The sequence below is a fragment of the Rhamphochromis longiceps genome, linkage group LG4, assembly GCF_057381845.1.
Source record: "Rhamphochromis longiceps isolate RC_006_pf linkage group LG4, R_longiceps_female_GT1.1, whole genome shotgun sequence".
NCBI classification, from domain to species: Eukaryota; Metazoa; Chordata; class Actinopteri; order Cichliformes; family Cichlidae; genus Rhamphochromis; species Rhamphochromis longiceps.
The window spans coordinates 36743988-36876532 of NC_140560.1; the positions used below are offsets into that span (position 1 = coordinate 36743988).

The 132545-nt window shown below is 43.4% G+C and overlaps 6 protein-coding genes and 1 long non-coding RNA gene across 11 annotated transcripts; 5 read left to right on the forward strand and 2 right to left on the reverse strand.

The window, feature by feature from the left end:
• Positions 1–15412: 15412 nt before the first annotated feature.
• Positions 15413–16163, reverse strand: LOC146672261 (uncharacterized). The gene is made up of 3 exons (XR_014911543.1): positions 16006–16163; positions 15726–15932; positions 15413–15646 (listed from the first exon to the last, which is right to left on the reverse strand). It is a non-coding gene; the product is annotated as an uncharacterized LOC146672261 (long non-coding RNA).
• Positions 16164–23501: 7338 nt separating this feature from the next.
• Positions 23502–43959, forward strand: LOC146672262 (transmembrane protease serine 9-like). 2 transcript variants are annotated; one of them, XM_085404816.1, is made up of 10 exons: positions 23502–23632; positions 26250–26270; positions 26439–26601; positions 26792–27060; positions 27783–27928; positions 28015–28300; positions 29966–30137; positions 41951–42204; positions 42343–42440; positions 43168–43959. In XM_085404816.1, exons 1-10 carry the CDS (start codon positions 23503–23505, stop codon positions 43468–43470), a joined length of 1842 nt encoding a protein of 613 aa, XP_085260942.1. In that variant the 5' UTR covers position 23502; the 3' UTR covers positions 43471–43959. The 2 variants fall into 2 exon arrangements, with proteins under 2 accessions (XP_085260942.1, XP_085260943.1); XM_085404817.1 differs by having other exon boundaries at positions 26795–27060.
• Positions 43960–61211: 17252 nt separating this feature from the next.
• LOC146672263 (transmembrane protease serine 9-like) lies at positions 61212–76460 on the forward strand. Its single transcript, XM_085404815.1, has 10 exons — positions 61212–61322; positions 64101–64121; positions 64310–64472; positions 64663–64931; positions 67332–67477; positions 67564–67951; positions 68095–68266; positions 74555–74808; positions 74947–75044; positions 75370–76460. Exons 1-10 carry the CDS (start codon positions 61268–61270, stop codon positions 75721–75723), a joined length of 1920 nt encoding a protein of 639 aa, XP_085260941.1. The 5' UTR covers positions 61212–61267; the 3' UTR covers positions 75724–76460.
• A 3850-nt stretch (positions 76461–80310) lies between these two features.
• On the forward strand, positions 80311–82184 carry LOC146672264 (chymotrypsin-like protease CTRL-1). The gene is made up of 3 exons (XM_085404834.1): positions 80311–80793; positions 80932–81029; positions 81360–82184. Exons 1-3 carry the CDS (start codon positions 80574–80576, stop codon positions 81729–81731), a joined length of 690 nt encoding a protein of 229 aa, XP_085260960.1. The 5' UTR covers positions 80311–80573; the 3' UTR covers positions 81732–82184.
• Positions 82185–82280: 96 nt separating this feature from the next.
• On the reverse strand, positions 82281–85921 carry LOC146672265 (uncharacterized). Of its 2 annotated transcripts, none has more exons than XM_085404841.1 (5): positions 85809–85921; positions 84999–85040; positions 84790–84900; positions 84090–84227; positions 82281–83048 (listed from the first exon to the last, which is right to left on the reverse strand). In XM_085404841.1, the coding sequence occupies exons 2-5, from the start codon at positions 85002–85004 to the stop codon at positions 82962–82964; spliced, it is 342 nt and encodes a 113-aa protein (XP_085260967.1). In that variant the 5' UTR covers positions 85005–85040; positions 85809–85921; the 3' UTR covers positions 82281–82961. The 2 variants fall into 2 exon arrangements, with proteins under 2 accessions (XP_085260967.1, XP_085260968.1); XM_085404842.1 differs by lacking the exon at positions 85809–85921 and adding an exon at positions 85655–85765.
• An 8946-nt stretch (positions 85922–94867) lies between these two features.
• Positions 94868–106020, forward strand: LOC146672266 (polyserase-2-like). 3 transcript variants are annotated; one of them, XM_085404819.1, is made up of 11 exons: positions 94877–94931; positions 97290–97310; positions 97499–97661; positions 97844–98112; positions 101400–101545; positions 101632–101900; positions 102150–102323; positions 103882–104135; positions 104274–104371; positions 105637–105814; positions 105887–106020. In XM_085404819.1, exons 1-11 carry the CDS (start codon positions 94877–94879, stop codon positions 106018–106020), a joined length of 1761 nt encoding a protein of 586 aa, XP_085260945.1. The 3 variants fall into 3 exon arrangements, with proteins under 3 accessions (XP_085260946.1, XP_085260945.1, XP_085260944.1); XM_085404820.1 differs by having other exon boundaries at positions 94868–94931; positions 101632–102025; positions 102155–102323; positions 105637–106020; XM_085404818.1 differs by having other exon boundaries at positions 101632–101956; positions 102158–102323; positions 105637–106020.
• Positions 106021–112289: 6269 nt separating this feature from the next.
• LOC146672267 (uncharacterized) lies at positions 112290–120120 on the forward strand. The gene is made up of 8 exons (XM_085405373.1): positions 112290–112349; positions 115524–115544; positions 115717–115879; positions 116183–116448; positions 117043–117188; positions 118376–118609; positions 118951–119147; positions 119589–120120. The coding sequence occupies exons 1-8, from the start codon at positions 112295–112297 to the stop codon at positions 120118–120120; spliced, it is 1614 nt and encodes a 537-aa protein (XP_085261499.1). The 5' UTR covers positions 112290–112294.
• The last annotated feature ends 12425 nt before the right edge of the window (positions 120121–132545 follow it).

Below are 132545 nucleotides of genomic sequence, written 5' to 3' on the forward strand. Positions count from 1 at the left end.
TGGTCCATTGCGATCCACTCCGAAGTGCCCAAGTCCAGTAGCTGGCTTTTGCACATGTGAAGGCGCCACCATTTTATCTTCTCTACTGAAGTGATTGGTGATCGTCGTTGCTGGCCAAGGTTGAGTAGTAGGTCCATCCACGTGTAGCTGATGCTAAGAACCGATGTTGGTTGATAGGATGTGCTGGCCTCTTTCTGAAGAAAGTGTTGGCTATGGCAAGATCGTGTGCCTCTGCGCAGTCCAGAACACGGCATCCGTCGTTGTTTCGGGTCCAGAATCCTTGGCCGCCATGAAATCGCACATATCCGTCTCTCTCCTGGCCAATGTGTCCATTTAGGTCATCGCCTACTGCCAGGTGTTCTTCAGGGGCCAATTGCCTGTAGGTGGTGGGGTTGAGCCAGAATGCTTCCTTCCTTCCTATGCCTCAGGGTACTGAGGCATAGTGATTGGACTAGCTTCTTTGGGCACGACGCGTGTCACCTCTGGGAGACGCCCTAGTATTCGTTTCCAGATTTTGGGTTGGCATTACATTCGGTGCGACTGAAGAATACCTCCCTTCTCTAACCTGTCTGTGTGTTTGTGGCTGTGTCACTCTGATTACCTGTTTCAGCGACACGTTCTCATCCCAACGTGTAATATACTGACAACTGTGATAAACTGTCGGTATGTTACGTGTTCGGAGGGATGAGAGAGGGTTGGAATGAATCTATAAATGTGTTTTACGTGTGACATGAAAATCCACCTACTGTTTACTTTCTGATCCTGAATCACTTTGGAAAACATTATGTCATAGGGTTATGTTTAGTGTTATGGCCCTAGCCTCCTTTGAAATTGACCTTGTGTGGGTGTGTCCTGCCATCTCTCCTGCCTTAGGTGCCACCTTTTTTGTACAGCTGACTCCCATCAGCAATTAATAATACTTTAGGCAGAGAAAAGTGAAGTCTACTACCAGAGAGCCTTGTTGGGTTGCAGTTAGTGAGCTGTGTGTATGGTGGTTGATAGCTCCTGCTCTGTGGAGAGTAGTGTGTTTTGGTGACTAACCCTTTTTGATTAACTTTTCAGTTTATTGACCAACACCTGAGTTTTGTTGTTTTCTTTCTTTAAAAGGTGAGAGTGGATAGTCTCTTTTTTGTCAATAGAAAAATTAATAAAACCCTTTAACTTCAGTATTTTTTCCCCTGTCTCCGTTTTTAAACATGGACACCTTGTGTTACTTTCCCTCGCCCCCTGGACCTTTCTAGGTGAATGTAAAAGTTAGGGTTAGGGTTTGAATGGAGGCCTGGAGCCTCTGCTCTAAGTGTGTCTTATCGCCACAAGCGGCTTTATATTGAATTGAACCGAGAACCCAGAGTATTTCATAAGGATGTGGAAGGGTATCTTTAATGTTACTATGATACAGCTAGGGACGTGACAAATCGTTGGTGTGTTACGCACTGGGAATTATAAGGCTCTGGTTTCAGAGGCGCTTCCCTGCTGGTCTCGCTGCCCTCATGTTAAAATTCAGAACACCTCTCGACTTCACGACAGTGTTTGTGCCCACGGAGCTGCCTGTGATTGCTCAGCCAAAGCTCTGCCAGTGTTTCCTTTGCCCTCTGCTGAAAATGGCCAAACATGGATTCTGATGCAGGCTGTCTTCAGGAAACCAAGGAGAGCACCTGGAAGAGCAAGAGAAGGTACTACGTCGCCTTGGTGCCAATCCAGCTCTTCTCAGACTCCTCCACTTGCTCCACCAGACCCCTTGGAAACAGCCCTCCCATCGTCACGGACCTTCGCTGCTGAGTTGGAAAAAGCTTGGGGCTTTTTATTCCAGTGCTCCCCAGTATTCAAACCACTCTGTTAGACTTATTCCTCTGACTTGTCTAAGATCACCTGCATGACACATTTATTGAGAGGCAGAGCACGACACTGGGTCCACCCCTTTCATTAATGTCAATGATGAACTTTATAATGACGACTCTATCAACAAATTCAAGTGTCTCTGTGGCTCGGTTGCAGGGGAGGGTGGTGCAGGGGAGGGTGGTGCAGTGAGTTCAGGGGGCAGAGACAGATCATTTTGATGACGCCGCTCCTGTTTCATTAGCAGCTTGAGCCCAGAGAAGGAGGAGGAGGAGTTGGACCAGCTGATGAGGAGGCTAAAAAGCGGCGTCAGCAGCTGATGGCAGGAGTCAGGGCGACAGCGACAGTGGACATGGGACTGATTAAATACACCCTCAAATGAAGTTAGACCAACCTTAAAAGTATCAAAATAATGCTGCTACTCATAGGTCAGTGAAACATGGATGAAGGTTAAATCCAAAGACAAGTTTCTCTGTGCAGTCGTGTGTAAACAGAGATGGGAAACATGTCTGTCTGCTGTGGCTCATCCTGTGCTGTTCCACTGGCTGACAGTTGGTGGCAGTAAAACAAAGTAAATGTAGAAATGTGTCAACAAAGTCTGAGACACAAACTGTATAAAAGGATAGATTTTTTAATTGAAAAAGATAAAAAAATATGTGACACAACTAAAAAATATGAAAGATATAAAAGGTTTAACTTCCTGGATGGAAGGACCTGCCATCAATCTGAAGCTTAGCTTAATCGTAGCCTAACTCTATGTACCACAGGCCTTCAAGCTGGGAGTAGTTAAACCGTTACCTAAAAAGCCATCACCTGACCCAGCTGTCTTAGCTAATTATAATCTCTGACCTTCCTTTTGTCTCAAAAAATCTTGAAAGAGTAGTTGTCAAACAGCTAAAAGATTATCTGCAGAGGAATGGCTTATTTGAAGAGTTTCAGTCAGGTTTCAGAGCTCATTACAATAAAGATATTTAAAAAATATGTCAGATGGGGATTTGCGTCTCACGCATCTTTCGCACTGTCTTATTTTATTGACCACATCACTTGTCATCTTAGGCCAATAAAACCGGGAACGGACCAAGTCCAGCGTTCTGTCAATTCCCATGTGACCCATTTGATCATGTAGGTGGTTAAGTACAACTGGTCGATATTCCTCAGGTAGCACTAGCTGGTATGCGAAGTCACTTCCCACTTGTCTCTTCCTGACGAGAGGGGTGTTATGGAGCTCCAGTTTATTTACTTCTCGCAGTAATAGAGGTAGATCGGGAAATTCTTCCCTCAGGAATGGCAGTGGTGACTCGCCTCGTTCAACCTGAGCTATGACATGCCGGATGACAGGGTCAAGGCGTTGTTTGGCTGCAAGGTCAGCTGTTGAGATTTGGGGGAGTACCATGGAGGTGAACTGGATGTCGTCCGTGAAACTGTCAGGCAGACTGTTGACATTGACAGACATGGATAACACCAGAGCAAGATCCGTGCTTGAACTGTACATCAGATGACGGTCACAAACTGCTTTGATGGTATGCTGGTCAATAGAGACATAATCTGGTTCATTGAGATGTTGCCATGCAAATCTCCAGATTCGCTCACGTTCTTTCTGTGACAGAGGATCATCAGACAGTTCACCATGAGGTCGGCGAGACAAACCATCAGCATCCGAGTTCTGCTTTCCTGCTCTGTAGGTTAATTTGAAGGTGAAAGTGGACAAAGCTGAAAGCCATCTGTAACCGGTAGCGTCAAGTTTTGCTGATGATAAGAGGTATGTTAATGGGTTGCTGTCTGTCACAACTGTAAACAGAGCACCATAAAGGTAGTCGTGGAATTTTTCAGTCACCGCCCACTTCAAAGCAAGAAACTCCAATTTGTGGGCGGGATACTTTGACTCACTCCGGGAAAGACCTCTGCTGGCATATGCTACAGCTCTGTTTTTTCCATCCTGCTCTTGATACAGCACCGCACCAAGACCTGTGGCACTGGCATCAGTGTGGAGTGTGTATGGTTTCTGGGGATCAGCAAATGCCAGAACTGGGGCAGAAGTGAGTTTGTCAATAATGGACTCAAAAGCTTGTTGACACATTTGCGTCCATCGTCCTCCAAATGGCTCTTTGGGGTTGAGGTAATTCTCTGGCTTTACAGTTCGTCTCAGTTTCCTCTGAGAAGGTGGATAACCAGCAGTGAGTTCATGTAACGGCTTGACAATGGCCGAATATCCCTGGACAAAACGTCTGTAGTACCCAGCAAAACCAAGGAAAGATCTTAATTCCTTCAAGTTTTTTGGCACTGGCCAAGAAGTGAGTGTGGAAATCTTGTCCAGATCAGTTTCAACACCAGCCTGGGACACTACATGGCCCAGATACTTCACAGATGTCTGGAAGAACATGCATTTCTCAAGTGAAAGCTTCAAGCCAAAATCTTTGAGTCTGGTGAGAACTTTCATCAGGCGAGCTTCATGTTCCTCAAGAGTTGGTGCAAAGACAATGAGATCGTCAATGAAAACCAATACTTCTTTTAGATTTAATTCTCCCATGCATTTTTCCATCAGCCGTTGGAAAGTGCTTGGTGCGTTGGTAATCCCTTGTGGCATCCGATTAAATTCCCAAAATCCTACTGGGCAGACAAAGGCAGTCTTTGCCCTATCCTTCTCCTCCATTTCGATTTGGTAGTAACCCGACTTGAGGTCTAGCACCGTGAACCACTTTGATCCTGCAAGTGCGGAGAAGGTGTCTTCCAGTTTAGGCAGAGCATAAGCATCTTTGATTGTTTGCAGATTGAGTTTGCGGTAGTCAATACAAAGACGTATACTGCCGTTCTTTTTGCGTGCAACCACAATTGGAGAGGCAAATGGTGAGTCAGATTCTCTGATAACGCCAGAGTCAAGAAGTTCTTGCAGGTGCTTCCTGACAGCATCAAGATCTTGAGGGTGAATTGGTCGTGGTCTTTGCTTGAAAGGAGTTGGATCGGACAATTTAATTTGGTGTTTAACTTTGTTGGTCCTGCCGAAATCCAGATCGTGTTTGGCAAATACTTCAGGAATAGTGTTGAGTTTTTGAACAATGCGTTCTTTCCAGTCTGGAGTTAAGGGGGAATCTCCAAAGTTGTATGGTGGTTGAGATGGAGGTAACGACTCTATAGACTGGTCTGAATACTGGGTGGGTTGCTCTTTGGAAATGACCTCTTGGAAGGCGCTGATTTCTGCAATAATAGCTCGAGCTGGAATGTGGATTTCATGGTCGGACTCATTACTCACTACAACAGGCAGAGAATATGGCCGACGTTTAGGTAAGTCCACAAGGCAGGTTTTTACTAGGAGTCCACCAGGCAGAGAACTGGAGGTGGGTTGTTCCAGAATAACTGCTTTCTCACCTTGGAATAGCCTTGTGACCAGGCATCCCTCAAGGACAGTGGTTTGGCCGGCAGTAATCGTATGCGGTTGGTCTGACTTTAAGATTACAGGAGCATACTGGTCATTTGAATTCTGGATGTGGCGACACTGGAGGATTTTATAAACTGCAATGTAACCGGAACCAGATGGCAGGAATGACTGCTCAGAGAGGGTATCACAGTGTTTGCTGTATGCAACGTCAAGAGTGTTGGTACCAACAAGTATCATTGGGGGTGATTGCTGGACGTCAGGCACGACAAGCGCAAGTGTATCAACATTAATGGATGAACCAAGAAAATTAGCTGGGAACGTCATGTTAATCTCAATGTATCCCAGGTAAGGTACGGCTTGTCCATTTGCTCCTTCTACTTCCAACAGATCATCCAGTGGTTTGATTGGATGGTCTGAAAGGTAAGTATTATAGAAGGAAAAAGGAATCGTAGTAACCTGAGAGCCAGAATCAAGAAGACAGTTGAAATGGTTGCCTTTGATTTGAATTTGGCCTGTGCTTTTGGTCCCCACAAGCCCTTTTGGCAACAATGGAAATTTGTTGTGGTTTCTGGGACTGTTCGTGCACGCAGCTCCTGTGTGTCCCACCACAGAAACTCCTTCTAGTTTAAAGATGAAGTATTTCTAGCGTCCCACTCTTGCTGTTTTTTTCTTAATTGGCTCTTTTTCTGTTCAACAAGACTGGAGTTTGCTCTGTTGTTGCAGGTGGAAGAAACATGGCCATCTTCTCCACAGTTAAAACAGTACCATGGCTTGGGTCTGGTATTTGACTGAGGTGAAGAATGACTGGATTTGGTTTGTCGTGGCTTAAACTTTGACTCGGTTGGACGTTTTTGGGACAAAAGTTGGGACATTTGCTGTTGGAGGGTTTGGAGTTGTTTTTTCATTTCTTTTAGCTCTTCATTGGCTGTAGAGTGCCCACAAGAACAAGTACTTTGGGATTGGATGTTAGCTTTTTGTTTTGATGAACCGATGTATTTCTTCATAAGTGACTCCTTAGCAATTTGTCTGTCTTCTTCTGTCCGTAACGACAACAACAAGTCAGAGAAAGGTGGTGGGTTGTCCTTTTGCTGTTCTAATTGTAGTTTGGTTAGTATAGTGTTATCCCAACACCCCCGACAAAACTGCTTCAGCAGATGCTTATTCATGTCAGCAGCTGCAAGTCCTCCTTGCTTTACAACAGTGCTGAGGGTTAGCTGCAATCTTTGGAGGTAAGCGGATGGTCGTTCACCTGGATTTTGAAGAATATTTAAGTATTGAGCATACAATTCTTCACCATCTTGAACTGTTCCAAAAGCGGAGTCAAGTACACTTAGTATGACTGAAGGCAATGTGTTGGGACTTAGACCTTTAACCAAATCAGCAGCAGGTGACAACAGGCTCTCTATAATACGCCTGGCGACGTATAGAGCTGACAAACTGGGGTCGGCAAGCAGTAGATCAATTTGGGAACGCCATGATTCAAAATCTGCTTCACTACTTGGCTTAGGAATCCTTCCTGAAAAAGCACGGAGACGTAGTGAAGTTGTGGTGCTTATGTCTGGGTTTCGGACCACATGCTCAACAACAACCCTTTGTATTTGTGGTGGGTTGAGATCAGGGGCTGTGAGTGATACTCTTGGAGTTGGTCCAGTCTGGCTTTGACGAGGTCGTGCCCCCTGCTGGTCAGTGGAAACCTGTCTGGCAGGAGGTGAAGACAATTGCTGCTGCTCCAGTTCCCTTTCTTCTTCCTCTACACCAATGTCCTCATCTACTCCATTTTCCTCATCATATTCAATTTTTCCATCATCACCTGCTCCTGCTTCATGCAAATGTTGACCAATCTGCCTCAATACTGTCTTCAAGACATCTTCAAACCGGTGCCCGCTGCGATCAGCAATATGCTTGAGCTCTTTGAGGTAATTGGGAGGGGGACTGCTGCTGTCCTCCATGGCGGCGTACTCACAGGCCAAAGCTGTGACGCGGAAAACAAGGTCGGCAACACTTTTAGAACAGTGGGTGTATGGCAGAAACGGCTCTAGAGTTGTAAAAGCAGTGGTATCTACAAACTCAGCGATCAGGTTTTTGAAGAAAGTACTTGCGGGATCATTTACGTAAAAATGACGGTTAAGATTCCCATAAGTACGCAAGTAGTCAAGAATTTCATTATCAGATTTTGTGTTAGACACACCGGAGATCATCACAGACTGTGATATATTTATGCCAGAAAGTGCAACTGAATCCATTTTTGATTTTATGTTCAGCAAAAGCGAAGTAAATAAGTAAAGAAAATTGTACGTAAGACCCCAAAATATTCACACACAAAGGCTCCTGGCTGGCTCGCCACTTGTAACGCGGTTAAAGGACCAGGGCGCCTGACTGCAGCCTCATAGACAATGAGCTATCAGAATAAGATTCGACTATGGAGCCTGAGGGTGTGAATAAAACACAGGAAACAAAAGTAGAGCTCAAATATATATATATATTATGTTTGTTATGAGAAGTGTATAGACGGATGTACAAAAGAAATAAAAACATATGCATATATATCACAAACAAAAATAATGTTGACAATACAAAACAGCTTAGTAGGTTCCAAAAGGAGGTGGGATGAGGTGTAGTCCAGTATGTGATTTAGTTTAGTTCCATGGACCTGTGATAGGTCATGTGTCAACAATTTGTGATTCAGTCCATAGGTTCACAATTCCTACCGCAACGTAGCGGTGGTCGGGTGGCTCGCCATCTCGCGCTGATCAGGGCTGATCGCGGGAGAACAAAAAAAAACCTGACCTAAACAAGGTCAAAAAACAGAAAGTATCATTCACAGAAGAAAATGAAACAGCATTCTACTGCTGTGACAAAATAAATCCATAAATCCATAAATAACAAAGTCAAGTAATCAATGCCACGTTTCATACAACAATCAATAAACCATCATCTCTTATAATGAATGTCATTCTAAATACTATTATAGAAAGACATTCTCATGGGTCCCATCAAAGTATATCAGCGTTAAAGCTAATAAATATTATCCAAAGTTAATCAAATATATTTACAAAACTCATTTAATCACAGGTGTTGCGCAACAGATTCAATAATGTAAATGGAATTTAACTCAATGCAAAATCTCATAGGCCGTTTCGGCATTTCATCAGAAAAGTAACAAAAAACATCCAAAACGGACAAAACTACAAAAATCAAATCACTCATTCAACTCTAGATACGTTAAGTCAACATTCGGCCATAATGGAATAAACAAAAACAACAATATTCAATAGATGACACTAGTAATTGCACTTACTGTCGCTAGCCTAGCATTAGCTTACCGGCATTGTAGGATGTGCGATCGCGGCTCCGCATGTACATTAATTGTGACAAAACAAAACAAACAAATAACTCACCGTTGAGTCGAGTGTGAGGTAGTGTAAAGATGAATGAATCGGCCGGGTTATTGCACGCTGTCAACTGGCCTGTAGTGCAAAATGTGTCGATATCTGACAAGTACGCCAACCACAGGGACAACAGCAGCCAGAGGAGCAGGGACATGCAGCTGATTGACCCGGAACTTATACAGGATTCATTCCCGCCACAATAAAGGGACTGGCGGAAGTGGGGTCAGAAGTTACCGTGGTTACAACTGCTTTCTTCCATTTGTACAATATCTCTAAGTGACAGTGACCAACTAATCCATGCATTTATTACATCTAGCTGGACTACTGTGATTCATTATTATCAGGAAGCCTTCAGCTAATCCAAAATGCTGCAGCAAGAGTCCTGACAGGGACTAGAAAGAGAGCAGATTTCTCTTGTTCTGGCTTCCTGTTAAATCCAGAATTCAAAATCCTGCTCCTCACATACAAGGTCTTAAATAATCAGGCCCCATCTTATCTTAATGACCTTGTAGTACCATATCACCCTATTAGAGCACTTCGCTCTCGCTCTGCAGGCCTACTTGTTGTTCCTAGAGTATTTAAAAGTAGAATGGGAGGCAGAGCCTTCAGTTTTCAGGCCCCTCTTCTGTGGAACCAGTTTCCAGTTTGGATTCAGGAGACAGACACTATCTCTACTTTCAAGATTAGGCTTCAAACTTTCCTTTTTGCTAAAGCATATAGTTAGGGCTGGACCAGGTGACCTTGAATCCTCCCTTAGTTATGCTGCAATAGGCTGCTGGGGGATTCCCATGATGCACTGGGTGTTTCTTCTTCACTCACTATGTGTTAACAGACCTCTCTGCATCGAATCATTAGTTATTGTTAATCTTTGGCTCTCTTCTACAGCGTGTTTTTTAAAAATCAAACCTAAATTCTTCATAGGACCTCAGTTTTTCTTCCTTCTATCAGTTTGTACCAGTCTGACCAGCCTGTCTGGCACCAGTGTTACATGTTACCTTCCCTTAAATGGCCTTCTTCCTTATTCTGATGCTCAGGTTGAACTTCAGCAGGTGGTCTTGACCTGTTATTACCATGTGATTGGCTGACTAGATATTTGTATTAGTATATTTGTACAGGTGTACCTAACCAAATGGGTGCTGTTGTCATAAACACTGTTGTCCTGATCTGCTGGAGACTGTAGAGTACAGTACTGTACAAAATGCTGGACAGATGCTGCAGCTGTGTCCCTTTTCATGGCTCCAAAGCAGTGATGTGTCACCACCTCTGCTCAGAGACACCGAGACACGGGGAGCCGTCGGACAAAGAATCGACAAAGGTGCCAGCGGTGGGGACGAAGGTTACCCCACCTCACTAAGTTTATCCAGAACTTACTGAAAATAACTGGAAGAATAACAAAAACAAAGCCGATAGGGTTGAATATTTCCTGATTTGTTGTCTTTATACTGTTGGTTTTTCTTCAGCTGAATAAAACTTCTGTAAGCTTCAGGTGTGTCAAACGCAGAGCCTTTAATAAGGCCGTGCTTCCATGAAATCTCACATCATTTATTCTCACTTGTTTGTCATCTATTAACTCATTTAACCAGCGACATTTTTGTGTCACTGTCAACAACGACTTGACACTTTTGCATGCCTGTAAACTGACTGTACATTACATTTCCCCGATGAGCTATTATTCTCTTACTGGCAGATGCAGTTTGTCAACAGGGGGACTAAGACATGGGAAAAAACGTCTTCAGCAGTGTTTTCATTTTCATTTCACTGTTTTCATTCACAGGGCACATGTGTGGTGTATCTGTCCTTCATGATCTCTCGGTGAAGCTGCATCCTCAAATAAAACTTCAGTCCAAAAGATGACCTTGTGCAGATCCTCAGCAGTCCTGTTTCACAGATTTACAGGGATGTAGTTCTGCTACAGTTCTGTGAGAGGAAGGCTGTTCCTGATTCTGGCATGAATAGTGTTACGCTGTCTGTGGCCAAAGTATTAAATAACAAGTTTTCATGTTCAGGCTGCTCTGAGTAACTGACTCCTGAGCAGAGGAGGAGCCAGACATTTGAAACACCCGGGGCTTAGCCCTAAAGGGTAGTATGCATGTGGGATTTTTTTTTTTTTGGGGGGGTGGGGTTAGAAATGACTGAAAGATTAATAGGCTCTGTTTTGAGTTTTGTTCAAAAAAGAATGACTTCATATAGGGAAATATATATATCACACATGCAGGACACCTTAAACTAGTTTTTTAATTAAGCAGCAAGACAGAACGAAGTCGGGGCTGTATCAAGACACAGGGACTAAACCCCAATTCAACCAGACCCAGAACTGATCCAGAATTAAAACAGGACTACAACAGTTCAAAAGCAGGACTACTGAGGACTTAACCAAGACATAACCACAATCAGAACTAGATGATAGTAGCACTAAAAATCATCATAGACCTGCACTACATTTATTTTTTAATTCTACCAAAGTACAATATTTAGATTGAGAAAAGTTTATATAATTATTTAGCCTTGTTGTGCAAACAAGCCTGCAGAACTTAATAAATATAGAATTTGAAAAATAGCAAACCTAAAAAGAAACACTAGGTACGAGATACATGAGTACCTATGATACAGTGATACTTTTAGTAAGCAACCATTTGACTAACATGTGTGTCTCACCTGCTCTTGTTCATCTCTGTTCTGTCCTCATTCTCCATCTCAATCTCTGCTCCTCTCTCTCTCTCTTTGTGCTGACAATCATCAAATATACAGTTGAAACCAGATATTTACAAACTCTTCAGATCAAAACACAAACACTTTTTTAATTGTAACATCAAATCAGACTAAATGTTTATTTTTTTAGATTGATAAATATAAAAACATATTTGTTAACTTTAAGAGTAAAGAGAGAAACTGTCTGTGTTTTTTAATTGCAAATGGCACCAAATTGTATTCAAACTGAGCCACACTTATGGAGCTCCACAGTTCTTTTCCTGGTGTTTTGGTTGACATCTCTTGATTTTCCCATGTCACAGAAACAGGCTTTGTGTTTTGCCTTATATGCATCCACAGCTGTGCCACCAGTTTACTCACATGGACTCTACTAACCTATCAGAAGCTTCTTCAGCTCAGAATGGAATCGTCTGGAGTTTTCTTATTAATTAACAATAAACTTAGTGTATATGTACTCCTAAATTTAATGAAAGTGATAAAAAATAGACAGCTCTGTCTCTCTTTATTCTGACATTTAACTAATTCAAAAGATATTTCAATATTTATCTAAAACAAAAGTTTACTCTAAATTGATGTTGTACAGTAAAAATGTTTTATGTTTTCTCCCTAAAGTGTAAATATCTGGTTACAAATGTGAATATCCTGCTGTGTACTGAAATCCCTCTTGTTTTGCATAGAAATATACTGAACAACATACAAAGCATAATATATAAAATAACATTTACCTGAGTTTTTTCTTTGAAAGAACCCTCTAATGTCCATTCTTATATTTCAGTACATAACTGAAACCGAATTAGTCGGGGAGGGTAAGAACTGAAAATATGAAATAAACACACGTAAGCTAAGACTCTCTAAAAAATAGCATTTGTTCGGCTTTTCATTTCGCCATTTGTTGATTCACTTGAAGAGCAAGTAAAATAATATTGGTCAAGTGATCAGTTTCATATCAATCTTTCGTGATGCACCGTCATATTTACATTATTTGTACGGTACGAATGATTTGCTTTGGTACCTGGTCAAACTTAAGCTCTCCTTAGTATGGCTGGCTCCGTCTCTCCAACAGCGCACTCACGAGCAGCAGCTGCCCCGCCCCCTCGCTCAGTCGCTTAGTGCCTGAGCTTGGATCATACCAATATCAGGGGGGGATTCACGCACAGTCGTAAATTCCCACAGTGTGCACTATGTGCTTCGAATATTGTGTGTACTTTTTGTTTTATACAGTTGTCAGCCAGGCATCTAACTATGAAAAAATTACACTCCAAAATACCCCGGGCTTCTGACAGAACAACCCGGGCTTAAGCCCCGTAAGCCACCCCCACGCTCCGCCCCTGCTCCTGAGGTCTTGCTTTTATTTTAGCCCACACAAAACACGACTGAATTTTTCTGATTGTTTCACAAGAAATGCAATAATTACATGAGCTTTGAAGTAATTGTCACATTCAATGGAGGGACTCAAGCGCAGAGCAGAGTTCAATATGATGTTGATTTACAGAATCACCAACTGCAGATATATACAGTGGGGGACCTGAGGGGGTCCAAGGGAAAAATCCAGGAAGGGAATCTCATTCACACTTGCTCTCTTCTTCACTCACGTTCACACAGTGGGTAGGTCACGGGTGCAGGAAAATTATACACAGGGAAAGTTCGGTTACTTTGAGGCAAAAACACACAGGAGGTTCACAAAGCTAGAGATTCACTAATGTGTCTTGCACTGTCATCCAGCGACGAGACCGTCTGCGTCCCGGCCTTAAATGTCCAACACATAATTGCAGCCTGATGAAGAGCAGGTGTGTGAGCCAAGGGCGGGAGCCCGTAATGAGCTCCGCCCCGGCGGGGAGGTGAGAGGAGAAAGTAAACAGAAACACATGTGGCCTTGTGGAGCCGTCCGGGCAGACACGGGGACCATGACAGTAATACCCTACCCCAAACCCTAAATCTAAGCGTATGTGATCCTGAAAAGGTCAAATACTACAATACAGTTTAGGTGTTTGTGTAACTTGGATATAACCACATTCTGCTACTGTAACATGACCTAACCCGACTTTAGTTGTGTAACTACTTTTAGTTTGTGTTGAGTAAATGTTTAAAATGTGAAGTCTGAGCTGACTCTAAATCATCAGAATAAACCTGTACGCTCTGCAGAAAATCAAAGACGCGGGACAGCAGGCTGGTTGGCGCTCATCAAGCGTCAGAATCGTGTAATTACGCAGGAATGTTGACAGGTGAGATTCACCTGATGATAGACAGCCATTGTCCTTCGTGTATAGATCGCCTGAGGGCCTGGCGATGATTTGGGATTTGACACTAATGACACTAATTTAAACTTTCTGTTCACCCTTCACTGTTTATTTGGAATAATTGACAATGCTCGATGTTCCTGCTGATCTAACGAGTGAACAAACGCTCATCAGACTGAAGAACTGACTCGTTTTCATCTAGTTGAGGAAATAGTAAAACATCATCATGTAATTACACCACATTAAAGAGAAGCAGTTTTTATTTTGCGGGTCAGAGACTGAACCCAGAACTTTAGTGTTATTTTCTTCTTGTGCTGAGCTGAATGTTTGAGCACAAATGCACCGAATGCACATCTGATAGTGAGCTCACACACTTACTGCATACTTATAACATCCTGTCAGGTAATACAGGCGTAGTATTAGTGGTACGACATGCAGTGTGTGTCTGTGTGGTTTCTGTTTGTGAGATAAACGTGTTTTAATCAGGGTGAGTCACTCACTCACTCACTCACTCACGCATGGTATGTAAATGATCTTCTGGAAAGGTGGTAAAACCAGTCTGATATTAGAGGTAAAACAACAGATGAACGACTACATAAACAACCAGAGTGGAAAAACGGAACAAAGGCAACAATCTGGAGTTCCTCTAGCGCCCCCTGGAGGCTCACCAAAACCAAAAGATGGCCATACAGACTGCACAATTACTCATAGATTACTGGACTTCAGATTTTAAAGTCTTGGCATTAGCCAGGGGCGGATCTAGAAGGGTGGCATGGGGTGGCAAGTTCCACCCTAAAATGATCCCTTGCCCCCCCTAAGTGCCACCCCAGTTTTGTATATGACAGTGTTTGTCAAGGTTCTGGGTCTGTTTGATCCAGTATTTTGAGTTGTTATGTTTTGGTGTGTTTTTGCATTTTGGATTCTTTTCTTATTATGATGATAATGATGATTATGACTCCATCTTTCAGTTATTCTTGTTTAGGGATTAGTTCGTAGGTTTTTGTGTTCTCATGTTTATTGCAGGTTTAGTTCAGTGTCTAGTCTGTCTCTGTGTCGTGTCTGCGTTTTTGTTTAGTGGTGTCTTGTTTCCTGTTTTACTCTGAAGGTTCATGTTCCTGTCTTATGTCAGTGTTTCTAGCAAAGGCATATTGCAGTGTAAACGCTGTAACGAAAACCAGCGGAGTGATACACCCAGTGTTGCCAACTCCTCAGTAAGGAAAATCGCTATTGGCTGTCCTAAAAGTCGCTAGAAGTCGCCAAATGATGTCATCGCCTAATTTGCATAATTGGTCATGCTAATGTAATTGTAACCTATGTTGTTGGAGAGACAAATAACATCGTGGAAGAGACATAAAGTGAGTAAAAAACGTCCTAAATGCAGTTTGAATTTATTTAGAACCACAAATTAAATTTCTTTTAGCAATTATTGTTTTTTAATGTCACAATTCCAACACTGCTCGTTTACCCGGGCCTGGACGGGCAAAAATGACCCGAAATTGGCACTCTGGTGGAGTTACTTTGTGTGTGTGTGTTTATAAGTAGTTTTAAAGCTTGTGATCCACAAAACAGCATAAGAGTAAAAGAAGAACTGACTGCGTTACAGTCAGTGCGGGAGCAGCAGCTTCGCTCATGCGCGATTCATTTGCCGTTTGGACGCACAGGTGTGAACATCTCCTGCCCTGATAGCAGCTGGGGGAGGACTGTCCTCCACCTGGGAGCGCTTTGGCACGGGTGAGGTGCCCACCGCAGCACCGCTGCTTGTTGAGAGTAAGAGCGATCCACGCTTTTACGTCAAAAAGTCATCATAAATAAGTCTCCAATAATAGCAGAAAAAGTCGCCAGATTTGTCGCTAGTCGCTTTTGTCACGGCGACGGATGGCCGGTACTGAATAGGACCCAGGTGCAGGAACCCAGAACGGAGACGGTAGATGATTTAATAGTTTATTACAGTTAAGTGCAAGGGGAACAAAAAAAAGGGAAACGTGGCAAAGACAGAAAATGACGAGACGTGGAGCCTTGGTGTGGCGTGCCCAGGGGAACGTGGCTAGGGCGAGGGAACGAGGCCTGAGAAGTGGAACGGAGCTGAGTGGGGAACAGTCACACTGAGGGGAGAGGATATAGAAGTTAGGCAGGTAGTGAAGGCAGCTCAGAAGTGGCCAGTATAAGAGCAGCAATTCTTACTTTGCAGTTAGGGACCTGGAGTGTTTGAGAGGGGGATGATGAAGATCCAGGGGAGGCTGAGTGGCGTGGAAAGGCTGACCTGAGATCCGGGGCTCCAGATGGAGTGTGATGGCAGGAGGGCAGGCAGGTGAGGCACAGAGGGATTTCCAAAATGATCACTAGGTATTCCGAGTCCAGAGGTGGAGTGAGCCAGGGTGGGTACAGCGACTGTAGCACAAAAGAGTCTTGGTTAGTAAGATGAATTACAGCGAGAACTTGAAACACAAGACCTGTTACCAACATGGGTTGATGACGAACTGGCAGTGAGTGAACATCGATGTGTGGTTTAAATCCCTCTGGCTTGATAGCCTGCAATAGGCTCCAGGTGTGCAGGAGCTGGAGTTGGCCCTGCCCAGGGGCGGATCCCAGGTCAGTTCAGGAGCCTAATGGAAACTCCAGCCACCCACCGTAGACCATGACAGCTTTTTAGAAAAAAAGTCGCTAAGGGGTCTGAAAACTGGCTAAATATAGCGACAAAGTCACTAAGTTGGCAACACTGGATACACCTCCTGTTGTCAGGCCTGCAGGTTTGTCCCTGTGCTGTTCTCCTCTGTCTTTTGGTGGACAAAATTTTCTTTCTTTTTTTTACTGGCACACATCATTTGTGGGGTATCTTATTGCGACACCTAATTGTTCTCTCATTTTAGTTTTAGTAATATTTTTAAATGGTTGTAGAAAATGGAAAAAAAAACAGCAGGTGTATTGGCTGCATTTTTAGATAAATAGTTGTGTATGTTTACAAAATGTCATGAACTAGCTGTGTGAAGGCAGATGAGGACCCAAGCACAAAACTCACGGAGACAGGAGCTGAACTCAAAATCACTGCTTTAATGCAGGCCTTACAAAGAAACAGAACTAAACTGGCAAAACTAAACTAAGGACTGGGGGAACACAGAAAGGCACACAGGTTCGGGGAGGAGACGTTGACAACGCGACACTGAATTGAGGGAGACATTCACATACAAATACACAGAGGGTTAACGAGGGAAGTGGGAGCACACGGGGAACACAGCTGACACAGATAATCATAACGAGACACGGCAGGAGTAACACAACACTGATGGGAGACTATCAAAGTAAAACAGGAAGTACACAGAGGTGCAGACTGGAGGAGAGAGAGCGCACAGGCATAGCGTGCTGGGGAAAACATTGAATGAAACACAAGGAGGGGAGACGAGGGCTCACAGATACACAGAGGGGCACACGGGGGTAAAAGTCACGAGGGGAAATCAAATAAGGAACAACTTAACAGAGCAACCCAGGAACCATGGCCTAAATAAAGAACAAAATACAAAAATACACGAAAACTAAGAATGCTGGGCCAACACGGCCCAGGATCATGACACAAAATGTACAATTTATATTTGCATTTCAAGTTATAAAAATTTACTCAACAGGTCTGGTTTTTTTACAGTAAAAAATACTACTAGGATTTTAAGTGTGATTTCAGATCAGTAATACTAATGCAGTATGTCAGTGAAAAAACAACTAAATTCAGTTGAGCTGAAAAGATACCAAACAAGGCAAGGGGAAAAAAAATAAACTGAAACAATCTGAGGGTGAAATACAAACGTAAACTCAAAAGGAGTCAAAAATGGCCGGTTGTATTTCAGACCTCAGTGGGTTCATCCAACAAATCATGAAAAATTTGGTTTAAATTTTTGTTCATGACAGTGCAGATTTCTGAACATTTTGTGTAATTTAAGCTGTAACAATGTGACTGTTTTCTAACAAAACAGTGAAACTCAAGTTAGACTTGTGTTTGTAAATGAAGCGCCCCATGTTGTGTAGCTTTCTGGATTTTATACTTATTGGGCTACATATTTATTTATTATACAGGCTATACAGTACATAACATCAAAACGCACATGTTTTATGTAACTAAAGTGTATGTGGGCTACAGACAATAATTAAGTTCTAGACTATATTTATATGAAAAACGTGTATACTTACTGAATTTGAATCATTTTAACCACATGTAACCACCTGCAGGTGGGGAGAGAGAGAGTGAGAGAAAGAAAAAAAGCAGCCGGCTCACGTCGTTCACTTCAAAGAGTCGGCTCTACGAGCCGTTTCGTTCGCGACCGACACATCACTATTGTGAAGGTTCATTAGATGGACTACCTGAGCAGCCCGAACAGGCTGCTAAACTATTTCCTTGTTGTCACTCTGGTAAAAGGAGCTGAAATGGATTCAATGGTTTGTGGAAAGACTGAGATCACTGAAGGTTAACTGACCCTGATCAGAAAGTCTTTCCTTCATCTTTTTTTGGCTATGATAGCGCCTAGTTAAACATGAAAACTCCCTCAGCAAACAGCTAAATGTTTTTTCTGCTGACTCACCCTGAAGTATTTTCTATTGTGGTTTCTATTGTTTTCAGATTGTTATCGGATTCCCTTCAGGATTGTAAATTAAAGAGACTTAGTTTCGACAATACGGTCGTGTTGTGCTTGGTGCTTAGTGGAAATTTCAGTGTTTCACTTGTTCTAAAACCTCTGTGTACTGAGACTCTGACTAAAGTTCATTCAGAGCAACCTGATGCAGTTTGACCAGTTTATTCCTGAGCAAGCAGCAGGCTTATTGTTGACACTCCCTACAGTGTCGGTCCCACTGCCAGCGCAGTAAAATGAAGGATGCAAATGCATTGGCTTCATTCACAGAGCAGATGTGTGGTATATCTGTGATTTATTATCTCTGGGTGAGTCCTACAGCACAAACAGAAGCTGCTTCCTTAATGATTTGCATCGTCTGTTAAAAGGGTATGATGGAAAAACTTTTCCGATTTCCATTCCTGCCATCAGGATTAAAGAGCAGAGTGATCAGCAGGTTATGTAGTTTTTGTTAGGGAGGGGCACGGTGGCGGTGGACTGGAAGGATGGAGGCACAGACGACTGAAGGAGACACACAAAAATGTCTGTAAGAATGTCAGTCAGCTCTAAAGAGCGGGTCAACGGACTTTCAACCACTGAGTTTGTAGGACAGTTTCCTCATATATGAGCTGTGCAGTTTGGATGTTCTTGTAATGTAGATGAATATTACCACCTTTGGTTACTTACTTCAAATTTTGACATTATTAATTAAAAACAATCCTCCATTGCATAAATCTGATTTGATAACTGTTCTCAAATTTTCTGAAGCATCAGAAAAACCTGAATGCTGTACACGGGAACACTATGAGTAAGCCTTTTGGGGGGTTCAGGCCCCAATTCCCATGCTATGCATAGAGTGCCTTGCATTTAATATTACTATGCTACGAGCAAAATAGTTCAGTCCTTTGACACTTTTTTTTTTTTTGAAAAATGCAGCTTGACTGAAATTCAAAATTAAAATGTTTCCTTCAAAGACAGTTGGATGGCCTATTGTAGCGTCTCAGCGATTCAGGATGATTAACCACAGTTTTTCAAATACATTGTCGATCGGTAGTGATCAAACACGAGGTAAAGTTTCATATCATATTTTTCCAAAATAAGTTAATCAACTATTTGTAGCAGATAATTGGCAGTGGCACTACACACACCTGCACAAACAAACTGGTTACAATATTAAAATGTTTTATACAAATGCTCCCTTTATTGTGCAAAAGCAACACATCAGGTAAAATAATCTCCAACAATCTGACCTGCACTGGTATAAATGACAACAACGACCTCACAACAGTTTGCACTTTTTAATGTTTCAGGTGAAGTAGGTTTTCAATTTGCACCACTGATTTGTGTCATGTACTCACCTCCTCGTCTTTATTTATCCACGCCACACCTCTGTGTGCTCTGTGAGATCATGACATCACAAAGACTTGACAGTCTCCAGGAATGTGGACAGGTGAGATTCACCCGGTGACACAGCAATGGTTGTTGTTTTTGTGCAGATCACCTGAGGGCCCGGGAAGTATTTGGGACATGTACTTAAATGTTCTGCCAGCCGTCACTGTTTATTTACTGTTTCACTGAGTGAATACACAAAAGATGGATGAAGAATCAACTCAGCTGGTTTTAACCTAACTGGAAATGTCCTCATGTCATTAAACCACATTACAAGTGAAGCAGCGTTGAGTATTTGAAATGTACCATTAAAAATACAATTACCACACTGATCCTTCAGACATGTCTGCTGGCTTTGCAAAGCTGGTTGTGGAAAAACTGAAGGGTACAGTTCTGTGCAAAAGTTCTGAGCCACCTCCTTTTAATTCTTATCATGGAGGAAAATGTCAAATAGATGCTATAGATGATTTAATGACAGACTATAGGCAGAGTTTGTACAGTTGTGACATGGATGTGAATATTTGGTGTGACCAAGTTGTTTCTGAGCTCCCTGTCAGCTCTGTGAGGACCCTCAGGAACCGTTTTCCAGGTGTCTTGAAGGACAGTCAGTGCTCTTTGGATGTTTCTGCATTTTGTTCTGTTCTCTGTTAGGATGGTGCCACACTGCTTCAGCTAGGGCTGCTCAATTAATCGAATTTTAATCTCGATTACGATCTGGGCTTTCAACGATCATTAAAAATGGCGGAGCCGATTATTAGCCCCTCCCTCGTGCTTTACTCTCGCGCTGCTCCGTGTGGCAAATCGAGCGCACCTCTCTGCATTTTGAACACGCGTCACAACAATTAAGAGGACCTGAGGGAAGCTCGGGAAGCTAAGCAGAAGTTATTTGGAGAGGAGAGTGACTGCCGTTGGTTGAAAAGAGAGTTAAAAAACTTCAGTGGTGTGGAAACATTATGGGTTGGCGGAGTCAGACGTGGATCAAGTAGACATAGTGTGTAAACTTTGCTACGGTGTCGTAGCTGCACCACAGAGCAACACTGCAAAGTTCACTAAACACAGATGTTTATATTTTTCATTTGTTTCTTATATTGCAAACATTTGCACTGTTATCAGTATTTGCACACTATTTTATATTATTTTTTAAAGTCACTATTCAATACGTTTTTATTGTTAACCCTTTAAAGCCGGTCAGAGCAGCACGCTCCGTTTTGTGTAACTATTTTTAAATCCCTGTAGAACCTGAACCGTGTAAGCTAGCGCAATAATTTGTTTTGCATAAGAAACCGGAGGAGTTGTACTTACATCTTATGCCATCAGCTTGTCCTCGGTCACGGTTTCCTTCCACATAAAGCTTTGCAAAAATTGCATAAAAGGCGCTTGCAGCAACAAAAACATAATATTCCAGAAACAGCTTTGCCGATCGGATCAGCTGTTCGTAACACTTCCTACATTTGAAACAGAGGTCAGCGTGAACTATCGCATGTCTGCCATTTCCTGCCCGAAACCAGAAGTGACGTCATTTTTGCGGAAAATGTAGTTTTTTACTTGTAGGCCTTAAAAGCCAATACTGGTGTTTTTAAAAGTCATGTTTGACTTTTCTGAATAGTTTCTGGGATGCTTAGAACTCGAATTGCACTGCTGGAAATAGTTTATTTTGATGCACCTGCTGTTTTCTTTGCAAATTTGCATCATAGGATTGTTTTTTGTTTTTCCTGCAGTATATAAAAATTGCTGTATCTCCAAAATAAAACTATGAAGACACTCAAAATAAATTTCCTGTTGTTGTAAACTATTTTTTGCATTTAAAGTTTTGAGGGATAAGCCTCTTAAATTTCTCCAAGTAGAAATATATGTAAAACAAAACAAAAACAATTTTCAATTCTTTTGTAGTTTATTGCACTTTTTTGCAATTTATGTAGTTACTATGGACTTAAGGCATACATATTATTAAAATATGGGCTATAACAGTTGTATTGATGTATATCAACTTGAAATGTTCCCACAAATGGCACTACAGCATGTACAAAAAATAATATAAGCTCTGGCGGACTTGGTTCTATAGTAGGTCTTAAAGGGTTAAATAAATATCGTCAAATAATCGAGATCTCAATTTCAGTGAAAATAATCGTGATTATCATTTTTGCCATAATCGAGCAGCCCTAGCTTCAGCTAATTTGAGGTCTGGACTCCGGAGAGGCCGATCTATGACCGATAGTATTTCATTTGAAAGACAGGATAAAGACATGCTGTAGAAGAGCCAGATATTAATAATAAGTAATGTTTCAATGCACAGAAGTGTATAAACACAGTGCATCATGGGAATCCCCTACACCTATTGCAGCATAACTAAGGGAGGATTCAGGGTCACCAGCTCTAACTATATGGTTTAGCAAAAAGGAAAGCCTACAGATTAAAATTGGCATGGCCCGGATCTGGCCCACACAATGTGCTTACACATGGCCGACATACCGCAAAGACTGACGGCACAAGCCCAGTTGCAGACACACTGGTGGTCCTGTGCTGGCCCATATGTGGACTACCTCTGGCAAACCTGATCTGGGGCACCAAAGGGCCGTCATTCTTAGCGGTATGTGGACCATGTGTAAGTTGTGTGCGGCTACGGGCCAGTTGCAGACGCACTGCTGGCCCAGAACAGTTTCAGCTCTGGCCCCAGATATCAGCCAAATGTGAACCTTAATCAAGCCATGTAATAAAAACATGTGCTGGAACATGCAAAAGTGACATGACAAAACTCTGTTCAGACATTGAATGGACTGACTCTTATATAGGTTTCTAGTTTTCTTTCTTTTCTAGTCTCCCGGATTACTCAATGTGCTCTATACAACATGCCACATTCACCCAATCACACTGAGTGCTTCCTAACTACATTCATACACATTCACACTGAAAGAGCCAGGGATCGAACCACTAACCTTCTGACCAGTTGGTGAGCTGGTCTACCTCCTGAGCTACAGCCACCCAATGGCAAAGATGAGTAAACCCTCACTAGGTTTTGGATAAAGTGTACACTCACAAACCTGTCAAACCTGCATTTGAAACATTGGCTACCATAGCAGTACAGTATTGCAACATGGCATTTGGGTCTTCTAACTAAATAGGAACATAAACAGTGCCATCATTGCCAGACCTGGCCCACATCTGGTTGACATACACTCTGCCATGACACCAGCCAGTTTGAAAACTGAAGGCTCTGCCTCCCATTCTACTTTTAAATACTCTAGGAACAACAAGTAGGCCTGCAGAGCGAGAGCGAAGTGCTCTAATAGGGTGATATGGTACTACAAGGTCATTAAGATAAGATGGGGCCTGATTATTTAAGACCTTGTATGTGAGGAGCAGGATTTTGAATTCTGGATATAAACACTCACTGTTGTACCTTTCTCCTGACCTCTGTACATACATGATTGAGTGATGAGTCATCACCAGATTTGTTGCCACTTATTGTGTATTTTGGCATACCGCAGCCTTTACTTCTAGTTTCCTTTTAAGATTGGTTCTTGGTGGCCAACTTTCCACGAAGACAATTTCCAATGAGGTGAAAACCAGCCAATGAAAGAGATTATATGTCATGTAGTAAAATACCCTTTTGTGACGTTTGTGATGTTGACTAAAGGCGCCTTCAGCCTATTTTTAAAAGAAAGATTTACTATAATTGGACGTACTTTCCCTGCAGACTTTTGTAAATGAAATCCTGCTGAGGGGATATTTTTCTCTGATGAAACTGCAAACGAATGATATCTGAGGTATCTCCTCAGGTAAAGGAAAATTATTTCAGTCTGTAGCAGGGCTTTGGTTTCCTCATGTGCAATGGATAATTAATCTAAAAAAAAGTAAATCATTAATAAACAAGTTCAAGACTGATGCCTGAAAGCTGAAATTCCTGTTACAGCGTGTTTGTTGTGAGGGAGATCAGGTGAGCTGCAGTGAGGTGTTGGGCGTGTCAGAGAGAGGTGTGCTTAATGCAGACAGAGAGGAGGAGGAGAGAGGAAGGTTATTTAAGCTTCAGCAGGTCTGGAGGTTTGGATCTTACAGTGATGGCTTTCTACAAAGTGATGTGTTTGGCTGCTGGGCTGATGCTCCTGACCCAAGGTAAGAGCTCTCTGCACACACCTGCATCAGGTACGACTCAGAGGGTGAAAACACTCAGGAGCACAGCGCTTCACTTTAAAGTGGCACTGCAGGAAGTAACACGACAGGAAAAGGAGGACTGGTGTTGTGCTTTAGCTTCATCTTTATCTTGGTGATGAAAGCTTAAACACAGATTAATGTGACGATCTGTTTGGTTTGGAAGCAGCTGAGAGGCTGAACTGCTCTCCATCAATCAGCGTCTGTGTCACAGTTATTAGAGCTGCTTTATTTTATTTGAACTTTTAATCACTTTTTAACCTTTATTTTATGTTAATGTTTTTTTGTTTCATATCACAGTTAGTTTTTAAAATTGCAGTGACATGGGTGATATTAATCAGCGGTAATATTAAGTTCAGAGCTGGTATTGCAGCACAAATACTTTGCTCAGAGTCACCTGTAGATGTCAACCAAGTGTTTGGACTCGAAGATTTTTCAGTTTTATTGTTTGTTCTGCGAAATAAGTATTTTTCAGCCTTAGTTGTGGTTCTAGTGAACTGTGATGCCTTTGTGCTGTACAGTATTAACCCCGATTCTTTTGTCCCCATGATAGAACAGAGGAAACCGACTCATAGTGTGTTAAAACATTTATATTTCTTTTTATTCAATCATCTGGAAGAGAGAGACCCCTGCACAGCCCAGACAGTTGCAGGATCTCTAACATTAGAATCATAAACTGTGTCTCATATAGGTGTTATTTTGGCACTTTACACATCACTTAGTTTGTGAGTCAAAAGTGGTCTTGCTCTACAAACCTTCACGATTAAAGTACATAAAACAATATAATTAAACAATAGGAATACTAAGGATATTAATTACACGACAGCCATTACAGCCTGAGAATATAAATCACCTCTCATAACATGAGATTCTGATCTGTACAGCTTATTATTCACATGAATGATTTGATTACAGCACATGTACATATTGGGTGTTTTGGGATGTGATAATGGAGTTAGAAGAGAGCTTGCAGTCACATGACGTCTTTTCTTATTGGAGTAAAGATTTTTCTTTGAAAGTATTCTCGACTTTGTGGTTTGGAAGATACTCTCACAAATTAAACTCCATGCTTCTGGACATGATGCAACAATAATAAACTAGTTTCAATGTGAACTGCAGGCAAAGACATGAGACTAAAGCAGGGGTCTCGAACTCCAGGCCTCGAGGCCCGGTGTCCTGCAGGTTTCAGATCTCACCCTGGGTCAACACACCTGAATCACATGATTAGGTCATTACCAGGCCTCTGGAGAACTTCAGGACATGTTGAGGAGGTCATTTATCCATTTAAATCAGCTGTGATGGATCAAGGACACATCTAAAACCTCCAGGACACCGGCCCTCGAGGCCTGGAGTTCGACACCTGTGGACTAAAGGAAGTAAATTTGTCAGTTTCACACCCTGACGTCATCTTAAGATGCTTTTATTACACATGAATGGAAGAAGTCACTCCATCAGGTATAATAATTGTAGTAAGATTTTAACAGATTGAAGTGTTGAAGAGATTAAACTCAGACTTAGAAATTGATTTGGTGTATTGATAGAACACCAAATAACAACAGTAACCTTACGGCACTTTGAACTGCAAAGTAAAGACCATAACGATCACTGTAGGGTCTTTAAAACGCTGGTAAAGTTAAAAACTAAGAGGACCAGGGTCAGGGTGCGGCAGTCACCTACCTCGGCGGTTTGGCAGGGTGGGGAAGGAGATGGAAAAAAAGCAGAATGACAGAGGACAAACAGACTAAAGGTGAGAGAGCACAACAATGGAACGACATGCTGCAATGCTGTGCAAACAAAGCTGACGGGTTTGTAGAGCTTTTAGCATAAATCTGACATTTTTTAGTGAAGTGGTGGAGTAAAGGTTCTTGTGGCTGATTGTTACTGATTATCTATTTGTGAGATTAATTAAGGCCGAGGAGATGTTTTGAAAAGATGTTTGAACTCTGAATTTTTGTAGATAAATGCAAATGATCTGAGGTGTGATGACAGGTTTCCTTCGTGACGATAAGCAGGAAGTTGGTCACGTCCTGAGATGGCGCCGCATCTCGCTATGATTGCAAAACATTGATGAGGAAGGTGAATCTCCAGAAGCAGAACAGGCTGTCTCAGTAAATATCTCAGAAAACCATTTTCTAATTAACGATGGAGTAACTATGGAGGGCGAGGACTCTGTTGGGGTCAAGCATGAAGGATTAGTTGTACAACACACAGTGTGTGTCCTGTATTTCTCTGTGTGAGAGACCATCATCAACAGCTCGTCAGTGTTTTCATCTTACTGAGTCACACAGTAAACCCCTCCTCCCTCTGAGTCTGACACACACACACACACACACACACACACACACACACACACACACACACACACACACACACACACACACACACACACACACACTTTTATGTATATGAACACTATTGCACACTCTGGTAGATGTTAGAGGAACTGCAAGTCTTGGCTTAATTTTTAACACTCTTGCTTCTAGCAAACCAGACTTTCCCACTACTATTACAGACAGTGAACTAATCACAGAACAATGAATGGAGATTATTTGCTTTAAAATGGTTTGTTTCTGTGTTTCAGAGTCTGAGTCACAGCTGGATGGTAAGAAAAAGCCTCTTTGTGTAATAAATCTTTAGTTTCATATGAATATTAGTTTGTGAGTGAACTGTAGACTCCAGGATCACTGTGTCCTCACTCAGCAGTTTGTAGTGCTGAGAGTTTACAGCTCCTACAGTAATGCTCACTCTGTGTTTTAATGTCGGTCTTCAGTTTGTGGTCAGCCAAAGCTCAACACCAGGATTGTAGGAGGACAGGTGGCCCCTGTTGGCAGCTGGCCCTGGCAGGTCAGTCTGCAAACATCTGGGTCCCACTTCTGTGGAGGATCCCTCATTAACAGTCAGTGGGTGCTGACTGCTGCTCACTGCTTTCAAACGTGAGTAATGAGGCTGAAGCTGCACTCTAAACATGATTTAAAGACGCTGTGAAAGGTGCTAATCTGGGGGCTCAGGGGGGGTAACAGGATAAATATTTAACAGGGCAGGAAGTCAAACTTTATATATGTTTTCTCATCTATAACAATTGTAACAACTGTGTACTGTTCGTGTCGCTCCTGATGATCTCAGCAGTACTCCAACCGGTCTGACTGTGAATCTGGGACGTCAGAGTCTACAGGGATCTAATCCCAATGCAGTATCTCGAACTGTAACAAAGATCATCAAACATCCAAACTACAACTCTCAAACTTTCAACAATGACGTCTGCCTCCTGCAGCTCTCCTCACCGGTGAATTTCAGCAGCTACATTTCTCCCGTCTGCCTGGCAGCTTCAGACAGCATCTTCTACAGCGGTGTTAACAGCTGGGTCACCGGCTGGGGCAGTATAGGAAGTGGAGGTGGGTCATAAAGACACCTGATCGTTTTTTAAGTAATGATGAGTATAATGTACCATTTTAGAAATAAATTGAGCAATAAAATTCTTATGTAAGGTCCAGGTCTGTGGAGACGCATTAAAAAAGAAAGAAACACAGAGAATTAAAATTTAACAAATGCAAAAGTTATATATATCATTATCATACACATTATGACAATGATATATGGAACAAGGAAACACACAACCATGAGTGATGATGCAACAAAAAGGAGATCTGAGGCTACAAATGGGGGGAGGAAACAACTGGGAGAACAGCTAAAAGTAATCAAGAAAACGATTCAAAGGAAGTAAAACTTCTGTCTCAGAGAAAAACCATTATCAAAATACACCAGGATGTAGCTAACAATGAATCAGACATACACACAACACACAAAGAGAAACACTCCAAACTAAACAAATAATATTAACAAACAGAAATACAGTAAACCACAAAAACTTTAATAATAAACCTTTACGGTAAAGAACCCTGGGACTGTGACACTTTTTCACATTTCTTTGTGTTTTACTGCCACCAACTGTCAGCCAGTGGAACAGCACAGGAGAACCCACAGCAGATAAACATGTCTCACTGTCTTTGTTTGCACACATGACTGCACTTTGTTTTTAAGTTTGGTAGAGCCATCCTTTGAGTGCATTTAATCAATCACGTTTCTTTGACCTGACTTTTTTGGGGGGTCCCTTCAGTGCCCCTTCCTTCTCCACAAAACCTGATGGAGGTGGAGGTTCCTGTTGTGGGAAACAGGAAATGTAACTGTAACAATGGAGTGGGAAGAATCACTGACAACATGATCTGTGCCGGGTTAAGTGCAGGAGGAAAGGACTCCTGTCAGGTGATTGTTGTTACCTGTGTTTGGCACATTTTCACCTTCTACAGTTTCTTCTCCTCAGCTAACAGTAAATGTTTCTGCTCTCAAAGGGGGATTCAGGAGGTCCAATGGTGATCAAGCAGAACGGTCGCTGGATTCAGGCGGGAGTCGTCAGTTTTGGGGAAGGTTGCGCCTTGCCTAATCGTCCAGGAGTCTACGCCAGAGTATCCCAGTACCAGACCTGGATCAACAGCAAGATCTCCTCCAACCAGCCGGGCTTCATGACGTTCACGTCCACTGGGACCAACAGCGACCTCAGTGTCTCCTGCACAGGACTGCCACCAGTGCCAACCACCACCCCTACTACCACCACCCCTCCAACCACCACCAGCAAACGTATGTTAAGCACCAACCCTAAAACCATCACCTTTGTAGCTACCACCACGGATACCAATACAAAACCCACAAATCCTACAACAACCACCACACCTAAAATCAGAAATGTACTGATCACTATTTTATTTGATTCCAACCAGCTGATACCGAGTTGTGTTTACTTCAGTTTACAAGTTTCCTTTGTCATATAACAGTCATATTATAAGACACTGGATTGAAATGAAATTTTTCACAGACAATGTAATAAATAAAAACCAGAAAACACAAAGAGGCCTTTTTGATTTAAGAACCTGATGAACGAAGGAAGCGAGGGGGCCTTCACAGTGGAGAAGCCCTTGTTTTTGCATCTGAGACGATCCTCTCAGCCATCACCCTGCGTTGCAGTCTTATTGTCAGTCATGCCACTATACCAGGGTGCGATGCAGCTCATCAGGATGCTCTGAGTAGTGCTTCGGTAAAAGCCTTCTAAGGAAGTGATTCCTCCTAAGGCAGCAAGGATGAGGAAGAGTTCCTCACTTACTTCAACCTCCTGAGGAAGTGCTTGCTGTGCTGAGCCCCTTCTCGGCCAGGTGTGTGGGTTTCAGAGTCCAGGAAAGCCCTTCATTGATGTAGATGCCTGGGAATTTTGTCCTGCTGACCCTCCGATGTGGGATGTCAGCCTTTGTTAAAGCCCACAATCAACTCTTTCCTCCTGTTTATGCTAAGCTAGTAGCTAGCAGTCTCTCACTAACGGTTGCACTTCTGCTCTGTAAGCAGTTTCAACTGAAACTGAAACAGAGTGAAGTGCTTAGTCCTAGCAGAGAGAGCAATAGTACACTCATGTCAACTACATGAGTGTACTATTGCTGTGAGATTTATTACTATTACTGAAGGTTACTCACCACACCAACACCAACTAGATGTTTAAATCTTAATATAAAACGAGTAACAGCATGGTGGACAATAGGTAAGGCTGCACTTTTTGCAGCGATCTCGTGTAGAAAACTAGTATGCTAATATGGTCCACGGCTCTGAACCGTAGTAAAGGGACCTCTGGCTAATACGTCGGGTTCATGTTGGGCTCATAGCTTTTTTTGAATAATACTTAAAAGTAAAGGTAAAGTAGGGGTGACATGGGCCGTGAGATTGAGACCCAGGCATTAGAGCCTCTTAATGCGTGTTTTGTTTAGGTTTCCACTGGTGTGGAATTACCAAAAATAAAGAGGGCATAGCCTAACATATGAAACAGGAGAAGACCGCTGTGTAATCCATTTATTTCAACAATGTAACTGTATTCTTAGTACCACCTTTTTAAATGGTAACTGTAACGGAATACAGTTACTCATATTTTTTATTTTAAATATGTAACGCCGGTACATATATTCCATTACTCTCCAACACCGTCAGTCTCCAACTACTGGGATTCATTTTTTCTAAGAACTTTAACTGATAGTATACACAGGCAAAAATCACATTTTCTCCAGTGATAGATGCTATTTTTTAACATTAAATAAAAATGTTTTGTTTTTTTAAAAGTGTTTCACCTCACACCCAAGTAGCTTCTTTACCTCTAAAACCATCCTAGGATGAACTTGTGTGCTTTCATAAAGTCTAAACTTGCTGACCTGAAATGATAGTTAAAGATTTTAACATTTCTTTGTGTGTGCCTCTGGTTTTTCTCTTTAGCGATATTCTGTGGACAAGCTCCGAAGAATTCTGGCATTTTGGGAGGAACCTCAATGGCGACAGCTGGCTCATGGCCGTGGATGGCGAGCCTGCAGAAGAATGGAAGTCATGTGTGTGGTGGGACTCTGGTGGCCTTGGACTCTGTGCTGAGCAACGCCAACTGTTTCTCAAGGTGAGTTGCCACTGGGGTTGAAGACTCTGATCTAACCAGAGTCTGGAACCTGACTCTGGTTCCAGACTACTACTGCTGACTACTCCTGACATGTTAGCTCTTTATACAGTAAAGTTACAGTGGGATACAAATAATAATGTTTAGGTGGTGGGGGGCCGCGAACAGTTTTCTCGTAAAACAAAGTGGGGCCCAGCAAAAAGGTTTGGGAACCAATGGGTTAGATTATTGAAGGAAACGGTTTCCAAGGCCTAATCCGTGGATCGACTTCCTTCGAGGCGTGGACGTCTATCAGCAGAGAATGTACCTTCACCTATCAGCAGAGAATGTCCCTTAGTCTGTAACACAGTCAAATATATTCTCAAGCAATATTCAAGCATGCCATTCAGCGTGTTAGTACGAGCTCGGGAGCAGCTTGGGAGAACAAGAAAACAGAGACTGCTTCAGGTTGTCTTCCCAAATTGACTCAACTTTATTCACAAGTACAACAGTTTATATAGAGGGTAAAATTCATGAGACAGCAGATTATCAGTTTAAACCAGTACAGACCAAGATAAGGGAGCGTCTTCCTGCCCTTGGGTGAAGAAGCATCCTTTGTGTAGTGTATCAGTTCAGCTACAATTGTGATTATCTCAGCGACATATTTTCAAGGCACAAAACAAAGAGTTCTTACATTAGTGAAATCTGAAACAAACCATCTGGCCTTCAACAGGCGTCTCCTAAGAGATTAAGAAACTAATGTAGCTGAGGGAGTGATCTCTGTGGTATTTCAACCTTGTACCAGCCTGTGATTCTCACACATCAATTCTTGGGTCAAAGAGAAAAATAACTAAAACAAAGGGGCCTTATTGAATGACAGAGTTTTCCTGCATAATGTCACTATAAAACAATATCCAGTAAATGCTACCATGGTACTAAAATACCTAACAGTTCCCCTCTTTTATTATTTTTAAAAATAATAACTCAAATAGAAAGGAAAAATCACAAATGTAATAACATAATATAAAAAGCAAATCATAAAATGTAATAGTTCACAACCTAATGTTCAATATACACATCAGGAACATCATTGGTAACATCTGGCACATCCTCAGGATCAATTTGTGCTAATTGCAAATACATTGAAGTAGCTGTACTAGTAGCTATATGGGTTATCATTGAAAATGTGGCTTGCAGAAATGTGAACAGGGTTGCACTTTACAATACGAAATAGTAAATAAAAATCCTAAGGTTAATGCAGTAGATATGATTAATAACCTAAATATATAAAAAAGACAGTTCTTTAGTCGTCTTCTGGCCTGGTCCCAGGTTCGAGAGACACCGTATAAGCGTCGTGTGATGACAATGGGCATTTCATTTTCTCCATTATCAGGATGAAACGAGTCTATCTTTATCAGGTTAGACATTGTGTGGTACTCTAGGCTTTCTGTTCCTGCTGGATGTTCGAGTACCTTGTTGTTGTTCTTTCAGGCGTTGTGTGTTAATCAGTGATTGTGTGTGTGTAGGTGGATTGGATCCGGGCGTTGGCTCGCCTGAGTCGTCATCTACTTGATCCGACGCCTTAGGTGGTTTGGTGGGGCTGGTCTTAACCCTGCTGGCATGAATCCACTGAGGTTGTCCGTCTGTTAGGATGCTGGTTCTCGTCACTGCAAGTACAGTCTGGGGGCTGGAACACGCGGCCTCCCCGAGTGCCCTTGGTTTTAGCGACTTTACCAACACCGCATCTCCTGGTTTCCACGGATGGGTTGGATCTATGGAAGGGAGAGGCTGAGAGAGACAAACTTTCTGATAGTTATTATTCAGTGTTTCTACCAGGTTATGAACATAGTCAGACAATGCAGTGTCTATGTCCCCTTCCAATAGCGGTGCCCCTCTGGAGGCTGACCATGGTGTTGGAAACGGTCTTCCCATGATTATTTCAAATGGAGATAATTTGGTTGCTGCGGATGGAGTCATTCTAATCTCGCAGAGGATTTGAGGAAGTAGTTTGATCCAGGTCATTCCTGTTTCTATCATTGCTTTAGTCAGGCGATTTTTTATGGTCCTATTCATTCTTTCTACAACTCCTGAACTCTGAGGATGGTATGGCACATGATATTTCCAGTCTATTGCTAGAGTTTTAGCACACTTTTGAATTACTTCTGATGTGAATGAAGGTCCTCTATCACTGTTAATTTGGTGAGGTATTCCAAATCTGGGTATTATTTCATTGCACAACTTTTGACAGACTACTTCTGCAGTTTCTTTTGATGTTGGGTAAGCTTCTACCCATTTACTAAATTGGTCCACTATTACCAGTAAGTACTTGATGCTTCCTTGTGCTGGCATGTGTGTAAAATCAATTTGTAATGTATGAAATGGGAAATCTGGTTGTGGTAAATGCTGATGTTTTGCTTTTGAGCTACCTACATTAGTTCGTGCACATGTTAGACAGGTTGCTAATATGCGTTTTACTGCGTGTGATGTTTTCTCGATTACAAATCTTGATTTTATTGCTCCTATTACCCCTCTTTGTCCGACATGACTCACACCGTGAAAATGGCAGACAAGGATTGGCAGTAGTGAAGATGGGAGGGCAATCAAACCCTCAAGGTTTTTGTATAAGCCGTCTCTGTTATCTAAGGTACAATTATTACTTTCCCAGTAAGTGTAATCTGAGGCAGAGGCTTGCTCTTGTATGAATTTTAGGTCAACATTTGCTTCTAAATAGTCTGGGAGTGTGACAAGTGGCAGCTGTAAAGGCAAAGATAATACTTCCTTTCTGGGTGGTTGCTGTGAGGCAGCAGCTGCTTTCGCGGTTACGTCTGCAAGAGCATTAGAAAACATAGCTGTTATCAGTATCTGCAAACATTTCACCCTTTGTGTTAAATGAAATACACAAGTTCATTTTTGCCATTAAATCTCTGCCTAATAAATTGACAGGCGAGTTTGGAAGAATTATGAATGGATGATATGTAATTTCGTCTGGTTTTGGGCCCCAGTGTGTCTTTAGAGAATGAGTTTTGGGGCATTGCACTAGAGTTCCGTTTATTCCCATGGTGTTGATGCACACAGAGGAAACAGGCCCACTATAGAATTTTCCAGACAGTGAACTTTTAGTGGCTCCACTGTCAACTAAAAAGGAATAAGTCTTTTCACCTATCTCTATATCTAACATGGGCAAGCTTTCTGTGTTACGGGACAATTGCAAATGCAGCATCGTGTGTAGTGCTTCACACTGTCCCTCATCTTCACCTGGGCCTCCCTATGGTTGGTCCAGTCTTTCGTTATCATATGGATGGGGATTAAAATGTGGATTATAAGGTTGCTCCCTAAGTGCAAAGGGGCCGTTTCTTTGATGTGATTCCTGTCTGCGTTGCCAGTTACCTTGTCTGTAAGAGCTCTGCTGACGCCTAGTGGCAGGAGCTGGTCCTGTGTTTTGTGGTTGAGACCTACGTGCTGCTGATTTGCATTCCCTCCTCCAGTGTCCTATTTTTCCACAATAAAAACATACGTCTCCACTCCTATCTCTCCTTCTGAAATCTCCCTGCTGCGCTTGTTGAGGGGGCGGGGCCCCTGCATACATCATTTTTTCACTTTCCTCTGAGCCTTCAACATCAAAATTCAACATCATCTTAACACTTTTAGCCTTCGTGCTGTTGGGGAAAAGATCTGCACCAGCTTTTGTTTTGACAAGTGTGATAAAGTTCTTTATTTTCATGTCATAGAGATTATCAGTGGCAGTCAGCTTCAATAGTTGTGAACATTCTGGATGAATATTGTTTAAGAATGTTGTTATGAAAATCTGATCATTTCCTCCTTCAGGCATGCATGCCTCATTAGTCCAGCAGTGTGTGAAACGTTTCATAAAAACTAGAATGGATTCATCTGGCTTTTGCTTACACATGGTTACTGCATTTAAATCAATTTTATCTCTAGACATTGTGAGCAGAAATTTCTTTAGATTTTGAAAAAAGGCTGTGATTTTGTCATCGTTTATCCACAAAAACGAGGTGGTGTTGGCTGCTTGGTCATTTTTAGGGTCTAGTTCCTCTACTTCTTCAATAAGCTGAGATTCAGTCACACCTGGGATTCGTTGACATAATATATATCTATAGTCAGGCCCACCCAAGTGGTGGTATCTGGTACTTCTCTGTAATGCAGAAACAAAGGCTGTAGGATTTTGTAGAGGATCGGGAAGTTCTTTAATGGTTGCTGCTAACTCTGAAATTTTAGGGGGTTGAATGCAACACATGTCCCCTATTATCATGAACGGGAGGGAGGGGCTGACGTCATTAAATTGTGATCCCTGCTTTTCTTTATAACGGGTGTTTTTGTGGGGGCCCTCTTGAGTTTTTTCCTCTTTTTTCTGCTTTAAGTAGTTCCTTATTAAATTTCTGGTGTTAGTTATTGCTTTTGGCACAGTCAAACCATTCGCTACTCTAGTGTGGCGCTGAACATGATTATCTATGACGGAAACGGCTTGCTGCAGTTCAGCTTCCGTACGTTCAGTTAAAGGATCTTTCATGATTTCCTCACACTCTGCCATTAACTGTTTTGTTTGCTTTTTATGTTCCTGTAACTCTCTTTCTCGTTCAGTGTATTCTCGTTCCTGTCTTTGATCTAGGTTAAACCAGTCATCTTCTTCTGATTTAGGTGTCATTTCAGTGCCTTCCTCACTCTTTTGGGATTCTGCTGTTATATCAGGATATACGCGCTGATGACGTGCAGCCGCCGCAGCAGCTATTAATTCTGTCTTTTCATCATAAGGCGGCGGAGCCGTAGGTTGAACGGATGGGCATATAAGGCTAGTTTTTTCTGCAGTGGATTTACTAGAGCCTACACTGGCTTGATTTAAAGCATTTACGTCTGGCTCGGGTCCTTTTTTCCATAGTGGTAGCATGCGATTGGTCACATCACGACATTCTATCATATATTTTTTACAGGACTTTTTAATCAGCCTACTTTCCTTATCACAAATAGTATTTAACATTTCTACTGACCTGTTTTCTGGCGATAATCGTTCGGGATAGGGCTCCGGAAATACATTAGGATGCATTAAAGTTATAGTTCTTAAGTTCGAGACGAAATCAGTCACGTAAGCACTTCCGCATGTTCTGGATACGTAATCATGGAAGTCTTCATTGATTCGCGAGCGTGGGTTAAACGTAACCGGAAGTGGGAGTCGTACTGAGCCGCTATTTGTGATTTTATATTTTATTTTTTTCGGTTTTACAGTTAATTTTGATTTTTTATCGGACCCGTCTAAGGTCTTTGAATTATTCTGACCCATGGTCAGTGATTTCCAGAGGGGTTTAGACGCTTGAAGGATTTAAGTTAGTTTTTATTTTTGCTGTGGCACACCTGAGGTTACTTGATTTTTTGCTAGCAATTTTATCTTTTTAGTGAGCAACTTCTCACTTTTTAACGAGCAACTTCTCGTTTTATGACCCCAGACAACTTCCTGTGTCCTTTCTGCTGGTGAGCAACTTCTTAGTTTATGACAGCAGGCAACTTCCTGTGTCCTTTCTGCTTTTATTTACAAAACAACAGGCAACTTCCTGTGTTTCTATGTGGGCCACTAACGAAGGCTCCTCAGCGTATCCCACTTGTTACTATGTGGGCCACTGAAGAAGGCCTCGTCAGCGTATCCCGTTTCTATGTGGATCACTGAGAAAGGCATAACACAGTCTTATAAAATAAAAGACGAGTGCCTACCTTCGTCAGGATCCCACTTCTGACACCAAAATTGAAGGAAACGGTTTCCAAGGCCTAATCCGTGGATCGACTTCCTTCGAGGCGTGGACGTCTATCAGCAGAGAATGTACCTTCACCTATCAGCAGAGAATGTCCCTTAGTCTGTAACACAGTCAAATATATTCTCAAGCAATATTCAAGCATGCCATTCAGCGTGTTAGTACGAGCTCGGGAGCAGCTTGGGAGAACAAGAAAACAGAGACTGCTTCAGGTTGTCTTCCCAAATTGACTCAACTTTATTCACAAGTACAACAGTTTATATAGAGGGTAAAATTCATGAGACAGCAGATTATCAGTTTAAACCAGTACAGACCAAGATAAGGGAGCGTCTTCCTGCCCTTGGGTGAAGAAGCATCCTTTGTGTAGTGTATCAGTTCAGCTACAATTGTGATTATCTCAGCGACATATTTTCAAGGCACAAAACAAAGAGTTCTTACATTAGTGAAATCTGAAACAAACCATCTGGCCTTCAACAGGCGTCTCCTAAGAGATTAAGAAACTAATGTAGCTGAGGGAGTGATCTCTGTGGTATTTCAACCTTGTACCAGCCTGTGATTCTCACACATCAATTCTTGGGTCAAAGAGAAAAATAACTAAAACAAAGGGGCCTTATTGAATGACAGAGTTTTCCTGCATAATGTCACTATAAAACAATATCCAGTAAATGCTACCATGGTACTAAAATACCTAACAATTATGATACAACTGATGATGTCCATAAAAATTATGAACAGAATTGGTGACAAAGGGCAGCCCTGACGGAGCCCATCACCCACCAGGAATGAGTCAGACTTATTGCCGGCTATGCAGACCAAGCTCTTGCAACGGTCGTATAGGGATCAAATGGCCCGTAGCAAAGGGCCAGACACACCATACTCCCAGAGCACTCCCCACAGGACACCCCGAGGGACACGGTCGAATGCCTTCTCCAAGTCCACAAAACACATGTAGACTGGTTTGGCAAACTCCCATGCGCCGAGAGGATAAAGAGCTGGTCCAGTGTTCCACAACTAGGACAAAAACCGCATTGTTCCTCCTGTAGCAGAGGTTCGACTAATGGATGAACTCTTCTCTCCAGCACCCTGGCATAGACTTTCCCAGGGAGGATGAGGAGTATGATTCCCCTGGAGTTGGAACACACCCTCCGTTCCCCTTTTTTAAAGATGGAGACCACCACCCCAGTGGGTGTCAGTCCAGGGGTACTGCCACTGATATCCACGCAACATTGAGACGTTTCAACCAAGACAGCCCTACAACATCCAGAGCCTTCAGGAACTCGGGGCGGACCTCGTCCACCCCAGGGGCTCTGCCACCAAGAAGTTAACTGCCTCAGTGACCTCGCCCCCAGAGATTGGCGGGTCATCCCCTTTGTCCCCAGACTCTGCTTCCGCCACGGAAGACGTGCCAGTGGGATTGAGGAGGTCCTTGAAGTATTCCTTCCACCGCCTGACGATTTTCTCAGTCGAAGTCAGCAGCACTCCACCTGCACTATACGCAGTGCAGGTAGAATACCGCTTTCCCTTTCTGAGTCGCTTGACAGTTTGCCAGTATCTCTTCGAGGCAGTCCAAAAATCTTTTTCCATGGCCTCTCCGAACTCCTCCCACACCCGAGTTTTTGCTTCTGCCACTGTCCGCGCCGCATTCTGCTTGGCCTGTCGGTACCTATCAGCTGCCTCCAGAGTTCCACAGGCTAACCAAGCCTTCAGTTTGGTGGCTCCCCTCACCTCAGGTGTCCTCCATTTGGTTCAGGGGTTACCACCAGATGTGTCCTGGTGCCACGTGCACTTATGTTCGAACATGGTGTTCGTTAAGTCCAATAACAAAACACCGCTCAGGTTCAGAGTCCAGCCCCTCTCCAGGAGACTGGTTTCAGAGCCCAGGACATGCATTGAGGTGAGCCTGACTATATCTATCTGGTACCTCTCAATCTCACGCACTAGCTCAGGCTTCTTCCCCACCAGAGAGGAGACATTCCATGTCCCAATTGCCAGTCTTGGTAGCCGCGGATCGGACCGCCAGGGCCTTTGCTCCTGGCCGGCGCCCGGCACACATTGCACCCAACCCTGACGGTGCCTCCTGTGGGTGGTGGGTCTGCAGGAAGATGCGCCAATGTCCCTTTTTTGGGCTGTGCCCAACCGCGCCCCATGGACTAAGGCCCAGTCACCAGACGCTCGCCCTCGGGCAACCTCCCGGGGCCTGGCTCCAGGGCAGGGTAAACTGTTCCCTGGATGTTTTCCTCATAAGGGTCTTATGAATCGCTCTTTGTCTGGTCCCTCACTCAGGACCAATTTGCCATGGGAAACCCTACGAGGGGGCGGAGGTGACTTTAAACACTTTTTACTTAAATCCAGCTTCACGTTAAATGTGACACTTTTTACCTGGCATAGACTAATCCAGAGCTTCCCAAACTGTGGGGCCCACTCCCTAAGGGGGGGGGGGGGGGGGGGGGGGAATAGGGGGGTGCAGAGCCATTGCAGGGGGGTGCGGTATGAAAAGGAAAAAAAAGAACGCTTGGACACTGCTAGCATAATGGACAGGTTTTGGACGGGGCGCCCACACAAACGCAAAGCAGGAGATGAAGCATCGCTGAATATGTTTCCAAACCAACTTCATTCTAAGCCAAAGACTAGAAAATCTGCTGAAGCATATTTTTCCTTTGGCTTCACCTGCACAAGTGCCACGGTAGGTCTCCCCTGCAGAATTGTTTTTCCTTCGTCGGGAGCACATGTTGGGCTCTTCAAATCACAGACAAACAGGATCCCACATTTTTGATTTTTAGTTCACAAACACTTCTTGTAACGACTAACTACTCCTGACATTTTGGAGATGTTAGCTCTTTATACAGTAAAGTTACAGCGGGATACAAATAACATCAGGCTGATCCTGCCACGATTTGTTCCCCTGGTTCAAATCACGGACAAACAGTATCCCACAGTTGTTTATGTTTTGAAGCCATTTTGCACAGAGAGGCATTTTTTGAAAAATGTATTGATAGCAATGTTGAACATTATTCTCCAAAAGTTAATTCTGTTCATCTGGACGTAGCGCTTTGTGGGAGAAACGTTTCGTCACTCATCCAAGTGACTTCTTCAGTCTCAGCTGACTGCAGGTTTCCCCAAATCTTATAAACAGTACATTTGCATAATGGCTGAAGCCAGCCCACTGAAGGAACAATGGGCTGGGACAGGGGTCAGCAACACCCAAAGAGCCACTTGGACCTGGTTTCCACGCAAAACAAAACACCGAGAGCCGTAAATACTTTCTCCGCAAATACCCTCCGCCGACGCTAATCCGCTGCAGGTGTGTGGCATCCTCCTTGGGCGTGGCCAGTCATCCACAGGCCTGACGTGCCTGTAGCCCGGAGCACAACCACGCACACACACATAGGCTGTATCCCAATTCAGGGTCTGCAGCCTTAAAGGCCGCATTTTAAGGCCGATTACGTCACAGCGACGCGACAAAGGCTGTCCCAATTCGAAGGCTGCTCGAAATGCGGCCCTCAAATGCGTCCTTCATTTCCCTGAATTTTAAGGCTGTGGCGGTGTAGACTTCGTAGCCCAACGTATCCCAGAATGCATAGCGCAGCGGTGGGTGTGGATAATTTTGCTGAAAAAAAAACGGCGGATGAGGGGCGCCCAAAGAGTAACTTAGTAAACTAAGTGCTGAATATTATGTCACTTATTTATGTGCAAATGTTTAATAACGAAGAACATTGAACATTACTGTTGGCCACATGTCGGCAAAGTCATGTGACATTAGTGACGTTTGTACTAACTTGGTTTTAAAGCCTTTACTTTAAAATATACGCCGTTCAATAGCTGAGCTTAATCTCACAGAGAATGATCAAAGCTCATGTAGAAACAAACAAATGAACAAAAGATTTTCTCCTTCATTTCTGTCAAACACAGCTGTATGACACGTTTCCAGCTGTTAGTATCATGGTTGCTAGGCAACCTGGGCAGCGCAACAGAGGCTAGACCGCCCATTTCACAAGCCTCGCACTTCCGGCCTTAGCGGTCTTTGAGAGAATTTGCATACTTATGATTAAGGAACTGACCTCCCAGCCCATTGTTCCTTCAGTGGGCTGGTTTCAGTCATGATGCAAATGTACTGTTTATAAGATTTGGGGAAACCTGCAGTCAGCTGAGACTGAAGAAGTCACTTGGATGATGACGAAACATTTCTCCCACAAAACTCTACGTCCAGATGAACAGAATCAACTTTTGGAGACTTACTTTCCTGGATGATTGAGATGCATCAAGACGTTGAACATTATTACACAGGAAAAAACAACTGCACGTAAAATAATCACACCGTGACGCCTCTGCCTTTCTAAATATAGGGACAGTAACTGCGTGTGTGTATGTAAGCGTGTAAAACTTAAAAAAGATAGTCAGATTAACAGTATTTTGTCTCTATCTGCCATTCTGTAATTCATCTCATGTAAACAATACAGGAAACAGTTCACAAAGACGCAGACTAAACACAAGACTAAAGCAATACTAAACACGAGGGCACAAGAACCACAGACTATAAATAATAATAATCAACAAGACAGAGATAAAGAATAACCCATAATACAAAATCAAACCAAAACATAAGAAACTCAAAATGCCATGACAGTTTGAGTGTGGATGAAACAGCTGCATTTTCAAAAATACCCATGTAGGTGTGGACATAGCGTAAAAGAGTTAGTAGTTTATTTTATTACTACCTGTAATTTATTGCAGTTCACTTGTATTTTTTTAATCGTTTTCTTGTAAAACACACGGGGGCCTAGTACAAAAAGTGTGGGAACCACTGGAGTAATCCATGGTATAAATTAATTCAATTCAATTCAATTTTATTTATATAGCGCCAAATCACAACAAAAGTCGCCTCAAGGCGCTTTATATTGTACATATATAATATGTATATATCATACAGAGAAAAACCCAACAATCATATGACCCCCTATGAGCAGCACTTTGATGACACTGGGAAGAAAAAACTGCCTTTTAACAGGAAGAAACCTCCAGCAGAACCAGGCTCAGGGAGGGGCGGGGCCATCTGCTGTGATTGGTTGGGGTGAGAGAAGGAAGACAGGATGAAGACATGCTGTGGAAGAGAGACAGAGGTTAATAACAGATATGATTCAATGCAGAGAGGTCTGTTAACACATAGTGAGTGAGAAAGGTGACTGGAAAGTAAAAACTCAATGCATCATGGGAATCCCCCGGCAGCCTATGTCTATTGCAACATAACTAAGGGAGGATTCAGGGTCACCTGGTCCAGCACTATGCTTTAGCAAAGAGGAAAGTAGAGATAGTGTCTGTCTCCTGAAAAATTAGCCAGGTATAGTGTATTATACAGGTAGTGTTTTATGATGTCCTGCTCTAAGAACCACTTATACTTCTGTGTTAAATGTAGTCTGTAGGTATATCATATTTTACAGCATAACCTGATGTACACCTCCATAGAAATATGATTATGCTTTCACTCAGACTGGAATGACTGTGATTGGCTCGTTTGCTACCTTTGTTTTCTCCTATGCATTTCTGGTTACTTTTTCTTCCCAGTGCCCTTTCAAAATCTACAGGAAGAGAATCAACAAACTCCATCAAGAGCTAGTATTTCAGCAGCAACATTACCAAACAACTCAGACCCACCATACATGAGTATGAACGATAGATGCGGGCCACATGCATAGGCTACATTTTAGGCCCAAAATAGAGCAAAAGTATGCATTAAGCACTAGTCTATACACAGTTGCTACGAATCAGCAAGCACCTTTGTATTGCACTTCCAGCCCCACTCCTCAGTTACATTTCTTTAAGTCAGTATTTCATGCTGACTTAATGTCAGTTCTGCATGGATGACACTGATGTCAGGAATGCTCCCTTCTATATGGCTCATCTTCTCCCCAGCTTGTGTTTGCAAATTATGCTTGAAGAAAGGTGGGGAGGTTTAACACAGCCATTACAGGTTGACATAACGAGTTCAAATCTGTAAAACTTGGGTCCCATGAAGTTGAGCGTAAAGGTGTAGATCTTGTTTGAAGCTGATGAAATTTATGTTTGTGTGCTTCGTTCCTCCCACAGCTCCCCTGTAGCGTCCGAGTGGACTGTCGTGTTGGGGCGTCTGAAGCTAAATGGATCCAACCCCTTTGAGGTGACGCTGAATGTGACAAATATCACTCTGAGCAACACGACCGGGACCAACATAGCCATCCTCCGTCTATCTGCCCAGCCCACCCTGACCGACTACATCCAGCCCATCTGCTTGGACAACGGGAGAACCTTCGCCGAGGGCTTGGCGTGCTGGGCGGCCGGTTGGAGTCCTGGAAGAGGAGGAGGTGAGTCAGCAACATGAAGGCTGACAGAGTTCTGCCCAGACTCTGCACCAGTCCATCTCTCAGATTACACATGTGGACCACTGCACTTACAGTTTCTTTAGTCAAACATCAGGATTTTCTTATCTTTCATGATGTTAGCTGAGGAAGTTATGCAGCAGTTTCAGACCTCGGTGGTAAACTGTGGGAACTCATCATCGAGTGAGAGCATCTGTACAGACGTGTTTGCACTGCAGCAGGTAAATGACTGGATTCTTCTTCTTATAACACTGTCTGCTGACATGTTGTTTATTCTGGATCTTGGATTTAGCTGCTTTTCAGAAGCAAAGCTTTAAACAAAGTTCTCTGATTTCTCCAAATGTTCAGAAACTGAATAAAACTCTTTAAAATTGTTTAAACCTTTAGCTGGAAGATTTTAAAGTGTTTTTAGCAGCTCTGACTGATGACTGTGTACATGTAGATTTTATGTCCCGATGACCTATAGTTTAGAAAATACATAAATTAGGTGCCCATTTCAATATGGAAGCTGAGTGGTCAGATTTGAAGAGCACCTTCAAAACAAAATGAATCCTGAAATGCTCTGACTAGGGCAATACAAGGAAAATATAATATTGTGATATTTTTTGGCTATATTGTGAAACACGATAAATAATGTAATATGTCTTGAGGCCAAGCGCAAAGGGGCTTAGCTGCAGTTTAAACCTCTGTGCAGTCAAGTTTCTTTATATAAATATTGGCATGTGTGTATCCACAGAAACCTCTGAATCTCAGCTACAACCACCAACTGATAATATTAATGATACATTCACAGCGTGCGGGAGAAACAAAAACTCACAGTGAATTATGTGTAGACGGCTTAATATTTCCATTGCAACCTATACTCAATGGTTACGATTAAGGCATTTTAACCATCATACGTAGAATATTATAGATTATAATAATAACTGACCCTTTCCGTCTGTTCAGGGTGATTCTGGCGGCCCGCTGATGTGTAAGCAGAGCGGCTCTTGGTTCCAGGCAGTCGTGTTAACAGCTCGAAGCCCCTCTGCCAGGAGGAGACGAAGCTCAGTCATGACCTTCACCAGAGTGAGCACCTTTGATGCCTTTCTGACGAAGACGCTGGGGACCCTCTTGTCACCAGCCTCTAACACCACCACAACTACCTCACGCCCCGTATCACAAAGCAGCGGGGGTCATCCTGCTCATTCCTTCATCTTTGTCTTCTTCCATCTCCTCAGCCTCACCGTTTGTCTCCAGCTCTTCCTGTAGAGAGTTTGACTTGATCGACATGATGTGATGGACACAAATGAATGTGAACAAGCTTTGACTCTAAGACTTTACAGGCTTAAAGCTGTGCCTGCTAATCTTTGACTTGATTCTGCCTCAATCGGTTATCTAGAGCTCAGTGGTGACGTTTGGGCAGGTTTACTGTAAGCTAAGGGTAACTTTAGTGTACCACTACCAAGAAAATTAAGCTAGTTGTGTAATGCGTGCCATATCATTTTTGAGGCGCAGCATTTTTATGATGAATTCTGACTCATAGTGTGTACTGTACACTTGTTTATGATTATATACGTACCCCAGACTTGACAAGATGTTTGCCAGACGACTTGCAGATGAATAACATGAACAACTACGTACCTGTGCACAGGTAGCTGCTTTTTTGCAAACAGTTTTACTTTCCCACCAAATTTAAGTTGTCTTTTATTCGAACTAATGCCCATGTGCTCGAGTGATGAATAAAACCGATTAATAATTTTTTATTCTGTAAAGAAGATCTTTCTTCTGATTTCCAGCTCCATGTCTTTATTATTTATGTTCACTTTACTCCTGCTCTAATGTGATGGTGGCACCAGGCGTCGGAGCTAAACTTTGGTATAAAAATGAAGAATTCCTTTAAACTTGCACTGAACATGAAAATTTATCCCAGCAGTTCATTATCTGCACTTGTTACATACATATCTATATATTTGAGGTAATAACGGTGAATGGTGTTTCTAAATCGTTCATTCATTTTCAGGAGTGTTGTGTAATTCTAACAAAATTGTAACACAAATACTGCTAATGGCATATCCTGCAGTCGTAATTAATCTGATTTAAAGAAACATATTTTGGAGCTCTCAGGAGCAGGATGATGATCGGGCTGTTCCTCGTCTACCTCGTGTCTGGGCCACAACGCTAAGTACTCAAACTATTGAACTGCAGTGGAAAACAAATGTGTAATTTGAAGGAAAAACAATAAATATCCAGTAAATGCAATAAATAAATAAATAAATAAATAAATAAATATATATTAGGGGTGCAACGATACACAAAATTCACGGTTCGGTTCGATACTTTGGTGTCACGGTTCGATATTTTTTCGATACAAAAAAAATGTTCATGCCTTTTTAATTTGCCATTTATTAAAATTATAAATATATATTTTAACTCAAAAGTACAGTTTTTAAATTTAACCCTAACCCTTGTGCGTGTTTTTTATTTTGACAGCGAATGCGCACCTGCGGACCACTTATGTGCAGCCCTGGTTATTTAGCTCGTCATATTGCAGCCACAGAAATTCTTTTGTCCATGAAACCATAAAGCTGCACTTTCTTTTTGCCTTATAGTCTGATTTGTCATAACTTTTCCGTTTTGTGGTAAGCTTTTCTTTGGCTGTCACTTCTTCACCCTGACCTGTCTTATTTGGCTCAGCAGAACTAAAATATATATCTGTCTGTGAAGGTTCTCAGTCATCCAGGTCATCGTAGTCAAATATAAATCCTGCTGCTTTTACACACACACTCACTCAGCGATTCTCTGCGCGATCAACCTCTCACATGTTTAAGCTGCGGGAGATTTCACTTGTCATGTTTGCATAGTAAGCTAACAATTAATAAGACGATGTCAGAGGAATTGGTGCGCAAATTATCATCACTCACAGATCAGTGCTGTCGCTCTCTATACACAGTTCGCGCGATTGCAAAGTGAAAGCAAAAAAACAAGCGCAAATTCAAACGCGATTTCAATATGTCACATATTGACAGTGGCTCACCGATGCCAATGACATAATTACCCAGCTACATTTCTGAAAGAATGCAAAAGCATTGACATATATTTTTCCTTCTTACAATAGCCCGACAGGCAGGGCAGAGATAGATTTTGGTAGCCCGACTGAAAAAATCACTAGCCCCGGGACGTTGGGCTAGCGATATTGCGAGCAAATGCACATTTCTATGTTTCAATGGTATCTGATTGAGGAATCACTCATCTTTGGAAAAGAGAGTTTATTACAGAGAAATGTCTCTTTCCAAAATAAAAGCTATACTATCCGCTTCTTCTGGGCTATATTCTCAGCAGCATATTAAACAGCTGTCTAAATGACTCGGCTAAAGTTAGTAGCATGCTTGCTTGTTTTTTTTCTGCTTCCACTTGTCTTTGCACTAGGATGATGTCGGCGTAAATGTGCAGTCATATTCGTTGTGTTCCCACTAGTGCTTTCAGGTTAATCTCGTTGAAATGACCTTAACGCCACAACACGGCAAATCTCCGTTAACGAGCTACCGCCGATCGCCCCGTGCATGGGGCTAGACGGCCAACACGTTAACGAGCTAACTGCGCTAACACACTAGTTCCCACCCATGTAATTGAGCATTGCATGGCACATCCAACATACTGTTTTACTTTAGTCCATGACTCGCTTACCTTCAGGGTCATACGTCACATGAAAACCAAAATAATTCCAAACGCCAGATCTGAATGAGGGTGGGGAGGTCCATGTTGTAAGGAGAGCTTAACTTCTGTCTCGCTAGCTTGCCCTGCGCTCTTCCTTCTGACGATGCTGTCTGTGTTGAGCGCTCAGTGAATCTGCGTTCGACTACTCCGCCTAGGCTGCACTGTCGCCCCTAGGCGGAGTAGTCGAACGCAGATTCACTGAGCGCTCAACACAGACAGCATCGTCAGAAGGAAAGTTGATAAAATAAATTACAAATGTTGTATTCTTCGATACATATGCGTACCGAACCGAAAGCACTGTATCGAACGGTTCAATATCGATATGAATATCGTTGCACCCCTAATATATATATATATATATATATATATATATATATATATATATATATATATATATATATATATATATATATATATATATATATGTTGTTGGAATGCTACTACGCAAGTAACCCCGGCGGAAGGGGCTACATGAATAGGATGAGGGACCTATGGATTCTTCGATACCCAACATCCACAATGACGGCGAAACAACTAGTAGCTCAGTGTTCCAACATTCGAAAGAAGGGACTGCTCTCACAGCTAGAGATTGACGAGGTACAACACAAATGCTACGGCAAGGAGGAGTCAGGACGCCAGGTCAGGGGGGAGATATCATCACCCCCACCCGAGATTGGGTACATAGCCCCAAGTGCGATAGGAGAAGGATCGTTGAGTGCGAGAGGAACTGACCTGAAAAATAGGATCATGGCCAAGCTTGAAACCTGGATCCCCCGTAGCCGGTTACCAAGATTACGTGAAGTACCCTCAGAAGGTCTGCTAGATGATGTTAATGCAGCACTACGGGCAATACCTACAACCACGATTACCGACACTAACAAGCTGATCTACAATACGGCAGCAGCGATCAGTGAGATGCTTGGCTACAAGTTGAACAGCCACAAGGGGCAGTACCCTCCATGGAGAAGGAGGCTAGAGGGCAAGATCAAAGTAGCACGGAGGGAGGTTAGCCAACTAACAGAGTTGCAGAAAGGTGCGACAAATAAGGTGCCTAAGAAATACAGCAAGCTGTCCATACCTGAGGCCTTGGAAACTGCCAAGCAAAGACTCACAGCCTTGGCCAGCCGCTTGAGGAGGTACACCAGAGAGATAGAAGGCAGGAGAATAAACCAGCTGTTCTCCACAGAACCAGCAAAGGTGTACTCTCAGTGGCAAGGGAACAATAAGAGAACAGCACCACCAAGGCTGGAGACGGAGCAATACTGGAAGAGCATATGGGAGAAGGACGCAACCCATAACGGCAATGCTCAGTGGCTAGTGGATCTGAGGGCAGACCACAGCGACCTCCCTGAACAGGGTCCAGTAACCATCACAGTGGCAGATATCCAAGAAAGGGTCTCCAGTATGAAGAGTTGGACAGCACCAGGGCCCGACATGGTTCACGCCTACTGGCTGAAGAAGCTGACTGCACTCCACGAGCGTCTGGCAGCACAAATGAACCAGCTGCTAGTTAACGAGAGACACCCGGAATGGCTAACTGAAGGCCGGACGGTCCTGATCCCCAAGGACCCCAAGAAGGGACCGGTCCCCTCCAACTACCGACCAATAACCTGCCTCAGTACTACATGGAAGCTCCTGTCAGGCATCATATCGGCTAAGATGAACAGGCACATGGGTCAATACATGAGCGGGACACAGAAAGGAATTGGCAAGAATACCAGAGGTGCAAAACACCAGCTACTGGTAGACAGAACAATCAGCCGAGACTGCAAGACCAGACTGACCAACCTGTGCACTGCCTGGATTGATTACAAGAAGGCCTATGACTCAATGCCCCACAGCTGGATACTGGAATGCCTAGAATTGTACAAGATCAATGGGACCCTAAGAGCCTTCATCAGGAACTCAATGGGGATGTGGCGTACAACACTAGAGGCCAACTCCAAGCCCATAGCACAAGTTACCATCAAGTGCGGGATCTACCAAGGAGATGCTCTGTCCCCACTGCTGTTCTGCATAGGCCTGAACCCCCTCAGTGAGATCATTAACAAGACTGGCTACGGATACCGACTATGGAACGGAGCAGTTGTCAGCCACCTCCTGTACATGGATGACATCAAGCTGTATGCCAAGAGTGAACGAGACATCGATTCACTGATCCACACTACCAGGCTATACAGCAATGACATTGGAATGTCGTTCGGACTGGAGAAGTGTAGTCGGATGGTAACAAAGAGAGGGAAGGTAGTCAGAACTGAGGGGATTGAACTACCAGAAGGCAACATTGCAGACATAGAGGACAGTTACAAGTACCTGGGGATCCCGCAGGCAAATGGGAACCATGAAGAGGCCGCTAGAAAGGCTGCAACCACCAAGTACCTGCAGAGGGTCAGGCAAGTCCTGAGGAGTCAGCTGAATGGTAAGAACAAGATCCGGGCCATCAACACATACGCCCTGCCCGTGATCAGGTACCCTGCTGGGGTAATAGGCTGGCCAAAGGAGGAGATAGAAGCCACTGACATAAAGACAAGAAAGCTCCTGACCATGCATGGAGGGTTTCACCCCAAGTCCAGCACCCTGAGGCTGTACGCTAAGCGGAAGGAAGGGGGCCGGGGACTGGTGAGTGTCAGCACCACAGTCCAGGATGAGACAAGGAACATCCAAGAATACATTGGGAAGATGGCCCCAACTGACCGAGTGCTCAGTGAATACCTCAGGCAGCAGAAACCCAAGAAAGAGGAGGGAGACGAGGAACCATCATGGAAGGACAGGCCCCTGCATGGTATGTACCACCGGCAGATAGAGGAGGTGGCTGATATCCAGAAATCCTACCAGTGGCTGGACAAAGCTGGACTGAAAGACAGCACAGAGGCACTAATCATGGCAGCACAAGAACAAGCTCTGAGTACAAGATCCATAGAGGCTGGGGTCTATCACACCAGGCAAGACCCCAGGTGCAGGCTGTGTAAAGATGCCCCAGAGACAATCCAGCACATAACAGCAGGGTGCAAGATGCTAGCAGGCAAGGCATACATGGAACGCCATAACCAAGTGGCCGGCATAGTGTACAGGAACATCTGTGCCGAGTATAACCTAGAAGTCCCGAGGTCAAAATGGGAGATGCCCCCAAGGGTGGTGGAGAATGACCGAGCTAAGATCCTGTGGGACTTCCAGATACAGACGGACAAAATGGTGGTGGCTAACCAACCGGACATAGTGGTGGTAGACAAACAGAAGAAGACGGCCGTAGTGATCGATGTAGCGGTTCCGAATGACAGCAATATCAGGAAGAAGGAACACGAGAAGCTGGAGAAATACCAAGGGCTCAGAGAAGAGCTCGAGAGGATGTGGAGGGTGAAGGTAACGGTGGTCCCCGTGGTAATCGGAGCACTAGGTGCGGTGACTCCCAAGCTAGGCGAGTGGCTCCAGCAGATCCCGGGAATAACATCGGAGATCTCTGTCCAGAAGAGCGCAGTCCTGGGAACAGCTAAGATACTGCGCAGGACCCTCAAGCTCCCAGGCCTCTGGTAGAGGACCCGAGCTTGAAGGATAAACCGCCCGCAGGGGCGTGCTGGGTGTTTGGGTGTTTAGTTTTATATATATATATATATATATATATATATATATATATATATATATATATATATATAAAACCCTATGTCTTTCTTTGTTTTCGATACATATATTCATTGTGGGATGTTTTTTGGGGTTTTTTTTTTTAGATCATTGGGGAATTTTTCTGGGGAAAACCTGGTCTTGTTAGCAGACATGGCATCCATCCCACTTTGGATGGCGCAGCTCTCATTTCTAGAAATCTGGTCAGACCTGTTAAACCCTCAAAAACATGATTGTCCAGAGTTGGGACCAGGAAGCAGAGTTGCAGTCTTACATGCCTCTACTCCACTCCGTCTTATTAATCAACCACAGACCCTGACAGTGTGATGTAGAGGCTGTGTGTAGGCACCAGAGATGGGCAGTAACACGTTATGCGTTACTGTAATCCGATTACTTTTTTCAAGTAACGAGTAAAGTAAGGGATTACTATTGCAAAAACGGTAATTGGATTACTGTTACTTTCCCGTAGGAACGCTGCGTTACTGCGTTACTAAAGCCGTGATTTTTTTGCGAGAATGTCTCACGACAGTGACGTAAGCGAGTGCGACGTTCATGACAACAGCTGTGTGCAGATCAACAATGGAATATATATCGAGTGCAGAGAGAGTATGAGCGTGCAGCGTTTAAAGTGTGGAAGTACTGACCTTACTTTGAGTTTGATTCCATAAAAAGTGACAAAATCATTAGTGTCCGCTGTGCGTGGGAAGAAAACTTCTTTTTACAGCGAAAAAAACCCCTAAACTTCCAAACAAGCACTGAGTAGCTACGACGTAATGGGAAACTCACAGAGAAACTCACGGATTCTTCCACTGACCGCGGCACACCTGCACCAGGGTAAACCTCCGCCTACCCCACTCCTGCTTTACAGGTGAAAATAGAGCAACAGGACCGCTGAGTCTTTGACTTTATTTATTTTCTGCTGTGTTTTACTTGCATCTATTTGAAAGCGCGAGTGTAAACACACACAAAAATATATAAATATATATATATATATATATATTTTTTTTTTTTATGTGGTGGAATGTGCAGAAAATAGGTTTAAATATTAAACAAATTTCTTCCAGTCAGAGAATGTTGCATATAATAAAATTTTTGCTTGATGCATAAAGTTAAAAGATTAAAACTAATAAAACAAGTTTTAAAAACAGACTTTTCCATTTGATTACATGTTGTATGATGGATTATGCAGAAAAAGTAGAATTGGGCTGAAAGATCTATTGCTTTATCACCTGTTCAGGTTGTAAATTGTATTTTCAAAAAGTCACTAAGTAACTAAGTAATTAATTACTTTTGAAAATAAGTAATCAGTAAAGTAACGGGATTACTTTTTTGGGGAAGTAATCAGTAATTAATTACTGACTCTTGGTGTTCGCTGGCTCTGCGGTAGAGTATCACTTCCTGTTCCTGCTCAAACACAATGGTGTTTCTGAGTAGCTTATTTGCTTAGCAATTTAATTAACAACTTTTAAATACATTCTTCTTTCATAGTATAATCTTCACGTGCTTCATCCGAAGCACACTTTCTGTGTACTCACTACCTAATTTATAGCCAAAGTATTCACTCACTGTCTCTGTACTGTTTCGCTAGCGTAGCTTAGCTCGTAGCCGACTCGTTAGCAGCATGGCCTCTTCTGTCCCTGTCCCTCCTGCACTTTCTTGCTCATTGTGTCAGATGTTTAGTTACTCCTCGGCCTCCTTTAGCAGTAATGATATCTGTAACAAATGTAGCATATTTGCAGCTCTGGAGGCCAGGATTACTGAATTGGAGACTCGGCTTCGCACCCTTCATTCACCCATAGCTAGCCAGGCCCCTGTAGCTGGCGCAGCCGAAGATAGCATAGGCCCCGCTAGCTGTTCCCCGGCAGACCCCAAGCAGCTGGGGAAAGAGGGCGGCTGGGTGATGGTGAGGAGGAAGCATAGTCCTAAACAGAAGCCCCAGGTACACCACCAACCCGTTCATGTGTCTAACCGTTTTTCCCCACTTGGCGACACACCCGCCGGGGGTCAAACTCTGGTAATTGGTGATTCTGTTCTCAGACATGTGAAGCTGGAGACACCGGCAACCATAGTCAACTGTCTTCCAGGGGCCAGAGCAGGCGACATTGAAGGAAATTTAAAACTGCTGGCTAAGGGTAAACGTAAATTCAGTAAAATCATAATTCACGTCGGCAGTAATGACACCCGGTTACGCCAATCGGAGGTCACTAAAATCAATATTGAATCGGTGTGCAACTTTGCCAAAACAATGTCGGACTCTGTAGTTTTCTCTGGTCCCCTCCCCAATCAGACCAGGAGTGACATGTTTAGCCGCATGTTCTCCTTAAATTGCTGGCTGTCTGAGTGGTGTCCCAGAAACGATGTGGGCTTCATAGATAATTGGCAAACCTTCTGGAGGAAACCTGGTCTTGTTAGGAGAGACGGCATCCATCCCACTTTGGATGGAGCAGCTCTCATTTCTAGAAATATGGACAAATTTATTAAACCCCCCAAAATATGACTATCCAGAGTTGGGACCAGGAAGCAGAGTTGCAGTCTCTCTGCAGCTTCTCTCCTCCTGCTACCCCCCCAAAAACCCATCTCCATAGAGACTGTGTCAGCTTCCAAACAGACAAAAAACAAACTAAAAACCAGCAACAAACAACTTAAACATAAACAATCACAAAGAAAGAACAATACAGTATCCACATCTGAACCAAAGAGTAAAACAGTGAAATGTGGATTATTAAATATTAGGTCTCTCTCCTCCAAGTGTTTGCTTGTGTGTTTTTATGACCCTTTGATCAGCAGTACCACACACACACACACACACACACACACACACACACACACACACACACACACACACACACACACACACACACACACACACACACACACACACACAGTATTCTTTGTTCACATGTATACCTATGTGAGATGCTATATGTTAATGACCCTATGCATATTCATGTAACCACAATAAAAGGAGTGCTATGGGGAGCCTGGCTGAGAGTCTGATGGTGGTCAAGTGGAGGAACGACGCTTGGCTCCAGCCAGGTCTCCCTCATGCATGAGTAAACCAGAGAACTTTGGTGCCTTGTGTCTTGCTTTTTGCTGCGTAGCAGATTGTCCTTAACGTTCCAGCGGATGGGTTCAAGCTACAAACCTATCAGCAGCTATCTGAACGCTACCCCAACAGAGGTCAATCATCTTGTTAATAATTTCACCTCCTCACTACGTACGACTCTGGATACTGTAGCTCCTGTGAAAACTAAGGTCTCAAATCAGAAGTACCTGACTCCGTGGTATAATTCTCAAACACGTACCCTAAAGCAGATGACTCGTAATCTGGAGAGGAAATGGCGTGTCACAAATTTAGAGGATCATCATTTAGCCTGGAGAAATAGTTTGTTGCTTTATAAGAAAGCCCTCCGCAAAGCCAGAACATCTTACTATTCATCACTGATTGAAGAAAAGAAGAACAACCCCAGGTTTCTCTTCAGCTCTGTAGCCAGGCTGACAAAAAGTCAGAGCTCTTTTGAGCCAACCATCCCTTTAACGTTAATTAGTAATGACTTCATGAACTTCTTCACAAATAAATTTTTTATCATTAGAGAAAAAATTACCAGTAATCATCCCACAGATGTAATATTATCTACAGCTACTCTTAGTACCATTGATGTTAAGTTAGACTCTTTTTCTCCAATTGATCTTTCTGAGTTAACTTCAATAATTACTTCCTCCAAACCATCAACCTGTCTTTTAGACCCCATTCCTACAAAACTGCTCAAAGAAGTCCTGCCATTAATTAATTCTTCGATCTTAAATATGATCAACCTATCTCTAATAATCGGCTATGTACCACAGGCCTTCAAGCTGGCTGTAGTTAAACCTTTACTCAAAAAGCATCTCTAGACCCAGCAGTCTTAGGTTTCAGAGCTCATCACAGCACAGAAACAGCTTTAGTGAAGGTTACAAATGATCTTCTTATGGCCTCTGACAGTGGACTCATCTCTGTGCTTGTCCTGCTAGACCTCAGTGCAGCGTTCGATACTGTCGACCATAATATCCTATTAGAGCGATTAGAACATGCTGTAGGTATTACAGGTACTGCACTGCAGTGGTTTGTATCATATCTATCTAATAGACTCCAGTTTGTGCATGTAAATGGAGAGTCCTCTTCACACACTGAGGTTAATTATGGAGTTCCACAGGGTTCAGTGCTAGGACCAATTCTGTTTACATTATACATGCTTCCCTTAGGCAGCATCATTAGAAGACATAGCATACATTTACACTGCTATGCAGATGACACCCAGCTCTATCTGTCCATGAAGCCAGATAACACACACCAATGAGTTAAACTGCAGGAATGTCTTAAAGACATAAAGACCTGGATGGCCGCTAACTTTCTGCTTCTTAATTCAGATCAAACTGAGGTTATTGTATTCGGCCCTGAAAATCTTAGAAATATGGTATCTAACCAGATTCTTACTCTGGATGGCATTACCTTGGCCTCCAGTAACGCTGTGAGGAACCTTGGAGTCATTTTTGACCAGGACATGTCCTTCAACGCACATATTAAACAAATATGTAAGACTGCTTTCTTCCATTTGTGCAACATCTCTAAAATTAGAAATATCCTGTCTCAGAGTGACGCTGAAAAACTAGTTCATGCATTTATTACTTCCAGGCTGGACGACTGTAATTCATTATTATCAGGAAGTCCTAAAAACTCCCTGAAAAGCCTTCAGCTGATCCAAAATGCTGCAGCAAGAGTCCTGACAGGGACTAGAAAGAGAGAGCAGATTTCTCCTGTTTTGGCTTCCTGTTAAATCCAGAATTCAAAATCCTGCTCCTCACATACAAGGTCTTAAATAATCAGGCCCCATCTTATCTTAATGACCTTGTAGTACCATATCACCCTATTAGAGCACTTCGCTCTCGCTCTGCAGGCCTACTTGTTGTTCCTAGAGTATTTAAAAGTAGAATGGGAGGCAGAGCCTTCAGTTTTCAGGCCCCTCTTCTGTGGAACCAGCTTCCAGTTTGGATTCAGGAGACAGACACTATCTCTACTTTCAAGATTAGGCTTCAAACTTTCCTTTTTGCTAAAGCATATAGTTAGGGTCAAGACTGGGCCAAGAAACATCTCAAGACTGGTTTTTCTAAGGTTTTATGGACTGATGAAATGAGAGTGAGTCTTGATGGGCCAGATGGATGGGCCCGTGGCTGGATTGGTAAAGGGCAGAGAGCTCCAGTCCGACTCAAGACGCCAGCAAGGTGGAGGTGGAGTACTGGTTTGGGCTGGTATCATCAAAGATGAGCTTGTGGGGCCTTTTCGGGTTGAGGATGGAGTCAAGCTCAACTCCCAGTCCTACTGCCAGTTTCTGGAAGACACCTTCTTCAAGCAATGGTACAGGAAGAAGTCTGCATCCTTCAAGAAAAACATGATTTTCATGCAGGACAATGCTCCATCACACGCGTCCAAGTACTCCACAGCGTGGCTGGCAAGAAAGGGTATAAAAGAAGAAAAACTAATGACATGGCCTCCTTGTTCACCTGATCTGAACCCCATTGAGAACCTGTGGTCCATCATCAAATGTGAGATTTACAAGGAGGGAAAACAGTACACCTCTCTGAACAGTGTCTGGGAGGCTGTGGTTGCTGCTGCACGCAATGTTGATGGTGAACAGATCAAAACACTGACAGAATCCATGGATGGCAGGCTTTTGAGTGTCCTTGCAAAGAAAGGTGGCTATATTGGTCGCTGATTTGTTTTTGTTTTGTTTTTGAATGTCAGAAATGTATATTTGTGAATGTGGAGATGTTATATTGGTGTCACTGGTAAAAATAAATAATTGAAATGGGTATATATTTGTTTTTGTTAAGTTGCCTAATAATTATGCACAGTAATAGTCACCTGCACACACAGATATCCCCCTAAAATAGCTCAAACTAAAAACAAACTAAAAACTACTTCCAAAAACATTCAGCTTTGATATTAATGAGTTTCTTGGGCTCATTGAGAACCTGGTTGTTGTTCAATAATAACATTATTCCTCAAAAATACAACTTGCCTAATAATTCTGCACTCCCTGTACATGCTGATAAATAAACTGTAGGCAGAACAAACCTGTCGTTACAGGTAAGTTTACAGGTGACTTTCTACCTCAATAATGGTAGAGAGGACAGCTTTTGTACCCGAGCTATCGGAAGAGCGTTCCCAACAGCTTGAACCAGTCTGATGACTCGTGTTTCTGAAACACTCAGCTCGTCTGGCACCAACAACAATGCCACGTTCAAATTTAAATCACCTTTCTTCCTCATTCTGATGCTCAGTTTCAACCTCAGAAGGTCATCTTCATATATCTGCATACCTAAATGCATTGAACTGCAACCATGCGACTGTCTGTCGTAACAGGCAGCTGAACAGGTGTACCTAAAAGTGTCATAAACACTGTTATCCTGATCTGCTGGAGCCTGTAAAGTACAGTACTGTGATAACAAAGGTGTGTTGCGTTTTCATAGCACAAAGCAGCAATGTGTCGTTGAAATACTCAAAGTGCTCAACACATGTGTTTGCATTTCTCCACAGAAACTGAGACACAGCTTGTACTACCCCCCAAAATAATTATTAAACAGAAAAATGCACCAAGTTTAACAAGAACCTTTTTTCTTGTTTCAGCTGTGTCAAACTGAGCGTGTGCAGAGGCTTTAATAACCTGCCAGCTGTCGTGCTAGGATCATTTAGCATGATTTTTTTCAAATCATCTATCATCTCATTTAACCAGTGGATGTTTTCTTACTTTCAGTGCTGCCAACATGAATTTGCACTTTTGCATACACCCATTCAACTCTTGAACTCTATTGTGCTTTTAATCTGTTACTGGCAGATCCAGTTTGTCACTCCACAAAAAAACTCATTGTCACAGTCTGGCAGAGGCAGACTGTATGTATTATGAAAAGGACCTAAAATGCGGACACCATGAAACAAAAACTTAAATGTTAACAGAAAGCGAGCTGTTTATTAAGGCTGGTGAAAACATTACAAAACAAAAGGCAGAGGAGAAGCTAAACAATAACCTAAACTGGGAGAGCTAAGATAACATAGAAACCCAAAACATGAACCCTAACATGGACACAAAAATACCTAGAGCACAGAACCTGGAAGCATGACACAAAGGACAACAAACGACCTGACAATGACACACTGAAAACAGAGGACTTAAATACACAGGAGGTGATTAGGGGAAGTGGGAACACATGGAGGAACAGCTGACTTACATGAGCCTAATGACAGGACAAGGGAAGTGAAACTAAATACAATGAACAAAGAACACACGACTCCTTCAAAATAAAACAGGAAACATGAGACAGACAGACACATACACTGATATGCACACACTCATCCCCCCTCCATTTCCAAATGCCTTCGACGCTTATTCCCTTCCGATGCTGCACCCTTTACCCCCCCGTTGCTTGTCATGTGTTTCTTTGGTGTATTAAGAGTTTTTTCATGTGCAGAGGTGTTTTTTTCTGTTCTCAAACTGATCTCCCTTTTTGTTTTGTCTGGACACTAGACGTCGCACAGCTTCATCATGCAGCTCTTCAGAGCGGTACCGGGCTGATTTGGCTCCTCTGCTACAATAAAATTTGCTTTCACAACAGCTTCACTTTGTGATTTACCAGTTTACCAGCAATGTAAACTGCTGGTAAACTGTTTACCAGCAATGTCTGTAAACATATATTCAGTCTCCCACCGGTGCTGAAAGGCTCTGTTTTCAGAATCAACTTTTCTCTTCGCCATTGTGAGCAGCTAGCTTCGCAATAACTGAAGTTTGACTTGATTGATGCGGGAATGTTCCCAGGTAGCCTAGTGTTCGGCAAAGAAGGCTGCAGCACTGCATTATGGGATCTGTTGTTTGTGTGTTATTAGCACCGCATATTGCCGGGCCATACATAACAGTAATAAAAAATCTATATAAAATGATCTCGCAGGCCGGATATGAATGTATGCCGGGCCGTGTGTTGCCCACGAGCCTTGAGTTTGACACATGTGCTCTAGATGAAGACCCCGCTCAACCTCTCATTTGCATTCCTGAACAAAGGCAGCACCCTCCTGTAAAGCAGCAACCGGAGAAGATGAAATCCGAAATAACTTCGAAATAAATAACTTTGGTCTTCGTGTACAAGCTCTAGTTGGTTTGCTTAGCACCACGGGTGATCAAGGACGGACAGAACTAAATTGTGGCTCCTATGTTGATCGCCTGCTTGAACAGTTGCCTGCAGAGCATTGTAGTCGCTTTAAACGGCATGTTTATAGGAAACAAGGAGAAATGACGTATAACTTACCTTTCTTATCGTGGTTGCAAATGGAGTGCAGGTGTCAACCAAGAAAGGACAGTCCTGTTTCGTCCTTCAGCCAGCCACGAGCTGCCTATAAGTACACCTCTCCACTTGCAACAATATTACATGGGGCAAATACATCTGATGATCCTGTACAGGCAGCACAACCCATCCTAACGATTAAGGCTACATGTGCTGCTGCTCACCTGAACACCGCATCAGTAAGTGTCCTGAGTTTATTCACAAGACAAAGGATGAGAAAATAAACCGGGTAAAGAGGAACAAACGGTTTTGGCATTGTGCTAGGACTCATCAGGCTGCAAAGTGTGATCTGAGGAAAGCATGTGTCACCTGCATGGGACGACATCTACAGATCCTGTGCGAGGTAAATCAGAGACCTAGAACTGAAATTAATCCTGTAGTGAGGACGTTGTATTTTGATATACTGTTGACTGTCCTACTGTACTATTAAAAGTTGTGAAAGTGCTCCTGTGTAATGGCATATGACATATGCAGTATTTGATGATGGCTCCCAACGTACCATGCTTCTGACATCAGCAGCTCAGCCACCTAACTGGGAAAGCTGAGAATTTGTCACTTAGACCTGTCCGTCAACATGTTGAAACTATTCAGATTTTTTCTGTGAGTTTCAGGATCTCTTCCACTGCACACCCAGAGAAACACCCGTATTCTCTCTCCAAAGGAATTACAAACATCTTCAAGGCATCTCATTATCAGCTGTTAACAAAGCAGCTCGACTACTGCTCATAGGCTCAGATCATACTCGCCTCATCACGCCGACTGCACCAGTTAGCCATGGTCCATATGGCTCTTCTGCTGTGGTCAAAACCTGCTTAGGATGGACACTCCAAGGTCCGATCACAGACTTCCAATCACAGAGCAGTTCAGCGCAAGCCCAGTGTTTGTTCACATCTTTCAGTTCAGGTGTGCTCCAGCACAACCTTGTGTCCGCTATTGGCTCTGAGTCTGTTCAACCACCTCCTACTCTACCATCAACAGTTTCCACATCGTCGCCTGCAGTTCCACCATCACCAGCTCCACCGCCTGTGGCTGCCATTCCCCCACAGGTCAGTGAACCGCCCGGTCCTGCCTCTGCCAAGCCCCGTACACTGGGCCCTGCAAAACTGCCCGATGGTCTGCAGTTATGTACATGCGGCTGCATCCCACATGGTTGGCATTTGGACCAGCTTCATCGCCACCGCTGGCTACACGATCAGCCCCTGAACTGTTTGGCCTTATCAATTACACCTATCACATGATCTGTCTCCATCCAGAACAAACCAAAGAAGCTGCTGAGAAAAAGCTCTATCGCAAAATCTACTCCATGAGAAAAAAGGATGAGTTCAAGTGCTTCCTCACCTTTTCTCTCAGACACCACCGGAGGTAGGAAAAAAGAAAAGATGATAAGAGGGCAGAGCACATGTGGAAGAGCACATGTGGGTGAGCAAATGGTAAATGGCCTGTATTTATATAGCGCTTTTCTAGTCCCTAAGGACCCCAAAGCGCTTTACATATCCAGCCATCCACCCATTCACACACTGGTGATGGCAGCTACATTGTAGCCACAGCCACCCTGGGGCGCACTGACAGAGGCGAGGCTGCCGGACACTGGCGCCACCGGGCCCTCTGACCATCACCAGTAGGCAACGGGTGAAGTGTCTTTGCCCAAGGACACAACGGCCGAGACTGTCCAAGCCGGGGCTCGAACCGGCAACCTTCCGATTACAAGGCGAACTCCCAACTCTTGAGCCACGATCGCCCCGGGGTAGCTCACTGGAATGAGAGGGTGAGTGTATGCCGAATTTTTTTTGACTGTTGTTTCTCACACTAACTTTAACACGAGTGCCCCGGGATTAACCTGGAGGCTATTTTAGGGACTCTCTCCGTGAGTGACGTAGTTAAAGACTGTGCGAGTGGATGTGTTCAGACCTGATTTTAGATAAAATAAAGTATCATTCAAATTCCTCCGCTGTGCAAATTTGGAAAGAAATCTGAATCTTTATTATCTGAAGCATCAGGGAAAAAACCTGCACGCTCCACAGTGTGTGAAAGATGTCTGTGAGGTTGGTGTTCACTGAGTGACAGATTAGTATCAGACTAATGTCATTACACAGGAATGTTGACAGGTGAGATTCACCTGCTGATGTTCTGCCATTGTTCTTCCTGTACATGTCAGCTGAAGGTCTCATAGTGATCTGGGACTGTAAAGGACACAAAATGAAATGTCTCATGGAGGGGGGAGTCAGAGAGGCTGAGATGATCTGAGAGGAGGAGGGAGGGGGGATATACCGGACAGAGGACGATGAAGATGGAGCTGCCAGGCAGGAGGAGAAGAGATAGACGTGAGCGAAGAATCTTGGATGTAGTGAAGGAGGACATGTGGCGGGGTGGAGTGACAGAGGATGATGCTGGGATAGGAGGACAGGAGGAGGTGGAGGCAGATGATCTGCTGTGGTGACCTCTAAAGGGAGCAGGAGGAAGAAGACAACAGGTTTATAGTTTATGGGTTTATGACCAGTGACTCACGTGCGGGGTCCCTCAAGAGTCCAATCTTGGTCCACCTCTTTTTTTTCCTCTTAGAAGTAGAGGACACGCTTATGTTCCATCCATCTTATCCTTTTCAGGGTGACAGGGGCCTATCCCAGGGCTCCATGGTACACCTGGACAGGTCGCAGGCTGTTGCAGGACTAACACATAGAGACAGACAACCAGTCACACTCACATCTATGAGCAATGTAGAGTTACCAATTACAGCTTTTATTCACATGTCAGTCTAAAACAGCATCAGTGTTGAGAGTCCAGCTAACACAACTTTTAATACTCCTTTTCTATAAATTGATACGTTATCTTAAAATCCTGAAAGAGCCTCAGTTGTGCCAAAAGCCTGATTTAATGAGCAAAAATTTTGGTACACTGATGAACAGCTAGCTTACATCGTATTTCTGATTGTGCTGCTGAATAGTACTGAGCTTCTCAAGATCAGCTGAAGCAAAATGACTTCAGGAAATCAGGGGATGCAGATAAAATGCATTAAGGCTGCCACGCAGACACTGGAGAAACTCAGGTGCTGACCATAGTTTCTGACCCAAGAATAAATCCGTGCGTAACTCTACACAGGAGGTCCATCAGGTTACCGGGAATAGAAAAGATTGTGTGTTTTTTTGTTGGAGTGAAATCATGATTCCTCTTATTCCGAGTCACCCCTCTCACGTCGCCCACATTGGCTTCTTTGCTTTTTCACTGTGTCTGATGTGAGGAAAATCAGGTGAGCTGCAATGTTGGGCGTGTCGTCAGACAGGTGTTGGTGTGGGATGCACCGCAGACAGAGAGGAGGAGGAGAGAGGAAGGTTATTTATGCCTCAGCAGGTCTGGAGGTTTGGATCTTACAGCGATGGCTTTCTACAAAGTGATGTGTTTGGCTGCTGGGCTGATGCTCCTGACCCAAGGTAAGAGCTCTCTGCACACACCTGCAGCAGGTACGACTCAGAGGGCGAAAACACTCAGGAGCACAGCGCTTCACTTTAAAGTGACACTGCAGGAAAAGGAGGACTGGTGGTTTATTTTAGGTTCACAGATAAACGTGATGATCTGTTTGGTTTGGAAGCAGCTGAGAGGTTTTAACTTCTTTATTTCACCTTAACTTTTGTTGGTTTATTCAGTCAGCTTTGATTGACACACATCATTTATTCATGAGGATCTAAACGTGTGACAAAGGAGGATATCACCTTAACCTGATTAAGCTTAAACATTTCAGATCAATAACTGAGTTCCAGTACATGTACATATATCGTGTTTCAGAGCTCATGATCACATGATATAATAATATAAATGTCATATATAATACATGTTTTATTTAAAAATGTTCTCCTGATTCTTCAGTAGCAGTTTACTTTCTGTCCTGGTCAATAAAGCTTCATTCAAACTTGGCTGTGATTCAAACCTCTCATAAAAGTTTCTTCATGAGAGGTTTGAATCTTTATGTTTATTAATGATTATTTGATGGTTGTTTATAACTTTAAAACTGCTCTCTGTGCGTATGACCGCTTTCTGCAGCTGCTGTCTTCACTACATGAATCACACTAATGGCATCTGAAAAAGAAACAGAGAGGATTATTTTTAATTTCCTCCAACAATAAAAGTTTATTTTATAAATATTTTTCAATAAAATTAAAGCTACCCCGTCATTATTTAGTGACATTAAGTGTCGAGTGTCAGATTTAGTAAATATTTTAGATCTGCTTTCATGATCATATCTCAGTCTGCACAATGTGGACTGAAATGTTGTATCACTTTAGTTAAAATTTAAAAAATGTGTGTCTTTAATATTTAATTGGAAATATATTTAAGGGGAAAGCTGGCTGTCTTATTTCTTTAATTCAGTCATTCATGGGATTATTAGCTGCAGCTTAACCGACTGAGACGTTTCAAAAGGATGTTTGATCTCTGAGCTTTGGAGACGTTTTTTAAATGAAAAGTGTGACGGCGATGCGCAGCAGTTTGTCGTGCCAGTTAAAGATGTGATAACATCTTTAACAGTTAAAGATGTGATAACAGGTTTCATTCATCATAGCTCAGTGCAGGAAGTGCGTTAGATTCTGAGAAGGTGCCGCATCATTTGTGTCCAAACTACGGTGAGGAAAGACCTTTTCTATGAAATGATGGAGGGTGGAAGATGAAAATACTGTGTGTGCAGCCCAGACCAACACACACACACACACACACACACACACACACACACACACACACACACACACACACACAGATCAGGAAACTCTTTCGAGACAAACAGCACGATAACGATCCTCTCAGAAATGGAGGTAAAACCAGTCTATAGAACGAAAACATTAACAGTGTAAAAGGTAACCCCGCACACACACACACACACACACACACACACACACACACACACACACACACACACACACACACACACACACACACACACACACACACACAGATCAGGAAACTCTTTCGAGACAAACAGCACGATAACGATCCTCTCAGAAATGGAGGTAAAACCAGTCTATAGAACGAAAACATTAACAGTGTAAAAGGTAACCCCGCACACACACACACACACACACACACACACACACACACACACACACACACACACACACACACACACACACACAAACTACCTACAAAGATAGTCTAAGGAGCTTAGAAAGAAAAGCGTCTGGACTTCTTTAAGTTGCTTGAAGACGTTTCACCTTCATCCGAGAAGCTTCTTCAGTTCTAAGGTCAAATGGTGGAGAGTCCCAGATTTAAACCCAGTGGGAGTTTCCCCCCAAAGAGGGACAAAGGACCCCCTGATGATCCTCTACCTAATCACATGAGTTAAGGTGTAAAAACGGGTGTGGGTCCCAATCAGCCAGGGTTTCGGGTGAGCTCATTGTGAAACCTGGCCCCACCCTATCATGTGATTTCCTGAGGTCAGATGGCCCAGGATGTGAGTGGGCGTTAAGGCGTCTGGGGATGCTCCAACTGGTAGAGGATCATCAGGGGGTCCTTTGTCCCTCTGTGGGGGGTTACTCCCACTGGGTTTAAATCTGGGACTCTCCACCATTTGACCTTAGAACTGAAGACGCTTCTCGGATGAAGGTGAAACGTCTTCAAGCAACTCAAAGAAGTCCAGACGCTTTTCTTTCTAAGCTCCTTAGACTATGATGACCTGGATGACTGAGAACATTCACAGACATACCTACAAAGATTGCGTTTAACAGATGGATGAAGCTGCCCACTGGCGTCATTGACTGCTTTGCTCGGTCAATGATTAGTTGGAATTATTGGAATGGAGTCCAGTGGGTGCCGTCATCCGTCTGTTAATGAAGAAATACCACAAATGTAAAACTAATGGAGTAAACAACACATACAGTACATATAAATATATATGAATATGTATACAAGTTGAAAATTTCCCAAAATACATTCAATTAATTAACAGGTGGCAGCATAAACAAAGCTGGTCACATAATCAAGATTTTAAAGGATCTGTTAGTAGAGTCGCCTCACAGCAGCCGTGCTATTGGTCAGATGATGTCATTAAAATTCTCCAACATGGGGACTGACTCACTGCTACAGCCACTACTGGAGCTTCTGCTGGATGCTTATAGCTAACCACAGACAATCAACTTTCCCACTATTATTAACGACAGTGAACTAATCACAGAACAATGAATGGAGATCTTTTGTTTTAAAATGGTTTGTTTTCTGTGTTTCAGAGTCTGAGTCACAGCTGGATGGTAAGAAAAAGCTTCTTTGTGTAATGATTTAGTTTTATGTGTAATAAATCTTTAGTTTCATATGAATATTAGTTTGTGAGTGAACTGTAGACTCCAGGATCACTGTGTCCTCACTCAGCAGTTTGTAGTGCTGAGAGTTTACAGCTCCTACAGTAATGCTCACTCTGTGTTATAATGTCGGTCTTCAGTTTGTGGTAAGGCGTCTCTGAACACCAGGATTGTAGGAGGACAGGTGGCCCCTGTTGGCAGCTGGCCCTGGCAGGTCAGTCTGCAAACATCTGGGTCCCACTTCTGTGGAGGATCCCTCATTAACAGTCAGTGGGTGCTGACTGCTGCTCACTGCTTTAGAAGGTGAGTGATGAGGCTGAAGCTGCACTCTAAACATGATTTAAGGAAATTATGGAGGGTCCTAATCTGGGGGCTCAGGGGGGGTAACAGGATAAATATTTAACAGGGCAGGAAGTCAAACTTTATATATGTTTTCTCGTCTATAACAATTGTAACAACTGTGCACTGTTCGTGTCGCTCCTGATGATCTCAGCATTACTGCAAGCGGTCTGACTGTGAATCTGGGCCTTCAGAGTCTACAGGGATCTAATCCCAATGCAGTGTCTCGGACAGTAACACAGATCATCAAACATCCAAACTACAACTCTGGTACCAACGACAACGACGTCTGCCTCCTGCAGCTCTCCTCACCGGTGACTTTCAGCAGCTACATTTCTCCCGTCTGCCTGGCAGCTTCAGACAGCATCTTCTACAGCGGTGTTAACAGCTGGGTCACCGGCTGGGGCAGTATAGGAAGTGGAGGTGGGTCACTGGTTAGAACAGATTAATATTGTCTGAGGATGACAGGAAACAAACAGCTTCTCCAAAGTATCCATAAAGGAGCCTTTGTCTGCTTATTTTATGATTCTGTTGCTGAAGAGAAGCCTAAATGTTTCAGAAACTATGATTTATGAATTTATTCAAGGTTCAAGGTTCTTTATTTGACACATGCATAGTTATACAAGTATAACACACAGTGAAATGTAGCCTGACACGCATCTCGACATGTGCAAAAACTTTAGGGGGGGGGTGTAGAGGAAGAATATATATATATATATATATATATATATATATATATATATATATATATATATATATATACATTGTGCATGTGCAGTAGTAGCAGCAAGCAGGTGAATTCTGTACATTAATATGAATAGACATCTGACTATTTTACAGGATAGACAATATAAACATATTTAAAATTAAAGGAATTGAAATGTACATTGTGCCTTGGTTTAGTGTCTGGAAGAGTCCTGTCTCAGTCAATTATAGATGATGTGAGAGGGCGGGTGTGTGTGTTTAGGGCCCGGATGGCTTGGGGATAGAAGCTCCTCTTGAGTCTCTCTGTCCTTGCCCGGAAGATGCGGAACCTTCTACCAGATTGCAGAAGTTGGAACAGTTTGTTGCCAGGATGGGACGGGTCCTTCAGTATCTGCGCTGCTCTAGTCCGGCATCTCCTGGTGTAGGTGTCCTGAAGCGGGGGGAGAGCAATCCTGCAGCAGCGTTCTGCTGCAGGATTGCTCTCTGGAGAGCTTTTTGGTCCTTCACACAGCTGTTCCCGAACCACGATGTCATGTTCTGTGTGAGGATGCTCTCCACAGCGCCTGTATAGAAAATCCTGAGGATCTTTGGAGAGACCCTGAACTTCCTCAGGTGTCGTAGGTGATACAGGCGCTGCCTAGCCTTTTTGGTCTGGACCTGAATGTGGGCAGCCCATGTCAGGTCTGAGGAGATGTGGACACCAAGATACTTGAAGGACTGCACCCTCTCCACTGGAGCTCCATTGATGATAATGGGCTTGTAGTCTCTGTGCTGACCCCTTCTGAAGTCCACCACCAGCTCCTTGGTCTTGCTGACGTTCAGCTGGAGGTGGTTGTCCTGGCACCACGATGCCAGATTCTTCACTTCATCCATGTAGGCCGCTTCATCGTTGTTGGAGATGGCACCCAACACCACTGTGTCGTCAGCAAACTTCACAATGGTGTTGGAGCCATGGGTGGCCACACAGTCTGAAGTGTAGAGGGAGTAGAGCAGTGGCGAGAGGACACATCCCTGAGGTGCTCCTGTGTTGATGGTGATGCTGTTGGAGAAGCACCTGCCCACCCTCACCACCTGAGTTCTGCCAGTGAGGAAGTCCAACACCCATGCACACAGACGGCTGTTAAGTCCCAGATCCCTCAGCTTTGTGAACAGTCTGCAGGGCACTATTGTGTTAAACGCTGAACTGTAATCAACAAACAGCATTCGCACATAGTTACCCTGTTTCTTGTCCACGTGGCTGAGAGTGGTGTGTAGGACGTGGGCGATGGCATCCTCTGTGGATCTGTTGGATCTGTAGGCGAACTGCAGCGGATCATTGGTGTCTGGGATGGAGGAGGAGATGATGTTCTTCAGCAGCCTCTCAAACACCTTCATTACTACCGAGGTCAGTGCAACTGGCCGGTAATCGTTCAGGGATGAGGGTTTGCTGTTCTTGGGCACAGGGATGATGGTGGATCTTTTGAAGCATGTGGGGACCACAGACTTCGCCAGGGACTCGTTGAAGATGTAAGTGAACACACCTGCTAGCTGGTCAGCACAGCAGCGCAGCAGACGGCCGGTGTTGCCGCCTGGCCCCGCCGCTTTCCTTGTGTTCACTCTCCTCAGTGCCGCTCGGACGTCATGCTCCGCGATGCTGGTCACCGGTCTCTCGCTGATGACGTCACTGTCCTCGAAAAGTCAAAAATTCACCAAGTTTCTGAGCCAACCTCAAAGGAAATGTTTGTAAAAAAGAAACTGGTCTCATGCAGTTTCGTTTTTGATGATAAACCTGTGCGCGTGGAGGGGAAACAGACTTTATAAACACTAAAAGAAACATGGACTGAATTATTTGGGAAATGTCTGAAGCATCAAAGATAGAGATACGAACAGAACGTCAAAAACACTTTTAAAAACTGATTGTGCATTTTTTTTACTTTTAATCAGATTTGTCTGTTGGTTCAATATATACAGCTTTCTGTCATGTGACCACTGAAAGTTGGAAATCCTTTGAGTTAAAACTTAGTCACCACCAGAATAAATGCCTGGAAGTGGAACGATCCTTTGTTTACTGTTCAGGTTTGTACCTTTAATCTGTCACACGCTGTTTATTAAACAGATTTTGTTTTTTACCCCCTTCAGTGCCCCTTCCTTCTCCACAAAACCTGATGGAGGTGGAGGTTCCTGTTGTGGGAAACAGGCAGTGTAACTGTAACTATGGAGTGGGATCAATCACTGACAACATGATCTGTGCCGGGTTAAGTGCAGGAGGAAAGGACTCCTGTCAGGTGATTGTTGTTACCTGTGTTTGGCACAATTTCACCTTCTACAGTTTCTTCTCCTCAGCTAACAGTAAATGTTTCTGCTCTCAAAGGGGGATTCAGGAGGTCCAATGGTGATCAAGCAGAGCGGTCGCTGGATTCAGGCGGGAGTCGTCAGTTTTGGGGAAGGTTGCGCCTTGCCTAATTTTCCAGGAGTCTACGCCAGAGTATCCCAGTACCAGACTTGGATCAACAGCCAGATCTCCTCCAACCAGCCGGGCTTCATGACGTTCACGTCCACTGGGACCAACAGTGACCTCAGTGTCTCCTGCACAGGACTGCCACCAGTGCCAACCACCACACCTACTAACACCACCACTACAACCCCCACACTTCCAACAACCACCAATCATCCAACAACCACAACCCCCCCAGCAACCCCCACCACACCTACAAATACAATACTTCCAACAACCACGCTGCATCTGACCACTGCCCAACGTGAGGACCCATCATGACAATACTTTATTAAAGAAAACATTCTAACCTTGAGTCTATTATACACTACATGAACTTGAACTGATGGGTTCATGTGGTTAAAGTTTTTAAGATTTCTTTGTGTTTGCCTCTGGTTTTGTCCTCAGCTGTAGTCTGTGGACAAGCTCCGAGGAATTCACACATTTTCGGGGGAACCTTGCTTGCGTCAGTGGGCTCGTGGCCGTGGATGGCGAGCCTGCAGAAAAATGGAAATCACGTGTGTGGTGGGACTCTGGTAGCCTTGGACTCTGTGCTGAGTGACGCCAGCTGTTTCTCAAGGTGAGTTGGAGCTGTAGTTTGGCCGGATGATCATACAGTTAATTTGCCTCGGACTAGGAAATATTCAGTAAATCTGAAGGCTGTTTAGATTTTTCAGTCATGATGGCACTCTGGCCCTAATAGGCCACATTTTTTTTCTGTGGTGTACTTCATTTCCTGGTAATTTAATTCTTTAAACTGCATAGATGGTTTAGGTACCATAGTGTACATTTATAAAAGATGACCCCAGTATCTTGGTGAGGCGTGTAATAGGACACATATTAAGAAGTTGCACTAATAATAATAATAATAATAATGGATTGCATTTATATAGCGCTTTTCAAGGCACCCAAAGCGCTTTACAATGCCACTATTCATTCACTCTCACATTCACACACTGGTGGAGGCAGCTACAGTTGTAGCCACAGCTGCCCTGGGGCAGACTGGTTACAAGACGAACTGCCAACTCTTTGAGCCACGACCACACTAAGCTGTTTCAAGCCAGCATGAAAATAATTACAGGAAAGGATTTAAACAGACACATTTACATGTAAATACATATTAGCCACCTAGCTACACACCTTCCTTGGTTGCTCGTAACTTTTCTCTTTTTGGCAGTGCTCTCCCTGGTAGTACTGCAGCTTCTGCACGTGTGTCTGTTACACACTTTGGTGGGATGTTGGTTACATTTTTCATGATGCTATTGATTGATAGAGCTCATAGTGAGCAGTAGACTCATTTACTAATTCAAAATCTAATTCAACAGATTTTATTTTATATATACACACACATATATATATATATACACACATATACATATATATATATATATGTATATGTGTATATATATATATATATATATATATACATATACATATACATATATATACATATACATATATATATATATATATGTATATGTATATGTATATATATATATATATATGTACTTTTTACACCCAGCGCGCCCCTGCGGGCGGTTTATCCTTCAAGCTCGGGTCCTCTACCAGAGGCCTGGGAGCTTGAGGGTCCTGCGCAGTATCTTAGCTGTTCCCAGGACTGCGCTCTTCTGGACAGAGATCTCCGATGTTATTCCCGGGATCTGTTGGAGCCACTCGCCTAGCTTGGGAGTCACCGCACCTAGTGCTCCGATTACCACGGGGACCACCGTTACCTTCACCCTCCACATCCTCTCGAGCTCTTCTCTGAGCCCTTGGTATTTCTCCAGCTTCTCGTGTTCCTTCTTCCTGATATTGCTGTCATTCGGAACCGCTACATCGATCACTACGGCCGTCTTCTTCTGTTTGTCTACCACCACTATGTCCGGTTGGTTAGCCACCACCATTTTGTCCGTCTGTATCTGGAAGTCCCACAGGATCTTAGCTCGGTCATTCTCCACCACCCTTGGGGGCATCTCCCATTTTGACCTCGGGACTTCTAGGTTATACTCGGCACAGATGTTCCTGTACACTATGCCGGCCACTTGGTTATGGCGTTCCATGTATGCCTTGCCTGCTAGCATCTTGCACCCTGCTGTTATGTGCTGGATTGTCTCTGGGGCATCTTTACACAGCCTGCACCTGGGGTCTTGCCTGGTGTGATAGACCCCAGCCTCTATGGATCTTGTACTCAGAGCTTGTTCTTGTGCTGCCATGATTAGTGCCTCTGTGCTGTCTTTCAGTCCAGCTTTGTCCAGCCACTGGTAGGATTTCTGGATATCAGCCACCTCCTCTATCTGCCGGTGGTACATACCGTGCAGGGGCCTGTCCTTCCATGATGGTTCCTCGTCTCCCTCCTCTTTCTTGGGTTTCTGCTGCCTGAGGTATTCACTGAGCACTCGGTCAGTTGGGGCCATCTTCCCAATGTATTCTTGGATGTTCCTTGTCTCATCCTGGACTGTGGTGCTGACACTCACCAGTCCCCGGCCCCCTTCCTTCCGCTTAGCGTACAGCCTCAGGGTGCTGGACTTGGGGTGAAACCCTCCATGCATGGTCAGGAGCTTTCTTGTCTTTATGTCAGTGGCTTCTATCTCCTCCTTTGGCCAGCCTATTACCCCAGCAGGGTACCTGATCACGGGCAGGGCGTATGTGTTGATGGCCCGGATCTTGTTCTTACCATTCAGCTGACTCCTCAGGACTTGCCTGACCCTCTGCAGGTACTTGGTGGTTGCAGCCTTTCTAGCGGCCTCTTCATGGTTCCCATTTGCCTGCGGGATCCCCAGGTACTTGTAACTGTCCTCTATGTCTGCAATGTTGCCTTCTGGTAGTTCAATCCCCTCAGTTCTGACTACCTTCCCTCTCTTTGTTACCATCCGACTACACTTCTCCAGTCCGAACGACATTCCAATGTCATTGCTGTATAGCCTGGTAGTGTGGATCAGTGAATCGATGTCTCGTTCACTCTTGGCATACAGCTTGATGTCATCCATGTACAGGAGGTGGCTGACAACTGTTCCGTTCCGTAGTCGGTATCCGTAGCCAGTCTTGTTAATGATCTCACTGAGGGGGTTCAGGCCTATGCAGAACAGCAGTGGGGACAGAGCATCTCCTTGGTAGATCCCGCACTTGATGGTAACTTGTGCTATGGGCTTGGAGTTGGCCTCTAGTGTTGTACGCCACATCCCCATTGAGTTCCTGATGAAGGCTCTTAGGGTCCCATTGATCTTGTACAATTCTAGGCATTCCAGTATCCAGCTGTGGGGCATTGAGTCATAGGCCTTCTTGTAATCAATCCAGGCAGTGCACAGGTTGGTCAGTCTGGTCTTGCAGTCTCGGCTGATTGTTCTGTCTACCAGTAGCTGGTGTTTTGCACCTCTGGTATTCTTGCCAATTCCTTTCTGTGTCCCGCTCATGTATTGACCCATGTGCCTGTTCATCTTAGCCGATATGATGCCTGACAGGAGCTTCCATGTAGTACTGAGGCAGGTTATTGGTCGGTAGTTGGAGGGGACCGGTCCCTTCTTGGGGTCCTTGGGGATCAGGACCGTCCGGCCTTCAGTTAGCCATTCCGGGTGTCTCTCGTTAACTAGCAGCTGGTTCATTTGTGCTGCCAGACGCTCGTGGAGTGCAGTCAGCTTCTTCAGCCAGTAGGCGTGAACCATGTCGGGCCCTGGTGCTGTCCAACTCTTCATACTGGAGACCCTTTCTTGGATATCTGCCACTGTGATGGTTACTGGACCCTGTTCAGGGAGGTCGCTGTGGTCTGCCCTCAGATCCACTAGCCACTGAGCATTGCCGTTATGGGTTGCATCCTTCTCCCATATGCTCTTCCAGTATTGCTCCGTCTCCAGCCTTGGTGGTGCTGTTCTGTTATTGTTCCCTTGCCACTGAGAGTACACCTTTGCTGGTTCTGTGGAGAACAGCTGGTTTATTCTCCTGCCTTCTATCTCTCTGGTGTACCTCCTCAAGCGGCTGGCCAAGGCTGTGAGTCTTTGCTTGGCAGTTTCCAAGGCCTCAGGTATGGACAGCTTGCTGTATTTCTTAGGCACCTTATTTGTCGCACCTTTCTGCAACTCTGTTAGTTGGCTAACCTCCCTCCGTGCTACTTTGATCTTGCCCTCTAGCCTCCTTCTCCATGGAGGGTACTGCCCCTTGTGGCTGTTCAACTTGTAGCCAAGCATCTCACTGATCACTGCTGCCGTATTGTAGATCAGCTTGTTAGTGTCGGTAATCGTGGTTGTAGGTATTGCCCGTAGTGCTGCATTAACATCATCTAGCAGACCTTCTGAGGGTACTTCACGTAATCTTGGTAACCGGCTACGGGGGATCCAGGTTTCAAGCTTGGCCATGATCCTATTTTTCAGGTCAGCTCCTCTCGCACTCAACGATCCTTCTCCTATCGCACTTGGGGCTATGTACCCAATCTCGGGTGGGGGTGATGATATCTCCCCCCTGACCTGGCGTCCTGACTCCTCCTTGCCGTAGCATTTGTGTTGTACCTCGTCAATCTCTAGCTGTGAGAGCAGTCCCTTCTTTCGAATGTTGGAACACTGAGCTACTAGTTGTTTCGCCGTCATTGTGGATGTTGGGTATCGAAGAATCCATAGGTCCCTCATCCTATTCATGTAGCCCCTTCCGCCGGGGTTACTTGCGTAGTAGCATTCCAACAACGCCCTGTTTTCGTCCCTTGCCCACCGATGCCTTCTTGTTCCAGTAGCCCACTTTTCGTCAGGGTGCCCTGGTTCCTCAACACCTGACGCGGACCTTGTTGATCCGGGCGACGTCCGAGCCGGCATGCCTTCATATTTATCTGTCTCGCTCATGTCTGCGGTAGGCTTGCTTAGCATAGGGGGTCTAGCCTTAGGACCCTTACTGGATACAGACGCCCCAGGCAGGAATCGAACTTGCGATCCTCTGTTCCAAAGGCGTGTAGTTTAACCACTACGCTATCCAGCTGCTTATATGTATATATATATATATATATATATATATACATATACATATATATATATGTATATACATATATGTATATATATATATATATATATACATACATATACATATATATACATATACATATATATATATGTATATGTATATGTATATATATATATATATATATATATATATATATATATATATATATATATATATATATACATATATATATATATATATACATATATATATTAGGGGTGCAACGATACACAAAATTCACGGTTCGGTTCGGTACTTTGGTGTCACGGTTCGATATTTTTTCGATACAAAAAAAATGTTCATGCCTTTTTAATTTGTCATTTATTAAAATTATAAATATATATTTTAACTCAAAAGTACAGTTTTTAAATTTAACCCTAACCCTTGTGCATGTTTTTTATTTTGACAGCGAATGCGCACCTGCGGACCACTTATGTGCAGCCCTGGTTATTTAGCTCATCATATTGCAGCCACAGAAATTCTTTTGTCCATGAAACCATAAAGCTGCACTTTCTTTTTTCCTTATAGTCTGATTTGTCATAACTTCTCCGTTTTGTGGTAAGCTTTTCTTTGGCTGTCACTTCTTCATCCTGACCTGTCTTATTTGGCTCAGCAGAACTAAAATATATATCCTGCTGCTTTTACACGCGCACTCACATAAGCTCAGCGATTCTCTGCGCGATCAACCTCTCACGTTTAAGCTGCGGGAGATTTCACTTGTCATGTTTGCATAGTAAGCTAACGATTAATAAGACGATGTCAGAGGAATTGGTGCGCAAATTATCATCACTCACCAATCAGTGCTGTCGCTCTCTATACACAGTTCACGCGATTGCAAAGTGAAAGCAAAAAAACAAGCGCAAATTCAAACGCAATTTCAATATGTCACATATTGACAGTGGCTCACCGATGCCAATGACATAATTACCCAGCTACATTTCTGAAAGAATGCAAAAGCATTGACATATATTTTTCCTTCCTACAATAGCCCGACGGGCAGGGCAGAGATAGATTTTGGTAGCCCGACTGGAAAAATCGCTAGCCCTGGGACGTCGATGTGCAGTCATATTCGTTGTGTTCCCACTAGTGCTTTCAGGTTAATCTCGTTGAAATGACGTTAACGCCACAACACGGCAAATCTCCGTTAACGAGCTACCCCTGATAGCCCCGTGCATGGGGCTAGACGGCCAACACGTTAATGAGCTAACTGCGCTAACACACTAGCTCCCACCCATGTAATTGAGCATTGCGTGGCACATCCAACATACTGTTTTACTTTAGTCCATGAGCGCTTACCAAAATAATTCCAAACGCCAGATCTGAATGAGGGTGGGGGAGGTTCAATTTGCCATGTTGCAAGGAGAGCTTAACTTCTGTCTTGCTAGCTTGCCCTGCGCTCTTCCTTCTGACTATGCTGTCTGTATTGAACGCTCAGTGGATCTGCGCTCGACAGTGCAGCCTAGGCGGAGTAGTCGAACGCAGATTCACTGAGCGCTCAACACAGACAGCATCGTCAGAAGGAAAGTTGATAAAATAAATTACAAATGTTGTATTGTTCGATACATATGCATACCGAACCCCTAATATATATATATATATATATATATATATATATATATATATACATACATACGTACATACATACATACATACATATATATATATATATATATATATATATATATATATATATATATATATATATGTATGTATGTATGTATGTATATATATATATATATATATAGTTAAATATATACCTCTTTAATTAGAACCAGGCCTGAATGTCACCAGGTTCAAATCTGTAAAACTTGGGTCCCATGAAGTTGAGCGTAAAGGTGTAGATCTTGTTTGAAGCTGATGAAGTTTATGTTTGTGTGCTTCGTTCCTCCCACAGCTCCCCTGTAGCGTCCGAGTGGACTGTCGTGTTGGGGCGTCTGAAGCTAAATGGATCCAACCCCTTTGAGGTGACGCTGAATGTGACAAATATCACTCTGAGCAACACGACCGGGACCAACATAGCCATCCTCCGTCTATCTGCCCAGCCCACCCTGACCGACTACATCCAGCCCATCTGCTTGGACAACGGGAGAACCTTCGCCGAGGGCTTGGCGTGCTGGGCGGCCGGTTGGAGTCCTGGAAGAGGAGGAGGTGAGTCAGCAACATGAAGGCTGACAGAGTTCTGCCCAGACTCTGCACCAGTCCATCTCTCAGATTACACATGTGGACCACTGCACTTACAGTTTCTTTAGTCAAACATCAGGATTTTCTTATCTTTCATGATGTTAGCTGAGGAAGTTATGCAGCAGTTTCAGACCTCGGTGGTAAACTGTGGGAACTCATCATCGAGTGAGAGCATCTGTACAGACGTGTTTGCACTGCAGCAGGTAAATGACTGGATTCTTCTTCTTATAACACTGTCTGCTGACATGTTGTTTAATTTGGATTTAGCTGCTTATTACAGTCACATGTTGAATTTGGATAGTTCATCATCTTGAGTTTCCAGAGTGCTTACAATCTTCAGAAACATGTAAGAAGTTCCAGCTCTGAAATTTCAGTTTTCATTTTTGGCCAGTTAGATTTAATTTAAGAGTGTCTCTGTATCTTTGTTTTAAACCTTTAAAAAACATTATTAGAGGGAAAAACATGGCAACCAAATAATATTAGATATGATTTTCTGATTTTAAATTGAATTCCCGTCTCTTTGTTCAGGGTGATTCTGGCGGCCCGCTGATGTGTAAGCAGGGCGGCTCTTGGTTCCAGGCGGTCGTGTTAACAGCTCCAAGCCCCTCTGCCAGGAGGAGACGAGAAGCTCCAGTTATGACCTTCACCAGAGTGAGCACCTTTGACTCCTTCCTGACGAAGACGCTGGGGACACTCTTGTCTCCAGCCTCCAACACCACCATCACTAACCCCACCAATGTCTCCGTCACCACCACCACCATGGCCACCACAACTCGCTCGAATTGTTTGTTTGACAGCAGCGAGGGTCGTCCTGCTCACTCCTTCATCTTTGTCTTCATCCATCTCCTCAGCCTTGCCTTTTGTCTCCAGCTCTGCCTTTAGAGAACCCAAACTTGATTCACATGATGTGATGGACACAGATGAATGTGAACAAGCTTGACTTTGAGACTTTACAGGCTTAAAACTTTGTCTGCTAATCTTTGAGTTTATTTGTAACTGGTTATCTAAGAGTTCAGTGGTGAAGCTGTGGAGGATCAAATTGGACGTGAAATTCTACTTGATGAATTATCATCACAATTAGAAGTGGCTGTCAAGTCCGTCTCAGGGCCTTTCTCAGAGCCAGAATTACAGACCATGTACATGCTAACATGGGCACTCCATCGTGGATGTTCAAGGCTTGGGAAATCTTTTTGTAGCCTAAGCCTGCCTTAAATTTCTCAATAACTTTATCCCTGACCTGTCTGGTGTGTTCTTTGGACTTCATGGTGTTGTTGCTCCCAATATTCTCTTAGACAACCTCTGAGGCCGTCACAGAGCAGCTGTATTTGTACTGACATTAGATTACACACAGGTGCACTTTATTTAGTCATTAGCACTCATCAGGCAACGTCTATGGGCAACTGACTGCACTCAGACCAAAGGGGGCTGAATAATTACACACACCCCACTTTGCAGTTATTTATTTGTAGAAAATGTTTGGAATCATGTATGATTTTCGTTCCACTTCTCACGTGTGCACCACTTTCTGTTGGTCTTTCACGTGGAATTCCAATAAAATTGATTCATGTTTGTGGCTGTAATGTGACAAAATGTGGGAAAGTTCAAGGGGGCCGAATACTTTTGTAAGCCACTGTATGTTCTTGGCAGCTGAGACCCCGCTTTACGAAAGGAGTTACAAATTGGAAGAATTTTGAAAAAATAGATGCTAACCCGCACCCAGAAATAAGCGGAGCACCTGAGAACCCGGGCATGCCATTACCAGCCTGAAATTCATAATATTTTATGAATCTATTATTATCCATATTGTTTATGAATTACGACAGATCCTCAATAGGCCGGAAATGTAGCTTAACTATTGTTTTATTGTAGGTAAAGTTCACAGTTTCCTTCTGATCCGTTTTGATTTCAATATGAATATTTTCGATATGGTTCCGACACTGGTATGTAATCTGGTTTGTTAAAACTCAGTGTAACGACATCTCCATAGGTACCCTGTATTTTGACAGCATGCAGCAGAAGCAAATAGATGTCACCAACAAGCTATGGCGTCACAATGTCAGAATAACAAAAGAAATGGTAACAGCCAGCCGTTATATCTGCGGGATACAGGGCAAACTTGCGCTCGAAAATTAACCAGACCCCTAGTGTGACACCAAGCATATATGCAAGGGGGGGGGATAAACTCTGAGATGATATATTCCACCAGATGAAAATTCAGACTTTTTCTGAATTGGGTTATATTTGAGAAAAATATCAAATTCAATACGTCTAAGGCAGGCATCATCAATCTGTGATCTCAGCATGTTAGGATCCTCATAAAAACCATAAAAAAATATTTTTTGCTTATCAACATCAGCGGGCTTCTGCTCTGCATCACTCTTTTTCCTCTATTCAAAGTATGCCATATCATTTGGAAGATTGAACTATGTATAGGGATAGGAAATTTTAATGACAGCCACCTCCCAGGGCCCATCGAGATAGAGATACTGGGCGAGATCCTCACGGAAACTGCTACTCGTGTTATTTTTAAATACATTTAGGCTAGCGTTTGAAGGTAGTGTTACGTAAAAGCCTTGAGACCTGAGAGTCATGTCACCAGCATGAAATGAGGTGGAAGGTTTTTATTTTAGGTTTTTAAGGTCACTGGCTTTAATCCAGCTATTAAACTTTTCAGGCCAGTTTCCCCATTTGACAGGAAATACATTTGCCCCCTCTGTTTACGTTTTGTCAGAATGCTCTCTATATGATACAGCTTACCCACAACCACATTGATTTTCTGTGGCTCATGCTCGTAAAAACTACAGATAATTAGTTCCCCATCGTAATCTTTGATTTTACAAACCGGAGGATCCCTAGGTATGCATTGGTCTATAGTGAATATTTCATCCGTGAAAGTCTGTTCATAGCGTTTATCAAACACACCTCTAACTTGAGACAATCTCACGTGATCTCCCTTTTTAAATTTCATGAGCTTATTTCTGGAACAAATAGAAAAAGTGCCATACATTCGGCGCCAGCTGCGGTCTCAAGGCTGGAGCCCAACAAAAACACCCTGATAACGACTGTTTAGTCTGTACCTTCTCATTCCATGCAAGGCCACCTGGGTTGGCTGGAAGACTGTTTTTACCTAGCCTGGCAGGGCGAAGGACACTGTCTCAGCTGAACTATGGACACACACACACACATACATATACAGTGATATGCACACACTCATCCCCCCTCCCTTTCCAAATGCCTTCGAATCTTGTTCCCTCCTGAGAACACGGCGAGTCTGAGCCTGCGCTGGAATGGTAGCGCTGGGCAGGATGGCTGCTGTGTTTGCTTCGGATTACTCTTCACCCCCCACCCAACCCTGTGGCTGGTCGCGTGCTCCATAATGTTGTGCTGTGGACATTTATGTGCTTCTTTGTGCAGAGGAGTTTTTTTGTTTTCTGTTCTCATGCTGTCCTCCCAGGAGCCCAGCATGAGCAGAGCTCTCTTTTTTTCCTCTTGTACTTTCCCATTGTAGTGTATATTTCAGTGTTTTTCTGTAACGCTACCGATCTCTGACCTGTATCCCCATGTAATGTCTGTGTTGTGTGTGTGCAACCTGCACGTGGCGAATAAAGCTTTGATTGATTGATTGATTGATTGATTAAATACTAGTGGTGTGTTCTCTCAATGTACTTGACTGGGGGAACGATGATGACTGGTAACATCCACATATCTCCAAGTATTTACAGCCGTGAAATATCTGCTCGATGGTGTTACACCCCGGCCTAGGCAACCGGCGTGCAACGCAAGAAAATAAAAATAAGGAAAAGACACACGAGAAAAAAAACACTAAGGCTCTCCACCAAAATCCCAAAACGAAAGTATTGACAAATCCATTCACAGCTATTTACAACAAACTATTTATTTACAACACAGGGGGAGATCGCGACCATGACATACTGAAACACAAGGCTTAAATACATAGAAGGAGCAATCAGGGAATGGACCACAGGAGGGAAACACAGCTGGGGCAAATTAGACCTGACGAGACAAGGAAACGTAAACTGAACACACTGAGATAACACAGACTTTCAAAGTAAAGCAGGAAATACATGACAGTCACGCAAAAAACAAAACACTGACAACACCGAAACGTAACAATGGGCATAAGTGAGGCGGTGGACCCTGAAGACTTGCCGGGTGTCTGGTTTGGAGATTCCCAGGGAGATTCGCGAGGCCCGGGTATGAGTTCCAGCCTTGAGGGGATGACGGTGGCGGGGTCGCTGGAGGCAGTGTGGCCACATTTGCCGGCAGGCTCGGGGGAGGCATAGTTTCAGAGCAAGGCTCGAACCAGGCATGAGCAGCAAGGGCTCTGAAGCTTATGTTCAGGTTCATTTATGATCTTAGGTATTTTATTGTGAGTTTTCTCACTTGATTATTAGATTCCCTCTTGTGTCTTTGCCCTGTGTGTCTGTTTATATATGTTGTGTGAGCCCTTGCGTCTTGTTTCCCTCCTTGTGTTCCATTCCAGATAAACACTCCTCTACCTCACTAACCCCCTAAAACGAGTGAACATACAAAACCGTAACAAGTTTATTCTTACTAAGAAACTTGCTTATGTATGTTACATTCTTTGTTGTTACTTTTTCATCTCAATAAACTTGCTGTGTGTTTCAGGTGTGTCAAACTCCGCGTGTGCAAGCGCCGGCTCTTCACTTGCACTTTAATAACCTTTTTTTTGGCAGCCTTTAATAACCTACTTATGTAAACAACGTCTCATACAATCTCTGTTGACCTCATTTGTTTATCATCTATCGTCTCCTTTAACCAGTGGAATTGTTTCATCCTCAGGGCCTCTCCTGGCACTACAAACATGAATCTGCACTTCTGCATACCTGTGAACTCACCTGTGCTTAACTGTTCCTTATTCTGATTCTAATCTTTTACTGGTAGATCCAGTTTGCCGACAGACATGAAAGCATTGTTCCAGGAAATCATCTTTTACATAACAGTTTCCAAAAATACACTGATCACATGATGGCCAGAACAAGCCAAAGAACCTGCTGAGACAAAGGTACTGTGCAGAAGGGAGTATGGCTCTTTAACCCTTTAACAACCTGCTAAACCAAACGGTTGAGAATCATTTTAGGAAGGCATATTTTTTTTGACATGTGATAGATGAATGAAATTTAATGTTTGATTTTTTTTTTTAAAGTGCTCCACCAAACGGTTGATTTGTCACTTTATGGTGCTAATGCAAACATTAACCTAAATGTTATTAAAAGCTTATCAAACATCCAGACTACAACTCTGATACCGATGACAGCGACATCTGCCTCCTGCAGCTCTCCTCATCTGTGACTTTCAGCAGCTACATTTCTCCCGTCTGCCTGGCAGCTTCAGACAGCACCTTCTACAGCGGTGTTAACAGCTGGGTCACCGGCTGGGGCAACATAGGAAGTGGAGGTGGGTCATAAAGACACCCGTTCATTTTTAGAGAAATAATCACTTTAATGCAGGAAACAAGTGTGCTGTCTCACAAGTATCTAGAATAAGCATATTCTTCTATAAGGTTAAGTCTGTGGAGACAATTCAAAACAAGAAAGAAAGATTATGTGTAACCAGTTGGAAACTATATATTAGTCTATTTCAATCAAAATCAATCCTTTTATACAATTTGTGTCTCAGACTTTGTTGGCACATTTCTACATTTACTTTGTTTTACTGCCACCAACTGTCAGCCAGTGGAACAGCACAGGATGAGCCACAGCAGACAGACATGTCCAACCTTTGAGGTGACGTTGAATGTGACAAATATCACTCTGAGCAACACGACCGGGACCAACATAGCCATCCTCCGTCTATCTGCCCAGCCCACCCTGACCGACTACATCCAGCCCATCTGCTTGGACAACGGGAGAACCTTCGCCGAGGGCTTGGCGTGCTGGGCGGCCGGTTGGAGTCCTGGAAGAGGAGGAGGTGAGTCAGCAACATGAAGGCTGACAGAGTTCTGCCCAGACTCTGCACCAGTCCATCTCTCAGATTACACATGTGGACCACTGCACTTACAGTTTCTTTAGTCAAACATCAGGATTTTCTTATCTTTCATGATGTTAGCTGAGGAAGTTATGCAGCAGTTTCAGACCTCGGTGGTAAACTGTGGGAACTCATCATCGAGTGAGAGCATCTGTACAGACGTGTTTGCACTGCAGCAGGTAAATGACTGGATTCTTCTTCTTATAACACTGTCTGCTGACATGTTGTTTAATTTGGATTTAGCTGCTTATTACAGTCACATGTTGAATTTGGATAGTTCATCATCTTGAGTTTCCAGAGTGCTTACAATCTTTAGAAACATGTACAAACATAAAGCAGATCTAGCTTTGAAGTTTCAGTGTTCATTATGGGCCAATTAGATTTCATTTTAAAGAGCTTCTCTATTTTGTGTTATTTTTAAGCCTTTTTACATTTTTTATTAGAGGGAACAACCTGGCACCCAAATAATTCTGAATTTTAAATTTGAACCTTCCCGTCTCTTTGTTCAGGGTGATTCTGGCGGCCCACTGATGTGTAAGCAGGGCGGCTCTTGGTTCCAGGCGGTCGTGTTAACAGCTCCAAGCTCCTCTGCCAGGAGGAGACGAAGCTCAGTCATGACCTTCACCAGAGTGAGCACCTTTAACTCCTTCCTGACTGAGACCCTTGAGATGCGCTTGGCTCCGGCTTCCAACACCACTGCCAACCCCACCAATGCCCCCATCACTACCTCTACCAGCAGCACCTGTACCGCCACTATGGCCACCACTACAAATGACTCAAATAGTGTGTTTGACACCAGCGGGGGTCGTCCGGCTCAGGCCTACACATTTGCCATCTTCCACCTCCTCAGCCTCTCCCTTTGTCTCCAACTCTTCCTGTAGAGAGTCTGACCTGATTTACATGATGTCGCGGACACAAATGAATGTGAACAAGCCTCGACCTTGAGACTTTCAGTCGTAAAGCTGTGCCTGCAAAAATTTGACTTGATTCTTAACAGGTTATCTAAAGAAAGCTCAGTGTTGAAGCTGTGGAGGATCAAATCATACATTCTGCTGGACGAATCATCAGCACAAACATCTGGAACACCTGATGGAGAGGTTGACTACAAATCTTAGTTAGTGAGCAGAAGTCAGCAAATATCTGCTAAACAGATAAAATGAAATAAAGAATTTACATGTGGAAAACAAATGTTTGATATGAGGGATGAAAGAATAAAAAAATTGTGGGGTAAACACAAAATGTGTCTGTTTTATTGCTTTGAGATGACGTGGAAATCCTTCCTGTTTGCAGTAGTCCTGGAAACATAAACAGGAGTACAATCCCTGAACATGCTCATGTACATATGGCACTGTGTGCAAACTCAGCTGTAACTTTGTAGCTACTTCCCGAGGAGGGAGGTTTTAGTGGGAGGAGATAAAACAAAAAGAAGCTTCTGTGGTGTAAATGTGGATTTAATAAACCATTCGTCAAAAACAAGGTACTGAAGGAACTTTCAGCAAAACAGACATCAGCTCGGCGTGACCTCAGGCCGTTTCATAAGGCACAAGGTCTCTTTTGGCGTTGATGCTTTTAATCCAAGACCCGCTGCTCAGGGATAATAGCACCGTTTTAGAGACCTACAGTCGACATTATCACAATCCACCAAGGGCGGACCCTGATCAGGAAGGAAGCGAAAACCTGCCCATTCAGTGAGCTCTGTGTGATCCGAGTAAGATCGATGCAGCTACTCAGATGAACACACAGATGGTCCAAAGGCAGTAATTATAGTAAATGTAGAGGAGGATATGTGATGGTGGTGGTGGGTAGTCTCTTAAATTAGCGGAAATTAGTGTATAGAAAAGGCCAGCCAACCATAGTGATTATGGAGCCACATTTACAGAAGAAATATATCAGCATACAGCTGCCGGTTAGCCTATCAGTGGCAAGGCAACCCATTCTCTGGCAATGAAAGAAAAATGTTCAGTCTCAAAAAGTCAAAGAGAAAAAGTCAGTGAATGACTCAGAAGAGAAGGTGTAAGGCCGGTTCTGTGTGTAGCCACCTCCATCTCCGCTGTAAATGCTATAACAAGTATAAAATTAGTTCGGTGGATGAGCACCTCCATCCTCGCCTCCTACTTCATCCTGATCTCGAAGCATAAACAGTTGCAGGTGTCGCAGTCAGGAACCTGGCAGGTACAGGCACAGTCCCACCTGGAGCACTGTAGGAAAGAAAAACACAGCAGCTCAGACAGGAGACTAACTTTCTGGGCAAGGATTTAACGGCAGCACCTGCTGTGTCCTGAAGAACCCGCAGAAACCAACAAGCACGCTTGTGTAGCTTCACCTGTCCCAGCAGGTGAACTTCTCCTGCAGCCAGGAAGCTGTTTTACCCACACACATTCATTATTTTAATTTACCATTATAACCCTGACAATAACACTTAGATCATGAGGCGTGTGGTGATGCATACCTCCTGATTTTATTAATGCAAACCAAACTATACATTTTGCATTAATGATACACTTTGATCAGCTAACACAGCTGACAATCTTGATCATATGTAAGCTCACTTTCTTCACATAAGGCAACAACAAGAAGCAGCTTTTTCTACAGCAGCACAGAGTTCAGAGGTCAGCTGTGGGTTTAACAGCCTGCTGATTCAAATTCTTTGTGGGTTGCAGCATGATATGGAAAATGCAGTGTTGTTTAACATTTACATGATCTGCAAACCTTTGTCAGTCACGGTGGGGCGGTCCAGCACCCTCTGAGGAACCTTTCCTTTCTGGCGACAGCTGACACACAGCTCTGCAGCAAATGTTCACCTCACTGTGAATGGGGTCACTGGCTTCCCAGTTCACAGACATTATCAATACACCATGTCATTACTGATAACATCTGAGATCACCAGGATTAGTGTCTCCAAAGTGGTTTGAGAAAGTGAAGGGTTGCTGGTTTGTCTCCAGTAATCTCATTTGGTTTAGGGGTAGTGGCACCTGATGTGACCACTACAGGAACAGTGAGGCTTCATTTTATTTACGTCAGTTTTTAATCGCTCTGCTTTTAATGACTATCATTGATTTATTTTATATAATTATTCACTGTAAAATGAACCTTCTGCCCACCTCATCAGCATCATTGTTTGAATGTGTCTGAGTGTTTTATCACATTTTACACCAACATTGAGGAGAGTGTTTCCAAACGTGAGCTGATGGTTTCTGTGCCGGAGCTCGTGTGACCGCCAGTGCTGCTGGTTTACTTACAGAAGCCGGAGAGCAGGATTCAGCCAGGAATGGTCCCACAGCCGGCAGGCGGCAGTCGCACATTTCACCCAGTCTGATGCACTGCTCGCACACAGAGAGGTCTGCACAGCATTCACTGCACTCTAAAGAACAGTAGTCCTTAAAGGCACACAGAAATGCAAAAATCTGTCACATGACCTCAGTCAGAATCCTGCTAGACCCCGGACGTCACGCTGTAACCTCAAATACAAGCTTCTTTAAATGCTGAATAAATAACCCTTCCACAGCTGGGTCGGATGATCTTCTCCAGAGTCCAGTCGTCTGTGTTACACTTTATAAACTGCATCTCTCAGAATCAGGGGAACAGTAAAAGTGCATGCCTGCCTGCACAGCCACAACCTGAATAAACCCACAGGGTTAACTACTGCAGCTCAAGCAGACACAGGCATGTTTCTGAGAACTACTGAGATATAAAAGTGTTCATAAGCTGTAAAATGATAACTGCCAGCTTTACAATAGAAACATTTCATGTATATTTTCCTATAACTGCATGAATCCAGCAGAGAATTTTATTATAAGTTCAAAGCTGACAGCACAGTGGGTAAAACACAGCCCATAGAGCAAAGACGGGTCCCTGCAAGGGTCAAACCAAAGCTAAGTACCTCACAGGGAACCATTTCTTAGTTTTCTGGTCTGTAAGAAGCATGAACAGAGCACCAACCTTGAGGCAGTATCGGATCCAGAGCCCAATCCCTAGGACGATCATGTACAGACTCACAGTGATCATCAGCACTGCAGGTAGAGGGATTGCAAGCCTCCAAACAGGCAACACCTGAAGAAGAAGACCAACTGAACATCAAACACAGTCGAGCTGAAGAGGCGTCACACCTGCCGTCCTCTGACAAAAAGTAATGGATTAAGGTTCCTCACCGGCATTGTGTTTTTCTGAAGTCAGAGGAGCCTCGGGAGTGTCTGAGGAAAACACAGAGACTTAAAGTTTCACCAGGACACAGGAAAAACTTTGCGTTATCTTCTGTTTCAGAGAAAATCAGCTGCCAGAAGCACCGCGGCTCGTCCACAAGCATTTCAGAAACCTGTGCTCAGCTCTTCTACGTTTGTGGACACGAGGGTGCTGCCGGAGCCACCCCCATCAGAGAGCCACGCGCACTACAACCACACAGGATTATCTCAGAGGTTTCTGTCGCTTTTCCTCCTAAACCTCTCCACCTGTTAAAATCGGGTCTGCAGCCACGCCCATCAGCTCCAGGTTTGTCCTCAGTGCTTTTTACCAATCTGGAGTGCTTCAGAAACCAATTTAATGGAAGGAAGTCTAACGCTGTTATTAAAGTCTGGCCGTTTCTGAGCTTTGAGTGATGTCCCTGTCTGTTGTTCTGATTCTATCTCATTTACTTTTCTTTTGTTTCCCTCTAAAGGATTCTGGCTGGTTCCTTGTTTACAATACTTCTTTAATGTATTTATTTATTTCACATTATTCTGTCATCTTTAGCTCGTTCTGTGTCGTTAGCTCTGAAACGTTTTTATTCCTGATGAATCCGTTTTGGCAATTACAGTTTAACTGCAGTTACCTGTTAAACTGAAGATGCTGCCGTTAATAAAACCATTTAAAAGCCTGAAACGTTACAGACGTTTTACAACGAAACAAACGACCGGAAGCTCCTCCTGCGCGTTCACGGCGCTCTCGGTAACAAACATGAGCGCGGAGAGTTTCGGTGAACTCACATTTGTCAGGTTTGATCGCTAAATGTGGAAGAAAGCAGTTTCTCTGGACCCACCGCACTGCTACTGCTCAAAAACAAGACAACGCTCGCGCTATGGCGGTGCCTGCGTTACCATGGAGACAGAGGGGAGCCCACCAGGAACAAAAAAGGCGAGCGCGAAAACCGTCCAGCTGTCCACAGCTTTGTTAAAACCGATTATTTTGTTATGAAATTTGTTTCGTGTGGTACAAATCTGACAGATTATGATGATGATTTATGATTAGAATAAAATGCAAATTCTGATTGTGGTTGAAAATTAGGAAAAACTTTTTTTAGATAAGAGAGAGATAAGATTGTGTTGATAGGAGTTATGTGGGTTAGTTCAGCTTCACAACTAGGGGGCTGTCTAAACCAAATTGTGATATATACTGTCTTATATTTACATGCATGGATGTGAGCCACGTTAAAATAAAGAAGCTTGCTCACTACTACTGATGTTTTAGAGGGAGTCTATGGCTGACGCGTGTTCCTGGTTTCCAAAAGAAATGCTTCCAGTTGCATTATGATTTGAAGACTATTTATTACAAACTGAAGATGTAACAGTTATCCAGAACTACCTGTGCACACGGTCAGAAAACCGTGAGACTCCTAACCTCTCTGTCCATGCTCCGCCCCTTCCCTCTTACACAGGGTTTCATGCTACTATCCGGTCGTTAAGTGATGACGTGACGAATCCTACTTCCGGGCCTAAAGTAGTCTTCGTTTAATATGGCTTTTGTGTTGTTAACATGTTTAATGTTTTGTATTTTCTTCTATTTAATCTCAAAAAGCTCCTAAAACAGTCAGTGATCACTGTTGACCTCCCTCGGCTTTTATTACCGCTAGGGCTGCCACGATTAGTCGACTAGTCACGATTACGTCGACTTTCAAAATCGTCGACGACTGATGTAATAGTCGATGTCTCGTTTGAAGCTTTGTAAGATCACAAAAGACGCAGGAATAAGTAGCAGGATTTAAGAGTGTAATAACGGATTGAAACAGAAGATGGCAGCACTGCATGTACAAGGATGCCAGCTGCCGTTAAACCCCAAAGAAGAAGCTGTGTCCCAGAATTCATAGCGCGGCCCAGCTCAGTTTCCAACAATGGCGGCAGCTAGTTAGTTTTAATATTACTCTTATTATTCTTTCTGGGTCACAAAATAAACGTTTAACATATTTTCAGGCGAGAACGTAGCTGTGTAAACCTCAAATATCTGCTCAGTTTATCAAAACACCGCATATTTTCAAAAGCGCTCCGACGTTTTCGGAGACGTCTGTTACCCACTAGCTCGATAGCTAGCCGGGGGGCTAGGCTAACTAGAGCCGTGAGAACACGGACTCCCGGCAAATCGTTTTCAAACCCACCGCCGTCTTTCGCTACTCAGGTTAAACATATGAGTCACTTAGATAACTTAAAAATGTTATTGTTTGGCTTTTTTTTTTAAAGTATTTTATTTGTTCCTGAGTAAATCTGTTTGGCTGAGATTAAAGTTATAGTTTTTACACAGCTGAATAAACGTCAAGCAGACAGCTGATTATCAGAAGTGTGAGATGCTCGAGAATTTACTCCGGTGTCCTGTTATATTTTAGATAGCAAGGAGTTTATTTAACTTCACTGAAACAAACTATCATCTTGTCTTTATTTTTAGTTAGCACATACCTTAAACACTTAAAGCTGTAAGCTAATGATAGTTATATAAGAGCAGATGCTGCTGGTGCAATAAGCTGTACGTTTTACGTCCAATGGATGATGATCTGATTAGTCGAATAATCGCAAAAATAATCGGTGACTAGTCAACTATCAAAATAATCGTTTGTGGCAGCCCTAATTACCGCTAATCATTTATTTAAGCTCAGTTTTTAAAACCTTAGGATGTAACTACAGCCCAGCCCATGCAGCAGTATATGAATGACTAACCTCGTATTGTGGATGGATTATCTCAGTTGTTCTCCTGGCTGAAGTTTGGTCCTTTTACAGCATCCTGCCATGCGATTACATTTGTTCCTGACCACCGAGAACACTCACGTTAACTTTTATCGAGTGGAAAAAAAGTTAGCTTGTTTATATTATGCTAACATAGCTGTGTCGCTAGCGGTCACGTAGCACATCATTATATACCAGCTAGCCAAACTTCAGTAACCCTACAAACGTCCCTGCTGTTTAGTTTTCTGTCTTCATTTATGCTGGAAGTGATAACAGAGCTGTACGTTTTAATTTGTTTCCAAAACCCCGCAGTCAGGACATGCTATATTGTATTTAGGTAGAAGCTAGCGAGCTAACTTCCTGCTAACTTCTAACTCCGTTAAATGTCATAAATTCCGTTTTCATGGATGCCTGGATGTTAAACTCAATTGTTACACCTGGTAGAGCAGAACGCTGATCATTTTATTAAAGATGAAAGACTTTAGACAGTTTTTCAACTCTCAGTAATGCCATAGTGATCGTTTGATATATGGACCTGCAGCGGAGTTTAGGTCCAGACACGGCTAGTGATGTCAGACTGAACGACCGGATTGCACTTACATACTTAAAGTGAGAGGTACCCCCTTTTAGGTTCCAGTCTCAAAACAGTGACTTAAAATTACTTTATGTAAACACATATATTTTCACATTTATTAATCCTGAAAAAATGTCTTATGTAATGAATCTATGAATTATAAAACAAACATGAACTCAATCGTAAATAAAAATATAAAGCAGACGTCTGGCGCTTACAATAAAATAGAACTTTATTAATCCCTCGGGTGGATTCCTCTGGGAAATTCAGTTTCCAAATAGCACAGCACCAACAGAAGTTACAGAATGTGAGCAGAATATTATATATGTCCACATATATAAATACAGAGACATGTGTAAATAAAGAGAATACAAAAGGGATAAATAGAATAAATAGGAATAAGAATACAAGGGAATTGCACATTTCAAGTATTGAAGTCTATTACACCGTTGGTTATTAACAAAAAGTATTGCACTGTGAAGAGGCACTACAGCTTAGTACAGATTAGTTGTCCCCCCCTCCTTTGTCCCCCTGTCTCCCCTCCCCTCCAGAGAGGAGTTGAACAGTCTGATGGCGTGTGGGACAAACGAGTTTTTAAGTCTGTTGTTTCTTGTCTTTGAAGCAACCTGTCACTGAACAGACTCCTCTGGTTGTTTATGACTGTGTGCAGAGGATGCCCAGCATTGCCCATAATTCTAGCAGTTTTTTAGTGTCCTTTTCTCTGCCACTGTCACCAGAGTGTCCAGCTTCATGCCGACCACAGGGCCAGCCTCCCTGATCAGTTTTTCCAGCCTGGATGAGTCCTTCTTTACTGTGCTGCTCCCCCAGCACACCACAGCATGGAAAAGTACTCCAGCAACCACCGACTGGTAAAACATCCTCAGGAGCTTCCTGCAGATGTTAAAATTTAATTCTAATTTTGATTTTAAGAAGATCAATGAAAGATGAGAAAGAACAGGAATTCTCAGAGAAAAGACAAAAAGCGTCTCTTACTCAGGGGAACACATCGCTGCATCTTTCATGGTGAAGTTGGAGTTTGATAGCACTGAAACCAATAACTCACAAAAATCTTTCAGGGTAATGTTGTTTTACCGTTTGTGTAGTCTACACACTCAACCTTTTGAACAATAATTGAGTAACTGGCATTTTAACTAGGGAATGACTTACACTCGCTTCACTGGCCTCTTCATTAGGTACACCTTGGTAGTCCTGGGCTGGCCCCATTTTTCATATGGAGAGGGGGTCAATTAATTGATACCCAATCAACGACGGCACCAGTGGTTGTGAATTTTTCACTCACTCTGTGTCTACACACCTCTCTGCATTTAATTATTAGTTATTCTTAATCTCTGGCTCTCTTCCACCATGTGTCTTTGTCCTGTCTTATTCCCCCTTATTCACCCCCAGCCTGGCTGACTGAGCCTGGGTGTGCTCGAGGTTTCTTTCTGTTAAGTTTTCCTTCCCATTATTGCCAAGTGCTTGATGTTACTGTTGTTGTGATTTGGTGCTTTTTAAATGAAATCGAACTGAAAAAAGACTACTCTACCTCACCAATACCTGAAAAATATTAAAGAAAAATATGATTATTAAGTCTGTGAAGGTTCTCAGTCATCCAGGTCATTGTAGTCAAAGGAGCTTGCAAAGAAAAGCGTCTGGACTTCTTTAAGTTGCTTGAAGACGTTTCACCTCTCATCCGAGAAGCTTCTTCAGTTCTAAGGAACTTGGAGTAATTAGGACCCTACACCACCGGGCAGAACATGTTCCCTCTAAGCCTGAAGGGAAAAAGAAGGAACACACACATGTAAAGGAAGCACTCAAAACGTGCGGCTATCCTAATTGGGCGTTCTTAAAGTCAGCAAAGAGGCACAGAAAAGAAGATCAGACACCAGCGAGGGAGGATAAGAAGGACAGACGCAACAACATTGTCATCCCCTATGTAGCCGGTGTATCAGAAATACTTAGGAGAGTTTTCTCCAAGCACGACATCCCGGTGCATTTCAGACCCAGCAACACACTCAGACAGAAACTGGTTCACCCGAAAGACAAAACGCCAAAACACAAACTTAACAATGTGGTGTATGCTGTACAGTGCAGCATTTTTTATTTTTTTTTATTTTTTTAATGAGTGTACGTGATGTGTTGGTTGTATGTTTGTTGTTTGTTTTGACATACTGCGAATCAATTTCCCATCAGGGACAATAAAGTTACCATTGACCATTGACCATTGACCTCTACATTGGAGAGACCAAACAGCCACTTCACAAGCGCATGGCACAACACAGAAGAGCCACCTCCACAGGACAAGACTCAGCAGTCCATCTGCATCTAAAGGTCAAAGGTCACTCTTTCGAGGATGCCAATGTTCACATTTTGGACAGAGAGGACAGATGGTTTGAAAGAGGAGTGAAAGAAGCCATTTACGTCCACTGTGAGCGACCATCTTTGAACAGAGGCGGGGTTTACGACACCAACTCTCTGCCATCTATAATCCAGTTTTGAGATCCTTCCGACGCCTTAACGCCCACTCACATCCTGGGCCATCTGATCTCAGGAATTCGCATGATAAGGTGGGGCCAGGTTTCACAATGAACACACCCGAAACTCTGGCTGATTGGGACCCACGCCCAGTTTCACACCTTGGCTCAGGCGATTAGAGGATCATCAGGGGGTCCTTTTGTCCCTCTGTGGGAGGTCACTCCCACTAGGTTTATATCTGGGACTCTCCACCATTTGACCTTAGAACTGAAGAAGCTTCTCAGATGAGAGGTGAAACGTCTTCAAGCAACTTAAAGAAGTCCAGACGCTTTTCTTTCCAAGCTCCTTAGACTATCTTTGTAGGTAGTTTGTGTGTGTGTGTGTGTGACTTTAAGAACGCCCATTTAGGATAGCCGCACGTTTTGAGTGCTTCCTTTACATGTGTGTGTTCCTTCTTTTTCCCTTCAGGCTTAGAGGGAACATGTTCTGCCCGGTGGTGTAGGGTCCTAATTACTCCAAGTTCCTTAGAACTGAAGAAGCTTCTCGGATGAGAGGTGAAACCTTCTTCAAGTAACTTAAAGAAGTCCAGACGCTTTTCTTTGCAAGCACCTTTGATTATGATTATTAAGTTTATTCTTACTAAGAATGACAGTGATGGCAATGTTCTGGTTTGCAAAGAAAGGGTGGAGTCTCTGCTCATGTTTTTTTTGTTTCCTGGTTTATTGGTGTCACATTGTTGTCATTTTTCTATCTCAATAAAACTCCTGTGTTTCAGGTGTCTCAACCTGAGCTTGTGCAAGCTCTTCACTTGCTCTGGATTCAAGTCTTTAATAACCTGCTTATTTACAAAAAAGTGTCATAAGATCTATTTTGACCTCTTTGTTTATCACCTTCAGGTCCATTCCTGGCACTACAAACATGAACCTGCACTTCAGCGTGCCTGTAAACATGTTCCCTCTTCTTCTTGTTATCACTTACTGGCAGATCGAGCTTGCTATTTGCTTTCAGAAATAAAATGTTCACATAATGTTACCATTACAGTATTTCATGAGAACCATTTTTTAAAATCCCCCCACCCACCCCAAAACACACACATTTTCAGGGTAGATGTTCAGACTTGAATCACGAAGAATCATGAAGTCACAGAGCAGGGTTTTTTTTCCAAAACAAGTTAAATCAGCTGTTTAATCAAAGGGCTTCTGATGGTTTGTATTTATAAGGAGGAGGAAAATCACAGGTGTCTCAGTTCCATCCAGTATTCCAGTAATCCACACCAGCAAGCACAATGCCACCACCCTGGATCAGCTGAACTGTATTGATATTATCAGTAACACCTAAAAAGATTACAGTATAAATGAGGAAAAAACTGTGTTTGAACCCACATTATGAACCATTACACTGTTAAGGCTAATTAGTAAGATGTAGCTATGCCAAATCTGCTTGAGATTAGCAGAACAGAGGTAATATGAACACAATATATGTTACGCACACCAGTACTGAAAACTAAAGGCATCACAATTGGCAGAGGCAAATCATGCGGCGAGAGAGAGAGAGAAGTGGACCCAAGAGCTGGCACTGGTTACCCCGAGTGAGTGTATTTACAAGTGAGGGGTTACAAACAGAAGCAGGGGTGGCATGAACAGAAACTAAGGAAAACCTAAACTGGGAAAACTGAGAAACATGAAACTAAACCTGAAAAGCGAGGAGACTGAGGGTTGAGGTAACACAGGGCATGACAAACAGATGCTCGGACAAAGAGCAGAGATAAACACACACAAAAGGGGTGTCCAAATTCATAGGCTGCATCCTCCTGAGCTCCCGTCCTTCGGGGTCTACATGGGCAGGGGTCCTCAGAAGGTCGGATAGACCGGAAGTAAACGGCTGTGAAATTGGACGGTCGAGCCTTCAGATTTGCGTCACCGCTGTGTCGGTGGAGTTTAATAAACTCGTCCGTCTGCTCCTTGCTGTCTAAAATATAAAAGTACACTGACATATATTCTCGACGTTCTCACACTTCTGTTTAATCAGTTTTCTGTTTGACGTTTATTCAGCTGTGTGAAAATCCCGGAGGAACCCACCCGAGGGATTAATAAAGTTTTATTTTATCTAATCTAATCTAATAACTTTGATCTCAGCCACACTGATTTACTCACGAACAAACAAAGCAAGCCAAAACAATAAAAACACAAACCAGCACAAACGTTCGTCATAAATTTTGTTTGATTCCGTTAATGTGTGTGTGTGTGTGTGTGTGTGTGTGGGGGGGGGGGGGGGGGGGGCTGTTGACCTCTAGAAATTTTTGTTGATATCTTTAAAGTGAAAGCGGCACAAACAAAAAAATTTGCAGCATAAACCAGCACAAGTGTTTGATACCACTTTTGTTGGATTTGAAGAAGGCAGGGGGCCAACTTCACTCACATCTCTAGTGTGACCCTCGAGCTCCCGGTCAGCTGTCGAGCTGGTGGGTAACAGACGTCTCTGAAAACGTCAGAGCACTTTTGCAAATATGTGATGTCTTGATAAACAGAGCAGATATTTGAAGTTTACACAGCTACTTTCTCACCTGAAAATATGTTAAAAGTTTATTTTGTGACCCAGAAAGATTAATAAGAGTAATATTAAAACTTAGTAGCTGCCGCCATTGTTGGAAACTGGAATTGGCTGGGCCGCGCTATGAATTCTGGGATATGGTGGACCATGAAGGACACACCCGACCCATCCTTCAAATCCGGGGAAAAGGAGGACGCATTTGTCGGCCGCATTCGGAGGAGTCAATGAATTTGGACAGCCTTCGGCGCGTCGCTGTGACGTAATCGGCCCACAAATGCGGCCTCAGGAGGATGCAGCCCATGAATTTGGACCCCCCCCCCCAAATATACACACACAAGGTAACAAGGAAATGGCACACAGGAGGGAGACACAGCTAAACCTAATTAGACCAATCACTTATTATTTATATAGTATAACCATAGAAAATATAAATAATCTCTATTGTCTTTGTGACTCAAAGGTGTCTTCTTCATTTCCTTCTGAGAAAATCAGTTTTGTTCTCGTCTGCATAAGGGAAGTAACTGCACTCCTACTGAGCATGTGCAGAGTATTTAATATTGCCCTCAGTCTCCCCATGCCACCTCTACAAAATAAAGAAAACTGGAGCTATCACTGAGAAATAGAAGACTACACTTTCACGTTATATAACTGGCAGTGAACTCAGTTCATTTGTTCATTCGGGGAAACCTGGTGCAGTCTGACCGGTTTATTCCTGGGCAGGCTCATTGTTGGCACTTCCTATTGTGTCAGTCCCGCTGTCACTGCAGATAAATATGAAATGAATCTGTTTCCTTCACAGAACAGATGTGTTGTGTATCTTCATCTTGTGTATCTAGCTCATTCATTCACAAAAACCTGATTCAAATCATATGAAATAAGTGGATTTATCATACTGATGAGAGAAACAACCTGTCTTTGGATGGATGGGTGGAACAGAATCTTTTAACGAACACCAAAATGTTTGCTGTTTTTGTTACATTTTGTGTTTGACATAAAGAAAATAAATAAAGAAACTGATGTTGCTGGGTGATAAAAGTATATCTTTTGTAGAAACTGCAATCTGAGATATGAGACTGCACATTGGTCTCAGGGAGAATTCGATGGCAGTCAGTAGGAAGACTTTAAACATGAAGAAGAGGAAGCAGCTAAAATAAGAGATGGAGAGCTCTGGGTGGTAAGAAAAAGTTACCAGATAGCTGGGAAAGCACTGAGGGAAACATCCAAGAAGGTGTTTGGTGTACTGAAGAAGACTTGGTGTTGGAATGAGGAAGTACAGGAAAGCATTCAGATGAAGAGAGAAGAAGTGGGATAGTCAGGGAGCTGAAGGACATAGACAGGACTGCTGGAAAGGATTAATAAAAACGTTCAACATTGCTGCCTGAAAGCTGAAATGGTGAGCTGCAGTGAGGTGTTGGGTGTGTCGTCAGACAGGTGTCTGAGAGAGGTGTGTTTAATGCAGACAGAGAGGAGGAGGAGAGAGGAAGGTTATTTATGCCTCAGCAGGTCTGGATGTTTGGATCTTACAGCGATGGCTTTCTACAAAGTGATGTGTTTGGCTGCTGGGCTGATGCTCCTGACCCAAGGTAAGAGCTCTCTGCACACACCTGCATCAGGTACGACTCAGAGGGTGAAAACACTCAGGAGCACATCGCTTCACTTTAAAGTGACACTGCAGGAAATCCTGGAATTTAAAAATTCACTTTTCGAAGCAGGAGGGAATATCACACTGGGTGGACGAAGGGAAAATAATCAAATTAAGAAAGGCACTGGAAAAATGGAAAAGTGGAATAAAATCTCCCAAAGTCACATAACTGGCAATAACTGCACATCGAAATAAAAACTTTCCCCTCTTAATACCTGAAATTCCTTTTTATGTTCCTTTCAGTTTCTTTTTGGTTACTTCACCATATTTTCTAATATGGGTGGTATTCGTCAACACTTAGGACTTAGAACAGGTATTACAGTGTAAATATGTGGCTCACAGTCCTTTGTAGATTGTACATTCCAACACATTCATCCCAGCACGCAACATACCGACGGCTGTGACAATTCATCCGTATGTTATGCGTTGGGAGGTACGGAGCCCCGCAGGGGACATGGGAGAAAAAAAATTAAGACAGACTTTTGCGAGATCTCACAAAAGTTTTGCGAGAGCTCGCAAAACTAACTCGGGATCTCGCGAAACTTTTTCAAGATCTCGCAAAAGTTGAATTCCAACAATGGCGGCAGCTACTTAGTTGTAATATTACTCTTTCTGGGTCACAAAATACACTTTTAAGATATTTTGAAGCATAATTGTAGTTGTGTAAACGTCAGATATCAGCTCGGTTTACAAGACATCACATATTTGCAAAAGTGCTCCGACGTTTTCGGAGATCTGACACCCACCATCTCGAAGCTGACGGGAGGTCGATACCTACTACAGCCGCGAGGAACACCGCTCTCCTGGCACATCGTGCCTCGACCTCTGGGTCGGCTTCGAGTTGGCGGCCTCCGAAGAATGCAGCTAAAATTTTTGCGAGATCCCGAGTTTGTTGTTAATTTTTTTTTTCTCCCATGTCCCTTGTGGGGATCCGTAAGGAGGCATGAGAGCGGGTTGGAATGAATCTATAGATGGGTTTTACGTGTGGCATGAAAATCAACCTAAAAAAGCATTATGTACTTTTGATCATGAATCACTTTGGAAAACACTTTGTGATAGGGTTCAGGTTGTGGTTAAGGTTGGGGCTGGAATGGACGCTAGAGCCTCTTCCCTAAGCATGTCTTCTATTCGATTCAATTGAGAAACCAGAGTGTTTCATGAGGATGTGGAAAGGTACCTTTTGCACTGCTATGAGACGCCTAACGGCGTGACAAATATGTTGTGAGTTGGATATTCAAAAGTTATTTTTGTTGGTGATAACAAAATCAGAATTTTCTTTATATGTCATCAAATCATCAAAATCTTAAACCTTAGCCCTGCGGTGTAACTAAGATCACCTGGTCCAGCCCTAACTATATGCTGTAGCAAAAAGGAAAGTTTGAAGCCTAATCTTGAAAGTAGAGATAGTGTCTGTCTCCTGAATCCAAACTGGAAGCTGGTTCCACAGAAGAGGGGCCTGAAAACTGAAGGCTCTGCCTCCCATTCTACTTTTAAATACTCTAGGAACAACAAGTAGGCCTGCAGAGCGAGAGCGAAGTGCTCTAATAGGGTGATATGGTACTACAAGGTCATTAAGATAAGATGGGGCCTGATTATTTAAGACCTTGTATGTGAGGAGCAGGATTTTTTTTACAGTTCATTGCAGTCGTCCAGCCTGGAAGTAATAAATGCATGAACTAGTTTTTCAGCGTCACTCTGAGACAGGATATTTCTAATGCTTCTCTTGCACATGAATGAAGGAAGTCACTTTATTTGGTACAATTATGTAGGCTTCAGTAAACATAACTTTAAAATACCATAGCAAGAATGTGAAGACATGTTCATGTTCATGGGGAAGTTAAGGTTCTCATGACTTATGGATAAATATTACTAATGCATTAGTATCATTACTAATATTTATCCACTCATGGGACAAATGAGAATAATTACTACAGCTGAGGTGATGTTGGACACCTACCTTTGGAAAACTATATTTTGATTGCGTGCATCTGTTTGTGTCGTGTTTGAATGTGAACCTTTAACTGAAGTCAGTGTTGTGTTTCTTTAAATTTCTGTGTCATACTCTCCTCTGACCCTGAGATGGATGAATGAACATAACACTGTCAGCCTCTGCAGTAATGTAGTAGTGGTATTAGTAGAACAACATCCACTGTGTGCACAGGCTGTAAACATTTTTATTTCTGCTCTAACGTTTTAATATGGGAGTCTGTGGGGACTGACTCTCTGCTGGAGCCTCTGCTGGATGCTTTCAGCTAACCACAGCCAGTCAATTTTACCACTATTGTTTTCTGTGTTTCAGAGTCTGAGTCACAGCTGGGTGGTAAGAAAAAGCTTCTTTGTGTAATGATTTAGTTTTATGTGTAATAAATCTTTTGTTTCATATGAATATTAGTTTGTGAGTGAACTGTAGACTCCAGGATCACTGTGTCCTCACTCAGCAGTTTGTAGTGCTGAGAGTTTACAGCTCCTACAGTAATGCTCACTCTGTGTTTTAATGTCGGTCTTCAGTTTGTGGTCAGCCAAAGCTCAACACCAGGATTGTAGGAGGACAGGTGGCCCCTGTTGGCAGCTGGCCCTGGCAGGTCAGTCTGCAAAGATTTGGGTCCCACTTCTGTGGAGGATCCCTCATTAACAGTCAGTGGGTGCTGACTGCTGCTCACTGCTTTCAAACGTGAGTAATGAGGCTGAAGCTGCACTCTAAACATGATTTAGTGGAATAAAGACATTATGAAAACTCCCCATCAGGGGACCAGGGGTGTAACACGATAAATAGCTAACAGGGCAGAAAGTCAAAGATGTCATTTCATTTTAACAATCACAATAACTGTGCATCGTTTCGTTTCCTGATCTCAGCATTACTGCAAGCGGTCTGACTGTGAATCTGGGCCGTCAGAGTCTACAGGGATCTAATCCCAATGCAGTGTCTCGAACAGTAACACAGATCATCAAACATCCAAACTACAACTCTGGTACCAACGACAACGACGTCTGCCTGCTGAGGCTCTCCTCACCGGTGACCTTCAACAACTACATTTCTCCCGTCTGCCTGGCAGCTTCAGACAGCATCTTCTACAGCGGTGTTAACAGCTGGGTCACCGGCTGGGGCAACATTGGAGAAGGAGGTGGGTCATAAAGACACCTGATTGGTTTTAGAGTAAAGTTGATTATAATGCAGGGAATAAGAGTGCTGTCTCAGAAATATTTAGAGCAATATAATTCTTCTTCTGTGAGCTAAAGAGATTCTGATGACTGCAAACACATTATTTTTAAAATGTTTCATTTTTAAATTTGAATTGTGCCTTCAATAGAAAATAATGGCTAGAACAAACCGTCTGATGCCATCTGTATCTCAACGTCTTGGTATCTTTTCAGGCATCTTGTTGCCATAAATTCTTTGGCCTCTCGTTCAGAGAGGTAATCTTGTATTCTCTGGTTCCAGATGTTCTTCAGCTGTAAGAAGGCTTTTGCTTTGTCTGTTCTCCCAACTTTTAATGACACTCCCAATGTAAGGGAAGGAATCCATGTCTGTGTTACTACTTCTGAGACAGCTATATTTATTTCCATGATCTTGATTTTCTCCTTGCAGATGTTAAGTCTTACTTATGCAGAAACAGCTGCAAGCTTGCTTGTCTTATCTTTTTATTGCCAGGTAGCACTGCCCATCACTTTTCAAGTTTTTCCTGCTTACTGAATACATTTTATATTCAAATGTAAGCAACTTAGAAATGATATGCAGCAAGTCATTGTGTGGTGAGTTGTGTACCAGTCTTCAACAAAAGTTTTCCAACTCTGCCAGGCTCCACTTTGCCTTGTCGCATTTCTCCTTGTTTACAATGTCTTCATGAAACATTTCTCCATGTTGGTCATTGACATTTTTATGTTCATGCATCTATAAATTGTCCTGGCTGGCAAGGCAGGCTATGTGGAGGTGAGGTGAGGACCCGTGCAGGCAGAGGTTGTGATGAGAACGAGCTTTATTTACAAGAAGTGCAGGATTCAACAGGAGCGGAGATAGTAAACACAGGGAACTAAGAAAACTCGAAACCGGGAAACTGATGAAACCAAACTGAAACTTGAATCCAGGGAGAAATCAGAGCTGACGAAACGAGGACGCAAAGACATATGACACATACCTTCAAAGTAAAACAGGAAGTTTGTTTGTGTGTGTGTGTGTGTGTGTGTGTGTGTGTGTGTGTGTGCGCGTGCGTGCATGCATGTGCGTGCGTGTGTGTGTGCGTGTGTGCAAGTTACAATTTTTTTTTGTTAAGGTCTGTTTACAGATACAAAGCAAAAACTGGACGTGCCCTCGCTTGTGTGTGGGTTTCAACAAGTATGAATTTAGCCCCGATTTTTCTTCCCTTCAGCTGATTGGTCAATGTGATGTCAATCACAAATTTAACAGTCCAGTCAGAGAACAGATGGGTTTGCCGCTTTACTGAGCTTATTACTACAATTTATTTATGACCACAATTTGAGCCCATACAGTTCCACCTTTCCCCTCTAATTCCAGCCACTTACTAAAGTATGGAATACCACATTGGTGCCAGTTGGTCTGCCAGCCTCCCTGCTACTGCCGCCTGAACCCACTATCCCCTCTGCAGTGGAACCACAGACCACACCCTGCCACAGAGCATGTGATAATATTCTGGTGCTTTACAAGAACTACTGTCTGAAGACGGACAGACAAATAAGCTAAATTTTACCATGTGTGATTCACATTACTGTAAATTAGAGGTGTTTTATCCCACCGGCTTGCTCCTGAACAAAGTCAATCCGATACATGTTTCTGTAGTGTTAATGTTATGAAATGGCTGTGGCAGTCAGGATGTAGGACCCAAAATGTTGCAGTTGCAGAAAAAAAAACCTCTATAAACAATAAACTTGCAAAAACAAACCCAAACCAGGAACTAATACTAAACACAAAGATACTGGAGACAAGAGACTAGGGACAAGGACCACGGAGGGAAAGAAACGGAGGGAGATCAGGGGCGGTTACCCCTGTACTGGCAGACCGGGGTGGTAGTTCCAATTTTTAGCAAGGGGGACCGGAGGGTGTGTTCCAACTACAGGGGGATCACACTCCTCAGCCTCCCTGGGGAAAGTTTATGCCAGGGTGCTGGAACCTCGGATACAGGAAGAGCAATGCGGTTTTCGTCCTGGTCGCGGAACACTGGACCAGCTCTTTATCCTCTCAAGGATACTTGAGGGTGCATAGGTGTTTGCCCAACCAGTCTACATGTGTTTTGTGGACTTGGAGAAGGCATTCGACCGTGGCCCTCAGGGTGTCCTGTGGGGGCTGCTGCGGGAGTATAGGATGTCTGGTCCATTGCTACGGGTCATTCAATCCCTATACAACCGTTGCAAGAGCTTGGTTCGCATAGCCGGCAATAAGTTGGACTCGTTCCCAGTGGGTGATGGGCTTCTCCAGGGCTGCCCTTTGTCACCGATTCTGTTCATAACTTTTATGGATAGAATTTCTAGGTGCAGCCAAGTGGCGAAGGGCTTTCACTTCGGTGGCCTCAGAATCTCAACTATGCTTTCCGCAGATATGTGGTTCTGTTGGCTTCAATGGGTAACGGCCTCCAGCTCGCGCTGGAATGGTTTGCAGCTGAGTGTGAAGCAGAGGAATTGAGGATCAGCACCTCCAAATCTGAGGCCATGGTTCTTATCCGGAAAAGGGTGAAGTGCCCACGCCGGGTCAGAGATGAGTTCCTGCCTCAAGTGGAGGAGTTTGAGTATCTCGGGGTCTCGCTGCATCAGTCCCTCGTGGTGAAGAACGAGCTGAGCTTAAAAGCAAAACTCTCAATTTACCGGTCGATCTACGTCCCTACTCTCACCTATGGTCACGACCGAAAGAATGAGAGAGCGGATACAAACGTTGGAAAGAGCTTCCTCCGAAGGGTGGCTGGCCTCTCCCTTAGAGATAGGGTGAGAAGTTCGGCCATCTGGGAGGGGCTCAGAGTAGAGCAGCTGCTGCTCCACATCGAAAGGAGCCAGCTGAGGTGGTTCGGGAATCTGACAAGGATGCCTCCTGGGCTCCTTATGGGGAGGTGTACCGGGCATGTGCCACCGGGAGGAGGCCCCAGGGCAGACGCACAACACGCTTGAGAGATTATATCTCTCGGCTGGCCTGGGAACGCCTTGGTGTTCCCCCAGAAAAGCTAGAGGAGGTGGCTGGGGAGAGGGAGGTCTGGGCTTCTCTGCTTAGGTATAAAGCGGAAGAAGATGGATGGATGGCTTTTAAAACATGAGGTTATTATAAAATGAGGTTGATACATGAGGAATCGTGGCTACAAGATCATTCTGGTACCAAACTTATGCTGACCACCTATATGTTCCACAAGCAGATAGGACAATAAATGTTGAACTTTTTGAGCAGATTTTTGTTTGATTTTTTTGTCCGTCTCAGTGTCCCTTCCTTCTCCACAAAACCTGATGGAGGTGGAGGTTCCTGTTGTGGGAAACAGGCAGTGTAACTGTGACTATGGAGTGGGATCAATCACTGACAACATGATCTGTGCCGGGTTAAGTGCAGGAGGAAAGGACTCCTGTCAGGTGATTGTTGTTACCTGTGTTTGGCACATTTTCACCTTCTACAGTTTCTTCTCCTCAGCTAACAGTAAATGTTTCTGCTCTCAAAGGGGGATTCAGGAGGTCCAATGGTGAGCAAGCAGAGCGGTCGCTGGATTCAGGCGGGAGTCGTCAGTTTTGGGGAAGGTTGTGCCAGGCCGAATCTTCCAGGAGTCTACGCCAGAGTATCCCAGTACCAGACCTGGATCAGGAGCCAGATCTCCTCCAACCAGCCAGGCTTCATGACGTTCACGTCCACTGGGACCGACAGTGACCTCAGTGTCTCCTGCACAGGACTGCCACCAGTGCCAACCACCACCACCCCTCCAACCACCACCACACCTTCAACCACCACTACCACACCTGCAACCACAATCCCCACCACAACAACCACAGTCCCTGCAACAACCACCAACAGAGCCGCCATCATTACAACAACCACGCGACCTTCAACCACTCCCCACTGTGAGTGTCCATCATGAAAGCACTTTATTAAAAAATGGTTTGGTCTAACCTACCTGACCTCAAGCTGATGGGTTCATGCGGTCCAAGTTTTTAAAATTTCTTTGTGTCTTCCTCTGTTTATTTTTTCAGCACTGGTCTGTGGACAAGCTCCAAGGAATTCTCGCAACATGGGGGGACCCTCAGTGGTGGCTGGTTCGTGGCCGTGGATGGCGAGCCTACAGAAGAATGGAAGTCACGTGTGTGATGGGTCTCTGGTGGCCTTGGACTCAGTGTTGAGCAACGCCAACTGCTTCTCAAGGTCAGTTGAAGTTTGGACAGACAATGATACAGTTCATCCTCTGGGGACTGAGTAAATGACATGACTTTCCCTCCACCACAGTCGTGTTCACGTCCAGTTGACATTGATGACACTGTGCATCAGTCAAATGCTGATTAGTTGACAAGTGGGCCAGAACCGGAAGAGACAAAGAGACAGTTGAGTTCACAAAAAGAGGCACAAGAAAATCATTAAAGATTTGAAAAAAATGCAGCATAAAGGGTACAGACAGCGGCTGCAGTGGATACTATTCATTGTTTTAAACCTTCAGTTTCACTTCAGCTCTTTGTAGTCTAGAATTCTTCTCCATAGCTGGCTGACAGACCAACAACAGCACAAGCAAAAGTTGTACCACGGACCAGTTGTACCACATATTTACATTTTATGTTGAAACATATTTTCCCTATTTGACAGCGAAGATCTAAGAGGCAGAGCCAATACCAAGATGATTAGCTCAGGTGGAATTTAAAAAATCTGTCTACCGTCCAAAATGGTAGTGCTGGCTCTGATAATCACTATTAAAAACCTTTACTGGGACAAGACTGGCAGGAATCAAATCACCATCAAGCTCCAACATGATAAAGGGGGGTCCTGTTGTCCCTCTCTGGGGGGGACACTTGAATCTGGGACTTTCCACCATTTGACCTTAGAACTGAAGAAGCTTCTCGGATGAGAGATCTTCAAGCAACTTAAAGAAGTCCAGACACGTTTCTTTCCAAGCTCCTTAGACTACGATGACCTGGATGACTGAGAACCTTCACAGACAACATGAAGAAAAGTTTAGTTTGCAGCTGTTCAACACTGTTTGGATTACAACATGAAAAATCTAAAGTAAAGGTACAGAATTAAATTAAAAGCATAAACATGCAGATGAACAACCACCAATGGTGGTCAAAAAACATGGTGGAGATCTTTTTGAGACTGAACACTCTCTCTTTCCACTGAGTCAAAATTTTGTAAACAAACTTTATTCCACTGTGGATTAATCCACCAGTGAAAACTGTGCCCAAAAGACTGAAAATGTAACCATCCCTTTAAGGAAATGAGCGAGTCTTTAAAAATGAAAACTGAACACAGTCCCAGCAGATCAGATGATCTCAGTGCCAGCCCACATCACCTGATGGTGCCACACTTCCACACTTTCCACACATGTAGCTGATCAGTCCAACACATGGTTAGCATTTAAGCTGATTCTGTGTTAAAACTAGTCCATGGGTACATTGTCATTTACAGTGCAACCTGATGTGCAGCTCTATAAAGATAAAGCAAGGCTTCGACTCAGATTGTTTTTTTCATCAGCAACATTTTCTGTGATGTGTTTTGTACTTTTTTCAAATTAAATCAAAGAGAAAAACTTCACCATTAACTGATTAGCTCTCTGGGTCTTCTAGTTAAATATATACCTCTTTAATTAGAACCAGGCCTGAATGTCACCAGGTTCAAATCTGTAAAACTTGGGTCCCGTGAAGTTGAGTGTAAAGGTGTAGATCTTGTTTGAAGCTGATGAAGTTTATGTTTGTGTGCTTCGTTCCTCCCACAGCTCCCCTGTAGCGTCCGAGTGGACTGTCGTGTTGGGGCGTCTGAAGCTAAATGGATCCAACCCCTTTGAGGTGACGCTGAATGTGACAAATATCACTCTGAGCAACACGACCGGGACCAACATAGCCATCCTCCGTCTATCTGCCCAGCCCACCCTGACCGACTACATCCAGCCCATCTGCTTGGACAACGGGAGAACCTTCGCCGAGGGCTTGGCGTGCTGGGCGGCCGGTTGGAGTCCTGGAAGAGGAGGAGGTGAGTCAGCAACATGAAGGCTGACAGAGTTCTGCCCAGACTCTGCACCAGTCCATCTCTCAGATTACACATGTGGACCACTGCACTTACAGTTTCTTTAGTCAAACATCAGGATTTTCTTATCTTTCATGATGTTAGCTGAGGAAGTTATGCAGCAGTTTCAGACCTCGGTGGTAAACTGTGGGAACTCATCATCGAGTGAGAGCATCTGTACAGACGTGTTTGCACTGCAGCAGGTAAATGACTGGATTCTTCTTCTTATAACACTGTCTGCTGACATGTTGTTTATTCTGGACCGTGGATTTAGCTGCTCATCAGAGCCACGTGATGAATTTGGATAGTTTCATCATTTTCAATTTCCACAGGGCTTACAATGCTTGGAATCTTTATAAACATGTAAGAATTTCCAGCTTTGAAATCTCAGTCTTCATTATGGGCCAATTAGATTTAAGGCTAATTTAATTTAGTGCCATCCATCTTCATCCGCTTTATCCGGAGCCACCTCCTCCAGCTTATCCGGGGGAACACCAAGGCGTTCCCAGGCCAGCCGAGAGATATAATCTCTCCAGCGTGTCCTGGGTCTGCCCTGGGGCCTCCTCCCGGTGGGACATGCCTGGAACACCTCACCCAGGAGGCGCCCAGGAGGCATCCTTGTCAGATGCCCGAACCACCTCAGCTGGCTCCTTTCGATGTGGAGCAGCAGCGGCTCTACTCTGAGCCCCTCCCAGATGGCCGAACTTCTCACCCTATCTCTAAGGGAGAGGCCAGCCAGCCTTCGGAGGAAGCTCATTTCCAACGCTTGTATCCGCGATCTCGTTCTTTCGGTCACTACCCACAGCTCGTGGCCATAGGTGAGGGTAGGGACGTAGATCAACCGATAAATTGAGAGCTTCGCTTTTACACTCAGCTCCCTCTTCACCACGACGGACCGGTGCAGCGTCCGCATCACTGCAGCCGCAGCACCAATCCGTCTGTCAAGAACTCTCCGTCTCTCCAAACTTCTCCCACACCCGAGTTTTTGCTTCAGCCACTTCCCGAGCCGCAATTTAGTGCCTTTGTATGTTTGTTTTAAGCCTAAATTTCTTATTAGAGTGAATGTATTCTGATTATTATTGTTGTTGTTGTTACAACTGTCTAAAATGTTTTTAACACCTAGTTGAATCTGGTCGTTTAGTTATAGGTAGTTAATATAATCTTGGTCCAAGGTTTTCACTGGGCAGGGATAGCTCAGTAGGTAGAGTGGTGGCCCCATGATCGGAAGGTTGGGGGTTCAACTCCACTGAACGGCTACCCTGAGGTACCCCTGAGCAAGGTACCGTCCCTACACGCTGCTCCCCGGGCGCTGCATTGGTGGCTGCCCACTGCTTCACTGGGTGAATGGGTTAAATGCAGAGGAACTATTTCCCTATGGGGACTAACACATACACATTACATTACACACATTCTAGTAAACAGAGTGTCTCAAACTCTGAAACACTAACTTTCCTGTCTGTTTGTTCAGGGTGATTCTGGCGGGCCGCTGATGTGTAAGCAGGGCGGCTCTTGGTTCCAGGCGGTCGTGTTAACAGCTCCAAGCTCCTCTGCCGGGAGAAGACGAAGCTCAGTCATGACCTTCACCAGACTCAGGACCTTTGACTCCTTCCTGTCTGAGACGGTCAAGTCACTCTTGTCTCCAGCCTTGAATATCACCAGTGCCAACTCCGCCAACCCCACCAATGTCTCCGTCACTACCACTACCAGCAGTACCTACACCACCACAATGGTTACCACTACTACTGACTCGAAAAGCGTGTTCAACAGCAGCGAGGGTCGTCCTGCTCACTCCTTCATCTTTGTCTTCTTCCATCTCCTCAGCTTCGCCTTTTGTCTCCAACTCTGCCTTTAGGGAACCCAAACTTGATTCACATGATGTGATGGACACAGATGAATGTGAACAAGCTTCGATGTTGAGACTTTACAGGTTTAGAGCTTTGCCTGTCAATCTTTGATCTGATTCTGCCTTGATTGGATTTCTACAGAGAGCTCAGTAATGATATTCTGGATAATCAAAACAGGCATTCATACATGAAATACTCCTGGATGAATCTTCAGCGCAAACATCATGACCCTCCGACAGAGAGGTCGACTTCAAATCCCAGAGGGCAGTACAGTGCCATCATCCAATCCAATCATTGGAGGGGGTTCTACTGATTACAATGAAAGTATTTTTTTTTAATATGCAAATGATTTATGTGCACTATGAGACATTCGTTGTGATGAATTCAGGCTCACGCTGTGCAGCCTGGAGAGTTGAGTTGAGTTCCTTCCACTGAGGAAGTTTTATTTACACAACCTCTGTAATCCCAATTTAGTTAATGAGCATAACACAGTGAGCTGAACAGATCAAATGACATGAAGGAATTACATTTGTCTATATTTAGTGGGGCCTTGTCCTTACACTGACCTCATTATGAGAAACTATAGACATTTAAGAAAAAGCAGATTAATGAAATGTGTTTCTGTACCTCTGAGGGACGACTACCTGGAGCCCAAGATTCAGGCTGGACTGGAAGAAATCCTCTAAATCTTGCACTGAACATAAAAATGTAGCCCAGCAGTTTAAACTTCATGTTTTTCTGAAACTGAACAGATCAGTAGGATATTTATCAGGTTTAGAGAAATATATTTGTGGATTTTTTCGAACACAGAGACAATGACCATCCCTACCTCATGTCCTGGGCCAATGTTAAGCACTTAATGCTCACAGAACCGAACTGTCTTTAAGGGCAGCACACATACTGACCTCTCTCTGGTATTGGATCTGTTATGGTGGCAGTAAAGTGAGTGATTATTGGAGAATGGTTGCAAGCTCTTTCACTGATTCTGCTGAAGTTCTACTTTATAATGTTATTTTTTTATTCTGGTGTAAATATCACTGAGATTAAAAAATGTCCTTTTCATGACTGACATGGGCAATGAAGCAACAAGGGTTTTATTTTAAAAAATGAACACCAGTTATCAGCGTCACATCTGCTAAAGCAGACAGCATGCAGCGACAAGGATGAGTACCCAAATAAGAGAAAGTAACTGATTTAATTGAAGGCGTGCCGTTTATTAAGACAGATCCACAAGAAAGGGAAAAAACATAAGTCTCAAACTAAACAGAGGAATGCCTAAACACAAAATAATAACCAGACCACTACAAAAACCTTGGAAAACATACACAATATATACACCAAGGGTAACGATGGAATCTGGTAAAGAGAAAAACAGAATACACTAACACAGCACACAGAACTATTACAATAAAACAGGAAACCACAGACTCACAAACAGAGGGAGCATGAGATGTAACTGGAAAACGAATAAATAAACATGGAGACAGAATTTAACCTACATAAGGGACATGACACACTCAGAAGGAACAGAACCATGACTAACAGTAAATCAAAGGATGTTAATAATCAAAAACATAACACTTGGTCACCAGACCCAGGGCCATGACCATCGGGTTACGGCTGTCTTTGGACAATGAACATAAAACATAAACACACAATAAAAAGTTTCACACAAATATCCAGATAACATGAAAAAAGATCAAAGCCTAGATTTATCCCATATTTGGGAAATTCTAACTGATCTTCGGAAAGCCTTGGAAAGCTGTTGAGACAGTATACAGCTGAGCATTATTTATTGTAAATAAATACAACTCAAACACACACAGGCCCAACATCAGCAGCTGACTGCAGGGCATGAAAAAGAGTCAAATTACACTTCGTTACGATCACGAGGTTTAATTTTCTGTCAGTTTTAGTATTTTATTTGATTACTATGTAAACAACGATGTGGGAGAAAGTTAATAAATGTTGGGAAAAACTAAAAAGCCAACACCGTCTTTGTCCTGTGGGAAATAACACAAACTGAATCGTGTGCAGTGTGAAAAGACAGCTTTCAGCGCCCCCTACTGGTGGATTTGTGCACATGCAGTGTTAGGCTTCTTTAATGAGAGAGATTCTGTTAAACTCTTACTCTACAAGGTTGGATGCATCAGTGATGAGCAGCTGGAGGAGAACGGAGCACTTGTGGATAATTCTGTGGAGCTGGGTGGTGCGGCCACAGACCATTTGTTAATTTTACAACATCAGAGGAATTTGACTTTGTCTGTGTTTTAATGTTACACCTGCCTGTTTTACACACCTGAGAGAATTCAGCCTGAAGTTTTAGACTGAGGGTGAAGTATCAGAGGTTATCTGTGACAGAAGGAGAGCAGCAAGAGGGAAGGTTTGAAGATGGCAGTGAGACCTGTTGTGAAGCACTGGAGTTGTGGAGGTCAAGCTAAAGTTAAGATGTTCACTGGCAGTGAGTGGGATGGAAATTCCTCCATCAGTGGGACAATTGAGAATCAAACAGGCTGGGATGGATTGAGCATGTGTAGAGGAGGGAGGGTGGTTAACTTGACAAAAGATGATAAAGATGGAGCTGCCAGGCAGGAGGACAAGAGGAAGACCTCAGAGGTGATGCGGAGGTCGGCCACTCAGGACCAAAATGTTGCTGTTTTTGTGCTTTCTATCAGCTTTTGCGATTTCTGAGCCACATGGACACCAGAACAAGCAGTGTTCAAGTATACAAATAGTAAACACTCCTAAATTACAATCATGATACAAAACCTAACCAGGAACTGCTGCCTTCTGAGTAGGAGGATGTAGGTAACACCATGCTGCAGATGAGCTGCATACAGGGCTGGACTGGGACAAAAAAATCGGCCCGGGCATTTTGACTAGAGACCGGCCGCCATTATAGGAAAAACCATAAAGCCTTTGAATGAAAATAAACGCTGTTGTGACAGTGACATACAATGTTTTCGTGGTATATATGCATCAATCTATCAATCGTTTGTTGTAAGATTCAGATAATTATTTAATAAAAGCTGAAAATTTTAAATGAGAATAACAAAGAAACTGAAAACGGAGATTTTTTTAAAACTCCTTTTTTGCGTTTACGTGTGGACGAGGAATACAGAGTTGGTCACGCAGCGTCAAAGGTATGTGCCTTTATTCACGACACGCTGTGGCCGCGTTATTGTTTACATGAGATGAATTGCAGAATGGCAGATAGAGACAAAATACTGTTAATCTGACTGTCTGCAGGTTTTACACGCAGTTACTGTCCCTCCATTTAGAAAGGCAGAGGCGTCACGGTGTGATTATTTTACTGTATGTGTAATAATATTCAACGTTGCTATCAATGCATTTTTCAAAAAATGCCTCTCTGTGCAAAGTGGGTCCAAAAACACCCATATGGAAAAGATATATATAAATCTTATAAAGTTTTTATCTGTCTTGTATGAAACTTGTATGAAAAGAATACAAGAGTGAAACCACATATAAGATCCCTTGAAAAATTATACAATGAAACTTGTATGTTTTGGATACTTACTAAAAAAAATATATGAAAGTAATGAGAAAGTGGCCACTTTCACGAGTAAATCATATATGTTTTTACTATTTCTTTTCCATATGGGCATGAACAGCTGTGGGATCCTGTTTGTCCGTGGTTTAAACAGCCCAGCGCTGCTCTCGACGCAGGGAAAACCAGTTCTGCAGGAGACCTACCTCGGCACTTGTGCAGGTGAAGCCAAAGGGAAGATTTGCTTCACCATATTTTCCAGTCTTTGGCTTAGATATATTCATTCAGCGATGCTTCATCTCCTGCTTTGCATTTCTGTGGGCGCACTGTGCTAGCAGTGTTCAAGCGTTTTGTTTTTTCTCCCCCCCCCCCCCCCCTTTCCATACCCCCCCCCCCCCACACACACACACACACACACACACTTTGGGAAGGTCTGAGTTAGACTATTATTAAAAATTCTCTGCTGTGTAAATTTGAAAGGAAAACAGGAACTGAATTATGTAAATCATTGGAAAACAAAAAACGCTGTACACTCCACAGAGTGTGAAAGTTTGGGTGAGGTTGGTGTTCACTGATTGACAGATTAGTATCAGAATAATATCAGCATGCAGGAACGTTGACAGGTGACATTCACCTGATGGTGTTCTGCCGTTGTTCTTCCTGTGCAGGTCAGCTGAAGTCTTCATTATAATCTGGGACTGTAAATTGCGCAAAATTAAATGTTCTGGCCACCTCCGTTATTTTTATGTGGACTTTACTAACTGTAAAAAGTATAATATCACTGCAGATCTAACATCTAAGTGAACAAACGACAGGGCAAATTATAATTGCCACAATGAAACTGAACTACATTTGATTAGGTGACATCAGAAAAACGCACTTCTTACATCGATCTAATGAACGTTAGTAAAAAGTGTCCAAGGGGGGACAGAGGGGTGATTGGAGGAGACTTTAATGGGCATGTAAGTGAAGGAGACAGAAGGAAGAATGTGACTAGCCAGCATTAGATGGTATTCTGTAGTATTACTTTAAAAATCAAGACTAGGAAGCAGCTGAAGGCAAGGACTGAATGCTTGACGTTAAAGAAGGAAGAAGGTTGCACCGAGTTCAGGTTCTGTGTCCAGGTAGCTGGAGAGTGCAGCTGCACTGCTGAGGGAAACTGCCAAGAAGGCGTTTGGTGAATCCTCCACACAGAGGAAAGCGAGCAGGGAGACTTAGTGGTGGAATGAGGACATACAAGAAAGTATACGAAGGAAGAGGCTAATGAAGAAAAAGAAGGGTAATCAGGGAGATGAAGGAAGTAGGCAGGACAAGGTAAATGAAATGAATGAAAGGGAAGGTTTACAAGATGGTAGTGACACCTGCTGTGATGTATGGCTTGGAGACAGTGGCCATGAGAAAAAGGCAGGATCAGAAATGAATCCATCATAGAGACAGCAGAGAGGCAGCGATGGCTCGAGCATGTGCAGAGGATGGAGGGTGGATATACTGGACAAAAGGGTGAAGATGGAGGTGCTGGGCAGGAAGAGAAGAGGAAGATCTCAGAGAAGATTCATGAATGTACTTAAGGAGGACATGCAGAGGGTTGGTGTGACAGAGGAGGATGCTGGGTTTTAGTTTCTGACCCAAACCAAAATCAGGGAGTCCATCAGGGTTTTGGAAATAGAAAAGGTTGCTTTAAGTGAAGTCATGATTGCTCAGCTCCACCTTTTTCATGTCACCCATATTAGATTCTTTGCTTTGTCACTGTATTTCCTGGCAGCTTATCACCTCTTAAGTCCTACTCGAGATTGAGATAAAGACTGAGAGCGTTAGTGTGATGCCTTTTTAGTCAGAAGTCTGATGGCTTTTTGTTTGTGGTCTGACGTTTGAGGCTGAGAATAAATGCACACTGTTAAATATCAACACTTCACTGTTCTTTTGATTCCTCATAGGCATCTGATGGAAGACAACACACTGCTCAGTAGACCATTTTACACTTTATTCTCTCACAAAATCACTTCTACAAGGGAGATGCGTCCTGAATGACACTCTGCGTGGATCTGGTGATGGCGGTGTGCCCCTAACAACAGTGTTACACAGGCATTCAGTAGTCACGTTGCACAGCGCACTCAGAGGTTATTGTCTATTAGCTGCACAACATCTTTTCTCAGCTCTGGCGAGGCTGTGACCTTTCCCTACTCCCTTCCAGTAAATTTCTACTGGCAGATGGTTCCCTGTTATCAACTCCTGCAGACAAGCGTGGGTGAGGGTCTCCAACAATCTACCACTAAAGGACACGTAGTCTAAGGCCTTTATTATCAGGGCCGTGTCCACTTAATACTACGCTATATAATTATATGACACTTATTAATATAAAGCATAGCTTTGAGGCACTGAGTGTGAATGAGTGGATGACTGGGTGTGTAAAGCACTTTAGGGTCCCTAGGGGGGACTAGTAAAAGCGCTACACAGATACAGGCCATTTAACATTTACATTTATATTATTCAGCTTTTAAAATACTTCAGTCTGTAGCAGGATTTTGGTTTCATGATGTAAAATTAATAATTAATTCTAAAAATAAGTTACTCATCAGTAAAAAGGTTGCTGCCTGAAAGCCGAAATTCCTGTTTAATACAACATGTTTGATGTGAGGAAGATCAGGTGACCCGCATTGAAGCGTTGGGTGTGTCGCCAGACAGGAAACTGAGAGGTGTGTTTAATGCAGACAAAAAGGAGGCCAGAGGGAGGGTATTTAAGCCTCAGCAGGTCTGGAGGTTTGGATCTTACAGCGATGGCTTTCTACAAAGTGATGTGTTTGGCTGCTGGGCTGATGCTCCTGACCCAAGGTAAGAGCTCTCTGCACACACCTGCATCAGGTACGACTCAGAGGGCGAAAACACTCAGGAGCACAGCGCTTCACTTTAAAGTGGTACTGCAGGAAGTAACACAGCAGGAAAAGGAGGACTGGTGGTTTATTTTAGCTTCATCTTTATCTTGATGATGAAAGCTTAAACACAGATTAATATGACGATCTGTTTGGTTTGGGGAGCAGCTGAGAGGCTGAACTGCTCTCCATCAATCAGCGTCTGTATAATAATAATGGAGTGGATTTATATAGCGCTTTTCAAGGCACCCAAAGCGCTTTACAATACCACTATTCATTCACTCTCACATTCACACACTGGTGGAGGCAGCTACAGTTGTAGCCACAGCTGCCCTGGGGCAGACTGACAGAAGCGAGGCTGCCATATCGCACCATCGGCCCCTCTGGCCAACACCAGTAGGTGAAGTGTCTTGCCCAAGGACACAACGACCAGGACAGAGAGCCCAGGGATCGAACCAGCGACCTTCCGGTTACAGATGTGCTTCCCAACCAAGGTCGCCCCTGTATCACAGTTATTAGAGCTGCTTTATTTTATTTTAGCTTTGATTCAGTTTTTAACTTTCATTTTCAATTCAATTTATTTTTTGATGATTTAATCAGTCAGTTTTGAGTCATACACAGAGATTTATTCATGAGGGTGTACATGTTTAAAAAAAACTAAAAACGTTTATTAATGATTATTTGATGGTTGTTTATAACTTTTCTGTCGAACAATGGAGTAATTGTGGAGAGTGGAAAATGAAAGCAAAACTATAAAAACACTGAGTAGCTGAGATGAGAACACGCACAAACATAAACACACAAAAAGATCAGAAAACTTTAAAGAAAAGAGTTCACTGATCTTTGTCAGAAAACAACTACATGATAACAATCCTCTCAGAAGAGGAAAGCTCGCCAATCGAAAATGATAATGGTGTAAATGGTAACCACATACAAACACACACACAACTAGCTACAGAAATTGCATTTAACAGATGAACGAAGCGCCCACTGGAGCCTTTGACTGCTTTGCATGGTTAACCACGACTGTAAAACTGGGGAAAACGAAACATAACACATAAATATATGTTAATATTTATATAAAAATATATATAAAGATTCTTCATAATACATTCAATTTATTAACATCTTACTGAAAAATTAGAACACTTGAAATTAACAGGCTGGCTTACTTAGAATAGCACCTTCAAACTAGCCAAATAAAAAAAGCAGAAAACAAACTCTTGGAAATACAGTCAAAAACTAACCACGAATAATAAATGAACTACTTACAGACACATGTGTCCACGGCACAAGCATAAGGAAGCAGCGTACTGGTCACATAATCAAGATTTTAAATGACACCTATTTTTCTGAAAAACAGCACAGTTATCTCAGACTGTATGGAAGCATCACACAGACACATTACTTTCCTGTTCAGTAACACCCAATCAAAATCCTAGAATGTTTCAAATGCAGGTTTGACAGGTTTGTGAGTGTACACTTTATCCAAAACCTAGTGACGGTTTACTCATGTTTACCACCGGGTGGCTGTAGCTCAGGAGGTAGACCAGCTCAACAACTGGTCAGAAGGTTAGTGGTTTGATCCCTGGCTCCTTCAGTCCACATGTCAAGAGTGTGAATGTGTGTGAATGTAGTTAGGAAGCACTCAGTGTAGAGAAAGTGTGTGATTGGGTGAATGTGGTATGTTGTACAGAGCACTTTAAGTAATCCGGGAGAGTAGAAAAATGCTATATAAGAGTCAGTCCATTCACTGTCTGAACATGTGTCATGTTACTTTTGCACTGTTTTGCATATTCTGACACGTGTTGTTATTACATGGCTTGATTAAGGTACACATTATTCTGACATCTGGGGCCAGAGCTGAAACTGGTCAGGGCCAGCACAGTTTGTCTACAACTGGCCCGTGGCTGTGCACAACTTACACATGGCCCACGTATCGCAAACAATGACGGCCCTTTGGTGGTCCAGATCAGGTTTGCCAGAGGTAGTCCACAGATGGGCCAGCACAGGACCACCAGTGTGTCTGCAAATGGCCTTGTGCTGACCCATGTGTGGGCCGTCATTCTTTGCGGTGTATGGGCCAGATCCGGGCCATACCAATTTTGCTATGTGGGTTGGAGGGTCTGTTAGTACAGTAACCTCACAGCAGCTGTGTTATTGATCAGATTATGTCATTAAAAATGCTCCAACAGCCCAGAGGTCGAGTTCAGGTAAAGCCAAACAGACAGCTAGCAGCTACAGCCCCTCCCCAAGGGGACTGACTCACTGCTGGATGCTTTTAACTAACCACAGATATTGACTATTGACTGACCCACTGGAAAAACTAGTCCATGCATTCATCTTTAGTAGGCTTGATTACTGTAACAGCATCTTTACAGGTCTACCTAAAAAATCAGTCAGACAACTACAGCTCATTCAGAACTCTGCTGCTCGAGTCCTCACTAAGACCAAAAAAGTGGACCACATCAGTCCAGCTCTGAGGTCCTTACACTGGCTGCCTGTCCGTCAGAGGATAGACTTTAAAGTTCTGATGCTGGCCTATAAAGCTCTGAATGGTTTAGGACCAAAATACATCAATGACCTCCTGACCCAGTATGAACCATCCAGATCCCTCAGGTCATCTGGATCCGGTCTTTTATCAGTTCCCAGAGTCAGAACCAGACACGGAGAAGCTGCATTCAGCTTTTATGCTCCTTATATCTGGAACAAACTCCCAGAAAGCCTCAGATCAGCTGAAACACTCAGTTTATTTAAATCCAGGTTGAAGACTCACCTGTTCTCAGCTGCATTTGAATAAAGCACCAAATCCACACTTTAAGCTTAAATTTCAAAACTTACATTTAACTACTGATTTTATCTACTGTTCTGATTTTATCTGTTTTGATTTTATATACTGTTTTGTTTGTTTGTTTGTTAATTAGTTAGTTAGTTTATTTGCTTGTTTTAATCAATTTTAAATCATGCTTTTTATTTGTTCTTGTTTCTAATGTCTCTGTAAAGCACTTTGAATCACCTTGTTGTTGAATTGTGCTGTACAAATAAACTTGCCTTGCCTTATTACAGACAATGAACAAACCACAGACAGATGAATGCAGATTTTTTGTTTAAACATTGTTTGTTTTCTGTGTTTCAGAGTCTGAGTCACAGCTGGATGGTAAGATAAGATTTACTTTTATGTGTAATAAATCTTTAGTTTCATATGAATATTAGTTTGTGAGTGAACTGTAGACTCCAGGATCACTGTGTCCTCACTCAGCAGTTTGTAGTGCTGAGAGTTTACAGCTCCTACAGTAATGCTCACTCTGTGTTTTAATGTCGGTCTTCAGTTTGTGGTCAGCCAAAGCTCAACACCAGGATTGTAGGAGGACAGGTGGCCCCTGTTGGCAGCTGGCCCTGGCAGGTCAGTCTGCAAAGATTTGGGTCCCACTTCTGTGGAGGATCCCTCATTAACAGTCAGTGGGTGCTGACTGCTGCTCACTGCTTTCAAACGTGAGTGATGAGGCTGAAGCTGCACTCTAAACAAGATCTAAAGACGCTGTGAAAGGTGCTAATCTGGGGGCTCAGGGGGGGTAACAGGGTCAATATTTACATTTACATATAAAAAAAATTTAAGTGTTTCTTCATTTTCTGTTGAACACATTGAATTTTCATGTAATGAAATGTGGTATATAAATGAAATGATCACTTGCAAATATTTAACAGGGCAGGAAGTCAAACTTTATATATGTTTTCTCGTCTATAACAATTGTAACAACTGTGCACTGTTCGTGTCGCTCCTGATGATCTCAGCAGTACTCCAACCGGTCTGACTGTGAATCTGGGCCGTCAGAGTCTACGGGGATCTAATCCCAATGCAGTGTCTCGAACAGTAACACAGATCATCAAACATCCAAACTACAACTCTGGTACCAACGACAACAACATCTGCCTCCTGAGGCTCTCTTCACCGGTGACTTTCAACAACTACATTTCTCCCGTCTGCCTGGCAGCTTCAGACAGCATCTTCTACAGCGGTGTTAACAGCTGGGTCACCGGCTGGGGCAACATAGGAAGTGGAGGTGGGTCACTGGTTAGAACAGATTAATATTGTCTGAGGATGACAGGAAACAAACAGCTTCTCCAAAGTATCCATAAAGGAGCCTTTGTCTGCTTATTTTATGATTCTGTTGCTGAAGAGAAGCCTAAATGTTTCAGAAACTATGATTTATGAATTTATAGAAAAGACACCAAGTTTCTGAGCCAACCTCAAAGGAAATGTTTGTAAAAAAGAAACTGGCCTCATGCAGTTTCGTTTTGATGATAAACCTGTGCGCGTGGAGGGGAAACAGACTTTATAAACACTAAAAGAAACATGGACTGAAATATTTGGGAAATGTCTGAAGCATCAAAGATAGAGATACGAACCAAATGTCAAAAACACTTTAAAAACTGATTGTGCATATTTTTTTTACTTTTAATCAGATTTGTCTGGTGGTTCAATATATACAGCTTTCTGTCATGTGACCACTGAAAGTTGGAAATCCTTTGAGTTAAAACTTATTCACCACCAGAATAAATGCCTGGAAGTGGAACGATGCTTTGTTTACTGTTCAGGTTTGTATCTTTAATCTGTCACACGCTGTTTATTAAACAGATTTTTTTTACCCCTTCAGTGCCCCTTCCTTCTCCACAAAACCTGATGGAGGTGGAGGTTCCTGTTGTGGGAAACAGGCAGTGCAACTGTAACTATGGAGTGGGAAGAATCACTGACAACATGATCTGTGCCGGGTTAAGTGCAGGAGGAAAGGACTCCTGTCAGGTGATTGTTGTTACCTGTGTTTGGCACATTTTCACCTTTTACAGATTATTCTTCTTAGTTTTTCAGGTGCACACAGATGCAGTCAGTTCTATTTAACATACCTGATCTGCTAAGAGAGACCATATTGAGCTGTGTGTAATTTACTAATAGAACAGATGCAGTTTTTTTAACTATAACCAGGAAATCATATATGTGGCTCAGTCATGGGGAATGAGACAGGACACAGGAAAGATTCTTGGGTTTTTTATTTTCTGATTGCATTCAGAAAAGCTTAAATTTAACAATAAATCGGGAGAGATCCCACGTTGGGGTCCCATGTTTAACAGAATATAAAGTATACCATATTTTAACAAATTCAAAGGTAGGTTTTGAATTGTCACTAACCCAAAACCAGTGGAAGCAACTGTCAGGACACTTAACCACTGCAGGCATGCACTCACTTAACTTGGCTCACAAAGAACACTGACGTGGAGTCTCACGCAACGATCCCACGCCGAGGAGTGCTCAGCCACACTCTTGAGTAGCTCCCTGATGAGGCTTCGTTAGCTGCAGGTGGGGCCAGCCTCCAGATGGGACACACCCACCAAGCCTACCTGAAACCCTGTGCTCAGCCACACTCACAGACACACCCACTTGCCTATACATACAAGCATGGAGAGCACAAGAACAGCACAGTCCAGCAAACATACATCATATATTATATTGGTCCATAACTGCTCATGGACCCTGGGTCTCTCAGATCCAGGTCACTGACACAAGCTATGCGTTAGGACAAATACACACACACAGGAATCATACAGCAAGCTAGCTCTCACAGTACATGACCATTAAACACACGCACGTGACACATTTCAGAATCTCTGTGGAATGCCTCCCACTCACAGCTCACTGTCTGTGCTCTAGTTTAAGGCAGCTCTTGAAGGGGCAGTATAGAACCAAAAACCCTGATCTAGTCATCACCATGACAGCTCTACAAAAAGACCTCTGAGTCGTACCTCTGGTTATATTCAGGAAAGGTTTCCAAATTCAACATGTGAAGCACAAAAAATAACAAATGTATTTTCGTTGGGAAAGGAACTCACAGAAATGCATAAGCAGTTCATTCCTCTTACATGCCATCTTCTCACTGCACCCCCTTAATAAACCCTGATGGTTCTGTCTAACAGTAAATGTTTCTGCTCTCAAAGGGGGATTCAGGAGGTCCAATGGTGAGCAAGCAGATTGGTCGCTGGATTCAGGCAGGAATCGTCAGTTTTAGGGAAGGTTGTGCCAGGCCGAATCTTCCAGGAGTCTACACCAGAGTATCCAAGTACCAGACCTGGATCACGAGCCAGATCTCCTCCAACCGGCCGGGCTTCATGACGTTCAAGTCTACTGGGACCAACAGTGATCTCAGTGTTACCTGCACAGGACTACTACCAGTGCCAACCACCACCAATATCACCACCACCACACTTTCAACAACCACTAACCATCCAACAAACACAACAAGACCTACAAACAACACACTTCCAACAACCACCAACCGTCTAACAAACACCACAAGACCTGCAAACACCACACTTCCAACAACTATCAACCGTCCAACAAATACAACCACAACTACGAACACCACACTTATAACAAACACTACAAGATCTACAAACACCACATTTCCAACAAACACCACACTTTCAACAACCACCAACCGTCCAACAAACAGCACAAAACCTACAAACACTACACTTCCAACAACTATCAACCGTCCAACAAACACCACTAGCTCTACAAACACCACACTTTCAACAAACACCACACTTTCAACAACCACCGACCGTCCAACAAACACCACAAGACCTACAAACACTACACTTCCAACAACTATGAACCGTCCAACAAATACAACCACAACTACAAACACCATACTTCCAACAACCACCAACCGTCCAACAAACACTACACTTCCAACAACCACCAACCGTGCAACAAACAGCACAAGACCTACAAACGCCACACTTCCAACAACTATTAACCGTCCAACAAATACAACCACAACTACAAACACCACACTTCCAACAGCCACCAACCATCCCACAAATACCACAAGACCTACAAACACCACACTTCCAACAACTATTAACCGTCCAACAAATACAACCACAACTACAAACACTACACTTCCAACAACTATCAACCGTCCAACAAATACAACCACAACTACAAACACCACACTTCCAACAACCACCAACCGTCTAACAAACACCACCACACCTACAACCACCAACCGTCCAACAAACACTACACTTCCAACAACCACCAACCGTCCAACAAACAGCACAAGACCTACAAACGCCACACTTCCAACAACTATTAACCGTCCAACAAATACAACCACAACTACAAACACCACACTTCCAACAGCCACCAACCATCCAACAAACACCACAAGACCTACAAACACCACACTTCCAACAACCACCAACCATCCAACAAACACTACACTTCCAACAACCACCAACCGTCCAACAAACACCACCACACCTACAAACACCACACTTTCAACAAACACTACACTTCAGACAACCACCAACCATTCAACAAACACCACAAGACCTACAAACACGACACTTCCAACAACTATCAACCGTCCAACAAATACAACCACAACTACAAACACCACACTTCCAACAGCCACCAACCGTCCCACAAACACCACAAGACCTACAAACACCACACTTCCAACAACTATGAACCGTCCAACAAATACAACCACAACTACAAACACTACACTTCCAACAACCACCAACCGTCCAACAAACAGCACAAGACCTACAAACACCACACTTTCAACAAACACTACACTTCAGACAACCACCAACCGTCCAACAAACAGCACAAGACCTACAAACACTACACTTCCAACAACTATCAACCGTCCAACAAACACCACTAGCTCTACAAACACCACATTTCCAACAAACACTACACTTCCAACAACTATCAACCATCCAACAAACACCACACTTTCAACAAACACCACACTTTCAACAAACACCACACTTTCAACAACCACCAACCGTCCAACAAACAGCACAAGACCTACAAACACGACACTTCCAACAACTATCAACCGTCCAACAAATACAACCACAACTACAAACACCACACTTCCAACAGCCACCAACCGTCCAACAAACACCACAAGACCTACAAACATGACACTTCCAACAACTATCAACCGTCCAACAAATACAACCACAACTACGAACACCACACTTATAACAAACACTACAAGATCTACAAACACCACATTTCCAACAAACACCACACTTTCAACAACCACCAACCGTCCAACAAACAGCACAAGACCTACAAACACTACACTTCCAACAACTATCAACCGTCCAACAAACACCACTAGCTCTACAAACACCACATTTCCAACAAACACTACACTTCCAACAACTATCAACCGTCCAACAAACACCACACTTTCAACAAACACCACACTTTCAACAACCACCAACCGTCCAACAAACACCACAAGATCTACAAACACTACACTTCCAACAACTATCAACCGTCCAACAAACACCACTAGCTCTACAAACACCACACTTTCAACAAACACCACACTTTCAACAACCACCAACCGTCCAACAAACACCACAAGATCTACAAACACGACACTTCCAACAACTATCAACCGTCCATCAAATACAACCACAACTACAAACAACACACTTCCAACAAACACTACAATTTAAACAACCATCAACCGTCCAACACTGTGAACACCCGGCTTATACTGACGTGCGGCTAATGCATATTTTTTTTCATGCGTTCAAAAACATTTTGCCTGGTAACAGTAGACCAATGAAATTGATAAGTAGTATATATACGGTATATATTTTTACCAGTTGTTAAGAGACGTTGTAATGTTGTTTGTGTACTGTTCCGTAAAAAAACCCATAAGCAATGTAATTTGTGTGTTACTGATACCTACGTATACTTATAGGTAGTCGTGTTATAGGCACTGTTCGAGGAAAAAAAGCATTTGCAGTATGTATTTTTGTATGTTACCATAACGTTTATGTTACCATGTTTATGTTACCTTACGGATTAAGATCTGGTGCGGCCTGTAGAAGTACAAAATTGATTTTCTTTCTAAAATTAGAGCATGCGGCTTTTAATCAGGTGCGCTCTGTAGTCCGGGAGTTACGGTACAAGTTCGTAATAAAGTGCAAAAAAGGTTAAGATTATAAGTGATGTTTAAGTTAAAAAGTAATAGGTCAAAGGTCAGATTAAAAACAGGTTAAATAGAGATTTACTAAGAACAAGGAAATGATGTATATAAAGATCAAACAAGGAAATAAATCAAGAGCGTGAGTAATGAGAAATTCAAACAGCTTAACCTCCTAAGACGCAAACTCTTCCACAGCATGTATTTTTAATTTCTCTTTGATATTCGGGCATATTGGAGCCTGATGAATGTAAAAACAAAGAACTACCAGATGTTTTTACCTGATCTTTGTTTCTAAGAAAAATGAGAGCCACATATGAGGATATTAACATTTCGATAGAACAGCAGCAGTATAATGTCCTCATAAGCGATTAACAGGCCCTTGTAAATTGAGTATTTTGGTCTAAATAAACTAAAATATGATGTCCACATATGTGCACGCCAGGTCCTAGGAGGTTAAAGTAAAAGGCTAAGTTTTAAAAATAAAATATGGATTAAATAACATGATGGTGAATAATCATTGTCATTGTCACTGTAAGAAGGAGGGAATTCTCCTTTAATAAACACTAGTGGTTCTCAACAGTAAAGAAATAAACACATGATAACCACATAAATAACTACAATCACACGATCAAGGTTTGTTACGGAAGCCAGAGAGTGAAAAACAATTTCTTGAGTAATTGTTTCTGAAGTTAAATTCTAAATTGAACTTCATTTTTGTTTGATAAATGATTAAATGTTTCTGGAAAATTACACTCTAAACTGACCTTTTTTTTAATCTGATATTTTAGAAGATAAATATTAAACTGACTCTTATTTTTGTTTGGTAAAAAGTTAACAACTATAGAGTTAACTGCTAATTGGGTTTTGTATTCTGTTTTCTTTAAGTTGATTTCTGATATCAGGAAAAAGCTATAGAATTAACTGGTGTGTTTTCTTTATATATATATATATATATATATATATATATATATATATATATATATATATATATATATATATTTGTTTCTGCATTCTGATTTTGAGCTATTTAAATAAAGTTGAATTGAATTGAATTGAATTGAATTGATTTGAATTGAATTGAATTGAATTGAATTGAATTGAATTAACTGATTTTTTTATTAGTTCTTAATCAGTTGATTTCGGGATTCATTTCTGTTATTGATTGATGACAAGTTAACATTCCCCGACCCTAAGGCGCAGGGAACAAACCCTCTCATCCATCGGGAAAAACCCCAACGTACCGGCAGCAAGCCGAGGGGATATTGGAATACCCACCCCAGCCCGCCGCCTCTCACCAGGGGCAACTCCAGACTGAGACAGAGTCCAGCCCCTCTCCAGAAGACTGGTTCCAGAGCCCAAGCCATGCGTAGAGGTGAGCCCGACTATATCTAGCCGGTACCTCTCAACCTCACGCACTAAATCAGGCTCCTTCCCCACCAGACAGGTGACATTCCATGTCCCTGTTGCCAGTCTTGGCAGCCGGGGGTCAGTCCGCCAGGGCCTCCGCTCCTGGCCGCCACCCGGCACACAATGCACCCGACCCCTATGGCGCCTCCTGCGGGTGGTGGGCCTGCGGGAGGATGGGCCCATGTCTCCTCTTCGGGCTGTGCCCGATCCGGCCCCAGACGCATGCCTGGAACACCTCACCCAGGAGGCGCCCAGGGGGCATCCTTGTCAGATGCCCGAACCACCTCAGCTCGGTCCTTTCGATGTGGAGCAGCAGCGGCTCTACTCTGAGCCCCTCCCGGATGGCCGAACTTCTCACCCTATCTCTAAGGGAGAGGCCAGCCACCCTTCGGAGGAAGCTCATTTCTGCCGCTTGTATCCGCGATCTCGTTCTTTCGGTCACTACCCACAGCTCGTGGCCATAGGTGAGGGTAGGGACGTAGATCGACCGGTAAATTGAGAGCTTCGCTTTTACACTCAGCTCCCTCTTCACCACGACGGACCGGTGCAGCGTCCGCATCACTGCAGCTGCAGCACCAATCCGTCTGTCGATCTCCGGCTCCTTTCTCCCATCACTCGCGAACAAGACCCCGAGATACTTGGAGGCTCCCACCCGATGAAGCCAACAGAACCACATATTCCGCAAAATTCAGAGATGAGATTCTGAGGCCACCAAAGCGAAAGCCCTCTGCCACTTGGCTGCGCCTAGAAATCCTGTCAATAAAAATTATGAACAGAACAAAGGGCAGCCTTATTGCCGGCAATGCGAACCAAGCTCTTGCAACGGTTGTATAGGGATCGAATAGCCCGTAGCAATGGGCCAGACACCCCATACTCCCGCAGCACCTCCCACAGGACACCCCGAGGGACACGGTCGAATGCCTTCTCCAAAAAAGAAAAGTAAAGTGTGCGTGTGAGTCCCCATAGGGAAATAGTTCCTCTGCATTTAACCCATTCACCCAGTGAAGCAGTGGGCAGCCACCAATGCAGCGCCCGGGGAGCAGTGTGTAGGGACGGTACCTTGCTCAGGAGTACCTCAGGGTAGCCGTTCAGTGGAGTCGAACCCCCGACCTTCTGATCATGGGGCCACCACTCTACCTACTGAACTATCCCTGCCCCGTAAGTCCACAAAACACATGTAGACTGGTTGGGCAAACTCCCATGCACCCTCAAGTATCCTCGAGAGGATAAAGAGCTGGTCCAGTGTTCCGCAACCAGGACGAAAACCGCATTGTTCCTCCTGTATCCGAGGTTCGACTAGCGGACAAACTCTCCTTTCCAGCACCCTGGCATAGACTTTCCCAGGGGGGCTGAGGAGTGTGATTCCCCTGTAGTTGGAACACACCCTCCGGTCCCCCTTCTTAAAGATGGGGACCACCACCCCGGTCTGCCAGTCCACGGGTACTGTCCCTGATCTCCACGCAACATTGCAGAGGCGTTTCAACCAGGACAGCCCTACAACGTCCAGAGCCTTCAGGAACTCGGGGCGGACCTCATCAACACCAGGGGCTCTGCTACCAAGGTGTTGTTTAACTGCCTCAGCGACCTCGCCCCCGGAAATTGGCGGGTCATTCCCCTCATCCCCAGACTCTGCTTCCTCCTCGGAAGACGTGTCAGTGGGATTAAGGAGGTCCTCGAAGTATTCCTTCCACCGCCTGACAATTTTCTCAGTCGACGTCAGCAGCGCTCCGCCAGCACTATACACAGTGCAGGTAGAGCACCGCTTTCCCCTCCCGAGACGCATGTCCCACCGGGAGGAGGCCCCGGGGCAGACCCAGGACACGCTGGAGAGATTATATCTCTCGGCTGGCCTGGGAACGCCTTGGTGTTCCCCCGGATAAGCCGGAGGAGGTGGCTGGGGAGAGGGAGGTCTGGGCCTCTTTGCTTAGGCTGCTGCCCCCGCGACCCGGCCTCGGATAAAGCGGATGAAGATGGATGGATGGATGGATTTTCTTTGATTGATTTTTATCCATCCATTCGTTTACGCTTATACTTTTCAGGGTCGCGGGGATGCTGGAGCCTATCCCAGCTTTCATAGGGCGAGAGGCGGGGTACACCCTGGACAGGTCGCCAGTCTGCCACAGGGCTAACACACAGAGACAGACAACCATTCGCACTCATATTCACTCCCGCATTCACACTTATGGGCAATTTGAATTAATCAATTAACCTATCCCCACAAACAGCATCTCTTTGGACTGTGGGAGGAAGCCGGAGTACCCGGAAGGAACCCACGCAAACACGGGGAGAACTCCACACAGAAAGACCCCGGCCTGATGGTGGAATTGAACTCAGGACAGTGCAGCAATGGTGCTAACCACTGTGCTGCCCCTGTTTGTATCTGTTTATAAATAATTGCGTGAGTCAATTGCTAAATTCATTTTCATTTTTTTTCTTTGATTCTGACATAATTCCTGTTGAGTTGATTGTTAAATTGAATCTTAGTTTTTTGTTTCATTAATTTCTTATCGAGTATTGATACAGATTCTTTTTGGGTTAATTTCTAAATTCATTTTTGACATTGTTGCTTTGATCTTTTATTAGTTTATTACAGTGTGTTTGTTATTATTTACCAACTGGGCTGGACTGTGATTGCTTTAACTCTTTCACATATAGTGGTCACTACAGTTACAGCTATTCAAAGGCTGTTTTCTTGTATTTGTGTCAGTGTTGATGGTATACTTGCAGATAAACCACTACATTGGACACTGATGTGTCACTCCATACCCTGCCACCCACTGGTCAGCCAGTGGACATGTGTAAGTGTAAAAATCTCTTTGCAAAGTATATACAGGGAGTGCAGAATTATTAGGAAAGTTGTATTTTTGAGGAATAATTTTATTATTGAACAACAACCATGTTCTCAATGAACCCAAAAAACTCATTAATATCAAAGCTGAATGTTTTTGGAAGTAGTTTTTAGTTTGTTTTTAGTTTGAGCTATTTTAGGGGGATATCTGTGTGTGCAGGTGACTATTACTGTGCATAATTATTAGGCAACTTAACAAAAAACAAATATATACCCATTTCAATGATTTATTTTTACCAGTGAAACCAATATAACATCTCCACATTCACAAATATACATTTCTGACATTCAAAAACAAAACAAAAACAAATCAGTGACCAATATAGCCACCTTTCTTTGCAAGGACACTCAAAAGCCTGCCATCCATGGATTCTGTCAGTGTTTTGATCTGTTCACCATCAACATTGCGTGCAGCAGCAACCACAGCCTCCCAGACACTGTTCAGAGAGGTGTACTGTTTTCCCTCCTTGTAAATCTCACATTTGATGATGGACCACAGGTTCTCAATGGGGTTCAGATCAGGTGAACAAGGAGGCCATGTCATTAGTTTTTCTTCTTTTATACCCTTTCTTGCAGCCACGCTGTGGAGTACTTGGACGCGTGTGATGGAGCATTGTCCTGCATGAAAATCATGTTTTTCTTGAAGGATGCAGACTTCTTCCTGTACCACTGCTTGAAGAAGGTGTCTTCCAGAAACTGGCAGTAGGACTGGGAGTTGAGCTTGACTCCATCCTCAACCCGAAAAGGCCCCACAAGCTCATCTTTGATGATACCAGCCCAAACCAGTACTCCACCTCCACCTTGCTGGCGTCTGAGTGGGACTGGAGCTCTCTGCCCTTTACCAATCCAGCCACGGGCCCATCCATCTGGCCCATCAAGACTCACTCTCATTTCATCAGTCCATAAAACCTTAGAAAAACCAGTCTTGAGATATTTCTTGGCCCAGTCTTGACGTTTCAGCTTGTGTGTCTTGTTCAGTGGTGGTCGTCTTTCAGCCTTTCTTACCTTGGCCATGTCTCTGAGTATTGCACACCTTGTGCTTTTGGGCACTCCAGTGATGTTGCAGCTCTGAAATATGGCCAAACTGGTGGCAAGTGGCATCTTGGCAGCTGCACGCTTGACTTTTCTCAGTTCATGGGCAGTTATTTTGCGCCTTGGTTTTTCCACACGCTTCTTGCGACCCTGTTGACTATTTTGAATGAAACGCTTGATTGTTCGATGATCACGCTTCAGAAGCTTTGCAATTTTGAGACTGCTGCATCCCTCTGCAAGATATCTCACTGTTTTTGACTTTTCTGAGCCTGTCAAGTCCTTCTTTTGACCCATTTTGCCAAAGGAAAGGACGTTGCCTAATAATTATGCACACCTGATATAGGGTGTTGATGTCATTAGACCACACCCCTTCTCATTACAGAGATGCACATCACCTAATATGCTTCATTGGTAGTAGGCTTTCGAGCCTATACAGCTTGGAGTAAGACAACATGCATGAAGAGGATGATGTGGACAAAATACTCATTTGCCACCTTGAGTGGTCCGCGTTTTCCCACGCAGTGAACAGTGGACGCTAATGTTTTTGTCACTATTTACGGAATCAAACCCAAAGTAAGGTCAGTACTTCCATGATTTAAACGCTGCACACATACTCTCCTGCGCACTCCATATTATCCATTATTGATCTGCACACGTCTGTTACCATGGACGTCGCACACGCTTAAGTCATGACGCACTCTCACAAACAAAATCACGGTTTAGTAATGCAGTAACACAGCGTGCTTATGGGAAAGTAACAGTAATCTAATTACTGTTTCACAATAGTAATGCCTTACCTTACTACTTACTTGAAAAAAGTAATCAGATTACAGTAACACGCTACTTATAACGCGTTACTGCACATTTCTGCTAATGAGAAACTGGTCTAACATAACTACCAGAGAGGATGTAACCACAGGTAAGCAAACTCAAACTGCACAGATGTCAGGAATGAGGAAAGCACACGTATGCTGGGGCTCTGGCCTGAAGGAGATCCCTCCTCCTCTTCCCATATTCCCTTCCATAATTCCTTCCTTCCTCCAGACAAGCTACAAGGAGATTCCATACTGATTCCTCCAACAACAAATCAGGAGATTCCAGTAGGAGAACAGCAGACCAGAAGAAAGAAGAGGATGAGTGAGTCAGACTCTGAGAATCAAAAAGAAGTCAACGACAATGACCAAGGAGGAGGAGGAGACTGTGGCTCTCAGTAAGAAATATTCTAAGAAAACTGAGGGATGTCATCAGTACAAGGGAAAATCAAAACTGACCAAAGAAATTTAAAAAAACAGAGACTGGCTTGCTGAATGCTGAAATAGTGGGACAAATAGAAGAAGAGGACACAACTGGATCAGAGCTGGAGCTGAAAGAAACACATGGTTCACCAGTAACATCAAGAAGCCAGGAGGATAAAAACTGACACAGAGGATGAAATTGATTATCAAGAACTACCTGCATCTATCAGCAGAGGTAGCCATATGCACTAGACCAGACTGGATGGAAAGAAGAGATATCAGTCGCTTGTTGTGCCAGTCCATATGAGAACCAGTTTATCTCAGAGATACAGAGGGACTGGTGAGAAATTGCCATCTTTATCTGCTGGAGCACCAGCCTGGATTTTGACTTTTGAAGATAACACAGAAGGAGAGATACTTGCCATTGGAGACATTTGTGCCTTGCTTTTTCAAACAGAAGGGGTACCCAGTGCACAGAGACTCTTGGAAGGAATTGGGTTTGGCTCTGGAACCCATGATAGCGATTGCCTTGATCCCTTTCAGTAATGCCCTGTGGGAACATATGGAAACCCTGTACCCAGGAATGAAAGATCTAAGGGCATTTAAAGGATTGCCAATGAGACCTTGACTGAATATCTGGACCGGGTAGCCAAACTCTGGGAAAATCCAACAGGAGTGCAGCCTGATAGGACTGAAGCAACCTTACACTTGGCAAGAAATCAGTGTGAAATTGGTTAGCCAAGATCTGCACAAGATTTGCTTGATGGAGTGGTTCAACTGAGTGTTATGACAGATTTCTTATGGAGAGAGCATTTGCAACATCTTGTCAGGAGACACAGAGAGAAGAAGATGAAACAATGAACCAAAAGGCTGTTTAAGCAACAGATTGCAGGAAAGGACTCAGAGGTTAACAAGAACAAAGTTAAAGCTAAAAGATTGGTGGCTGTGTTAGTGGACTTAAAAGAAGAAACACAAAAAGCTGTGGCTGCTGCATTGGCTACACAAGCACAGACTGAGCGTGAACCACAGCTACGACAACAGCAACCAGATCCAGGCCCAAGATCTGTACTGAAAGAGGATGCTTTAGAGGGGAATACAGGCCAGGTGTGGCCTTGGAGCATCCAGATCTCACATTGTATACAGAAACAGGGGTGAAAATCTGCTGTGGTGAGTCAGAGCCATGATGGAGAGACAAATGAAACATTAGTACAAGGAATCATCACACAACCTGCATTAGCTCAGGTGGCAGAAATTGTGGCTCTCACCAAAGCACTACAACTCCCACAAGGAAAAAGAGTAAGCATCTATTCAGCTTCAGTACTTCATGTCAATGGACCTTAATCGGTAAGACTGAGGGTTTGTATTTACAGCCAATACTCCAGTAAAACATAAAGAACAATCGGAAGAACTGTTATGAGCTACCAAGGGAAGTGGCAGTGATGAAATGTAAAGGATATCAAAAGAACCAAACATGGGCGGCAAAGGAGGAAAAGAGGATATCAAGGACAAATGGTTGTTCTGGCAGAAGAATCGCTACCATCACTGACAGAAGATGACATCAAGATAATGCAGCAGCTACAACATCAATAAATGGATGAAGAAAGAAGCAACACAGAACAGTGGATTCTGGAGAGCACATGATAGGATGTTAGTTGTCCCAGCAACATTTTTTCAACTATTGTTAAAATAAGCACTTGGTGCTGCACATGAGAGCAGAAGAACTCACAAGAACATGGAGGGCCTGTGGTGGAAAGCTATGTGATGGAATGCAACACCTGTAATGAACACCACCCAAAGCAGCTGCACCAGTGTTCAAAGGGGAGGTTTCCAATACTGGATGCCTCTTTTAAGGGCATCAAAATTGATTTTACAGACATGAGAGGTGACCAAAGGACAACAAGGATACTGATATCTTCTTGTGATGGTGGGCAAACCAAATGGGATATGAAGTTATGAAGGACCAAGAACCATCAGATCAGACAACGGACCCCACTTTAATAATAAACATCTGGCAGAGGTGGGTTGCCAGGTTTTTCTTTATCCCTTATTTACAAAAGCAGCCGCAAGCCTTTTACCAACACCTTGCCAGTTTCCCTTCCCTCCATCCATCCTTCGCAAAATTTAGCAACATGCTTTCATGGCACCAGGATGCTAGGTCCTTCCCTCATATCCAATCGCACCAGCAAGGTTTTCTACGAACAAGTCGCCAGTTTCCCTTTCCTGTATCCCATATTGGCAAAATGCAGCAGCATGCTTTTGGCAACTGGACGCCAGGTTCTCTTCCTCTATCACTCCTATGCTAATACAGTAGCAAGCTTTGGCACCGAGTTGCCTGGTTCTTCTTTATCCCTCATTCGCATACTCAGCAGCAAGCTTTCTAATATAGAGTTGCCAGTTTCTCTGCATTTATCACAGCAAAAGCAGCAGTGAATCCTTCTACCACTGGGACGCCAGCTTCTCCGCATCTAGACAACTTTTCTAAAAACGATCTTTCAATGCATCAACCCTTCCCAAGCTGCTGCTGTCACTTCTGTTCATTTCCGAAATAAGCACAGTAGTTATCACTACCTTATCTGAAGTAATTAACCAGCTAAGCACCCCCTCTCCATCTTCTACTCAAAGACAAGCTCACGCAAGCCTTACGAACCTCCAAGCCTCACCTCAAATCTCAAAATCCAGCATACTTCTCTGTCAGAGCTTCAGTTCAAAGTCGAGCCATGTCGCTACCTGATCCAGGGTTCCGCTCATTCACCTATTAAGATTCCCATTGTTCTCAATTCCCTTTGACCTCTTCTTCTGCCATTCCTTCCTAATTGTCCGAGCTGATCCACTCCACTCCATGGAATCCTCAACTACCTTATCGAGAGCTGTTCAGCTTCGCTAGCCTTCCACCAGTTATTTTCCTCTGCTCTGGGTGGCGAGGCCACTCGGCGTTCACTTTCCCTACGCTTGCCTCTGTCCTGTTCTCCTTCTCACCCCAACCAGTGAATAAAGGTACAACACATGTCACCAAACATGGCACATACACCTCCCTTCTCGGCCAACAACATGTCCAGGCCCATTCGATTTTGCACTCCCATCAGCGAGGTCGGCCCCAGCTGCTCTGCGAACCCCTCCATGGCGTCTCTGGTTAGGTTAGAGAGTCTCAGCACATTGTAATGGATATAATTAATGCGGTTACCCATATAACTATACTTTCAAACCCTGCAGCTATTTCATCAACTAATTTATATTCATTTGGAGCTAGTGAATTGACAATATAAAGCACCTTGATGTGACTGCTGTTCTGATTTGGTGCTAAAATTTAACTGAAGACTTCTCAACCTCACCAGCCCCCAAATGAGCACATAAACAGATATATACCAAGTTTATTCTCACTAAGAATGACAGTGATGGCAATGTTTGGGATTTCAAAGAAAAGATGGAGCGTCTGTTTTTTCATGTTACATTCTTTGTTCTTATTGTTTAATGTCGATAAACCTGCTGTGTGTTTCAGGTGTGTATAATCAAGCAGCCAATTCCTTGCAGAGCTTTTAATAACCTGCCAGCCTTTTACAAAAACTCTCATACAATCTCTTTTGAACTCATTTGTTTATCATCTATTGTCTCCTTTAACCAGAGGAATTGTTTCATCTTCAGGTCCTCTCCCGGCACAATGACGTTGCACTCCTGCATACCTGTAAACTCACCTGTGCTCTTACTGGTAGATCCAGTTTGCTGACAGACATTAAAGTATTATTCCAGGAAATCATCTTTCACATAATGTTATCATTACAGTGTTTCCTGAGAACCAGTTTTCAAAAATTCACCCTCTCCCTTCCCACACACACAGGAGTGCTTCATGTTTTATTATATTGTTAATTGGTTTTTTTGCACTTATCTCACCTGTGACCTGAATCCTGAAGATAAAGAAGTCACAAAAAATTAAAATCACCTGTTTAGTCAAAGTGTTTCTGCTTGACTGTAATAATAACTAAAGATCCAGAAAATCACAGGTGTCTCAGTTCCACCAGCATTCCAGTAATCCACGACATGAGCATAACACAACAAAGGTATGGTGCGGTATGGTCCATAGGGGCGACCGTGGCTCAGGGGGTTGGGAATCGCATCTGTAACCGGAAGGTTGCCGGTTCGATCCCTGGGCTCTCTGTCCTGGTCGTTGTGTCCTTGGGCAAGACACTTTACCCTACCGCCTACTGGTGTTGGCCAGAGGGGCCGATGGCGCAATATGGCAGCCTCGCTTCTGTCAGTCTGCCCCAGGGCAGCTGTGGCTACAACTGTAGCTGCCTCCACCAGTGTATGAATGTGAGAGTGAATGAATAGTGGTATTGTAAAGCGCTTTGGGTGCCTTGAAAAGCGCTATATAAATCCAATCCATTATTATTATTATTATTATGGTGTCTGTTGGCTGAAGGCTAGCTGGTGCTCCCGTGATTATCCTGAATCAGAAGGATGGTCTTACATCCAGGGACTGAGTTGCAAAAGATGCAGTTTCTCTAATACTCAGTGTGATGGTACATAAGGGTTTCTGCAAAAATGGAAGAAAATAAAACAGAAAATAAAAATAAGATCACAGTACAAATGAGGAAAAACGTCACAGTGTTTGAAGC

Bases quoted from the DNA above. Each gene is read 5' to 3' on its own strand.
- LOC146672263 (XM_085404815.1), top strand. From the start codon at position 61,268: ATGGCTTTCTACAAAGTGATGTGTTTGGCTGCTGGGCTGATGCTCCTG. The intron at 64,122-64,309 runs GTAAGAAAAAGC...GTCGGTCTTCAG, and splicing joins GTCTGAGTCACAGCTGGATG to TTTGTGGTAAGGCGTCTCTG. The intron at 64,473-64,662 runs GTGAGTGATGAG...TGATGATCTCAG, and splicing joins GCTGCTCACTGCTTTAGAAG to CATTACTGCAAGCGGTCTGA.
- LOC146672262 (XM_085404816.1), top strand. From the start codon at position 23,503: ATGCAGACAGAGAGGAGGAGGAGAGAGGAAGGTTATTTAAGCTTCAGC. The intron at 42,205-42,342 runs GTGAGTCAGCAA...TCATGATGTTAG, and splicing joins GAGTCCTGGAAGAGGAGGAG to CTGAGGAAGTTATGCAGCAG. The intron at 42,441-43,167 runs GTAAATGACTGG...CCGTCTGTTCAG, and splicing joins ACGTGTTTGCACTGCAGCAG to GGTGATTCTGGCGGCCCGCT.
- LOC146672264 (XM_085404834.1), top strand. From the start codon at position 80,574: ATGAGCCACAGCAGACAGACATGTCCAACCTTTGAGGTGACGTTGAAT. The intron at 80,794-80,931 runs GTGAGTCAGCAA...TCATGATGTTAG, and splicing joins GAGTCCTGGAAGAGGAGGAG to CTGAGGAAGTTATGCAGCAG. The intron at 81,030-81,359 runs GTAAATGACTGG...CTCTTTGTTCAG, and splicing joins ACGTGTTTGCACTGCAGCAG to GGTGATTCTGGCGGCCCACT.
- LOC146672267 (XM_085405373.1), top strand. From the start codon at position 112,295: ATGGCTTTCTACAAAGTGATGTGTTTGGCTGCTGGGCTGATGCTCCTG. The intron at 118,610-118,950 runs GTGCCAACCACC...AAACACCACTAG, and splicing joins CCTGCACAGGACTACTACCA to CTCTACAAACACCACACTTT. The intron at 119,148-119,588 runs GTGCAACAAACA...CACTTCCAACAG, and splicing joins ACTTCCAACAACCACCAACC to CCACCAACCATCCAACAAAC.
- LOC146672265 (XM_085404841.1), bottom strand. The intron at 84,228-84,789 runs GTTGGTGCTCTG...TGTGCCTTTAAG, and splicing joins GGATCCGATACTGCCTCAAG to GACTACTGTTCTTTAGAGTG. The intron at 83,049-84,089 runs GTAAGTAAACCA...TCTTTCCTACAG, and splicing joins AATCCTGCTCTCCGGCTTCT to TGCTCCAGGTGGGACTGTGC.
- LOC146672266 (XM_085404820.1), top strand. From the start codon at position 94,877: ATGGCTTTCTACAAAGTGATGTGTTTGGCTGCTGGGCTGATGCTCCTG. The intron at 97,662-97,843 runs GTGAGTAATGAG...TCCTGATCTCAG, and splicing joins GCTGCTCACTGCTTTCAAAC to CATTACTGCAAGCGGTCTGA. The intron at 98,113-101,399 runs GTGGGTCATAAA...TGTCCGTCTCAG, and splicing joins GGGCAACATTGGAGAAGGAG to TGTCCCTTCCTTCTCCACAA.